This window comes from Pseudorca crassidens, chromosome 3 (assembly GCF_039906515.1).
Source record: "Pseudorca crassidens isolate mPseCra1 chromosome 3, mPseCra1.hap1, whole genome shotgun sequence".
NCBI classification, from domain to species: domain Eukaryota; kingdom Metazoa; phylum Chordata; class Mammalia; order Artiodactyla; family Delphinidae; genus Pseudorca; species Pseudorca crassidens.
In genome coordinates this window covers 160,655,018-160,768,523 of record NC_090298.1, presented here as the reverse complement: position 1 = coordinate 160,768,523, position 113,506 = coordinate 160,655,018, and the positions used below count along the sequence as shown (strand labels likewise).

The 113,506-nt window shown below is 54.6% G+C and overlaps 4 protein-coding genes, 1 long non-coding RNA gene and 1 pseudogene across 25 annotated transcripts; 3 read left to right on the top strand and 3 right to left on the bottom strand.

Annotated features, from left to right (window-relative positions):
* Positions 1–300: 300 nt before the first annotated feature.
* On the bottom strand, positions 301–3,787 carry IFI30 (IFI30 lysosomal thiol reductase). Its single transcript, XM_067733233.1, has 7 exons — positions 3,591–3,787; positions 2,388–2,570; positions 2,228–2,302; positions 1,883–1,975; positions 913–1,065; positions 679–732; positions 301–594 (listed from the first exon to the last, which is right to left on the bottom strand). The coding sequence occupies exons 1-7, from the start codon at positions 3,705–3,707 to the stop codon at positions 532–534; spliced, it is 738 nt and encodes a 245-aa protein (XP_067589334.1). The 5' UTR covers positions 3,708–3,787; the 3' UTR covers positions 301–531.
* A 3,075-nt stretch (positions 3,788–6,862) lies between these two features.
* On the bottom strand, positions 6,863–19,210 carry PIK3R2 (phosphoinositide-3-kinase regulatory subunit 2). 6 transcript variants are annotated; one of them, XM_067733226.1, is made up of 16 exons: positions 19,057–19,210; positions 16,509–17,256; positions 13,763–13,855; positions 13,374–13,415; positions 13,134–13,265; positions 12,833–13,043; positions 12,245–12,330; positions 11,986–12,094; positions 11,798–11,896; positions 11,468–11,648; positions 11,238–11,363; positions 10,050–10,192; positions 9,642–9,818; positions 8,742–8,813; positions 8,398–8,568; positions 6,863–8,075 (listed from the first exon to the last, which is right to left on the bottom strand). In XM_067733226.1, exons 2-16 carry the CDS (start codon positions 16,828–16,830, stop codon positions 7,868–7,870), a joined length of 2,172 nt encoding a protein of 723 aa, XP_067589327.1. In that variant the 5' UTR covers positions 16,831–17,256; positions 19,057–19,210; the 3' UTR covers positions 6,863–7,867. The 6 variants fall into 6 exon arrangements, with proteins under 6 accessions (XP_067589327.1, XP_067589330.1, XP_067589328.1 ...); XM_067733229.1 differs by having other exon boundaries at positions 17,003–17,256; XM_067733227.1 differs by lacking the exon at positions 13,374–13,415.
* Positions 12,928–14,425, top strand: LOC137222268 (uncharacterized). The gene is made up of 2 exons (XR_010942395.1): positions 12,928–13,067; positions 14,233–14,425. It is a non-coding gene; the product is annotated as an uncharacterized lncRNA (long non-coding RNA).
* A 1,323-nt stretch (positions 19,211–20,533) lies between the features above and the next one.
* On the bottom strand, positions 20,534–58,652 carry MAST3 (microtubule associated serine/threonine kinase 3). Of its 16 annotated transcripts, none has more exons than XM_067733209.1 (29): positions 58,538–58,591; positions 52,891–52,922; positions 50,324–50,413; positions 42,144–42,232; positions 41,988–42,060; positions 41,778–41,798; positions 41,174–41,252; positions 40,336–40,496; positions 40,061–40,136; positions 39,558–39,767; positions 39,358–39,459; positions 38,951–39,083; positions 37,365–37,435; positions 36,868–36,953; positions 35,856–36,064; positions 35,036–35,174; positions 32,374–32,506; positions 32,053–32,218; positions 31,411–31,512; positions 30,578–30,700; positions 29,608–29,717; positions 27,375–27,514; positions 26,592–26,836; positions 25,931–26,137; positions 25,197–25,423; positions 24,640–24,762; positions 23,874–24,010; positions 23,580–23,761; positions 20,534–22,612 (listed from the first exon to the last, which is right to left on the bottom strand). In XM_067733209.1, exons 1-29 carry the CDS (start codon positions 58,574–58,576, stop codon positions 22,080–22,082), a joined length of 4,038 nt encoding a protein of 1,345 aa, XP_067589310.1. In that variant the 5' UTR covers positions 58,577–58,591; the 3' UTR covers positions 20,534–22,079. The 16 variants fall into 16 exon arrangements, with proteins under 16 accessions (XP_067589310.1, XP_067589311.1, XP_067589320.1 ...); XM_067733210.1 differs by having other exon boundaries at positions 41,988–42,057; XM_067733219.1 differs by lacking the exon at positions 50,324–50,413 and having other exon boundaries at positions 58,538–58,652.
* Positions 58,653–64,848: 6,196 nt separating this feature from the next.
* Positions 64,849–83,629, top strand: IL12RB1 (interleukin 12 receptor subunit beta 1). Its single transcript, XM_067730173.1, has 16 exons — positions 64,849–64,994; positions 65,938–66,000; positions 66,919–67,036; positions 67,455–67,624; positions 69,572–69,711; positions 72,310–72,343; positions 72,846–72,968; positions 73,728–73,810; positions 74,655–74,892; positions 77,467–77,634; positions 78,325–78,459; positions 78,821–78,976; positions 80,353–80,487; positions 81,356–81,503; positions 81,810–81,891; positions 82,630–83,629. The coding sequence occupies exons 1-16, from the start codon at positions 64,934–64,936 to the stop codon at positions 82,993–82,995; spliced, it is 2,220 nt and encodes a 739-aa protein (XP_067586274.1). The 5' UTR covers positions 64,849–64,933; the 3' UTR covers positions 82,996–83,629.
* A 35-nt stretch (positions 83,630–83,664) lies between these two features.
* Positions 83,665–84,596, top strand: LOC137221059 (c-Myc-binding protein pseudogene; annotated as a pseudogene).
* The last annotated feature ends 28,910 nt before the right edge of the window (positions 84,597–113,506 follow it).

Sequence of the window (113,506 nt, the reverse complement as noted above, 5' to 3'; positions counted from 1 at the left end):
ACCCATAACACCCAATGTGAGGCAACAAAAAAGGGGAGCTAGGGATGTTTGTTGAATTAATAAATACATTTTCTGCCCAATGAACTCCTAGTCACCCTTCAAAACACCAGTCCCAATGTCCCTCCTCCCTATGCAGAACGTTCACTCCTCCTCTGGGTTCTCTAGTGCTGGTGCCTCCCCCTCTAGCCCATCCCTGCCCCCATGGGACTAGGAATGTCTGTCTGGCTCTGCATCCCCTGGACAGGGGGCTTCTCAGGGATTCCAGCACTGTGCAGATCCAGGAAAAGGGGATTTGCTGACTTATCAAATGAACCACAACATCCAGAAGTGTTTATTGAACTAGTTTCAGTGTAGCACCGTTCTCAGTGGGGCGAGATTCTTGATCTCAGGGCAGAATTTTGAGTCTCGGCTTCGTGGAATGTGTAGAAGTTATCTGGATGATAAGTAGTGGCTGCTGAGTCAGGGATCAAAAAATGAGGGCAGGTGGGATCTTGTTCTTCCTGCATCAGTTCCCTCCCAGGGCACCGGCCATCACTTGAAGCAGACTTCCTTGTGGGAGCTGGCTATGAGTTGGCAGACATCCGGCTTCTTGCCCTGGAGGAGATGGCCACGAGTTGGGGTCCTGAAAGGAGACCCTGCCCCCACCAGCTGAGTCCCTCTGCTCCCTGTCTAGCTTACCTGGTACAACTGGCAGACGAGGTGTAAGAGCTGGTCCTTCTCTTTCATGGGTTTCTGCACAAGCAAGACAGGAGGTCATAAGTCCCACCTGCCCCAACCGACCCGTGCTCGGCCCAGAAGGGGCTGCAAATGGCCCCAAGTCTGGCCCCTGCCTCCTGCCTTCCAGCCCAGGGGTCACATCCATCAACCCAGTCCCTGCCTGGGGGATGACCTGAGAGCTGCAAGAGTTCTTACCCCATTGACGACGACCCAGGGCACATACTCATGGGGTGGCTGCAGAGCGTCCGTGAGCTGGGCATTGATGTGCAAGAGCTGCATGCCACGGTCCCCTGTGGCACACTCCATGATGGAGTCAGGGGACACCTCCGGAGCATAGATCTGCAGGCACTGAGGGCAGAGGGGGAGCTGGCCGGCTGGGGTATTGTCTCAGCTTCCTCCCTGTTATCTCCCCAACGGTCCTCCCACTAGCACCACCCCCCAACCCAAGCCAAGCTTTTGTTTCCTCACTAGCAACAGGAGACAGTTGGGTTCACAGGGACGCAGCAATACCCATAAACAATGGGTGCTTAATACATGCCTGAGTGGAGGCCCCCAAGGCAGGGGCTCAGGCTGCTCCTGTCTCCCATAAGACCAGACCCGCAGCCCGAGCCCTATAGTGTTTTATTTTCCTGAGAGCATCGTACTTGCTCTTCCCTCTGCCAGGAGCACTTTTCCTTCCCCTTCCCCTGAGTCTCCTGAGTGTCCCCTCATCCTTTGCACTCCATACTATGACTCTGCAGGGCCTGGAGGTGTCTCAGGGTGGCTCAGGTCTCTTGGGTAGCCCAGATGTTTGATAAATGAATAAACAATCAGGGCAGATGAGTCACTCCTTTGGGAGTTCTTTTTCATAACCCCCCAGGGAGTTAAGTGGGCCTGTCCTGTCATCTCCTTACCCCAGAGAAGGGTCACCATCTGTGTCCCTGCACATTCCTGTTTGTCCGAGCCCAGCTCGGAGCCATCTTGTCCAGGAAGCCCTCCCTGATCTACCCACGACCCCAGAAGATCTTCGTTCTCTCGATTCAGAGATCGAGGCTTCGAGAGGGGAGGCTGTTTTCCTGGGGCTGCACGGAGAGTGGTAGTCGTGGCCAGCACTTGAACCTGGGTCTGTCTGGATGCAGGAAGGCCAGGGCCCTCCGACCCAGGCTGAGTGAGGGGCATTGCTCACCGGCTTCAGATTTTTCTCCATGTCATCCATTTCCTCTAGGCAGACAATGGTCAGGAAGGCCGCGCTCTTTTCCAGCTGGTCCAACAGGCAGGCCTGGTGGGCGGGGGGGGGGGGGGACAGGCAAGGATGTGAGGGTGGCCCAGAGCACCCCAAGACCACTCCGGGAATAACCACGAGTGTCCACTAATGAAGCGGAGAATGAAGACGTGATTAAGTGGAGGCGCACAGGCAAGGGACGGAGCTGGTTGCAGTCCATCCCTTGTGAGCCTTGATTCCATTTTCCTTATGGTGGGCAGTCTCCCCAGCCTCGTGCCCCCCCCCCCGGGAACTCTGGGTGCTGCTCACCTCCACCTTGTTAAGCTTGCACTCCTGCTCGCCGTGCTGGCACGTGAACTCCCACCTGCCGCTGATGTTCTGTTCCTGAAAAGCAGTGGGGTGAGTGCTGGCTGCCCCCCCGACCCCCTTCCCCTGGCCACGGGCCTCAGTTTCACCTGTACCCACGCACATGAGCGTTTCCGTAGGGCACCAGCGTGACATTGAGGATTTCCCAGACCATCAGCCACGTCGGGTAGAGCTCGCGGATCAGGAAGTACCGGCAGCCGGGGCACAGTGACTCATAGTAGAGGCTCACGTTGATGGGCGGAGGGTCAGACTTCCAGAGGGGCGCCTGCAGGCACAGCTCACCGGCCTGCATGGAAGGGAGGGATGTGATTCAAATGCAGCTCTGCTTGGTTCTCTTGCAGGAAGGGAGCTGCAAACAGTAGGTGCTCTATCTCACACTCCTTCCAGACCTTGCCAGGTGGAATCCTGACTCTGAGACTTTATGGCATTCCTAAATATTCCTAAATGTCAGTCTGTCTGCAGAATGGATGTGACAAAGATTTGCAAACAGTAGGCAGTTAATGAACGCACAAGTCTTGCTTTCTTCCTCCAGGTGACGTGAAACTCCTCACCCAGGGGACGCCATGCAGTAAGAATTCAAGGCATGCACATTTCTGGTCTCTGCCGCAATCCTGCCTTCTCATGAGGCATACCACTAAGGCAGGCTCATTCGTTTCCACTTCATCCCTAGAGCCTTGGCCCTGAGCTGAGCAAGGCCCTACATACCCGCTTGACTCATTTATTCTTCCTCTCAACGGGCCCACTGAACCCCTCCCAAGGCTACTGCAGAGGCGGCGCCTAATAGGTGTTGACTTCCGACTACAGCTGAGGGGTGGCGGGCGGTCGCGTCTGTGAGCGAGTCGTTCAGCGTCCAGGGCATCTGCTTACTCCGCACCAGGAGCACGCGAGCTCTTCCCCGGCCGAAATGCACCCAATAAGGAGCCCCTAATAAATGCGGTGGCCACGCGCAAGCCGCGTAGCTAGTCTGGCTTCCCCTGGCCTAAAAGAGGAGACTCTGATTCCTGCTCCAGATGTACACAGTAGGTGCTCAATGCACCCTGGGGGGGCGGGGGGAGTTGCGGGGGGATGGGGTGGGGGGACAGCTGAGCGACTCAGACTCCAGTTAGGGAACGGAAAGGGAAAGGAAAGTATGGCCAAAGTGTCAGGATTGAAGCGGGGGTGGGGGTGGGGCGGCCGGCACCGACCCGGGCAGCGTCCCCTCCGGACCCCGGTCATCCCCGTCGAAGTCTGGGGTGCGGGAGGAGCCGCGCGCACCTCGCCCGGGCGCTGGTCCCCGCCGGCCCGACCGCCGCGTCGCCTTCTCTACCTCGCAGGGGGCCGCCCCCTCGGGGAGTATTTCCAGCGGGGACGCCCGCGCCGCAGCGGCGACCTCCAGCAGCAGCAGCAGGAGAGGCAGGAACGGCAGGAGAGGCGACGAGGCCATCACAGTGGGGGCGAAAGTGCGACGGCGGGAGCAGCGTTCCGGGGAGGAAGCCGCCTTTAACCAGGCGGTGGCCCAGCCCCCAGGCCGGACCCGCCTCCCGGTGCACACGCCTCTCGGGGGCCGGGGCTGACGTCTCCAGGGATCTCTACTTTCTCTCTCTCTCTGGGTCTTTCTTTCCACCCCGACCCCACCCTCATCCCACCGCCCGCCAGGTTCTGGGCCCCCAATCCCCTGGACAACGGGCTGCCCTTCGATCTTCCCCGACACTTCCCTGTAATCAGCCCCGTCCAGCCCTGTGAGGTTGGGGCTTTAGCACCTTGGGCGGAGGATAGGCGGGGGCTTAGAGACAGAGACACGGAGAGACCAAGAGATAGGAGGATCTCTATGGGTCCACGGATCCCTCTGGGGTCCGCCAGGGTGCTCCAGGCCCCTGGTCCTAGCCCGGGAACCCCGCCTCCCCATCCCATGCTCTGGTGAGGTGATCCCTGGCCTGGGAGCGGGCAGCAGCTGAGCAGCCCGGGCCCTTTCCCCTAGCCTGGCCCGGGCCCCCCTCATTCTCAACCTCCACCCCCTCCCCCTCTCAGGCTCCAGAGCCCAGACCCTCCAGATCCACCAGCATGGTCCCGTGGGGCTGACTCAGGCTTGGCCACAGCTGGGCCAGAAAGCAGAAGCCAGAGCAGGGAGGGGCTCACTTCTCTTGGCTCCCTCACCCCTGGCTGGGGACTGGGGAGAGAAAAAAGCTGGTGTTCCTTCTTTCCACCATCCAAAGGCTTGAGGAGGGGGCCACCCCTGTCCTCAGCCAGCGCCCTTGTCAGAAGAGGCCCGGGTTGGAGCAGTCATTATCTGAAGCCTGTACTCTGTACATGGAGCAGGGGTGGAGGATTGGCCCCGTAGGACCCAAACCCACAGGAATCAGCTCTGGGACGGTGTGGGCATCTCAAGAGATGAAGCCTCAACTCATTCTGTAAAACGGGAGAAGTGAGGTTTGGGGAATAAAGCTACCAGAGAGGGCTCGGAGCAGAGAGAGTTGCCCCAGGCTGGGTGTGGAGGTGACAAGGTGAGCCTGGGGAGGTGTTGACAGGACAGTGGAGCGGGCAGGGAGAATAGCCCAGATAAGGGCTTGGCGCTGGTAGTGTTGGGGGAAGTAACCGAGACGTTCAGACTTCAAGGCCTTGACACGACACAGATTCGGACCCCACCAGAGAAAATGCTCACCCATGGGCAGGAAAACAACCCAGTCCTCCGCTCCACAGCCCGTGTCCCGCTTCAGTTCTGGGGAAACCCTGGCCCACGTGGCCACATTCATAGCAGCAGGTTTGGGAGCTGGAGTTCCCCTGAAGTCTCCACTGCGGGATGATCCCCCCACCCCATTCTTCTGAACCCTTAACAAAACCCATTTCCTTTGTGAAACCTCTGCAAGACTAAACAACACAACTTTGGGGAACTAGTGTGTGCTCGGTCCTGTACTGGGCAGGACAGAAGAAATAGCAATAACTATAATTGCTACTATTTTTCCGGTGGTTATTAAACACCAGCCCTATTGGAGGAATTCATAAATGTAACCTCACCCATTTGATCATGGAACCCTCAGAGGTGTCCACTGGGGGCAGGGGTAGAAACTATTGACCCTACTTGGTAAGAGGAAGCAGGATCAGAGAGGGGAGGTGATGTCTCTGAGAAAACAACAGTTGATTGAGTGTGGGGACCGGCTAGAGGCTCTGTGGGCTGTTCTCTTGTGCCCCCAGGCTCCACCCGGCTGGACTCAAGGGACTGAGAAGGTGAGCTTTACCCTGCGTCCACCCATGCAGTGGGTGAAGACCGCAGTGGGGGCAGAGTCCGGGCTGGAGTTATTTATGGGGTGCCTCCTGACTGACCACTCAGCGGGGACAGTGCTTGGGAAGGACCAGAGCTCTGAGGCCAAGGGAAGCAAGTCCTGTCCCTCTGAGAGCGCAGTGGAGAGATGGGTCAGAGGCAGCCTGGTTCCTTCATCGACCTGGGGCTGCCTCAGGCATGGTGGACCCTGACAGGTGCTGTATGGGGAGAAGAAAGGTCAGAAGGTTCCCAGCCCCAGGGGTGTGAGAGGGGAGGATAGAGAGACAGGGACCTTTGGGAGGAAGAAGATGGTGAACATGAATCTGCATCAAAGACAGCATGAGGGGGCTTCCCTCGTGGCGCCGTGGTTGAGAGTCCGCCTGCCGATGCAGGGGACACGGGTTCGTGCCCCGGTCCGGGAGGATCCCACATGCTGCGGAGCGGCTGGGCCCGTGAGCCGTGGCCGCTGAGCCTGCGCGTCTGGAGCCTGTGCTCCGCGACGGGAGAGGCCACAACAGTGAGAGGCCTGCGTACTGCAAAAAGTAAATAAGTAAATAAAGAAAGAAAGACAGCAGGAGTACCCAGCTCAGTGTCCCCTGGGACGTGGCAGCCAGCGTCAGGGACAGGTGTGGAGAGGGGGTCAGTGGAAGGTCAGCAGGGAGGGGCTGGCACTGCAGACTCCTCTGGGTGTCACGGGAGGGGTTGTGACTATTAAGCCTGCCTGGCAATGAAGCTACACATCAGAGGGGAGGTGACTTTCTGGAGGGTAGGGCTGGTGGCTGATTGCCGGAACTCCAACTCAAACTTGGGGGCCAGGGAGGAGCTGGGCCAGGGTCTGCCTGGGGTCCCCCCAGCAGGCCAAGGTGTGGGGCAGAGCTTGGGGTCTGAGCCTCTCTGCTGTGTGACCTTGGCAGGTCTCTCAACTTCTCTGGACATGAGCATCTAAACTGGGGTTGGGGGACTTCCCTGGTGGCACAGTGGTTAAGAATCCGCCTGCCAGTGCAGGGGACACGGGTTTGAGCCCTTGTCCGGTAAGATCCCACATGCCGCGGAGCAACTAAGCCCGTGCGCCACGACTGAGCCTGTGCTCTGGAGCCCGCAAGTCACAACTACTGAGCCCACGTGCCACAACTACTGAAGCCCGCGCACCACAACGAAGTGCAGCCCCTGCTCGCCACAACTAGAGAAAGCCCGCACGCAGCAACGAAGACCCAACGCAGGCAAAAAATAAATTAAATAAAAAATAATAAAATAAACTGGGGTTGTGGGGGTGGAGGTGGGGAGGAGGCAGGGGTTGGCAGCCCGGAGCTAAAGAAGCCTGTCACCAAAGACAGAAGCATTCATCAAGTTCAATGTTTTATATCCACATCAGTATCAACGTACCATACAAAACCGGCCTGCCAGCCTGGCCAGGCAGGCAGGAGGTGGGATGGGGTGGGGGTCCGTGGGCGGCATAGAAAACCAGGGCTCTCGTCCCAAAGAGGAGAGAAAAGAGGGCTTTACGTACAGTCAAGGAAAAACAAAATCAGAGCCCGACATGATTGAGAAGCCTTGAGTCTGCGTCGCGTAGAGGTGCTGTGGGCAGCGCTGCGTGTCGGCTGCCCCAGAGGTGCTGGTGGCCTCAGTTCCTGGGAGGCCTGGGGTCAGCTCATGAGTTTATTTTTACTTATTTTCTTTTTTGGGATTACTTCTTGGCAGCAGCCCCATTGTGGTGTTAACTGGGTTTCACTTCAGGATTTGAAGGGGAAGTTGGGGTCTGTGGGGCAGGTCCCGCCTGGCCCCAAACGTCATGGATGAGGTTCTTGGAAGTGGCCAAGCAAAGTTCCTTCCTGCCCTGATCCCAGGTCTATGGCTTAAAAATCGGGGTACCCAGGTCGGGGCCGCACAGCCCGGAGGCCTCTGTAAACATGGCAGGTGCAGCCAAGGTGGGGCTTTGGGGACCCCAGGGGCCTGTCAGGGGCAGGGCACAGGGGTGTGGGTGGCCAGAGCTGCAGGGAGGGCAGTGCCGGTGGGGGAAGGGGGATGGAGCGGGGGAGGCGGGACCCCCACAATAGAAGGAAAGAGACCAAGAGGAAAAGAGAGGACAGACAGATGGAGCTAGAAAGAGACAAAGTGTGACAGCGGGAGAGATGCACAGAGACTCAGAGAGATGGAGAGACAGGCAGACATGGAGGAGAACCTGAGAGAGACAGAATTGCAGAGAGCTAAAGAGAAAAACAGATAGACCTGAAGACATTCACAAAGACGAGAGAGATGGAGAAAACCCAAGAAAGAAGAGACAGGTTCAAAAAGATGGAGACCGCGGATGTAGCTGCCACCCCAGCTGGGCCAGTTCTCCTGCTCAGAGCTCAGCGGGTGGCAGGTGGGGGCCCGGGGCCCGGGGCGCGCACAGGATGGGCAAGTGTGACGGTGAGCGCGTCGTTGTGCTGCACCAGCGAGGCGTGCTGGTAGTGCAGCACCAGCTCCTTCAGCGACCCATACAAGTTGTAGGGTTCTGCGAAGCCAAAGCCCGTGGCTGTGCGGTAGATGACGCAGTGTTTGGTGTCACCGTCTACCCTGTGGGTGCAGGCGAAGGGGTGGGTCAGATGGTCCCCCACCAGGCTCTCCCAGCCCCGCCCCCCTATTCCTGTCAGGTGACCCTGCCTGGGATGTATATTTCCCCCTTTCCTGGATGCTGGATGCCGACCCGGTCCAGACCCCGCCATCTCCTGCTTTGGTACCGTCCCAGCTTCCTCCCCCGTCCCCAAGAATCCAGGGCTTCTTCCTGTCTTCCCGAGGCCTAACATACAGGTGGCACTCAATGAGAGCTCTCGGAAGGAATGGGCGGATCCCTCCTCCCCACCTTCAGTCCACTCGCGTTCCCTTGCCAGGCACTCACACCACAGAACAGGCATAGCAGCCCCGCTGGCTGCTTTCACGGATGAGGAAGGTGCCATCTCGCTTGCCACTCAGCATTTCCTCAGCTTGGGTGCGGTTGATCTTGCCTACATACCATGTGCGTTCCTCGTGGTGGGGGAGATCATCTTCATCCTCCATCAGTGAGTACTGGCTGTGGGGGAGGCAGGGAGGAGCCCTGGTCACTTACTCGTTAGCCTCCAAGGTCCCCCTGCCACCTGGAAAACTGTCCCTCCCTGGTGAACTCCTATTCATTCTGCAAAGCCCACCAAAAATGGCCCCTCCCCTGGGACGACCCCTCCCCCCCACCACAAATTGGTCACTCACTCCTCAGTCTCGTTCTTGATCCCCAACCATTCATTGATTTTCTTCTGCCGGGCACCTTTCTGAGTGAGCCACCTGGGGGGAAGAGGAAAGGTGGGCTCCTGCCGCTCTGCTGGTAGGGGAACAGCAGCTGCAACACAGGCAGGGCGAGCCACCATGGGCCAGGCCAGCCGGGTTGGAGGCAAGGGCTGACAAGCGCAGGTTCTGGGTGTGATACCCCTGGTTGCCACAAGGGGTCAGCCTTGGCCTGGCCAAGGACCACTTGAACCCAGGTGGACTCCCCAAGCTCTGCCAGGGAACCCCCCTATTTATTATGTTTCTGTTAACACTTTTTGAGACTCTGGATTGTACCATCATGGCAAGGTCTTATCACTATCAGAGGCTCAGTCCTGGGGACTACACGGTGGTGCACCTTTGCACAGGGCAGATTTACAAAGGACTTTGAAAGGACCAAGTGAGCTAATATGTGCAAGGTGCTTGGCACACAACAGGTGCACATGAGCGTCCAAGACCCAGGTGGAAGAAGGAAGCCCCTGATGAAGTCCTCAGTGGGTCAGTGGGCAGAGGAGGGATCTTGGGCTCAGGCTGGGCGCCGTGTGCTGGGTGGCACAGTTGGCATTCATGGAGTGGACTCTGTCGGAGGCTCCCAATGACCTGGCCTCGTGAGAGCAGTGTTCCCATTCCACAACTGAGGCTGAGGCCGCCGCACAGGGAGCCCTTCTGAGGGGGCTGGGAGGGGCCTGATCGAGAGGGAAGGGGCTGGCAGACAGACGAGGGGGCTAGGGGACCAGGTAGGGCTAGTTGGTGGAGAAAGCAAGAGTGAGACGCATGCAGAGGTCACCTCGCCAGGTGCCCCTGCACTAACGGGGGGATCCACGGGTGAGCGCAGAGCCAGGCACTCACACGAGGTACTGGTCTCTGATCTTGCGCAGCTGCATGAGGTCTGGCTTGAGGCTGTTCATGCGCTTGTCAATCTCTCGGTTGTCGGAGGCCTGTGCCCGCAGCTCCTGTTCCAGCTTTGTGCGGCTCTCGTGGATCTCAGCAATACGAGACTTAAGTCGCTCTGAGTTCAGCAGGATCCTGTGGGAGGAGTGGCTCAGAGGCCTCAGATGGCTCCCAGTATCTAAGCCTTTGGACATGCTGTTTCCCTGATTGCTCTTTCTGGCAAACTCCTATTCATCCTTCAAAGCCCATTTCAACTGACCCTCTCTTCCCCTGAAACCCAGGCTGCCCTCTCTGTTTCCGTTCTTTCCCCACTTGCGCTGTGTCAGATCAAGGTGCAGTAAGGCAGGGCAGAGGAACCAGACTCACCTCTGCATCTCTTTCTCATTGCCCTCACGCCGGAAGCGCTCCAGATATTCCTTGCTGCACTTCTCCTGTGTCTGGCCCTGCTCTTCAAAGATCTTGATAGTCTCATTGAAGGCCTCAATGGCTGTGCGCTTCATCTGCAGTTCCTGGAGGAGGGGGTAAATCTGAGCACCTCCTGGGACTCCATCCAAGTCCCTCATGAGGGATAAAGGCAGATCCCCACCTGATATGGAGACTTTGCTCAAGCTGTTCCCTCCACCACGTGCATCGTTCCTCTAGCCCCTCCTTCGCCAAACGAACTCCTATTCAGCCTTCAAACCCCACACTCCCCAAACCCCCTCTTCCTTTAGATCCTCCTTTAGGCACCTTAAAAAATACCTGGGTCTGTGAGCACGGCTGAGAATTAATGATAAATCTAGTTGCTACAATTCATGGGGCTCCTTCTCAGAGTAGATGCTGCACCAAGCACCTTCCATGCATCATCTCATAAAACCTCCCAAGAGCCTCCTACAAAGTCAGAACTATTAATGGGGAAACTGAGGCTCAGGGGGCCTAAGCCATTTCCACGGTCATGATGTTCCTAATTGATCCCAGACAGGTATCTTGTCCACTTAGAACCTCAGGTGACCCATCACTAGAAAGGGGACAAGACAGAAATTGCTCAGGGACTACAGGGGAGACAGAGAAATTCCCTGCTCGAGATGGGATGTTCTATCTGAATAAGTTGCATCTCAACTTACAAAAGAAATTTATTAACACAGTCCTTGAGTAATAAAACCTCCCCCCACTTCCTTGTTTTTAAAAGACACTGCTCTTTTCCATGAGCTCCCGACCCCTTGTCTTAGGCAACTCTTTGTCAGGTGGTTATTATCATTTTGAATAACATCCAGGTTGAAGGGGATGGAGAAGTAATTAAGACTCACGGTTCCAGTTTCCAGATGGGGAGACTGAGGCCCAGAGGCTCAACCAAGACATCTCCCACAGCTCAGCCGCTCCTGGGAGGCTGGTTGGTGCCTCTTCATCCGTTTTGTTTTTTTGTTCTTTTTAGAACCACATACATTGATTTCTATGTTTTTAGGGTGGTCCCTGGTTGTAAGAGCCTGCTGTGACCTAGAAGTGGACGTCTGTCCCTGTGGCCTTGGCACTGCCCCTCCGTGCCTGGGTCTCCCGGGGTGCGCTGGCCCGCGGTACCTGGGAGGTGCGTGTGTACTCCTCGTAGAGCTGGTCATACTCGCGGCTCTTGTCCTGGTACTGCTGGTGGTAGACCTTGAGCTGGGCGCCCACTGCTTCCACACTGTCCTCCTTGACGATCTGGTCCTGGGGATACCCGGTGCCGTCAGGGAAGCTACCTGGGAAACAGGCCCAGGGCCGGCCAGGCACCACACCCCCCACCGCCCCCAGCTCCCACCCCAGCCCTGCACCTGCTGGTACTTGGACACCGGGTAGAGGAGCCGCGTGTCCAGCTTGGCGTTGTACTGAGCCAGCGACTCGTGGCGGTAGTGGGTGATGAGGTCCACGACAGAGCAGAAGGTGAGTGGCTCCGAAAAGCCGTAGTGCCCGTCTCGGTGGAAGACCTTGATCAGTTTGTTGTTCCCACCTTTCCTAGGGGCGGGTGAGAGGGGGTGTCAGCAACCAGCAGCATCCGCCAGACCCAGCAACGTCCCACTGGCTGTGCGACCCCCAGTCCTCTGACCTGGGTGTTCTCCCTCCCACCGCTCACCCCTGGTCTCCCTGAAGGGACAGGCCCCCACCTGAGGGTCAGCGTGTACTCCCCCTGGATCTTGCTAGATGCATCTCGGACCAGAAAGGTGCCATCAGGTGTGTCCCGCAGTTTCTCATTTACCTCCTCCCTGTGGAGACAGCCAGGACTGGGGCTGCCCACTGGGAGACCCGACCCCTCAGGCTTTGCCCACCACGTGGCTCCACCCCACAACCCTACCTGGAGATGTCACCCCAGTACCACTCAGCATCCTGCAGGGAGGGCGGGTTGCCCCCATTGGCCAGGCCTGTGGGGGCTGGCTTTGCCTTGGGGGGTTTTGGCGGCAGTGCTGGGGGACAGGAAAACAAACGCACACTGAACACCAGTTGTATACCGTGGCCAGCTCCCACTGCGACCAAGCCTGCCGATGCTGGCAGGGCTCCGAGTCAGCATCCTTGGTCCCCAATGATAGGAGCTAATAAAAGGGGGTGGAGGTCACCTGGGGGCGCAATCTCCTGTTCCTCCAGATGTTCCTGAAGCAACTTCTCCACCAGAAGCGTAGGGAAGTCGGGGGTGGCCTCAGTCCTAGGGGGAAGGGACGTGTCGTGAGCGCTGGGTAGGGCCTGGTGTGCACAGGGCCCTGCATGTGCATGTGCGTCTGGCGGGGGGGTCTACGTGAAAGCATGCGAGGGGAAGAAGAGTAGGTGACGCAAGCTGGTGTGCGAGACGCACTACTGTTTATGTATATGCAGTTAGCTCTCAGTAAGTATTCATACAACAAACAACAGGAGTCAGCATGTGAAGGAAGGTACAGACAACCACCCAAGTGCCGGCCCTCCGGTCTAGGCCTCATTGCCTTGTCCCAAGCCCTGCTAGAGTCTTCCTGGACCTCAAGTCCCACCCCTTGTTATCTTTCCTAGCTCGCCCATCATGACAGCTCTGGCCTCTTCCCCCGCTGGGGCCCGTCCACACTCCTTTCTCATCGTCTGGACCCCCACCCTGGCTACGTCTCCAGCCCTTCCTCCATCTAAAGCCCCACCCCTTTTTGCTCCGGCTCAGCCCCGCCTCCCCAGCCCCGGCCTCTCACCCGTCGGGAGCGCCCCCTGGCGGCGGCGAAGGCGACGGCGCCCGCAGCAGCAGCGGCCCGAAGGCGGTGCTCAGGGCACGCACAGCTGGGCCCAGGGCTGGGGCGCGCCGGGCCACCCGGCCCAGGTGCTGGAGCAGGAAGCGCAGTGTGAGCGCGCTGTGCAGCGGCAGCGTCGGGGGCTCCAGCGCTGGCCCCACGGGCCCCGCGGCCTCTGCGGACAGACGGCCAGGGGAAGGTGAGCCAGGGCCGGCACCCGCCCGCCCCAGCGCCCTTCCCAGTCCGGGATTCCTGCCAGACTCACCCCGCAGGGCTCGGTGTGCCTCAGCCGCGGCCTCGGGTGTCACAAGGGGTGCGGGCAGCGCCAGCAGGAAGCCCTTCACGCCATCTGTTAGGGCTGCAGCGTCCCACTGCTCCATATCGTTCAGCGACCAGTCTGCGGGTGCAAGGGGGATACATCGATCCAAGACGGGTGCAGGGAGGGGACATCATCCGTCCAGGGCAGGTTCCTCTCCCACTCTTGCCCACTGAAGCTTTCCCTCACCTGTGCGCGCGGCGGGTGCCTCAGGCCTGTAGCTGTCTAGCCCTGTGGGGAAGGGGATGGGGTAAGTCAGTGCCACCCCACGTGGCAAGGCCAGCTCTCAAATGCTGCCTCGACCCCCGTGTGGGGTCTGGGGTGGCTACTAACCTCCCAGAGGTAAGAACAGGGGGAGGGGAGGGAAATGGTGGCAGAGGGCACGGCACATGCAATGATGGGGTCTACATTCCCCTGGGAGTTACTCCTTCCCCAACTCAATATGGAGGCCCAGGACATCCAGACTCAAAGACACTTCCCATACAGAGTGAGCCCAGCAGCCCTGTGAGGGAGATGAGCTGCCCATCACCAGAGGCAAGCAAGCAGAATCCAGGGGTTGCAGCCAGGCCGAGGCTCACCTGTCCGCTCAATGGCCTCCACAAGTTTCACCAGGATAGGGGGAGCCACATCAGGCGGGGAGAACTGCTCGGGTAGGTCAGGGAGTGTGAGGCCTGGCAGGAGGGGAAAGAATGTTGGCAGGGTCCCTAGAAGGACCTGGGCCCCTCTCTTTGCCTGCTGCATCTCAGCCCAAGTGCTTGGCATCTGGACCACCACTCTGGGGGCGGGGGGCGGATAGAAGGCCCAGCTGGTGGGGCTGGGAGGGCTGAATTAGTGGGAAACGATTTTCTAGGTTAAAATATCAATTCACCCAACTACAGAGGCCAGATATAGTTGGCTGACTAGTGTCCTCCCAAATGGTATGTCCACTTCCTAATCTCTGGTACCTGTGACTGTGACCTTACTTGGAAATAGGGTCTTTGCGGATATAATTAAGGTAAGGATTTCAAGATGAGATCCCTAAATCCAATGACTGGTGTCTTTATAAGAGGCCATATGAAGAGAGAGGCAGAGATTGGGGTGATGTGGCCACAAGCCACGGTACACCTGGAACCCCCAGAAGCTGGAAGAAGCAAGGAAAGATCCTCCCCTAAAGCCTCTGGACAGAGCACAGCCCTGCCCACACCTTGATTTTGGACTTCTGGTCTCCGGAACCATGAGAGAATAAACTCCTGTTGTTTGAAGCCACCAGTTTATGGTAGTTCATTACAGCAGCCACAGGACACTCATACGGCAGGTTTAGGGCTCTGCCATTGCTTGCTGTGCAACCTCAGGCACAGGACCCACCCTCTCTGTGCCTCAGATTCCTCAACTGAGAAACTGGTCGATGGAATCATCTCTCCTTTCTCAGTGGGAACAACAAAGTGGTTGAAGAGAGTAAAAGGAAAATATCCCAGCTGGATCAGAACACCTCATTCCAAGGACCTTTCTCCATTTTCTAAGTCATTTTGCTTTAAAAAAAAAATTCCCCCCTTTTAAAAATGCTGACCTCCTTCCATGTCCCAACCCCACCCCACCCCCAGCCCCATGTTTCTGCCCCACCCAGCCTTTTGTGCTCAGGCGCACTCTGCCTGCACGGCCACCATTGGATGCAGCTTTGGCCCTTGGCGGGGACGCCCTGGCACACAGCAGGAGCAAGCTGGGGCCTGCGGGGCCTCCCTGAATGATGGGCCAGGTGGTGCCTTGAGCTGAAGAAAGGCCCAGCTGTGTTGAAAATGAAAAAAAAAAAAAAAAAGTGAGGGAACAAGGGGAGGTGGGTGACATCCCAGCTGGTAAGGGGGCTCTGAAATTCAACTTTGAAATTTGCCTGTGACCAGTTTGCAAAGCATGGAGGGAGGTCCCATCAGAATAGGCATTATCCCCATTTTACGGATGAGGAACTGAGGCTCAGGGAGGGAGCAACCTCCCCGTGGGTGCACAGCCAGACGGGGGTGCAGGTGACATCAGGGTTCGGCACGCAGCTCCCTGCGTGGAGTTGAATGGAGGGAAGGCAGGCAGCTGCAGCCTGCTGCCTGGTGGTCCCAGGATCCCGGAGGGTCAGGGCTTGAACAGAAGGACAAGTACCCCCCATTTCCAGATGAGGAGACTGAGGCCTGGAGAGGGCTGGTCCTAGCCGATGTCACATAGTCCTGGAAGATTTGGAGGGTGGGGCTGGGTGGCCGCCCGGAGTGGGGATGTGTGTGGTGTCTGGACCCAGGCCAGGCACAGGAGGGAGGCGGCTGTTACCAGGGGGAGAGGCAGATTCTGGCTGGGAGCCCGGATGGGGCCGCCTCCTGCTCCTCCAGGCCGAGGCGGGACGCAGGCCCCGGCCCTGGAGACGCCAGATGCTGCGAAGCCCAAGCCAGCAACCGTGCTGCCTCAGCACCCCGCCATTCCACCCCACGCTGTGGGACTCTGGCCTGACCCTCTCTGGGCATCAGTGTCCCTCGGGCACAAGACCAGGCAGGCCATCGGGTGGGGCCACGGTGCCTCCCAGGGGCTTTGGCCTTCACTGGGTGACCGCCCCTGAGCGAGTGGTTCGACCCCCTTGCACCTTGGTCTCCACATCTGTACACAGGGCCTCACTGGGCGGCTGTGAGGGTTGGAGCAGACCACGCCGGGTGCTCAGCACTCGTCAGCCTCCTCCCCACAAGCTGAGCCTCTGTTTCCCTGGTTGGAACCCACACACCCTGCCCAGCATACAGCCCAGCACGCAGCAGTTGCAGCGTATGTTCGGTGCCCTGATTCTCCACTCCCAGGACACTCTTTGTCTGCAAACCACAAGATGAAGCTAAATTGAGCCCCTGAATCTTACTGGACACTCCCTATTGTCTTCAAAATCAATCCCACGAAGTCCTTGAGGTGAGGACCCTGCCCCTTTTCTCACTCTGCTCCACCTGACGGCTTGTTCCCTGAACCCGTCATGACCTTCCCACCTCAGGGCTTTTGTCCTCGCTGTACCTGCTGCCCGGAGCCCTTTACCCCCATCTCTCCTGAGAGGCTCCTTCCTCACAGCATGTCATTCCCTAATCACGTTCTGGTCACTTCTTGAACCAGAAGCTCCATGAGGGCAGGGCCAGGCCTTGCGTCCACCACTCGGTGCCCAGTGCCATGAACTGCATCCAGCCCTTGACGGCAGTGTAATCAACATTTGCTGACCAACCAAATGTCCTTATTCCTCCTCTCCTGGAAGAAGCACCATTGCCTCATGGGAGAGAAGAGGAAACTGAGGGTCTGAGGCACTCCCCCTTTTCCCCAGCCCTGCCAGGGCCCCTACCTGTTGCTCACCTGGCTCAGGGGGCCCATCTCGGGGCCTGGCAGGCAGTGGGCGTGGACCACGTGGGCGAGGCCCAGGCCGGGCCAGGGTCACAGGCCCTAGGAACTCAACATAGGTGCCAGGGAAGTCGCCGCGCTGCCGTGTACGCTCATTGAGGCCAGGCATCCAGCCCACGCTCTGTGGGCAGCGCTCGCTGCCCTCGGCCACGCCCAGCGCCTGCAGGGCTGCCCTGCTCACCACCAGCACATCGCCCGGCAGCAGCTCCAGGTCCTCCGGCCGCTCCCGGCAGAACGGGTACAACGCACGGTATTGGAAGCCCTCGGCGCCAGCCATGGCTGGGCAGGGTGGGGTATGGATGGTCAGGTGGCTGCTTGGGGCCCCAGTGGCCCCATCAGCCTGGGGTGGGGGCCAGGAGGGTCCGCTGGGTGGGCTTGGGGACTCAGACCTCTATTTCCACCAAGAAGGTACAGGTGACCACAGGGGATGCTCACGCCTTGCTTCCCACCATTGTTCCACGACCCTGACAAGGGTCACTCGTTGCTCGGTCCACCATTCGTCAACTGGTGGGAGGGGGTCGGCAGCAGCGTGATCTCAGGTCACTCAGCCGCTGCGTCCCCCCTCAATCCGTAGGGCTGGGCTGGGCCGCTCACTCCCTCGCGTGGGGAGCCATCGGCTCCCGAGGCTGGCGGCTCTTCCAGCTGCGCCAGGCGAGGGGGCCGAGGGCACAGGCTGTCACCATGCTCGGCTCGGGACGCCGACCTAAGGGGAGAGGGGCAGGGCAGCATCAGCCAGTTTGGACTCCTGCCACCCCCAACTCAGAGATGGGCCCAAACACCAGGTTAGAATCCCCTGACTCATTGGGTAACAGGGGGCCAGTCCCTGCCCCCTCAGTTTACCCAGCTGTAAAATGGGTACAATAATAGCCCTCCTTTGGGGTTGTTGGGTGCAGAGCTCCAAAGAATCTGCCCCGGTCATATTGCATGCTCAGCAAACAAGCTCTTCATCATCCCTGTTAGAGATGGGGAATCTGAGGCTCAGAGCAGGGAGGTCTTTGTTGGACAACTCAATGGGCCAGGATGCCAGGACTCAAAAACTCAGATCCGTCCAACTTCACAAGGCCCAGGATAGATGAGAGGAGGCAGCAGCCACATGGCAGATAGTTATACCCAGAGTGGGTAGGGTGTAATGGGTGATGCTCAGGGTGCTGTGGGAGCCCCGAGGAGAAACTGGGCCAGCTGAGCACAGAAGGAGGCATCAGGGGCAAAAGGCGGTAGGAAAGGAGGTCCAAGCAGAGGCCCTAGCACAGGCAAAGGCCTAGAGGTGAGTCCAAACAAATGGATCTCTGATCACTGCAGGGGAGGAGGGAATGGGGGGGGCGGTGTCCAGACATTGCTCAGTTTGGTGCCCACAGTAGGTACTCAAAACAGAAGGGGATTGGTGGGAGGCCAAGAGGACCTTAGCCCCAGGGTAGACATGGAGCCAGTAAAGGGTGAAGGGAAGGAGGGCACTACGACTGCCAAGAGGGAGGCTGCTGGATGCAGGGGCAATGATCACTCCTTAGGAGCCCCCAGTCTCAGGGAGACACAGCCCAGCACAGACACGTTCTCAATCTCAGCCCTGCAGGTTCAGTCCTCCAGAGAGGTTGGGGGGTGGTAGGCGGTGCTTTTCCTAGGGGCGGGTCCTCCAGAGGAGAGGAGGGGGCACTGGCCAGAGGAAATAGTACAGGCAAAGACTTGACAGCAAGAAATGCTTGCCGAGAGTTCAGGGTGGCTTTAAGAAAGCCGCAGACCACGCAGGGCCTCGAGTGCCAGGCAGAGGGTCAGACTTTATCCCTCAACCACGGGAGCAGCAAGAGGTGTCCAAGCAGGGAGCACAAGCTCCACATTCCAGGACGCCCCAACTTACCCACTCCCTGGCCCCTGTACCCCCACTCTACAGGTGGGGAAACTGAGGCCCAGCGAGGGGGACGTCCAGGAAACCGCCTAAATCCGCTTGCCTGCCCGCCTCCGCGCCCAGCTGAGCACACGTTTGCACACGCCCCGGTGTGCGCGCCTGGGAACCAGCGCTCCCCGAATCCAAGAGGCGGGTGGAGAGGCCAGGCCTGGCTGGGGTCTTGGCGGCTGGACTCAGGGCCTGCGCGCTCACGCGTGTGCAGACGCGCACTCGGGCCTGCGTGGACCCCGCAGCCCAGCCCAGGGGCCGGAAGTGGAGTCGACCCTCTACCGTCTTGCACCCCACTATGCCCCACACAATGCCTGGGCGCCCCTCATTACTGCTCGATGCCCCACTCCCGGCAGGGCCTCCCTCAATTCAGGGCCGCAGCTCCAACCCCTTATCTCTGCCTAGGGTCCCCCGTTCCGCCCCCATCGTCCGGGGAAGGCTGCAACGCAGCCAGGTCGAGCCAGAGGCCTCCCGCTCCCTGCGGCCCCCAATTCCCGCGGGGCCCGATGCAACCCTGCTCGCATTCTGGCTTCCACCGTGGCCCCACACTCTGCCTGGGCGCCCCGCATCTGACCGAACCCCCAGACCGGCCTGCCACGCGGACCAACGCGGACTTACCTGGTCGCGGCCGCCACCGCTGCTGCCGCGGCCGCCGTCACGCAGAGCCGAGCCAGACCCGTGGCTCCTCCGCGGCCGCCGTCGCCGCAGCCGCGGGATCCCCACCTCCGCCGCCGCCGATGTTCCGAACGGTCGGGCCCGCCCCCGGCGGAAACGACCGAGCGTATTCGGGCCGGGAGGGAGCAATGAGGCCGAGGCAGAGCCTGGGAATGCTCGAATGTTTCCGGAAAGAGCCGAACGTACTCCCGCGGGACTGGCGGGTAACGGGGTGGGGGTGGTGCGCCCCGAGATAGCCGATCATTTCCGGAAATAGCCGAACATAATCGGGTCAGATGAATAATTCCGAGGCTGGGCTCGGCTCGGCTCGGCTGGACTCAGAGATGCCCGAGCGATTCCGGAAATGACCGAGCGCGCTCCCCCTGAACCGGCAGAACAGAGGCTGGGCCCCGAGACTTCGGAAAGTTTCTGGAAAGAACCAAGGGTGCTCGGTCCCAAATGAGGCCCTGGGAACTTAGATCTAGGGGCGACCACCAGCTTCCGGAAACTGCCGAAGCACGGACGGCTCCAGAGGACGAGTGAGGTGGTCCAGAACTCAGGAAATGGAGGCGGCAGGGTTGGGGGGAGGGGCTCAGACAGAAAGCTGCGCTTTTCAGGAAACAAGCTGAGAGCCGAGAAGGAGCCGGAGTTGAAAGCCGGGGTTTCCGCGGTAGCCCAGAGCGTCTGGCAACAGCTGAACTAACTCTCTCGGGTAGGGAGAACTAGCCCAACGCCTGTACTGATGCGGACTGTTTCCGGAGATAGCCGAAGACACTCGGAAACAGGGGGCGTGGCCAAAGGTTTCCGACCTACGGAGCGCTTCGGAAGTAACCGAACGCGCTCGGGCTGGGCTGGGTTCCAGTGGTGGTGAGGGGAACTTAAGGGCACAGCCCAAGCAAAGACCGGTTAAAAAAGGACACAAAGATGGTTTATTTATTTATTAACACAGCTTCAAGGCCCCAGACGGGTGTCTAGATGAAGCTTCTAAGGACAGAGCCCATGATGGGTACTCAATTCAGAGAGGGCAGCAGGAGGGCAGCAGGAGGCCAGGACCAGAGAAGGCATCAGGAAGAATCTCAACAGTGAATTCCCAGCAGCCTTCAAAACCCACTTCAAGGGCTTCTCTGGTGGCGCAGTGGTTGAGAGTCCGCCTGCCGATGCAGGGGACACGGGTTCGTGCCCCCGTCCGGGAAGATCCCACATGCCGCGGAGCGGCTGGGCCCGTGAGCCATGGCCGCTGAGCCTGCGCGTCCGGAGCCTGTGCTCCGCGACGGGAGAGGCCACAGCAGTGAGAGGCCCGCGTACCGCCAAAACCAAAAAACAAACAAAAAAACCCCACTTTAAGTGACTTTGAGCCAAGGGTCTGTTTTCATCCCGCCCCCCCACCCCACTCTTCCCTTACCCTTTTCTTGGCCCCTCACAAATCCAGACATTGGACCTCTTCTTTGTAAATGTGGGCTTTTATTCACCGTCAGCTCCGGGATGGAAGGCGGGAGCAAGTCATGCACAGCCTTGATCTAGTTCCAACACCAGGCAGTGCTACACGGATGTCTCCAGAGAGAACACAGCGTGGGCTGCAGTGTCTGGAAAGTGCCCTCACCATTGTGGGGTACGGTGATCTTGCTGGCCACCTCTGAATGGGAAATGGAGACTCTGAGATGCCCAGTGGGTCACACAGCATTGCAGGGGAGAGAGCTGGAGCTGGAGTCGGCTGTATCTGACAACAGATTCTCCATTACAGCTCCCTTGACTACAGTGCCCAGGACAGGGCCTGGCTGCATGACTCTTTCCAGGCAATGGTGGGGGCAAGTCTCCACGCCTTGCCAGGCCTTAGTTATTTGTCTGTAAAATGGGGATGACGACACCACCTCCCGCCTTCTCAAGGTTGGCTGAGGGAAAAGCCACAAGTAAAGCGCTTGGCATACAGTAGGTGCTTAATAGTCGTTGGGATTTGTTTTGTAAACACAAGGAAACTGAGGCACAGAGTGGGGAAGTCATTTTCCCAGAGCCAAACAGTGAAGCCAAGATTCCAACTTGGGCCTCACTGCCCCCCAGTTGGATTTTTCTCACTCGAATTTCAGCCCTACAAGGCTCTGGCATATCAAGGGCACCCCCCAGGGGCTGTTTCAGACACATCATGGTCAAGTTCTCACCCTGGTGGGCATCAAATACAAAAAATCTTGTCCAGGGTCTTCTCCTACCCTGGCAGTGTCCTTTGAGGCCTCTGCCTCCTGGGGCATCAGTGTCTGCTTGTGACGCAGGTGACCCCTCTGCCTAGATCTGGTGAACTTCTACTCATATATCAAAGCCCCAGTTCCCACACCTCCTAAGCCTATAGGACTGGAGGCAGACTCTAGCATGGCTGGCCTAGGGATGGAGGCTATGATGGTAGGAAGTAGCCTTCAGAATCCAGTCCATCATCAAGATTACTTTGTTTTGTGGTGGAGGGGAATTGTTTACGGAATCTCCAAGTCATCCAAACTGGGCCTGGACAGGTAAGCTTGGCTGCATCCCTTCAAATCTGCGGGTCTTGAGTCAGGGGTGGGATCAAGTAACACAAAAAAATTTTAAAAGTACAGAAAAACCATAAAACACGAATACACGTTGACTTGTCCAAAGTGCTTCCTTCTCAGCCCAGGGGGCAGGGTCTACAGATGGGTCCCAAGTGCATGGGACAAGACCTGGGCAGCCGCCTTAACAGTGGCAGCTCAGTCTGGCTATCGCTTATAAAACGTAATAAATTAGCTGCAGGGATTTGCTGCTATTTACAATGCTACCCTAGTCTCCCTTGCCTGCCCCTATGGCCCCCTGATTGATCGGCTCCAGAACATGAGGGAGGCACCTTCCAGCAAGAAACGCGATCGCTTCTCATCTTCCAGGTATCAGAGGCTGGTGGCTCAGTCTCCATCCAGGTGTCAATTTATGGAAAACACATTCCACAAAAAATGCGTTGACTTCCAGGCCAGGGAGAGGATAGGTAGGAGGGATTAGTCTTTCTCAAAGGGTCCAAGGGCTCCTGGCACAGCCTCAGCGCCCTCCACGGCGATCTGCGGCACCAAGGTGGGTGGCCCAGTGGCCTCCTCAGGTGGTTCATCAAAGCTCACCTCCTGCACAGCCTCCTGCTTCTTGAATGAGTCTCGGCGCTCGGACAGATGCAGCCGTCGCATGACCACCAGCTCGGAGTCTGGCCCGCGGCTGCGGCGCCCCAGCTCCCCGTCGAGCCGCTCACCTGTACCCAGCTTGTCAGCCGACTGGCCTCGGCGCAGCCTTGGGGACCGGGCAGGTGCAGGCGGGTGCCCTGGCAGGGGCGAGGGTGAGCGGGGTGGGGGCGCTGGCACGGGCGGGCAGGCCAGCGGGGAGGGCGGGATGCTGCTGGTGGACTTGCGGCGGCCGGTTTTGGGGCGGGGTGGCCCAAGCTTGGTGGCCAGGCCATGCAGGGAGCTGGGTCGGGTGTGGCCAGCGGCAGCCGGAGATGCAGGGCTGCTGGAGCTTGGGGATGCGCTGGGCGGAGACACTGTGTCTGTGGATGACGGGAGGGTCAGGGCCACCAGCCTCAATGTGCCAGCCTCGAGGTGGGGCCCTAAGACTGACTGCCAAAAGCCCACACTGTTCCCTGTGGCCACCCATCAGGCCTGGTTTTTCCTTTGTTTGCACAGGCTCTTCCTTTGGCTTAGATCTGGTGGACTCCTACTCATCCATCAAAGCCCTAGCTCCTCTTCACCCACTTCTCACTTAAATGACCCACTGAATCATTCAGCCAAAGGTACCTGCCCACCGTCCATCTATCCATCCCATGAGCCATCCACCCACTGGTTCTGGAAGTTATCCAGTAAGGGCCCTGCTCTGCCTGTGTCCACTCCCCACCCCTAGGCCTCAGCCCCTGAGGATGCCTGATCTGAGAAAGACAAAGATGGCACAGATACCCCCAGCCCTGTGAGGTCAGGGTAGGCCAGAGGGAGAGATAGCAGTTGGGGTCCCCAGAAGGCAGGGAGGGCTTCCTGGTGGCTCTCCTCCAGGAGGCCTTCCCTGCCTCTGTGGATTGCCCCAGACTGTCTCTCTAGTCTGGTGCTAACCCAGTGGGACTAGGGGTGTCCATCTCTGGCTGTCTCTCACAGACTGGGGACCCTCAGGGTTGGGCCAAGTCACCATCCTTTCCTGCTCCAGAACAATCTTTCCATGCCCTCTCTGGCTCACCCTCCATGGCTCCCTACTGCCCCCCAATTTAAGCCCAGCTCTTCGGCTTGATCCATCCCCCAATCCCCTCTCCCTAGCCTCCGTCTAGCTTTCACATCTCTCCTGTCTGGATCCTCTTTGTTCATGATGTTCCGTCTGCTGGGCACAACCTTCCCTGCCCACCCCAGACTGCCTTTGAGGCTGTCACACATCAGGTCATTCCAGCCTCCCAACTCTGCTCACTCCCCCGCTGGGCTGACCACCACAGCCCTAAGGGGCTGTTCTTCCCAGGGTGGTCCTGGGGGTGCACCCACCTGCTGGGGCATCGGGAGCCGGGCTGCAGCAGGGCGTGGTGGGGCTGGGGGAGAGGCTGTGGGTGGGTGAGCCCGGGAGGCTCTCGCTGGATGACAGGGAGTGGTGGAGGCCGGAAGAGAAGCTGCGGCTGGTGTGCAGCACGGACGACTGTTTTGAGATCTTCTTGAAGAGCGACTTCCGCCTGGGGGTTAGGAACCCAGATTCTTCAAAACCCCTGCCCCCAGCGGCCCGGGCCGCCCAAATGTGCCACAGGTCCTGCATCAACCCTCCCCGGCAGCCAGGCCGCCGCTCACCGCTCCTGCGTCTCCCGCCTCCGGCTCCGCTTGTTCCTGCGCGCCATGCGGCCCTTGGTCACATTCTTCCGTGCAGGGCCCACCTTGATGGAGGTGTTCTCCAGGGGCGTGGTCCGAAGGGCGATCTTGTTGCCACTCTGCAGGAGGGATGGCAAGGGGTCGCCTGTGTGCCTTCCATCCAACGAGCCGTCCATGCACCCACCCACCCACCCATCTACTCATCCATTGGAAGCCCCGGATCCTAACCACCCGCTTCTTACCTAATGACCCCACCACTCACTGGGCCAAAGATGGATGTCTGCCATCTGTCCATCCATCCAATGAGCCATCTACCCACCCACTGGTCCCAGGAGCTATCCAACTAGGGGTCTGCCTCCTCACCTGTGTCCACCTCCCCGCCTCTAGGCCTCAGCCCCTGAGGACCCTCGGTCTGAGGGGAGGCAGGAGGCCAAGATCGTACAGATACCCCCAGCCCCACAGAGTCAGGGTGGGCCAGAGGGAAGGTCAGGAGAAGGGGCACCCAGGGGGCAGGAAGGGCTTCCTGGAGGAGTGGCTCTGAGGCAGAGGGGACGGGGCATGCAGGGCCGAATGCGGAGTGGTATGGTTGGACGGGGGGAACCACACAGAATTGGGAGCTGAGGCCAAGGCGTAGGGATGGAGGTCACAGGAGCAGCCCAGAGGGTGGGCAGTGTTGGGAGATCCAGGGGCCCTGAGGATGGACGGGGGTGGAGGCTCTGGGGTGGAGGGTGGGGTTGGGGGCCTGCACCTTCAGCAGTAGCTCCACGACATCCATGTGCACCAGCCCCAGGACCGACTCCCCGTTGATGTGGGTGATGAGGTCCCCGGCCCGCAGGCCTGCCTCCTGGGCAGGGCTTCCCTCCTCCACACTCTGGGGGTGGGGGCAGATAGCGGGGTCAGTGCCCTGGGCCCCAGAGCTAGAGACCCCAGCCCAGCTGAGTCAGCTACAGGCCCCCAGCAAGCTGCTGCCTTTCACACTGCCCGGTTTCCCAGACCTTTCAGAGACCAGTAGGGAGGGGACAGGTCCTGGGCTGGGGGAGGGAGGACAAAACACTGTACGGGAGCTTTGTGCCCCCTTGAGGTCTCCATCCCTCTTGCCCAGTCCTCTCCCCATAACTGACAAGGACCATTAAGACACAGGGGGCATCAGTTCCCTGCCCTGGGCTCCAAAACCTCATAGGCAATGAGTACTCGCTCGCTTTCCAAGACTAACAAATGCAGCTCCAAAAGGGAAGCGCCTTGCCAGGGCAGAGCTGGGACTCAAACCAGGTCTGGCTGTTCCCGCCCATCCCAGGGCCAACTCACCCACACGACATGGTGCACCGTGTAGATGTCACTGTCACCCATGTAGACGCGGATTGCCCGCAGGCTGAAGCCATACTTCTTGCCCGAGCTGTGGATGACAATGGGGGGCCGCAGGCTGCCACACACGGGGGAAGGGTCTCGGCTTGGAGAGGAGTCGCGGGACGACGGGTTTGAGGACAGCGAGCGTGGGGACAGGGGGCTCATGAGGGGGCCGCCGCTACCGTCATCTGCAGGGACGAGGTTCAGGGAGGGGGGTCACTCCCTTGTGGGTCCCCTCACAAGGCACCTTCCCCTCCCTCCACACCGATCAGTCGGTTTGTTTCTGTTTTTGTTTTTTGGCCGCCCGGCGCAGCATGTGGGATCTTAGTTCCCGGACCAGGGATCGAACCTGTGCCCCTGCAGTGGGAGCTCAGAGTCTTAACCACTGGACCACCAGAGAAGTCCCCACACTGATCACTCTGGCTGCTTTGCTGCCACTCCAATGCCCCAAACACCCTCCCCCTTCCCCTCCAGGCCTTTGCACATGTAGTGCCCGCTGCCAGGAATGCCAGTTCCCCAGCTGCTTCCTATCTCCTGGGCTCAGCCCCGAAGAGCAGCCCTGGGAGCTTTGTGCCTGGGGACACATCACCTGGAGGGACCCCCCTCCAGCTCCCGCTGGCCAAAGCAGCCCCTACTCCGTGGTTAAAATGGACATGGACAGACAAGCAAAGACGAGGCTGGGCCATGGGCGTCACCTGCCGTGATGATGAGCGACAGGGCAGACACTGAGGCTGACTTGGGCACGCGACCCCCGCTGGGGGAGGTCCTGGATTTCTCAGGGGCTGAGTCTCTCGGGCCCCCAAGGCGGCGGCCCCGGCCGGCATCCAGGGCCCTCGGCGTAGAGTGTCGTGCACCGGTGCTGTTGCTTCGTAGGCGCGCGTGGCTGAGGGCAGCTGTGTCAGCTACGGGGATCAGCAGGGTCGGGGGGTCAGTCTGCCCCTCCCCCGTCTCACCACTTGGCCCTTCTGCCCACAGAAGGCAAAGCCCCTTCCTCCCTGGTCGGTGTGTACACAGTCCAGCCTCCTGGCCTTTGTTCAGGCATTCCCTCTTCCTGCACACCTTTCTTTCACTGCTCTCCCTGGGAAGCTCCACTCTTCAAGTCCCCTACTTCAAGAAGCCTTCCCCTCACCCCAGTCAGATTCCTAACTCCCACTCTTGGAGCTCCCCAGTTCAATTCCTCTCTCCCATCCTAATCCAATGAAGCTGGGGGGTATCACCCTCAGACTGAGGCCTTTGCTACACAAGTGAATGTTGTCTCTAGAGAACTCCTACTCATCCTTCAAAACCCATCTCAAATAGTCCCTCCTGTGGGAAACTCTCCATGACACCATCCCTCCCACCCTGGATTCCACCTACCAGAAAGGCTTGAGGGCTTGGGCAACACTGGGGTGGCTGCTGGGGGTGGGTCGGGCTCCCCGAGAATGAAGACGGGCCTTTTGGGGCCCACAGGAGCTGGGCCGACTCCCTCATCCTCTGATGAGAAGGCAAATTTGGGCATCGTGTCCAGGTTGATGGTGTTCAGGAAAGATGGGCTAGGGCCCCGCTCAGGCTGGGAAAAGGGTAAGTGGCAGGAGGAACCGGAGGATGTGCAGGACCTCAGCCTGTAGCAGGGAAGAGCCTGAGTCACACCTGCCAGGTGCCCTCACCCCAGGACACCCAGTCTCCCCTAGTGACCATACCTTAACTCTCAGCCTAGAGTCAGAGGTAATTTGTAAATATAAGGTGAGTTCCCTCTGCCTGCTCTGTCCTCTGTGACTGCCCAGAGAACTCCTATTCAATTTTTAAAACCTAGCTTCCAACGCCCATCCTCTAGCAGACGTTGATTATTTCTGTGAGTTTGGACATTGAAAGATGAAAGGGACTTCATGAGCAAAGGGTATTCTGGGCAGAGGAAACAGCGCAAGCAAAAGCCTAGCAGTGTGATGGTACATGGCTGCTTTAGGTTTAGTGTGGTTAGGAATGCAAAGCCAAAGGGAGTGATGATAGGGGCCAGATTGGCAGGGGTCTGACAGGCTGGCCAATATGTTTTACCCTTTTCTACTGGGCCACTGGGAAGCTCTTTCCAATGTTAAGACTTTGTGGCTCCACCTCTTAGCAGGTTTGGAAGCTGGACCTGCTTATACTCCCCAGCCCACCTACCGGACCTCGGTGGTGCTCAGCCGGCGCCCATAGTCCCCCTCACTGCTGCGCTCCCACCCTTCCTCCCGGTCCTCACTGAAGCTCCGTTCAGCAAAGGTTGGGGTGGGCTGGACGGCCAGGAACTCAGAGCTGCTGTAGACCTGGGAAGCAATTAAAAATAACAGTAACGGGACTTCCCTGGCAGTCCAGTGGTTAAGACTTCGCCTTCCAATGCAGGGGGTGTGGGTTCAATCCCTGGTCAGGGAGTTGAGATCCCACATGCCTTGCAGCCAAAAAACCAAAACATAAAACAGAAGCAATATCGAAACAAATTCAATAAAGACTTTAAAAAATGGTCCACATACGAAGGGGAGTTCTGGGCAGAGCTCTGGCCCTTGAGGCTTCTGAGGAGGAGCTGCTACCATCATGACAAGCATGGATTTCTGTACATGAGCCCCTTTGGCAAACTGGTGACACCTACAGACCCCTTCTCAGAGTAGTATTTTTTTTTTTTTTTTTTTTTTTTTGCGGTATGCGGGCCTCTCACTGCTGTGGCCTCTCCCGCTGCGGAGCACAGGCTCCGGATGCGCAGGCTCAGTGGCCATGGCTCACGGGCCCAGCCGCGCCGCGGCATGTGGGATCTTCCCAGACCGGGGCACGAACCCGTGTCCCCTGCATCGGCAGGCGGACTCTCAACCACTGCGCCACCTGGGAAGCCCTCAGAGTAGTATTTTTAAATGCATCAAATGAAACAGGTCAGGTTGCAAGTGAGGCTGATTATATTAAAATAATATTAGAATATTTTTTAAACCAGCAATATGGTACTATACGTGCCTCTTTAGTAATGCATTAAATAACAAGATCTAGCAGGTCTCATAAGTACCATAATTTTGAAGTAGTTTTGAACTTGAAAGATATTTTACAACGACTCCAGAGTGATGTGAAAAATCCATGATTTGTATTGGTGACAAAGTCAAGGTCATGCTAATATTACTGTGATTTGTTGCTTATATTACAATTGGAAAACATACCAAATTTCAGTTAGAGATTAGTGAAAATAAAGATGTAATTTATTCCCATGCAAGTTCACAAACCCTAGATTAAGAAGCCCTTCAATAAATTCAGATAGTACCTGAAAAAAAAAAAAAGGTCCACATCATAAAAAAAAAAACAGAAACAAAAAAACCGTAACAACAACCGCATTCGTGGGGGACGGCTTAGTTGAGTGTTTCCTACATGCCTGACACTTCCCTGAGTCACTTCCTCAGATGCTTACTTACCACATCTCTAAAGACGTACAGATTTTTTTTTTTTTTTTTTTTTTTTGCGGTACGCGGGCCTCTCACTGCTGTGGCCTCTTGTTGCGGAGCACAAGCTCCGGACGCGCAGGCTCAGTGGCCACGGCTCACGGGCCCAGCCGCTCCGCGGCATGTGGGATCTTCCCGGACCGGGGCACGAACCCGTGTCCCCTGCATCGGCAGGCGGACTCTCAACCACTGCGCCACCAGGGAAGCCCAAGATGTAGAGTCTTTAGCCCACTGTACAGGTGGAGAAACTGAGGCTCAGAGCGGCCTGGCTACCAAGGGGCCACAGCTGGGGTTTCCTGCCTGGGGCCCAGACCCATAAGCAGTGCAGGTTTTTAAATGAAATTATAAACAAAGGAAGGAACTCAAGTTAAGCTGATGAGGCTATAATATAACACCCAGCATAGCAGATCTATTTACAATTGCCCCAAAGTGGAAACAACCCAAATGTCCATCAACTGATGAGTGGATCAAACAAAATATGGTCCAACCACACAATGGAATATTATTCAGCCACAACAAGGAATGAAGCCCTGACACATGCTACCATGTGGATCGACCTTAAGAAGCCAGACACAGGGAATTCCCCAGTGGTCCCACATAGCGTATGATTCTATGTATGTGAAATGTCCAGAACAGGGAAATGCATAGAGACAGAAAGCAGATGAGTGGTTGCCGGGGAGCGGGGGAAGGGGAAACGAGGAGTGACTGCAGCCGGGTACAAGGTTGCCCTTTGGGGATGATGGAAATGTTCTGGAACTAGATACAGGTGGCGGTTGCACAACACTGCGAATGTACTAAATGTCACTGAATTGTATGTACAGTTTAAAATAGCTAAAATAGTCTATTTTACGTTACATGTATTTCACTACAATAAAAAAAAGAAAAAAACCCCCCAAACATCTTGCCCTGTTTCCTGAGCACTAGCTACATCCAGGGCCCAGGCTCACCTTGCTGAACCGGTGGGAACAGGATGAGAACTGGGGGATCTCCGTGGATGACTCCTCATCATTCGTCTCGTCATCTTCAGAGCCCAGGTGACGGTAACGCTCTGAGCGCGCTGCGGGAGGGAAAGGCATGTGCAGCCCACCTGATGCTGGGGGAGGTGGACACAGGGGCTGTGGGGTGATGTGGAGAGGGCCTCCCAGGTCGGGAGACACTGTCAGGGCAAAGGCTTTGTGGTGGGACCAGGCTTGGTATGTTTAAGGACCAGAGGAGGCTTGGGTGGCAGATTTAGTATCTGGGAATAAATCCCAGTTGTGTTCCTAAAAGCTGTGGGACTGTGGATGGGAATTCTTGTGTCTCAGTTTCCTCACCCTTAAGATGGGTTACCCAGAGTTAGGTAAAATTGTGCCTCTCAAACATAAAGGATGTCCCTCATCTTACAGAAAAGGAAACAGATGCTCAGAGAGGACCTCTGACATGCCCAAGATCACACATCAAGTTCTGGAGGAGGTACTGGAAGCTGGGGGCGTTTACTCTGTGTTTGGCCAGAGCCCCGAGTGGGGAGAAGGAGATTTGTCTGAGCTCACCTCAAGTGCTCGAGGGGACCCCTCCACCAAAGCTGAGCGAGGCACCCCACCCTCCTGTATGGCAGGCAGGGCTCCATGCCTGGTCAGGGCTGACACTCAGGAGGCTGAACCTGCTGGGGGACCCCCAGGCAAGGGCTGCCACATGCAGTGCCTTGGTTTCCCCTCCCGCAACCCAAGGTGGTGCGACAGCCTCCTGAGCTCAGACGCATAGGAAATCCAGGCAGGGGGGCAGCCAGCAGACATGCCCCAGCTTCTTGGAAAGCTCAGGAAGTTGGAAGCTCCAGGCCCAAGGTGAGGCACCAAGCTGGGGTGGAGACCCTGTTAGACACCCCTCACCACCCCAGGAGATCGTGGGACAGCACAGCCCACCTCCTGGACCCCTGCTTACTGTCGAAGTAGCTGGTGTCGTCCTCAGCTTCAAGCTGCGGCACAAACTCGGCCTTGTGTCGCAGAAGCCCCGCCCAGTCCAGTGTCCAGAAGAAGGGGTGCTGCTTTACTTCGTGGGTGCCTCCTGCAGACATGCCTGGCTGAGCCCTGCTGGTCCCCACCCCCCATGGCCCCCTGGGCCAATTATGAACCCAAACTTGGCCAACACAGAACCAGAAAGATGAGAGGGGAAACGAGCCATCCTTTAAGAGCCCATAGGGGAACCAAGCTAGGGCTAGAACCCAGGCCCTGCTCTTCCCTCTGCTGGACTCTGAGATCCCATCACCTGGAGAAACCCCAGAACCTTAGGAGGGGGTTTTTCCCACATGTTTCTACCCCACGGAGCAGAGCTGACTGCATGAAGCAGAGCTGACTGTATCCTGTTCCCCAACCTCAGCCCCCATAGTCCTCTCCAGTGGCCAAGCTTCATCCTGACTGTGATCTGTAGTGGCCACATAATGGGTGGCTGCATGAATATTAAATAGTCCCTTAATCAATATTTTGGTGGCTGGGGAAACTTGGGACAGTGGGATCCACTGGGCTGGGCCTTGGGGACCGTAGGACACAGCCCATGGCAACCTGGCAGGCTCATACACACAGCCTCAGTGCCCCTTGTCTGAACCAGACCCAGCTACCTGCTACTCTTCAAAATCTTATGCTAGTTCTTGGTGAGCTCCTATGCATCCGTCAAAACCCCAGTTTCAAGTCCCCCTCCTCTATGCAGCCTCTCAAATAGAGCTCTTGTTTACCCCAGCCCCCATCCCACCCACCTGGGCCTCACCCACACCTACGTACCAGTGCCCAGACGGTCCAGGGGGCTCTGTCGGAGCAGCCTGGTGATGAGGTCCTGGGCGTCAGCTGGAAGGGCTTCGTCCCCCTCTGGCCACATGATCTCATCTAAAATGAGAGGAGGGAATGAGCGACTGGGGATAGCGCTTCCTAGCACCTCCTACCACCTCCCCTTTCTATGCTCCCAGCCATCAGCCTCCTCTGCTCCTTCAGCATACCAGGCTTGGTCCCATACAGCCTTTGTTCTGGCTGTGCCCTCTGCCCTGAGCACCTTCCCTTCATCCATCTCTGTGACTCCCTCTCGCTCCTTTAAGTCTTTGCCCACACGTCACCCAGTGTGGCCCTGCATGACTCTCTATTTAATATAGCACCCCTGCACCCGCCCCCCGCCCCCTCCCTTCTCCCTGCTTCCTTCCCTCCTCAGCATTTTTTGCCTCTGATTGCTCCATAATTTGCTTATTTATCTCCCTTACTGTCCCTCTCGCCCTTGGCTGTGTCCCCAGGGCTCAGCTGGGGCCGGGCACGCCATAGGTGCCCAATCCACAAGTGGGCCTGCTCCCCTCCCCGGCAAAGGCAGGGGGGACCACCAACCGGAGCCAAAGTGGGGCTGAGACTTAAACCTGGGGCGACAGGGCAGGGGGAACGCACCACTGACCACCTGGCCAAAGAGTTCCTCAGGGGTATCTCCGAAGAATGGCACACAGCCCACCAAGAATTCGTAGAGGACGACGCCCATGGCCCACCAGTCCACTGGCTTCCCGTAGCCCTGGCGGAAGATCACCTCGGGGGCAATGTACTCAGGCGTCCCGCATACCTGGGCCAGGTGGGACAGGGAAATGAAAGACCGCCCCCAGCCAGGGAAGAAAGTATAGGTAGAATTACAGGGATAGTTTCTTTTCTCCTTTTTGCTGCAAAGTCTCCCCATGTCCTGGGCTCAGGCTTCGGGCAGAGGGAGGCAGCCCCGCCCACCTGCTTGTCCACGAACTCCCGAGTGTCCTTCTCGATGTGGCCCTCGTAGAGGTTGGTGGCCATACTCATGAGCCCGATCTTAGACAGGCCGAAGTCAGTTAGCTTGATGTGGCCGAGCGAGGTGATGAGCAGGCTGTGGGCAGGCGGGTGGTGCGCTCAGGGCTGGGGGGCCCGAGGTGCCTGGCTGCTCCCGCCCCCTCGCCCCCCCCAGAACTTGGTCCTACAGGAGGCGGCCCAACCCCTCCATGGATCAGAAAGCACTGCCTGTGTATGATCACATTACTGAAAGAAGCAGCGGGTCTTGGGCAATATTACAAATTTGGCAAACATCTCTGTGCACCAACTGGGTGCATCTGGTGTTGCTCTTGAGCACCTACTGTATACTCCGCTGTGCAAAAGCTAAGTTCCTGAGAATCACAGCATGTCCCCACTGGGCATGAAAACGTTTCGTGAACACCTCCTGGGGGGGATCTACAGCTTATTCTTGTACGTGCATCCATGATTTTAACAAACTGAATACTTTGTAAGCACCTGTTGTTAAGTGAACATGTCTTTAGCACCTGCTGTGTACAGAAATATTTGTGCCTCTCATGGGCGCACCAGTTTTTTAAAACTTACACACCTACCATGTATGCTGCTGTTCATGTTCTCCTGCAAGCTTAAGGATATGAATATTTTAAGTGATAAAATGATATGCGCCAGCTTTATTTTATAAAGTCACATTTTCACGCACCTCCGGGGGACATCTGCCCATTTAAAAATAAATTTCTGGGGACTTCTGTGGTGGTCCAGTGGTTAAGACTCAGAGCTCCCAATGCAGGTGGCCCAGGTTCGATCCCTGGTCAGGGAACTAGGTCCCACATGCGTGTCGCAACTAAGGAGCTGGTGGGCCGAAACTAAGGAGCCCACCTGCCGCAACTAAGACCCAGTGCAACCAAATAAATATTTTAAAAAGTAAAAAATAAATAAATAAAATAAAAAGGGGAATTTGGACACAGACACGCACACAGGAGGAGCACCACAGCCTAGGGACTACCAGAAACCGAGAGAAAGGCCTGGAACACACCCTTCCCCATCACCTTCAGAGGGAGCGCAGCCCTGCCGACACCTTGACCTTGGACTTCTGGCCTCCAGAACTGTGAGAATAAATTTCTGTTGTTTAAGCCCCCGAGTCTGTGGTACTTTGTTAGGGCAACCCTAGCAAACAAATGTACCGTCTCCTGACTTGGGGTGTATTTGAAATTTTCCGAAGCAAAGAGGAAAAAATATTTTTCTGGAGCAACTACTGTGTAGGCCTATCCCTCCCTGAACCCTCCAGGGCTGCACCTTCCCACACCGTTTTTCAGATGAGGGTCCTGAGCTTGGGAGGGGCAGGCCCTGCCTTGGGGACACTTGGAAGATCCCACTCCAGGATGATCCCACAGAGGCCCAATGGGCACAAAGCAAGCAGCCTTAGAGCGTCGAGCACAGAGGCCCAGGTACACAGCAGATGCCAACACACATTTGCTTTGTTTTCGAAGCCACTCGCAAACAAGATGCCCTGAAAACATGCAGGGCTCTTCACGCCTCCACACAGCAAGTACCTCCATTGGAAAGGGACCCATATCCCTGGCACACAGTAGGTGATCAATGCATGCTGACCTCAACATAAAAACTTTATAAAAAGATGGCTGCAGTGTTCGGGGACTGACACACAGTCATTGCCTAATAACTGTGGTTCTGATCACCTTTCCACAGCTGGTGCCCAGTAAATACACGCCAGCTAAAAAATGTGCTTTATAAACTCAAAAAGGTCATCAGTGTGCGAGAAGTTAGTTATACCGCCGTCTGGGTTCCTTAAAACGGTGAGCACAGGCGCAGGTATACAGCAGGTGCCAAATACAGGTGCTTTGTTTTCTAAGCCACTTGCAAACTACAAGATGCCCTGAAAACATGCAGATTCTTAACGCTTATGTCCACACCTCCACATGGCAAGTACCTGAGAAACTCATACTTCTTGCCTGGTATCCAAAGGGCACTTGATGAAAGAGCAGCCCTTTCCTCTGTACACAGGAGGTGCTCAACTAATGTACGGAAGAGTGCTTTGAAAATTATGAAAGGGTTACAAAGTATGAGGGATTATTTACACTCACACTTGCGTTTTTCAGTCACCCAGAGAGCACCGGGCACTCAGTAGGTGCCTACTAGAAACTAGGATAAAATAAACACTCTAGGACTCTCTTTCTTCCCTGCACTAACACACAGCAGGAGCTCAAGACATGCAGTCCCTTTCTCTACACATAAGGTCTTGCAAAGTGCATGTCCCTGCTCTTTGTATATAGCTGGTGCCTCATAAGTGCATGTTCACTTCCCTTGTGTGGCAGCAGCTCTGTGAGTGCATGGTCCCTTCCCCTGTCCAGTCTGTGCCCCCTCACTCTGCCTGGCCAGCACCTCGATAAGTGCACTGTCCTTCCCCTGCACACAGCAGGCGCCTATTAAATACCTGCTCTCTCAGTACACACCAGGTGCTCAACATTGCCAAGATCCCTGCTTTCTACCAGCAGGGGGCCCATGATGCCAGGAGAATCTAGGTGGTGGGGCTCCTGAGCAGTCCCAGACCCACTCAGAGGCCCCGCCCCCAGGCTACTCTGAGCCCCGCCCCCTGAGAGCCAGGCCCACTCACTTGTCTGGCTTGAGGTCCCTGTGCACGATGCCATAGTTGTGCAGGTACTCCAGCGCGAGCACCGTCTCGGCGAAGTACATGCGGGCCATATCCACGGGCAGCGGGCCCATGTTCTTTAGGAGCGTGGCACAGTCGCCGCCTGCAGAGGGGTGGACGTGCTCACAGAGGCCCTCGGCTCTACAGCCGTGCCCAGACTTGTGCCTATGTGCCCTCCCCACCTTCTGGAAAGTGCCTCCAATCTGTCCTGAATTGGGGTGGGGACCTGGGAGGTGCGGGAGGATAGGCAGACCCTGCCTTCTGATTTTCCCCTGGCAGGGCAGCAGCTCTGTTAAGTGCACAGTCCCTTCCCCTGTACACAGCTGGTGCCTCCTAAGTGCACGCTTCCTCTGCTCACCCGGCAGCCGCTTGGTTAAATGCATGTCCTGCACTTACCTGAAGGCCCTGCTCTTTCCTGAACTGCAAACCTGATCCCACAACTCCTCACCCTGGCCCCCAACCCCCCTAGTCCTTCTGACGCACGCCTCCCTCCCTTCGCTGCTCTAGCCTCTAGGCCCTTGCCCACCAGTCCCTCCTGCCTAGGCTGTCCATCCTACCCCTATACCCTAGGGTCCTGCCCTCACACTTCTCTTTGGGATCCCCCAGTTCCAACTCCCTGAGGCTGGGTCCCCCACCACAGACTGAGGGTCCCCCAAGGCAGGCTGGGACCCCATGGAGGACAGAGCAGACTGCGGGCTTGATCAAAGGAGGGATAAGGTATTTCTTCTGGATCAGGAGTAAGCTCTCCATTGCTCTGGAGGCATGCAAGCCCCAGTGACCGCACCTTCCACATACTCCATAACCATGCAGAGGTGGCGCCGGGTCTCGAACGAGCAGAACATGCTGACCACAAACGGGTTCTCAGCGAAGGTGAGGATGTCGCGCTCCACGAAGACCTGCTGGATCTGGTTGCGAAGGATCAGGTTCTGCTTGTTGATCTTCTTGATGGCAAAGCGCTGCCTCGTTTCCCGGTGCCGCACCAGGTAGACGGCCCTGGGGCGGGGCGGGGTGGGGTGGGGGGGAGCCGGGCTCGCTGAGGCCCGAGATCCAGGTCCCGGCAAGCACTGGGACCCGACCTGGGTCCAGAACCCAACCCGCTGTGCCTTTGCCTGCGCTGTGCCCTCCCTTCTCCCAAAGCGGCCACCCCGTGGGTTTAAGCCACTCTCCCTGGTGTCATATAAAGAGCCAAAGATGACCCCCTAGGTTGTTTATTTCTTCACAGCCGACTGAGACCCGTTAGCTCAAAAGCCCCGCTGGCACACACTCAAATCGCTTTAACTACAAGTCAAATAAGCAGACTTTTAGCCATTTAGAGCCTGCTGGTTTTGCATACCTTGTAGATAAGATAAACTCTGGGGCTATTAAAGACCCCAAGCCGCTCCTGCCCTGTGGAGCTCTCAGACCCAGAGACCCCCCCACTGTGCTGCGGAGCCTCCTCTGAAAGCCCCCCTCCGTCCCAGACCCCACAACGGTCTTATGCTGTGAGGGACTCCTCCCCCTCCCCCAAAGCAAATCCGTCAAAGCGGCACTTAAAGAATGCTTCGCGCACGCTACTGCCATCGTGTGGCCATCTTTTCCCTTGCTCAGTCCCCAGATTCCTAGAACCCCAAACACCTGGGGTAAGTAAGGACCTAGATCACGGACAAGCCCTTCCAAGGCCATGCCCCTGCTGTTTTGTGCCTCCACTTCCCTCTTCAGGCCTCAGTTTCCCTGTCTGCACACTCAGGGGCTGTGTGGGCTTCAACCATCCCCATGGGCATCTGAGAAATGGGTCTATGGGGTACCCAAGGACTCACCCGTAGGCCCCATTGCTAATGAGTTTGATAGTCTCGAAGTCGCTCTCACAGGGCTTCCTCCGTGAAGGGCCGACCAGGGCACGACTCTGGGGGGGTGGGTAGCAAGAGGGGTCAGGGTCCTGCCCCACCGCTGAGCAGGCTGTGTTCTTCCTGCCCGCAAGTCCCAATTGCTGGTCCTGGCACCTGACGCTACCTCTTCTCCTACACAAACTTGTCAAACTCAGCTTCCGAGTTTGAGCTTTTGCTTAAGCTACGCATGCCCTCCTTCCAGAAAACTCCTACACATTCTGCAGTGCCCCCTCCAACCCTGCCCTGCCCAACCTCCATGGCAGGGCAGTCTCACCTGCCCCCACCATCCCCCCCAAAGTCACAGGCGTTCATTAAGCACCTGCTGTATGCAAAACCTCAGCAAACAGCAAACCCAGCCCTTCTCATGGCCACCTGATCTACCGTCAAAAGAACAAGACAGGTGGGGCCGCCAAAGCTCTGCGTCTTACTTCTGGGGACTCCGGTGCTGGTGCTGGGGGCTGTCCTCCACTGTCATCAAGGTGACTCAGAGGCACCGTCTCTGTAAAATGAGGGAGGAGCCTCAAATGGGGTTTCTGAGCCCCGCCCCTCCACCACCCGGAGACTTCCGGAGGCCTCCAGGGCTCATCCTGGGCTGGGGAAATGGTGCCGCCCCTGACCAGCTCCCACGATACTGTCATTCAGCCCCTACTGCGTCCAGGTGTCGGTCAAACCCAGGAAGCTGGGCTGAACGACTAAGGAACCTTCTAGAAGGGCCGGTGGGAAGCCCAGGCTCCGAATGCTCAGCCTACCTTGAACCCTGGCCCCAAGTCTTGGGCCTGTGAACACCGGCTGTGACGCTGCCCCTCTGGGTGATGGCTCCTAACATCCTCCTCAGCTCAGGGCATGGCCCAGGCGAGCCCCCTTAGTTTCCAGCCCTGGGGCTTAGCAGAGGGGTGGCCCCGGGTGGGAGTGTGCAGCTGGTGAACAACAGCAGTGACGGTGGCCATGAAGACAGTGTCTTGCGGTCACAGAGCAAGGCTAAGATGAGGCAGTGAGCCTCAGGGTGAGGGAGGCCCGGGTTCAGATGCAGCCCGCCCGTCCCACTGTCAGTGGGCCCACTGCGCGGTGCTGGGTAGATGACTGCCCCCGCAGCCTCAGCTGCCACCTGCCTGCCTGGCCACTTCGTGTTTCCTCTGACACCCGGGCCCACCCACAGTGCCACCTGCGTCATCTTCATGAGACAGAAAAGAGGTTGGCTGCGGCCACACGGCTAGTCCATGGGCGATCTGGTCTCGGGCACACCTGGGCCTGAACCCCAGCTCAATCTCATCTGCCCGGAGCCTCAGTCTCTCTGGCTTTAAATGGGGACAATGGCAGCCCAATCCCAGTGGACGCTGGCCACTGCGGCTGGTCCCTGCTGACCCCGTCGCCTCCCCCCAGCTCCCCTCCTTCCTCAGCCACACCCCTTTCCTCGCTGCTCTTCCAACACACCAGACACAGACCCACCTCAGAACCTTTGCCTTCACCATTCCCCCTGCCCGGTTCATTTTCTCTCTCCCCTAAATCTGCACACCTTTCCATCCTCCAGGCCCCAGCCTGAATATCCTCTCTTCCCAGAGCTCCCCCAACCACCCCTGGACCAGGGCAGGTTCAACGCTCCCCTAGCACCATGTCTCGGTTGTTCCCCTGTCCTGGCTGGGGGGTTCTCGGCCACCTTGGTCGTGCCCATGGGCTGCCCCGTCTGACTCCCACTTCCCGGGCCACAGTAGGATGAAATTGGGAAAGTGCTTTGTGAATTCACAGGACAACGTGGATGCCACTGCTAAAGGTGGTCCTCTGGTACCCTGGCCCAACTTGACTTAGCATTTGAGGACTTGGCAGGTCAGGGGCTCCAACTTGTGGCCACCTTACCCCGGAATCCTGGGCACTTTCCCCATAATATGCCCTGCAGGTGGTTGAGGACAGGGCCAAAGAGAGAGTGTGGAGGCTCTGGAGTCAGGTGGGCATGGGTTGGAATCCCGGCTCCACCGCAATCTCACCCCAGTTTCTTCTTTCTGCCCCACCCCCAGCTCACCCTGGAGGGGGTCCTTAGCCAGGCCCAGCTGCCCAATGATGTACCGCGGCAGGTCCGTCTTGATGCCCTGGCCCTCGCGGGCCTGGCCCTCGGCAGCCTCCAGCAGGTGGTAAAACTCCTCAGGGTCAAACTCCTGGGGGTGCAGAGGGGTTGGTCAGCCGAGGCCTGGTCCCACCTGCAGGCCTTTGCACACGCCGCTCCCTCTGTCTGAAGCATCCTCGCCAGTGGCTCCAACTCGTCCCTGGGATCTTAGCTCCCGGCCCCTCTTCTGGGAAGCCCGCCGCAGCCCGGCAGCCCCCAGCATTCCTCTCAAAGCCCTATACGATGGGGCCTGTCTCTTGTATCTCGGCAGGACCGTTGGGTGCCTGGACTCAGCCCGGCACCTGGCCATGTGCCAAGATACTCACCAGGCACTCGAGGAGCCTCGCTGGCCGCGAGATGATGACCAGCAGCTTCCGGACAAGCTGGACAATGAAGCCAACTTCCTCACTGTCTGAGCGCTCATGGGCCTGGGGGCAGATGGGTGGTAGCGTCATCTGCAAGTCCTTGGTCCTGCCCTGCCCTCCTTGGGGACTCCTAAACCCTGCGCTCCCCTGCCCCCACGCACATCCTGCAGCAGCCTCTCCAGCTTCTCCTGCATCTCCAGGAAGTAGCGGGAGGTGACAAGAGCCTCTCCAGACTTGGCCAGGCAGTCGCGGGCCAGCTCGATGATTTGGTGGTGGATGAAACCCAGGACGCCGTCAGCCAGTGCCAGCCGGGCGCCGGGTGAGAAGGCGGCCAGAAACTCCTGCAGACGGCCCTCCATCTGTGCTGTGGCCTGGGCAGGGAGCAGGGGAGATGGGGTGACCTGGTCACTGGATGGGGCTGGGGAGCGACATGCGCAGATGGGGGCGGGAGAGAGAGAAGATGTGACGATGGGGTCCAAAGATTGGAGAAGAAGCAGCAACGTGTACAGGTGCGGGTGGGGGAGGGGGGAATTTGAGACAGAGAGAGAGGGAAAAACAGAAATGGACAGATAGGGGGGATGCAGCCAGGAAGACAGCAGGTGCCACTGGAGGGACAGCAACATGGAGGGAGCTGGGGCTGGTCTAGCCGCCAGGCGCTGCCCACCTTGGGGAATCTCTCCCGGTACACGTGATTCATCATGACGATCTCATTGTCGAAGGCCCCTGTTGTGCGTCCAGGGCTGAAGGAGGGGACAACTGGCTTATGACATGGGACCCAAAACACAGCCCAGGGAAGGGCGGCTGAGTCAGGTCTGAGGGCCAAGGGCCGGAGGCCAGGCTTGTGCACGGTCAGGACCAAAGGTGGAGGAGGAGCCATGATGTGGGTCCCAAAGCCAGCCCAGGGAGGGGCTGGGGCTGGGGTCAGAGGTCGAGGCCCACCTGAGGCTGCGGGAGCGGGGCCGAAGGCGAGGTGAGTGGTGGCCGCCCTCCTCATCAACCATGCTCTCTGAGCTGCGGAAATGCTTGGACAGGAAGCATAGTTCGTCCGGCGTCGGCTGGAAAGGAAGCTGGTGGAGGCGCTCCCTGGAGGATGAGCTCGACTGGCAGGAGGGGGTATCGGGGCCATGGGTTCATGGTCAGTGCCACAGCCAGGACCCCAGCATTACCCCTCAAGGCTCAGGCTGTCTGCTGGTCATCAGATGGTAACTCTCCTGCCTGGCTCCTGTGCATCCCTCAAAACTCCAGCTTTGATGTCCCCTCTTCCAGGAAGCCTTCCCTACCTGCTCCCTTGGCAGCCCCAAGACCCCCTCTGACCAGGCCTTCCCTGACCACACAAGGATGAGGATATCTGTGTATCCCGGACCAGGAGTCCCTTGGGGCTGAGGCTGGGTCCTTTCAGGGACACCCCAACATTGCCCAAAATGGGGCACAGAGGGGCCAGCCAGGATGTTTGCTGATTGGATAACTATCCAACACCTTAAAAAAAAAATCCCAAAGGGGCTTCCCGGGTGGCGCAGTGGTTGAGGGTCCGCCTGCCGATGCAGGGGACATGGGTTCGTGCCCCGGTCCGGGAAGATCCCACATGCCGCGAAGCGGCTAGGCCCGTGAGCCATAGCCGCTGAGCCTGCGTGTCCGGAGCCTGTGCTCCGCGGCTGGAGAGGCCACAACAGTGAGAGGCCCGCGTACTGCAAAAAAAAAAAAAAACCCAAAGACGTGTCTTCCTCACCCCCAACCTGGCACTCCCCTGTCTGCCTGCCAAGGTAGGACTTGTGAGTACCGAGACAGTGGAGCTGGGCGTGTTGGTTCCATAGCCAGAAGACGGGAGGGACGCGAGGGACCATCTTCTGCCGTCGGCCCTGGAGAGAATGAGAAGTTGGAAGGAAGGCAAGGACCCTGCAGCTTGTGGGGACCAAGGGCAAGCACTGTGGCTGGCTGATCCTGGCCCCATGGGAGGAAGGACCTTCTGAAAAGGCCAAGAACAGGAATACAGGGTGAGCAAGTCCACTGTGTGTTTTCTCCTTGTTCTTCAGCTGCCTCCTCCAGGAAGTCTTCCCTGACACCAGCGGCCAGTACGTCCCCCATCAAAGCTGCTCTAAGTTGCAGCTGCTGGAGTACACGCTGGCCACTCCCACCAGACTGAGGACTCCCTGAGGGCCAAAGTCCAGCCTCCCATTCCTCAGCCCCCAGTGTAGGGCACGGCCTCCAGCAGGCACTGAATAAACGTTGTTGAATGAATAAGTGACATCTAAGTGCCTGGCACATAACAGGTCCTCCATCAGGTCTTGTTAAGTGAATTAACAACTTTCAGTGAATGAGTGATTCCTGGACGAAGTCATGCCACCTCCTCCCCCTGCCCCTCCCGGAGGGCTCATAGAAATTACCTGTCTGTGCTCGGGATGTGGCTGCAGGAGACCGTGCGTGCATGTGTGCATTTGCCAAGGGCGGAAGCCAGAGGAGAGACCACAGCAGGGCAGAGGCCAGGGGTGGGGAAAAGGCTAATGAGGAGGCAGGTCCAGCCACCAGGTGCATGCCCCTGCCTGTCCCCTCGCCCATCACGTCAACACCATCCCCCAAAGCCGGAGACCACTCACCTCCGGGCAAAAGGGAAGTTGATAGCAGATGCAGCTGAGAAGTTCCGAGGACTATCCAGGGGGCTGCTGCCTGCTGAGGAGGAGGGGGGGGGAAACTGGGTCAGTGGGGGTGGAGACAGGACACTCCCACCCTGCCCCGCTTGCCCCCGCGCTCACCTGTTGGGATGGACAGGGGTGACAGGGGCCGGGAAAGGGTCGGCGAGGGCGTTCCTACCACCAGGCTCTTGCGGTTCCCGCTGCGGCAGCTGTTGGGGGGGAAGGTGGGGACAAGTCCAGGACTCCTGCTTCACAGGACCACATGCTCAGGTCCAGGACTCCTGCTTCACAGGACCACATGCTCAGGTCCAGGACTCCTGCTTCACAGGACCACTTGCTCAGCTGGGAGCACATGGGTGATGGCTTCCAGGCAGGACAGGAAGCTGGGGGCGACCACTCTCTCTCTGCTCCCCAGGCGGACCGCCCCTCTGCAACATCATAGCCCTGGCCCAGCTTCTCCAGCTTCTGTGTTCACAATCCCACGCCCAGGACTTCCCCGGCGGTCCAGTGGTTAAGACTCCACACTTCCAATGCAGGGGGCACGGGTTCGATCTCTGGTGGGGGAAGTTCTGCATGCTGCACAATGCCGGGGTGGGGGGCGGGGGGGGACGGCTGCTCCACAATCCTGCCCCACAGCCTTGCCCACATCGTGGCCACTGCCGGGAACAATGGCAAATGAGGCAGAGGTTGGAGAGGATCCTGGAACCCACAGGTGGGTTGAGGCAGGCGCCCACTCCATTTTATGCACCTTTTCCCAGGGCCACTGCTCCAATCTCTGAGCAGACCCCCTCCCCAAGATCCCCCTAAAACGCCAATCTGATCCTTGGAAACCCCAAAGCCAGCATTTGCACATTGGGTCCTGTTCTTGTTCTACCAAACTTTTTTTTTTTTTTCAAAGAATGTTTTTTTAAAAAAAAAATTTATTTGTTTATTTATTTATTTTATTTTGGGTACACCGGGTCTTAGTTTGCACGTGGGATCTTCGTTGCGGCACACGGGATCTTTCAGTTGCGGCATGCGGGATCTAGCTCCCCGACCAGGGATCGAACCTGGGGCCCCCCCTGCATTGGGAGCACTGAGTCTTACCCACCGGACCATCAGGGAAGTCCCTGTTCTGCCAAACTTTTGCCCACATGTTTTCCTCCCTTCATCCCAGCTCCCTCCTGGCCACCAGACCCCTGACCCAGGCGCCCCCCGCAACCCTTGCCCAGTAATTCCCATATGTGCCCTGGCCCCAGCCCCCGCCCTGGCAGAGGGAAGTTGGGAGCGACACGGTTCCCCCCACCCACTCCAGCAGTCGCCCGGCAACGGCTCCGATTGCTCTCTCTCGACAAGTGCATCAGCCCACACAGCCTGAGCCGCCAACGCAGCCCAGCCTTGGCGGGAGAACTGCTCAGGGAGGGAGCGATGACACCTCGGGGCCTCACAGGGCCAGGAATGGCGTCCCAGGCAGAAGGCACAGTGCAGGCCAAGGAGAGTGAGGTCAGCAACCGGCTCAGGAGACAAGACATGCACGGAGGAGGGGTTCAGCCTATCCACGGCTCCATGTGCAGCTGCTCTGCTGAGCCTATTTCCCCATCTGTATACTTTGCAAAGGTGCATACACAGTGCTCAGCTTTGGGCCTGGCACTGGGTAAATTGTGGCATGTTACGTATATTGTTATCTTTCTCCTGACATTACTCACAGGGCCTGGTGCATGGTGGGAGAGCAAGCAATGCCTCTCCAGCAAATTAAATCACCGACATCTGCCAATACCAATAAGCCCAGAGGAGGGAGAGACCAGCTGCACCCATTTCCCAGCCTGGAAAACTGAGGCCACAGATGTCATCAGCCACAAAGATTGTCCTTTAGTCTGAGATGCAAAAGCAAAAGTGAAACCCACAGGTTCCTGCAAAACTTCCTGTCACCACCCCCCCAACACACACACATCCGACAGCCCACATCCTCTTCCAGCCCCTCACCCCCACACTGCACCCCAATGCATCATTTTTCACTTCCAACAGCATTTGGGAAAAACACTGGGAGCCTCCCTCTTGCTCTCAGGCAGGGCTTTCTTGAAAACAACCAAATCTGAGATCTCAACGGGGAACTGGGCATCATCTGTTCAATTCCCGAGCATCTACTGAGCACCAACTGTGTGCTCAGCCCTCCCTGGAGAAGGAGAAGGCCCAGGACCCTGAGAAGCTGCCTAGTTTTTCAATAACCAGCCCTGTGGCACAACAGAGAGTGAGAATTATGTCAGAAAAGAGGCGCCTGAGGCCAGTTTCCTGCACCTGATCCCTGAGGTGCCCATGAGCCTTCTGTGGCTCCCCAGGTTCTGGGAGAAGAGCCTAAACCCTGGATTAGTCATTCAAGGTCCTTCAGCAGCTGGTCCCACCGCCCAGCCTTTGCCTGTGCTCCCCTCTGGTGCCCCGGCCAAGCACTGGTGAGACACTCAAGCACAGAGAGGTTAAGGAAGTGCCTGAAGGCACACAGCCTGACAGTGGCTGAGCTGGAATTTCAACGCAGGTCCAGCAGAGCTCACAGTCCTCACTTAGCTTCTCTGCCTTTCAGGAGAAACTGAGACTCCACTTTGCTCTGGATAGAACACCGTGATTTCCCCCCACCCCCCCATAACCGACAAACACATCATCCTCCCGCAGCAAATATTTGCTTCTGAACCATCATTTCCGCTGACTGGGCCCCAGGGACTAAACAGCCTCAGTTTTTCCAGGAAGCTCCTCCGCAGGTCTGCCCAGAGGACAGGTTCGAATCCTGATTCAGTCCCAAATCCCTGCTGCTTCTGTCACCACCTGAGCTGCGACCCCGGCGAACAGACATCCCAATTTGGGTAAGGAGCGGTGAAAGGAAGGTGCCTGGGACCCCAGGGGATACCTGGATCCCAATGCATCCGCCCACTTCCCCCTACCGCCGGACACAGTGGCCCTCCCCGCGCTGCCGAGATACACTTTTGGCAACTCGTGTCTGCTCGGTCGGCCGCCGCGCCTTTGCCCGCGCGAAGCCCCCTACCTCTTGGAGCGCTGCAGCAGCGCGCCCTTGGCCAGGCGGCTCCGGTGGCCGGGCGCCGCCACCGCCGTCCAGTAGCTAGGATCGGACATGCTGCTTCCCTTTGTGCCGCCGCCGCCGCCAGAGGCCCGAGAGGCGCGCGGGCGCAACCAGCGGCGGCGGGACGCGAACCTTCACGGCGGTATCTGCCCCGGGAGCCCCGCGGTGAGGGGCGGGGCACGCGCCGCGGGGCTGGGGGTGGGGGGCGAGGAGGAAGCGCGAGGCCGGGAGCGAGGCCTGGAACCCCGCCCAGGACAGCGCGGGGGCGGGGCCTGGCCTGGAGGGTGGGGCGAGCGACGCGGAAGCAAGACCTGCGAACCCGCGTGCTGGCTGGTGGGCGTGGCGTTGCCATGGCCGCGGGCGGAGGGGCGGGACGTTGCCAGGGTTGCGGGCGGCGGGGGCGGGGCGTTGGCGGTACCTGGATGTAGGGCCTTCGAAGTCGGCTCCCTTCCTTCAAAATGTAAATCCGATCGCGCCCCTTTCTCCCCTACCTCGGCGCTAACCCCTTCTGAGTGCGGCACTCAAGACCCATTCAGCAGCCTGGCCCAGCTCATGCTACTGCACCCACGCTGGCTGTACTTCTTGGAATGCCTTTCCTGCCTGGCAAAATCCAGCGTCCCCTCCTTCAGGAGGTCTTCTCTTGTGTCTGTCCAGCTCTGTCTTCCCCAGGCTTGGGCTCCTTGAGGTCCCAGCATCTTCCAGCACTGGACTGGCACAGAGGGTGTGTTTAGCAAACTGAGTCAGGGCATCTGATATGCTCTTCCTGTCTGTACGACGGGAAAGGCCATCAGCCTGGCTACTATCAGGAATCAGATGCCTGATTTAAATTCTCAAGCCTCAGTATTCTCAACTGTAAGATGGGAGGAAAATGGGGCTGACATGAAGATTACACTGTGCCTCCCAAGAGTGCCTGGTAAACGTTCGATAAACGTTAGCATTAGGCAAACTTCCAGGCCTCTGGTTCCCCATATACACATGTCCCTTTGTGAAAATGTAATAAAATCAGAGGCACAGAAAGTGCCTGGTACAGAGCTGGGGGTACAGTTAATCTTCACTATGGAATTAATGCTTCTGTGAATTAATGCTTCCTCCTTTCATGACAGCCCCAGGAAGTCAGGGACAGTGTCACCCTGAAGGTGGACACTCCACAGGCCACACAACACTTTGGGAACCGGCCCAGGCAGGACTGACCTGGAGCCCAGACCCCACATCTGAGAAAACTGAGGCGTACAGGGGGTCTTGCTACCTGATGTGTAGCCCTGACCCTGCCCATCCATCTTGCCACCCATTTTGCTTCTCAAGTCTCTCTCAGACTCCCTGCCTTGCTGCCTCCAAGCCCAGTGTCTCCTTCAGGTGGCCCACACGCAGTGGCCCAGATACCCGCTGAGTGTCTCCCCAGGCCTGCTCTCCATGCCCCCCAGACTGGGGCTCAAACAACCCATATCTGGCCACTCATTCACTCAACAAACATTGAGCACCTACTGTGTGTCTGCCCTTGTACTGAACCCTGGGGATGCAGGCCACAAATAATCCCTGCCCCCAGGAGTCCCCAGTCTGGTAGGGGAGGCAGAGAGTGAACAGGAAACAATTAAATGAACAAGTTAATTTCACACACTGAAGTTGAGGAAGGAAAAGCACAGGGGTAAGGCTGGCAAAGGACGACTTTAGCCAGGAGGCCTCTCTGAGGTGACACTGCAGCCAGCAGTGAGACATCGAGAAGGAAGAGGAGCCAGCCATGGAGAAAGAGCATCCCAGGCAGGGAGCACAGCTCATGCAAAGGCCCTGAAGCAGGACTGAGGGGAAGATGCCAGCAAGACTCACCATGTGGGCCTTGTGGGCTACAGGGAGGAGTGCAGTTTTACTGCAGCAGCAACAGGGAGTCATGGAGGATGTGTGAGCAGCGGGAGGGTGTGATCTGGACTATGTCTGTAAACCCCGCCCCCCATGTCTGCCATGAGGAACAGAAGCTGTTGGGGGGCAGGAGTAGAGGCAGCAGGAGGCTAGTGAGGGGCTGTAACAGGGTCTGGGAGGGGAGGACACAGGCCTGGACCAGGGTGGGGCTGTGGAGTAAAGTGGGTGGATTCTGGACTTATTCTGAGGCTAAAGAACAGGCTCTGCTGTGGGGTCATATGTGTAGATGAGGATGAGGGAGGTTACCCATCATCCTCAGGTGCTTAGTCTGAGCCACATACAGGAAACAGAGCCTCCTGCATGGGAGGAATTCGAGGTCCCATAGGTCTGGGGACCCAAGTGGGGATGAAGCCACGGTCTCATGCACCATAGGCTAACATGCTGTGTCCACAAGCTCCCCCTACCATGTGTGCCGGGGACACTTCTGCACACAGTTAGTAAAGGAGCTGCCCATCATCCCCAGCCTGTGCTGCCTACATGCCTCCCACTATGCCCATTGTGTTGGCATCCCCAGCAGCTGCTTCTCCCACGCCCATCTGGCCTCAGTTTCCTCCTCTGCAGAACAGGGCTACAGCTGGCAATCCAGAGGGCCTGTGGCCATGGCAAAGACCTCCCGCGAAAGGCTGGCTGATCAAGTGACCTCTGGTGCCAGCCTCTTGCCCACCAGATCAAGCCCCTCCCCTACTCACACACCCTCCACGGCTCCTCATTTTACAGCAAATTCACACTCCTGGGTAAATCCCTTTCCTAGAGCTCGAATCCTAACTCTGTGCCTCAGACTTTGCCTCTCTCTGCTTGTGCCAGTAACTGTGTAAATAGGAAAGCCCCAGGTGGACATACAGACCCCCATCTCCAACCCCACATTGGTAGGGCCACCCCAGCCCTTCATACCTGCCCATGAGCTGTCCATGCCCCTCCAAGCCCCATACCTTATGTGGCTCCCAGTGCCCTCGGTAGAAAATCCAACTTCTTCCCGTCCTTGGTGTCAAGCCCCCAGAGGGAACACGCCTCTGACAATGCTGTTCCTGCCTGGAACAGCCTCTTTGTTGTCCCCTTGGCCATATGGGCCCAACTCATGACCTTCTCTTCAAACTGCTCCCCTCCAACACCACAGGTAGAGCCCTCCCAGCTGCTTCCCATGTGTCTGTGCCACAAGCATTAACTGAGCACCTGATGTATAGTAGGCCCTGCCTGAGGCTATAGGATGACCAGGACAGATCCAGGTCAGGCTTTCAGGTGGCTCTCAAACCTTTGGATGAGAAAAACAACTCAATAATCACACAAGAAAACATGGAAAGCACAACCATGATGGGGTCAGGATGAGGGAAATGGATGTGCATAATGGATGCAACTGGGGCTTGGGGGCCTTTATGGTGGGGTGGGGCAGGGGCGGGGAGGTTTAGACACGAAAGGCTTCCTGTCTGAGAGCTTGATGGAGACTTGACAAGTGAATAAAGGAGTAAACAGAGAAAGCGGAGCTCTGGGCAGGGGGGACAACAAGTGCAAAGGCCCTGAGGCTGGCCAGCTTATATTCTGGCAGTCCAGGAAGCCGCACGGCTAGAATAGGGTGAGCACTGGAGAGGTGGATGGGAGAACGCGGGGCGGGCAGGGTGGTTCATCACAGGAGCTGGACCCACAGGGCCTTGGAGGCCGAGGGGACAAATGTGGGCTTATTCCCCTTGGAGCAGGGGAGGCAGGTGCCCATTTCCTTGCCTGGCCCAAGTCAATGGGGCTCTGCTGCCCCCTGGTGGCAAGCAAGGGGCCAGTGGACTCAGCTAGAATCCCAAACTCTCTGCCTCTATTTCCTCCTGGTAAAACTGGCTTATCTGCTCTCAACAGGTCCCTCCCCTCATCTTGTCCTCACCTGAGGTTGAGGCCAAGGACCCAGAGTCAGATCTGGCCTGACACTCTCTCTCAGGGTGCCTCTGGACAACACACTTTGAGGTCCCAAGCCGAGTTTCTCCTCAGCTAAATGGGGGCGACACAGTCTCTGCCTCCCATTGGACACCCCAGCCTGGTCCAGGCCCCACCATCTCCCACCTAGATGTTGCCCTAGCCACTTCTCTGCCTCTGCCACCTCCATTCCTGTCTCCTGTCCCCAGCCAACCTTTCTTCCCCCAAGGTAGCCACAGGGGCTTTAAAAATCTTGGTCCTGCCTCAGGACCTTTGCATGTGCAGCTCCCTCTGCTTGGTGCTTCCCTTCCCCTAGCTCTGCTCAGGCCTTGGCTCAAACACCACATTAAGAGGTCTCCGTCTGAATGTGTCTTGTTTGTCCATTCCCTTGTTCATTGCCTACTTCCTGAGAACTGACTGAGAGCCTCATGAGGGAGAAACTATGTTCATCTTTTCACAGCTATGCCCTTAGCACCTGGCACACAGTAGATGCCTGCTTAATGAAGGTACCTGCCTGTTGCCCAGCTCCCAGTGTGGGCTCCAAAGTGTTCTCTCTTCTCCCCACTAAAGGCCCATGGGAAGAGTGTGAGCAGCTCATTCATACTAAGGTGTAAATGGTTGATGGGCCATCAAATTCTAGACATCACTGACCTGTACATCTGTCCCCTCCCTGAATTTTTGCCCAAGCTGTGTGAGGCGCCCACTATATCCCTGATGTTCTCTCCCATACAGGGGCAAGATCCTGAGACCCCGCCGTCGCAGGGAGTGGCTCAAACCCTCAACAGACTCTCATGGCAAAGCTGGCCCTGACTTGGCCCCCAGACGTACTGAACCAGGAGAACTGGTGTCTCCTCTCTGAGTCTCAGTTTCTTCCGCTGGGCAATGGGATCAGAAAGGGTGCTTCTCTCCCAGGGTTGCAGAGGGGACAGAAGGAACTTGAGGCGCTCAGTCAAGCTGGTTCTTTTCTCCCTATACCACTTGGCCTGGTTGACTTCAGTGCACAGGGCTCTAATGGTGGACTCTCAGCGTTAGGAATGTGTGTGTGTGTGTGTGTGTGTGTGTGTGTGTGTGTATACATTCACAGGGAGGAGCTTTCCGGCCAGCTGAGCTGGGTCACAGCACAGGAGGCCAGGCCAATTCAGCAGGGCCCTGAGCAGGCTGGGAACCCAGCACCTGTCTCGAGGAAGTCCTTGGGCAACAGCTCAAGTTCTGGCCTTGCCCTGACCGTCTATCAGAAGGGGGAACCTGCTGCCTATGACTGAATATGGAATTTTCCCATCATGGTCCTAGTGTGGATCACCGTGCCATTTTATGGAGAGGTAAACTGAGGCGCAGAGCGTCCATGTCACCAGCCCACAGTACCTTGCGGGGGAGCTGGGTCTGGGCAGCTTCCAAGTCTCTGGGGTGCCAGGGCGATGTCCGAGCCCCGCCCGCGCGCGCTGTCACTTACCTCCAGGGGTGCAGGCCCAGTGAGGGGCTGCAGGGGCTGCAGGGGCTGCTGGGACTCAGCAAGGACGGGCTCTGGCTGCTTGGAGACAGACTGCAAAGAAAGAGGCCGGGGACGGTGAACCCGGCAACGGCCCCTGCGTGTGGCCGAATGGGGAGACGGGACCGGGGTTGTGGTTTCCTTAGGGAGAAGGGGCCTGAGGCTGGGGATACTAGATCTCGCGCAGGCCGCGAGGGCGGGGCCAGGCCGTTGACCCGGGAGGGCTCCCTGGAGGCGGCGGTGCGACTCGGGGCGACTTGAACAGAGACACGGAAGAAGGGTGGTTGTCAGTCTGCCCCTCTTCCCCCAAATCTCCCCTTCCAGGTCCAAGCACTCACTCGAGGGTCAGCGCCGGGATGTGCAGCTTGTCCCTGCGGGACTTCATGCCGAGGCCGGGGCCGCGTCTACGCGACCGGGTACTGACGCCCCCTTCGTGGCCGCCAAGCCCTGACTGTGTCGCGATTGGACAGACAGACAGACGCGGACACCGGGACAGCACGCCTGGCAGGCGAGACAGACGCGGAGTGGGGCCTGGGCCGCCGGGTGGTGGTGGTGGGGCGGGCTCTCTCCGTCCCGGGGCGGGGCTCGGAGCCCCGCACCTGCGCGCAGGCACAGACCCGCAGCAAAGGTCGGATTGTGCGAGGCGGGAGCCGCGGTGCCACCCCTCCCGAGCAGGGACGCCGAGGGTGCCGGGTATCGAGCCCCCGAGCTGCACGGCCGGAAAGGAAGGGCAGTCACTGCCTTCTCTGCCGGACTTTTTGCTCCATCAACTGGCCCCGCCCCTTCCCTGTCGAGGCCTTACCTCCGCGCTCACCGAGCCCCGCCCAGCCCCGCCCCCGGGGGGGTGTCTCTCGGACACCAATCCACGGTGTGCGTGCCCCACCCCAATCCTCCCACCCGCAGCCGCTCAGCCCAGGCGTTCCCGGCCGCCCGCAGCGGGTGTCACCATCCCGGCGCACACCGGAGGCCCCGACCACGCCTCCAGCACTTTGTTTCCCTGGGTTCCCTCTGCCAGGACAGTCATCCCCGTCATTCATATCCTAATTCAGCCCCACCAGCCTCCTCCCTACACGTGGACCCCTGGCGCTCAGAGCCCCACCCTCCCTCCTGCCCAGCCCAGACTCCGAAGGTTTGCGGTTGTCTGTGTCCGGCCATGGCCCCCTTGAAATCCTGGTTGGACCCAGTCAGGCACACCGCAGGTGGCAAAGACTAGACAGCCCTCTGGGAGTCTTTGTCCTGGTCCTATTCCGTGGCCCAGGACTTTGCCCTCAGTGGTTTGTACTGATTCACGGTCCACTACCCCGCCCCCAGCCTGGGCAAAGGCTGGGGACAGTGCTTGCCTTCCGGGCAGTGCCCAAGCCCCTTCCCTACTGGGGTCCTCAGGGCCCTCCCCACCAGGTGCACTACCCCCAGTCCAACAAGAGATGGTCTGGGCTTGGGGGCTACTCTGCCACCAGCCCCACCATCAGATTTCAAACTCTCATCCAACCCCCAGGACCTACCCTTTCTCCTCTCCCTCCACCTCCCCTATGCTCACTTCACCCCAGCTACCCCTGTCTCCATGCTGTTTTTCCAGTGCCAAGCTAGTTCGCACCTCAGGACCTTTGACCATGCTGTTCCCTCTGCCTGGAATGCTGTTCCCCTGACACTTTCCCCCTAGCTCTTCCTCCTCTTCCAGATCTAGTCTCAAATGTCACCTCCTCTAAGAGATCCCACATCTTCAGGGCTAAAGCCACCCTCCAGTCCCCTCTGTCTGTCTCTGTTTAATTTCTCCCCTGTATAACATCACTTCATCACTCTCCCCAAGAGAGTGCAAGCTCCACGGGCAGGGTCCAGCATTGACTCGTCACCGTGTCCCCTGTGCCTGGAACAGAGCCCAGCACACAGTAGATCCTAAAAAAATGTTTGTTGATTTCACTGAGGCGCAAGGGAATTCCCACCCCCAACTTAGGCAAATGCAGCCTCCAAAGAGGGAGTGTCTGCACTCACACTCCCCCAGACCACCAGTACGAGGCAAACTCCTCCCCCTCCTGGGCTTTGATTTCCCCATCTGTAAACAGGGGAAGGCACTGAACAAATGTTTTTTGAGCTTTTGGGATCTCAAAATGCCAATCACCAGGAACATTAATGTGACCCTGAAGTGTATGATTTTCTGCCGGTGTTCCCCAAAATAGAGTGAGCTTCCTGTCATGGGAGGCATGCAAGCTGGTTCCAGGATACTTGACTGGAATTCTACAGTCTGCACTCTGGATGCCACCTTTTCAAGTTGGTTGCCGTACAGCCAGTGAAACAACCCTTATGCACCTCAGTTTCCTCGTTTGCAAACTGGCATAGTTTGTACCTCACCTCCCAGCCTGTGGTGAGGGCCACGTGAGGCACCTGTGAAGTACTTTGCAAACACCGGGGCAGGATCAAGGTGAGAAGCTTTGTAGTAATTACTAAATAAATTCACAATTTGGAGGCTGCTGCTGAAATATCTGTGCCCAGGACCACAGGGCCCCACCCAGCCCACTGGCCCCAGGTAAACTCACCCACGTCCCCGGCGCGGTAGGCTCAGCTCCTTCTGAAAAGAAAACAGGGGTCATTCTCAAGGAGACAAACGCTTCACATCCCTAGCTTTCCACCCACCTCATTTCCCAGTTGGCCCCTTGTTCACCCTGTTCCAACCAATGCCTCTTTTCTGCTCACCCCACACATTGGACTCAGCCCTGCCTCAGGGCCTTTGCACCAACTGTATCTTCTGCCAGGACCACTTTCCCTCCCTTCTGGTGCTTGTTAATTGAAGCTCATCCTTCAGGTTTCAGCTCAAGTGTCCCTTCGTCTAGGAAGCCCTTTCAGATTCCCAATCTACCTCCCTTCTCAGCTCCCCTACTTGCATTTTTTAAAAGTCATTATTCAAAATAAATTAGTTATATTTACAAAGAAGTATGTCAGTAGTGGCTAAATACTAATAATCTATTGAGAAAAGGGAGATTCCTTAGTCATCCTCACCCTGTCCCCTCCCAGATCTGAAAGCCATTCCCCGCTCACCTTCTGCAGAATCTATGCAGGTTTGGGTCCTGGTCATTTGTGGGGGCTGGGCACACTGACCAGTGACTCCCTATTTAAGACTCTTTTAGAGCTCAGCAAGCCGATCTGCACCAACCCTGGGTGTCCTCACCATATATAGGGCAGAAAGCCCTGTGCTTGGGTTCCACTGTGACCCCAGAGTCCACCCTCAAATATGGCTTGCCCAGGAGGGCTTTTTAATTCTCAAAAGGCTGTGTGGCACAAGTTTAGAATCTGAGGACACCCAGACCTGGGTCCAGATCTATCATCTGTTCTTTCCTGGCCGTGGAACCTTGAGCCAAGTGACTGGTACTACCTGTGCTTTGGTTTCCCCATCTGTAATTTGGAGATAACGTAAGAGGGTTCTGGGGTAAAAATGATCAGAAATTATTGTTGTTGTGTTACTGTTGAGCTCAGCAAGGGCCTTCGCAGACTATCGCAATACTTGCTAAATTTTACGCACATTTACTGAGCCACTACTACTCATCAGGAGCAGAGGCCTTTTTACAGGCGGGGAAACTGAGGCGCGGAGGGCGGCAGCTGCCCACATCTCTCGATGGAGGTAGGGCCGGGAATCCAGGTCTCTGGACACCACACACACACACACACACACACACACACACACACACACACACACACACACACACACACACACACACACACACACTGGGGCGGTTGCACCGAGGATGCAGGACTATTTTTACCTCGGTGGGCTCAGGGCTGCCCACATCCAGAGTTGGGCGTTCGTCATGGCAACCAATGATGTCATCAGCCCCCGCAGCCAATTGGAGGGGGCCGGAAGCTGCTGGGCTCGGGATGACAGGGCTGGGAGGGGTTAACAGGGTCTCCAGGCAGGGGAAGAGGAGGATCTGCGGGGGTGGGGCGTCGCCCTGAGGCTGGACCCCCGCTACCTTGAGCTCAGAAAATCAAGTCAGAGCCCTTCAAGGTGGGAGGAGGCTCACCTGCCACCCTGAGGTCCCCTTGTTTGCTTGAATACCTCTGGGGATGGAGAGCTCACTATCATTCTGTGCAAACGTTCATGGACCCACCACCACCACCACCACCATTAGGGTCTCCTTCGGCCCCCTCCGGTTGTTATGAGATCTCATGCCGCTTCCTCCTCCCCTACTAACCCGCAAAACAGTGAGGAGCTGGGATCTGAACTCAGGGGTTCTTGCTGTGCCCACACATGCCGCCCCCCCCCCACACCCCATCCCAGCCATTTCCTTCCAAAACACGGACAGTCCTGGGTTCCCAGTCTGGCTCCCTAATCTGGGCTGTGTGATCCCCGACAAACGACTTCACCCGTCTGTGCCTCAGTTTCCTCCTTTGGAAAATGGTCCAGTTACATAGGGCCCTGGGAGGAATCAAGTAGCAGGCTCAGGGCCTGGCGCTGGGGGAAGCTTTGATCAATCAGAGCCCACACAATGATTTTGTGAGGTTAATAACTACCAATTTAACCACAAATTTTAATTTACTTCCAAAATACAAAAAGATGTGAAGTGGCACAGAGAGGTGAGGGACGGTCAGCCACCCCCCTACAAAGGCTCAGTGGAACGCTGGGCCCACATGGAACTCTCCCGGCACCACCCCCGGACCCTCTGCTCTCTGCGCCATCTGCTTCTGCCTTCAGCCCCCTCTTTGCCAGCTGTTCCTCAGCGAGTGGCTCCCGCCTAGGAAGGGGGTGGGGGTGGGGGTGGTCTAACTCCCCGGAACTGCCCTTTAAAGATAATATTTATGGCATCCTCTTCTGGGCTTGACTGGGCTGGGAGATGCTGCCTCCTCACCAGAAGCCTCAGCTCCACCCCGAGGAACCCACATTCTGAAGGAGACAGGGTAGGGCATGGACACCCCCATACTGGAGGCATTAGTAGGGACCCAGAGGAAGAGAAGGGGCTGGAGGGAGAGGGGAGCCAAAGGAGTTCCAGGAGGAGGGCTTCAGGCTGGGCTAGTAGGCTAGTGGGAAACAGGGTGGAGGTGGGACTCAGCCCAGTGGGCACCAAGTCTCATCGGAAGTTGGCAGCTGGAGCAAAGAGAGAGAGGTCAGCAGGGACCACATGGCACCAGCCGGAGGGCTTCCTGGAGGAGGAGAATAGTTGGAACTGGGCCGTGAGGATGCCAGATGGACCTTCCAGGGAGCTTCCCCAGCAGCAGGAGAGACAAAGTCCAGACAGACTGGACACCTTCCCTGTCCCTGGATGCTGTCTTTGGGGATCTGCTTTTAAAATTCTGTCGTTTGTTAAGCAAAGGGCAAAGTGGGAGATGATGAAAAAAATGATAAAATAATAGTGGTAGTAGTCCTAGTAATAACAGCTTATGTTAACTGGCGCCTACAAATGCTACACAGAAGACTGAGCTTAACCCAAACCAGAAAGGGCCAGTCTCCACCTCTTCCCCTTACCCACAGCCAATGCAAACTGGTGGTCCACAGGCCAAGCCAGGTCCTGTTTACAACCTCCTAGTACTCAGTCAACCGCATGCCCTGCATTGCCACAGTCAGATTGGCCAGGATACCCCCAGCTATTGTCTGGACTGGCCAATCAGCACCTGACTTCCTCAAGCTTTTATGAATTGACTCTTGGACCTTTGGCAAGGATCACCCTCCAGGGTATCTGATTGGCTCTGACCTGATTGGCTGGGGGCGCTCTGGGCTCCAATTAAAGGAGTGTGTGACTGATGCCCCAAACCAAGGCCCTCAACATCTTTGCATCCTCAAGTGCCAGACCACTTAGAATTCCAACTCCCTGACTTCCTGGGTGCTATTTTCCTTCTCTGAGCCTCAGTTTCCCCTTGTGAAAAATAAGGCTAATAATCTCTTGGGCTGTTGGAGACCTAAATGCATGTACAGTGCTTAGCATTTGTAGATGCCCCTTAATGTGAGCAGTTATTGACACTTCTACTGTTATTTTAAAAATTATTTTCATGTGTCTCCTACTTGGTCCTTTACTCTAGATGCCTTCCTGGCTTCTGGCCCCCTTTTTGGCCCCCACCTGCTCCAGAGGAGTCTTTCAAAGCGCTCAGATCTGACATGACCTCCCCTGTTCCATCACCTTCCATAGCTCCCAATCACCCTAGGAAGAAAGTCTAACCTCTTCAAAATCGGCGCTGGAAGCCCTGGAAGCAGATGGTCCCATCTCACATGCCCAGTTCTAGCGCTAAGAAATGGCTTCTAGCTTCCCCATAAATACATATGGTTGCATACCTCTGGGCATTCGCACGTGCTGTTCCCTCTGTCCAGAATGGCCTCACTCAACTGGGCAAACCCTACTTGCCCCTCCGCCTCCTTGGATGGAGGTCTGCCAGTATGGGGTTGGGCTGCAGGGAGAGCCAGATCTGCCTGGGTTCAAATCCTCTGTCGCCTTACACACTGTGACACCTGGACAGAGGCTATGATTCTATGAGCCTCAGTTTTCCCATTTGTAACATGGGACTCGTCATCAGGGAATGGGTGCCTCTTCCCCATGGAACAGCAACCCCCCCGTTTCTGACGTCAGCTGCACCCCCCATTCGCCTACCCGAAGGCGGTTTCTCTATTTTAAGAGGCTGCAGGCAGGGCTCAATTCTATCTGGGGCTCCGGGCGGGGCTTGTTTCCCCACAACACCCCACTGCAAACCAGTCCTGCTGCACCCCCTCCTCTATGCTCAGGCCCCCGACTCCTGACTCTGGCAACGGCCCCTCCCCCCCCGCATGTCCTCGGGGTCTCTGCCTTGCAGCTCTACCCACACCCTCCCTGACTCCCAACCGAAACACATGTGGCTCTTCCTTCACCTCCCAACAAGTTCGCAGTTCCGCAGCCCGGGTTCAAGGCCTGCCTTTCCCCTCCCTCCTCGGCCTCAGGGCCCACCTCCCCACCCCATCCCCTACTTTCTAGCTTCTCTGAGCCTCATTCATTTCCCCAAACACCTGCTCCCTGCCCTGCCACCAGTGGCTGCTTCCTCTGTCCCAAGGCCACCCAGCAACCCTCGGTTCAGCCGCCTTCTCCAGGGGTGCCTGAGCGTGCCCCATCGCAGCTGACACCTGTGCGGGGTCACTGCTGCTCAGGCATTCGTCTCCCCCAACAGGCTGGGAAATCCAGGAGGGCGGTTCCAGGGGTGAACCCCCCCATCCCCCGCCTCTCCAGGGGGGCGGTGGTGGGGTGGGACGGGGGACTACAGCAGGCACTCAATAAATGTTTGTTGGGTAAATGATGAATCCCGGGTTCCCCCACTTGCAACTGGTGGCTTCTTACAGTTGTGGTCTAAGCCCCAGAGGGAAACGGCTAGATTGTCTAAATTCCCACTGGATGGATGGGGACACTGAGGTCCAGAGAGGTCAAGGAAGTTGCCGCCGCGGGGTCACGTGCGTTAGAATGTCAGCCTCTCCTAGGTCTGATGCCTTTTTTGCTTATCTCCTGGTGGCGCTGCCTCCCGAACACAAACCCGGGGCCAGTGGTCAGAAAGGGAGGGCCCTTCTAATGAATGGGGAAACTGAGGTCGGGAGACCCAAGAGTGCCTCCCAACGCCTCAGCCCCCCCCCTCCCAGGCCACAGAGCCAGCTGGCAGTGGCTTGTGCACCTGAGAGCTGGTTAAGGTCGCTGGACTGAATCCCTGCTGTGCGACCTGGGGTTTGTGACTTTCCCAGACGCCAGCCTCAGTTTCCTGATCTGACGAAAGGGCGGACTGACATCCTCAGCCTCCCCAGCTTGCCTTAGGGGTGAGCTGAGGCAGGGCTGCGGTGGCGCTGCGAAGGCACGAGGCATGTATTAATACACATTAATTAATATTAATATAGCACTAGTAAAAGTATTGACACAACGAGATGAACTTATGGTGAGCGCTCAAAGGCTGTCGCTGCAAATATGATTAGAGCTGCTGGTGGAGAGGTCGAAACCTCAGCCCCTTTCTCCCACGGAGCCTCAGTTTCTCCATATGTCAAATGGACATAATCTCTTCCCAACAGGCGAAAAGCACTTTGAGATGCGGGTGGACAAGTGGGAGTCTCCGGAGCGCGCACCTCCCTCCGCCTCAGTTTCCCCTGGTCCGCCAAAGCCCCGAGCCCGGCACCCAAGCAGGTTCGCCAAAGCCCCGACCCCGGCACCCAAGCAGGTTCACTCCGCCCGCGCCCTCTGCCCGCCCGCGCAGGGGCCTCACCTGGAGCCCACGGCGCCGCAGGAGGCTCGGCTCGTCCATCGCCGGCTAGTCCGCAATGCTCGCTTGCGCCCTGCCCCGTCTCAGTCTGCCAGGCCCCGCCACACCCTGCCGTTGGCCAAAGCGGTCAGCTGACGAGGCCTGACCCCGCCCCTCTCCGAGAGCCGGTCTCGAAAGGCCCGCCCCCTTCGAGCGAGCCTGCCCCGCCCTTTCAGGCCCCGCCCCACCCCTAGAGCCTAGAAGTAAACATTTTTCAATGAATCTTCCTAGAAGGGAGAGTTATCCCCATTTTGCAAAAGAGGAAACTGAGGCTCAGAAAAGTTAATCCATGTTCCCCGCCCCGGGGGGCACACAACAAGGGTGAGGCGAGTGGGGCACTCACGTCTGTGCAAAATTTAAGAAGCGCCCACAAAAAAAGTCAGTAATGAAGATACACAACATTTTAATACAATAGTTTAACAAATCGAAACGAATACAAAAATGCATGATGAGCTAGACATGAACATTTTAAATAAAAACAGGATCAGACTCTGCCCTTGCACGACCCTGCCTGCTTGCCTCACTCCAATCCTGGCCCTTGTCCCAATAAAACTTTATTTACAAGAATAGGTGGCCACTGTAGTTACCAGTTTCTTTTTTGAGGATGGCTGCCTTTGCCGAGCGCCAATTGGGCACCCAACTAAATGCCTCATGAGGACCTCCTCTCACAGGTATCTGATGATAATTGTTCAGCCTGACTTTGCAGAAGGGAAAGGGAGGCTGGGAAAAGCCCAAAATCCCAAGATGGCACCCATATTCTCTATTTCACTGGGACTCCCACTGTCTCTGCTGCTGCAGGGTCCCTTGGTTACCAGCTGTTCGACCTGGACATTAGAGTATGTTCTCAGATTGGAGGGAACCCTAGCTAAGGTCTCTGGCTAATCGCCTGTGAGGTACAGTAGTGTCCCACCAAGTTATGGTGGCCAGATTGAGCACATAAAAATACAGGACTCCAAGGCCAAATTCGCTTTTCTCACACACGTTTTGAAATTGACATGTAATTTACCTATCATAAAATTCACCTTTTTAAAGTGTACAATTCTGTGGTTTTTAAACATATTCACAGAGATGTGCAATCATCACCACTATCTAATTCCAGAACACTTTCATCACCCCCAAAAGAAACCCTATACCAGTGAGCAGTCACTCCCCATTCTCCCTCCCCCAGCCCCTGTTAAAGACCAATCTTTCTGTCCCTGTGGATCTGCCTGTCCTGGACATTTCACATAAATGAAATCATACAACATGTGGCCTTTTGTGTCTGGCTTCTTTCACTCAGCAAGACGTTTTCAAGATTCATCCTCAAAAAAAAAAAAAAAAAAAAAAAAAATTCATCCTCGTTGCAGCAAACGCCACTACTTCATTCCTTTTTATGGCTGAATAATATTTCATTGCATGGATAGACACATTTTGTTTACTCATTCATCCATTAGTGGACATCTGAGTTTTTCCACTTTCTGGCTATTGTGAAGAGTGCTTCTGTGAACATTCATGTACAACATTTTGTGTGGACATATGCTTTCGATTCTCTTGGGTATATACCTAGGAGTGGAATTCCTGGGTCCAATGGTAACTCTACATTTAAATATTCTCAAAAACTACCAGACCGTTTTCCAAAGCAGCCACTGTTATGGGTTGAATTGCATTCTCCCAAAATTCATAAGTTGAAATCCTCACCCCGAGTACCTCGGAATGTGATTGTATTTGGAGATAAGGCCTTTAAAGAGGTAATTAACTAAAATGAGGTCATGTGGGTAGATCCGAATCCAATGTGACTGGTGTCTTTATAAGAGGAGATTAGTATACAAACTTGTACAAGGGAAGTGACTATGTGAAGACACAGGGAAAAGATACCATCTTCAAGCCGTTGGAGAGAGACCCTGGAAGAAATCAAACCTGCCGACATCTTGATCTTGGACTTCTAGCCTCCAAAACTATAATAAAGTAAATTTCTGTTGTTGAAATCACTCTGTGATTTCAGTCTGTGATACTTTGTTATGGCAGCTCTACCAAACTAATACAGACACCTGGTTAAATTTAATTTCACATAAACAATGAATACTTTTTCAGTATATGTCCTGTGCAATAATTGGGACATAGATATGCTAAAAAGCTATGTGTTATTTATCTGAAATTCTAATTTAACTGGATGTTGTGTGTTTTATCTGACAACCCTACAATAAATGGACTTCATCTGGAACTTGCATACCCCAGGTGATGGTAAGCTCACACCCTACCATGGCCAACTTTCTGTCTCTGGCTAGTTCTGCCTAAAAGTTCTGTAATCCAGGCTGGGGTGGACATGTGACCTAGAGTCCTTATCCAGCTCAGTCACTGTGATTGGTTCAAGATGGAGATGTGACTCAAGCTCAGTCAATCAGAGTCTTCCCTGGGACTTTGGCTGGAACCCTGAGGAAAGAGAGGTTCCGTGTACCAGAGGTGGTTGGGCTGGACAGATGGGGAGCTGCTGGAGGGGAAGCCACCAGAGAGGTCTCAAATGCCTGTGATCTATCTGGAGAACTTCTTCCCAGAACCCCTTCCCAAATGACCTCTTCAAAGGGCAACAGGGAGCATTTATTGACTGACCGACTGGAGGACTGACTGAATGCAATTTTTCCACGGTGAACACCTATCCTTCAAAATCCACTTCAAATTCTCTTTGAGAAGCATCAGAGAACATTTATTGAATGAATAAATAGATTTTTTCTTGCAAACTTCTACACATCCATCAAAACCCTCCTCAAATATCTCCATGAAGAGTATCAGGGAGTGTAATCAGGGAGTGAATGAATGAGTTCTTTTCTTGGTAACCTATGTATTCTTTTTTAAAAAAATAAATACATGTACTTATTTACTTTTAAATTTTTATTTATTTATTTTTGGCTGCGTTGGGTCTTCGTTACGGTGCGCGGGCTTCTCATTGCGGTGGCTTCTCGTTGTGGAGCACGGGCTTCAGTAGTTGTGACACGCGGACTCAGTAGTTGTGGCTCGCGGGCTCTAGAGTGCATGCTCAGTGGTTGTGGCACACGGGCTTAGTTGCTCTGGGACATGTGGGATCTTCCCGGGCCAGGGATCGAACCTGTGTCCCCTGCATTGGCAGGTGGATTCTTAACCACTGCACCACCAGGGAAGTCCCACCTATGTATTCTTTTTTGGAGGGGTGCGGGTGGGGCCCCACACTGCACGGCGTGCAGGATCTTAGTTCCCCGACCAGGGATCGAGCACCTGCCCCCTGCAGCGGAGGTGCGGAGTCTTAACCACTGAACCGCCAGGGAAGTTCCCCTATGTATTCTTTTTTAAAAAATCGAATTATAGGGCTTCCCTTGTGGCGCAGTGGTTGAGAGTCCGCCTGCCGATGCAAGGGACACGGGTTCGTGCCCCGGTCCGGGAAGGTCCCACATGCCGCGGAGCGGCTGGGCCCGTGAGCCATGGCCGCTGAGCCTGTGTGTCCGGAGACTGTGCTCCGCAACGGGAGAGGCCACAACAGTAAGAGGCCCGCGTACCGAAAAAAAAAAAAAATTGAATTATAATTGACCTACAACATTATGTTAGTTCCAGGTGCACAATATATTGATTTGATATTTCTATATCTTACAAAATGATCACCACTATGTATTCTTTAAAACATCCTCAATTGATCCTCTGGAGGCCTCAGGAAGTCCTGGTTGAGTAAATGAGAAATGTTCTTATTGGTGAAAAATGTTCTTATTAATAAATGTGTTCGTTAAATGAACTCATGGATTTTCTCCTTGCCAACTCCTACTCATCCTTCAAGATCCTCCTTAGATGCCCCTCAGGGGCACCAGGTCTCTTGACCACATGGAGAGAAGCTCAGCCCTTCTCGGGCTAAAGGTTACTACCCGTCCTTCCCCCAGAAGGCGGAAGCTGAGGGGGTGGGGAAGTTCTGTGGTTCTTCCCATTACCATTTCCTGGGGAGGGGGGCCTATGACCCTATCCTTCCTGCCTCTCCCTCCCCCCAGTTTGTGGGGCATCTGAAAGTGGGACAGCTCTGGGGACATATCCCAGGTGTGCTTCTGGGGCAGCTGGGAGGGCTTCCTGGAGTAGGTGGCAGGCAGGCCAAGAGAGGTGGGAGTATAAAGATTTGGCACGGGGAAGGTGGGCTGCGGTGAACCTCAAGGTGAGCTTCCAACTGTGACTTCAAAAAGGGTAGAAACAACACCTGACAAGTGGCTGGAATCCTTCTCACACTCCTGCCGTAGCTCCTTGGGAAAAAGCTCTTGGGAAAAAGCCCAGCCCTTCAGCCCAGCACTCAAGGCCCTGGCCCCCCTTACCATCTTCATCTCTCCCATGGAGCCCCAGACCTGCCACGTTCATCTTGCTGTTCCCCAAATCATGTCCCCCGAACTTTTGCCTCTTCTGTGACCTCTGCCGGGAATGCCCTTTAATTCTACAAAGCCAGTTCAAGACCTCCTTACTCTGGGCAGCCCTCCCTGGTCCCCTGCAGGGCCCCCTTAACCTCTGCCCCTCCCTGCACCCAGCCCCTGACCTCAAGGAGCTGGGGGAGTCTGTGTCCAGCTCTGCCCCACCCCCCTTGATGTTTTTCCAGTGACTGCTCTAACTTTGGGGGGATGGGAAAGAGGTGTGACAAGAGCAGAGGCCACTGCGAGCCCCCAAAGAATGATAAATCATACTGGCTGTCTGGTGGGCAGCAACCCTCTTTTATCCACACTCTAGCCCATTTGCAGATGGGGAAGCTAAGGCCTGGGAGGCCCAAATTTCGGGAGGGGGGTTGGTGGGAGGTAGGGAGTAGCCCTGGGGCATGGGTCTTACTCTGGAAGGTGCAAAGCTCAGCCCCACTGTGGAGGGTGCCCTGCCTCAGGGTTTGCATCCATGTTTTCACCTCTAGCTGGGACCCTGAGTGGTCTGGGTGTCTCTGGACTCAGTTTCTCCATCTGAAAAATAGGGCACCTGATGTAGGGGTCTCAGGATCATTGAGAGATGGGCCATGGGTTTACCCCTATCTCCAATGGTCCCTTCTATCTTTATGTTTCTCTCCATTTGTGTCTCTGTCTCTCTCTGTCTCTGACCCTCCCCCAGGCCTCAAACCTACTCCGCCCCCTGGCCTGGCCTGGGCCCTGCTGCCTGTGAAGACTGCTCTGTGCAGGGTCACAGGGTCCCCGTCCCCACTGTGCCAGGCCTGGAACACTGCCTCTTTGTTCTGATGGCTCTGACTTCATGGCCTGCTGGGCGCCTGACCCTGGCCAGCCCAGCTGCCCCTCAGGACTGGCTCTCAGAGAATGGGCTTCCTCCTGGCCTCTTGGGCCTCAGTTTCCCCAGATGCTCTCCCCCAGGAGAGACCCTTACCCTGTTCTTTGCCCACCTGGGCTCCGAGAACATTTTTTTTTAGGTGAAAATCACATAACATAAAATTAACCATTTTAATATATACAGTTCAGTGACATTTAGAATATTCACGATATGGTACAACAATTACCTCTGTCTAGCTCCAAAACATTTTCAGCACCCCAAAATGCAGCCCCATCCCCATGAGTAGTCGCTCCCCATTCCCCTCCCCCAGCCCCTGGCAACCACTAATCTACCTTCTGTCTCTGTGGATTTGCCTGTTCCGGACATTTTATATGCATAGAGTCATACAACATATGGGCTGCTGTGTCTGACTTTTTTCACTCAGCCTGTTGTTTTGGGGGTTCATCCACTTGGTAGCATGAATCAGCTCTTCTCCATGGACATTTTGGGCCTTTGTTGACAGTGCGGAGAGAGGGTCAGAAACTGAGACCACCCCCCTCCCCGCCTCAACCTCTCCACCTCTGGCTGAGAAAAAGACACAGAAAAGACAAAGTTGAGTCTAAAGGAAGCAAGGAGATTCTTCCAGACCTGGAACCCAGGGTGCCCTGAGGCTGGAATTCGGGAAACGGGGAGGTGGACATGTTTGGAAGGCCCAGCCTACAGCAAGCACTTCATAACAATTTACTGGGAGAGTGAACTCTGACGTCTGAAGACCCTGGCCTCCCATTTAGCTCCTAAGTCTCAGAAGTGGACCAGAGAGGGCTGGAGACCTGGCCAAGGGCACAGAGCCCCAGGCCACCCATGGGGCTCTCACCCAGTGTCCAGCTTCAGTCTGGGGCCAGCAGAGAAGACCCCCCGGACCTGGGGCTCGGGTGTGTTTGTGGTCTGAATGAGGCCACCACGCCCGGGCTGACTTCCTGGGTTTCTTTTTCACTTTGACTTGCCCTGGGAGGGGCCACGACACCTAACTTTTTTTTTCCTTTTAGTTTTTCTTGCTAAGCTTTAATGTGTTCCTGGGTGAGGACTGGGTGGCTGGGGTCTCTCCAGCAGCACAGAAGCTCGTCCGGGATTGCCACCCTCTTCGAGGACCTAATGGGGCAGGGGGTGACCAGGCTGGTCCCCCTCTTTCTCCTCCTGCTACCCCGGCAGGGCGGTGAGTCCCCTACCCTGGAGTAGTCCCCTATGGCTCTTCTTGCCGGGGCGGGGGGCTGTGTGTGTATATGTGGAGGGCTGTGGACCCGGTTCCCAGGGTTGTTTCTGTGTCTCTGGGCCTCAGTCTTTCCCTCTATCAAATGTGAGCTGGATGATCATGGATTCTGATGTCAGACTTGGGCATCTCCCCCCCGGTCTTGATTTTGTCTTCTGTGGGGTGGGCTGAAGCTCTGAATCTTTCCCACATCCCAGAGTTTAATGAGAAATAGCTAAGGAAGGGATAAAGACCAAGTATATATATTATATATATATATATATATATATATAAAAAATAGTGTTATGTACCCAGTGTATGTAATATACATACTCTCTCTCCATCTTGTGGAATCGAATGGGAAGGGACCCAGCCCCCAGCAGATGACTAGGTTTGGACTCTCATCCCAGCTCTGCTGTTCCATGACCTCGGGCAACTTCTTTGTGCCTCAGTTTCCCTCTCTGTAAACTGGAGATCAGCAAGGTTTCGGGGCTTTTAGAGGTCAGGCAGGGCTGGAGACCAGCAAAAGGGCGAGGTACAGGGGACCCTGGATTGCTTTAGAGGAGCGGCCCGAGAGCTGGATGGGTGGGTGGATGGATGGATGGGTGAATGTATGGATAGATGAGTGGATGGGTGGATGGATGGATGGATGGATAGGTGAGTGGATGGATGGATGGATGGATGGATGGATGGATGGGTGGGTGGGTGGAAAGATGGATGGCTGAATAGATGAGTGGATGGGTGGATGGATGGATGGATGGATGGATGGATGGATGGATGGATAGAAAGGTGGATGGGTGGGTGGGTGCAAGGATGGGAAAGTGGGCAGGTGCGTGGATGGTCACTGGGCAAGCCCCCTTCCCCTGAAGTGAAAGGCTGAGACTGTCATTTCTCTTCATTGCCTTTGCAGCTGAAGCCTGTGGCACCATGGGATGCTGTTTTCAGGATCCGCCGTATCCGGAGGCAGACTCAGGTCTGGGGCAGTTCCCCATTGTGGGAGGAAGGGGTTGTACTGGGCTCTGACTGACCCATCCCAAGCAGCCACTCCCTCAGCTCCCTCCTGCCCAGCCAAAGACTGGGGTCTCAGTAGCCCCAACCCGACAGCCTGATGGCCTGTCCTCACCAAACTCAGGTGTCCTGGAGCAGTCACCTCTGTAAGCCTCATCTACTCCGTAACAGGGTCGCAGGACTGGTGTCTGTGTCCGTCCTGATTGGTCAGCATGTGGGGCTAAGCAGCTGTTAAACATTTTGAAGTTGCTCCGAGGCAAGCATTGCTGGAACATTCATGCTTGTAACAAAGTCACAAAATCTGCCACTGGGCAAGGCGTTTCATCTATTCTTTTGTTCCAGAAATATTTACCAAGCACGTACTACGTGCAGACACAGTTCTAGACATGAAGGAATCAGCTGCGAGCCCAGCTGTCCTCCTGGGGTCACAGCCTAGTGCAGGAGGTGGACAAGAGGCACACAAATGCATATCCTGCATACAATGACGTGCTAGGAAAGAAACAGAGCAGGGTGAGGGATGGAGAAGGAGGGGGCTACTTCAAATAGCCTAGTGCTTGAAGAGGTGACACTGAAGGAGAAATTGGAATGTCAAGATCTGGGCCAAGGACATTTCAGGCAGAGGGCATAGCACATGCAAAGGTCCTGAGGTAGGAGTGAGCCTGGTGTGTTTGAGGACCAGTGAAGTGGCTGAAGTGGCTGGAGGAGGAGGTGCAAGGGAGATGGCAGGAGACAGGCAGGAAGGGCACAGGAAGGTGCTGGAAGTCACAGCGTGTTTAGGCTGAGGTGACACCGGATTGCATAAGTGTCACAAAGATTCCTCTCTGGGGTGTGTCAGTTTGGGGACCCCACCCCCCCACACTCTAATCTGTTCTCAAACCTCCAGGCTTAGCTTCGGGCCCCCGGGACCTAAACTGCTACCGGATACTCAGCAACGCTGGTTATGAATGTTCCTGGGAATATGAGGGCCCCGCAGCTGGGGTCAGCCACTTCCTGAGATGCTGGTGAGGATCCTGCCTTTGCTCCTGACCCCCTGCCTCTACTCTCAGATGTATGAGCTCGGCAGTGTCTTTGCCTCTTCCCGGGCCTCAGTTTCTCATGTCAGAAGGGAGGGCTGGGGATCTGTGTTGTGGGGTCAGCATGGGTGGGCATACAGTTTGGGTGGCAATTAGGATCCCTGTGGTCCTTCCTTCATCCTCACCCTGTGACTTATTCATCCATCTATTCATTTCTTCCTTCTCTCTGTGGCAGCCCATGTTAGGAGATTCTGGGATCCTCCAAACCCCTTAGTCCTAAGTTGATCCCTAAGAAAACCCCAGGCTGGGAAGCGGCGGTAAAAGGGGAAGAAAAGGATTCTGGGATGTGATGCACATCATCTGCTGTGGCCGCTGAGACTAAGTACCGATACCCTCCTTCCCGCAGCCTCAAGCCCGGGCGCTGTTGCTACTTTGCCGCAGGCTCAGCCACCAAGCTGCAGTTCTCCGACCAGGATGGCATATCCGTGCTCCACGCTGTCACTCTCTGGGTGGAATCCCGGGCTGCCAACTGGACAGAGAAGTCCCCCAACATTACCCTGAACCTCTACAGCTCAGGTCAGCACCCTGTTCTCTTCCTCTCCACTACCACTTCCTCACCCAGAGAAGCCTCTGGTCCCCAAGCCTAGACTTGAGGGAATTCTGGGTCCCTGGCAAGGGGCTGGATACTGCCAGCTGTTTTTACATCCAACTCTGTCATGTAACCTGGCAGAGTCTTTCATGGTCCCCTAACGGATCCCCTACTGATGAACATGTAGGTAGCTTCCGGTTTCTCCTTGATACTGTAATGTGGCCAAGACCCTGTTTGGTCTTATAATTTTTTTTTTTTTTTTTTTTGCTGCATTGGGTCATCATTGCTGTGTGCGGGCTTCCTCTAGTTGCAGAGCGTGGGGGCTACTCTTCGTTGCGATGCTCTGGCTGCTCACTGTGGTGGCTTCTCTTTTTGCAGAGCACGGGCTCTAGGTGCGCAGGCTTGAGGAGTTGCAGCACACGGGCTCAGTAGTTGTGGCTCGCGGGCTCTAGAACACAGGCTCAGTAGTTGTGGCGCATGGGCTTAGTTGCTCCGCGGCATGTGGGATCTTCCCGGGCCAGGGATTGGACCCGTGTCCTCTGCATTGGCAGGCGGATTCTTAACCACTGCGTCACCAGGGAAGTCCCCCGTGTTCGGTCTTTAAAATCTGTTTTCACGAATCAATAACATATACTTAGTTTATACTCGTTGAACTGCTACTGTGTGCCATGCTCAGTCACAGGGGACATGGGCAAGGCCAATGGAGGTCACAGCACAGGGCTGGGACAAGGGTGAGATGAACGAGGCACCCTCCTTGGCCACAAGATGTTATGGGGGTGCCAAAAAACCTCAGTAGTCATTATAAACCATATCATGATGCAACTTTTCTTTTTTAATATTTATGTATTTATTTATTTGGCTCTTAGTTGTGGCACGCAGGATCTTTGTTGCCACGTGAGGGTTCTTTGTTGAAGCATGCGGGATCTTTTAGTTGCAGCATGCATGTGGGATCTAGTTCCCTGACCAGGGATCGATCCCAGGTCCCCTGCATTGGGAGTGCGAAATATTGACCCATGGACCACCAGGGAAGTCCCATGATGCAACATTTTAAAAAAAATCAATATTAATGCAAAAAAAAAAGCCATGACAAATTAAATATCAGATTTTTTTTTTTTTGGCCACACTGCACAGCACGCAGGATATTATTTCCCCGACCAGGGATCGAACCCACACCCCCTGCAGTGGAAGTGCAGAACCCTAACCACTGGACTGCCAGGGAATTCCCCAGAACTTCAAATAAAGACAGGATCTGACCCTGTATTTGTACAACCTTGCCTCCCTCTCCTCACCCTAATCTCAACCCTGTCCCTGCCTTCATGGAGCCCAGATTCATGTAGGGTGATGGACAAGACATGATCGTTACACATGATGAGATACCGCTGGGAGGTCAGGGAGGGCTCCAGCTCAAGGATGAAAAAGATCCAGTAGGAATAAAGATGGGGAAGTGTGGATACAGCAAAACAGAGGATACAGCAAGTGCAAAGACCCTGAGCTAGAATCAGGCACGGTATGACCGAGATGCAGAAAGCATGATAGATGTCTCTCCTCAGGCCAGGCTCCTTGAAGTGGGCTTAAAAAGTTAGTAAGATTTCCCTAATAGTCCTTCAGAAAAAAATAGAATCAGTTAATTACCCTCTCATCAGCAATTTACAAAAGTGCCTGTCTCACCACAGCCTTGCCAGCAATGAGTATTAATATTTTGAAGACACCTTGACTAATAGGATCCTGTGTATAAGTCTTAACTCTTTGACCCCAGGCTTAGATAGAATCCCAGGCTTAGATGGGACCTGTAGAGGTGCCCCTGATTCAAATTTGGGGAGCTTGGTGGTTTACTATGGGCCAGGAGGATCATGGGAAGATTTTCCAGAGTTTTCAGGACCAACAGCTCACACACATGCCGGCTTCCCCTTCCCAACCCCCAACTCTGCTTCCAGTTAAATACGACCCTCCCCCAGGAAACATCAAGGTGTCCAGGTCAGCGGGGCAGCTGCTCATGGAGTGGGAGACCCCAGCCCACCAGGATGGTGCTGAGGTACAGTTCCGGCACCGGACACCTGGCAGCCCGTGGAAGTGGGTGAGTTTATTCCCCAGATCAGGGGTTTGCACAGGCACAGGGCACCCTCACACCTCTCTCATCAGTTTTGCAATCTCTGTATCTATCACCCTTCCCACGTGGCCTCCACTCTTGCCCCATGTTTAGCCTCTGGGTCTCTCTGACATGAAGATCTGATTGTGATCTCCCTTGCTCACACACCCTCCATGGCTCCCCACTACCCTCAGTATGTCATCCTTATCTTCAGCTGGCCCTAGTTTCCCTCACTTGCCTCATGTTTCCTCTGGCCCCTTTTTGAATGACCATCATTCTTTGCCTATGCCCTGGATTCCCAGCCTCTTTGCCTTGGTATATGCAGTTCCTTCCACCTGCATGCCCTCCTCTGTATCTGAGCACATGTGAATCCAACCCACGTTCGGGGTCCAGCTCAAGGGCTACCTCTTCCAGGAAACTACCTTTCCACCATTCCTCCCACCCTCCCTCCTTTCTTTTTTTCTATTTTTTTTTTTAAGCCGTGCTGTGTGGCATGTGGGGTCTTAGTTCCCCGACCAGGGACTGAACCCCTGCCCACTGCATTGGGAGCACAGAGTCTTAACTGGACTGCCAGGGAAGTCCCTCCTTTTTTAAATTCAGATGTAACTGACATACAAAATCATATTAGTTTCAAGTGTACAACATGATTTGATATTTGTATACATTGTGAAATCATCACCACAATAAGTCTGTTTAACCTCCGTCACCACACAGGCATGTTCCAGATTTTGCTTCTTGTAATGAGAACTTTTAAGATTTACTCTCTTAGCAACTTTCGGACAATACAGTTCAGTATTGTTAAGTATAGTCACCATGCTGTACATTACATCCCCGGGACTTATTTATTTTATATTGATAACTTTGTACCTTTTGACCACCTTCACCCGTTTCGCCCACACACTACCCCTCACCTCAGGCAACCACTACTCTGTTCTCCGTATCTATGAGTTTGGTTTTTTGTTTGTTTTAAATTCACTTGTAAGTGAGATCATACAGTAATTGTCTTTCTCTGTCAGACTTATTTCACTCAACATAATGCCGTCAAGGACTATCCATGTTGCAAATGGCAGGATTTCCTTCTTTTTATGACTAAATAATATTCCATTGATACATGTACCACATTTTCTTTATGCATTCATCCATCGATGGACACTAAGATTGCTTTCACATCTTGGCTGCTGTAAATAATGCTGCAGTGAACATGAAGGTGCATGTATCTTTTCCAATTAGTGTTTTGCTTTTCTTTGGATAAATACTCAGAATTGGTATTGCTGGATGATATGGTAGCTCTATTTTTAATATTTTGAGGAACTTGCACTCGGTTTTCCGTAGTGGCTGCTGCAATTTACATCCCCACCAACAGTACACAGGGTTCCTTTTTCTCCACATCCTCGCCAACCATTGTTATCTCTTGTCTTTTTGATGATAACCATTCTGACAGGTGTGAGGTGGTATCTCGTTGTGGTTTTGATCTGCATTTCCCTGATGATGAGTGATGTTGAACACATCTTCATGTACCTGTTGGCCATCTGTATGTCTTCTTTGGACCTTCATTCATGCTTCAGCCACTCTATTCTCCCCTCTGTCCCCTGCAAGCAGGGCAAGCCTAGGCTTGCAAGAAACCTCAGCCCTGACCAAGTCCCCAAGGAGTCCCTGGTTTGGGAGAGACAGAGAACACCCACACAGCTTCTGAATTGTGGTGTCTCCCCCTCCCTCAGCCTGGGAACATCTTGAGTCCAGGGAGTTGCTTCAGTTTGGACCCCATCTTCCCTCCAAATGTTGTGCCCCTCCCTGAGCCTCAGTTTTCCCATCAAGTGAATGGGTTCGGATCAGTCAGAGGCAGGTGACATGGGACTCCTGTTGGGGAGGGGCATCTCTTTGCTTTTTATCTCCAGCCCCCTAACACACTCTGCAGTGGACCCTCTCAGCCCCCCTTTGCAGATGAGGAAACTGAGGCTCAGGATGTCCAGGGACCTCTCAGCATCAGCCGGGGAGTGTGGGGCTAGCTGGGTCCTAAACTTGCCTCTCCTCATCCACGACACCACAAACAGATAGGTTTTGTCTCTTAAAATATTTTTTTAGGAAATTATAAAAATATAATTTTGCCTCCTAAAATAATTATTTTATTTTATTTTTTAATTTCTGGCCTCGACACACGGCTTGTGGGATCTTAGTTCTCTGACCGGGGATTGAACTCGGGCCCCGGAAGTGAACGTGCCTAACCACTGGACTGCCAGGAAATTCCCCCAAATAATGCTTTTAAAAAAAAAAACAAACTTTTTTATTTTGGAATAATCTTAGATTTTCAGAAAAGTTACAAAGAAGTACATAGAGCCTTCACCCAGCGTCCCCACAGATTAATGGCTTTCGTTCCCAAGTTTGTCTGTCACTGGTCTCTCGCTATGAACTAAACTCCAGAGTTTATTTGGATTATCACCCACTTTTCCAAGAATGTCCTCTTTCTGTTCTCAGATCCAATCCAGGATTCCATGTTACATTTAGCAAAGTAATTGTTGAAAATTTCAAAAAAGCTAGAATGTTCAACACCCAAATGTAAAACAATGTATAAATATGGTCTTGTTTTAGGGCGACTGTGGACATCAGGATGATGCTGGCTTCGGTGAGAATAATAGTGACCATGACAGCGGTAGCAAGTTAGCATTAATTAGGCACCCACTGTGTGCTAGACCCAGTGCTAAATCCTCTGTAGGCTTGTTTGCGCCTCCCTGTAGTTCAGTATTGGATTATTCTCATTTCACAGGTGAGGAAACAAAGGCTTGGGCTTGTGAAGCCTTTGGCCAAGTTCACATCCCTAGTAGGTGGCCTTGCTGAGACTTGAACTCCAGACAGTAGAAGAAGTGGGTGATCCTTGAGGCCCCAAGAGCACAGGACCTGGCCTATTCTGGCTGTGTCCTCAGGGTCCGGCACATGATTAGCTCTCAATAAGTGCTTGTACACAGTTGGCACTCAATAAGTGCTTGTACACAGTTGGCACTCAATAAGTGCATGTGCACAGTTGGAGCTTAATATGTGCATGATGGCTAAGTGACCAGTGCCAAGCCCTGGGTGCTCCTGGCTTTGGGACAGCCCCTTTGCTTGATGTTTGATCTGCTTCTTCCCAGAGTCATGCCTCTGCCCCTTGGAGATGGACACGGCCCAGGAATTCCAGCTGCGGCGACGGCTGAGGCCGGGGGTCTCCGGAGGTCCCTGGAGCAGCTGGAGCAGCCCTGTGTGCATCCCCCCTGGTGAGAGCACCCTGGACCACAGGAAGGGAGACAGGCGTTAGAAAGATGGTAGTAGTATTAGAAATAAGGTGGTGAGCGTTAGCATTAAGGTGATGGATGTTAGAAATAAGGCTGCCGAAGAAATTAGGGAAGATTAGTGCAAGGTGACAGGGCAGTGGGCAAGTTTCACTTTGTAAAATGTGGCAAATCCATAATAAAAAGAAAACATTTATCAGTCTTTCTCTCCTTCCAGTTAGTTCGGTGGGTTTTGTTCTTTGAAAGCCGAACAAGGAGTTGATGGGTGCAAGTGGCTGTGTCGTGAAGGCAGATTTTTCCAAATGACACAGGAAGCTGGAGCCAGGGCAGCTCCAGAGTGGAGACGTGGCCCGAGGTGGCGGTGGGAGGGAGAGCTGGGGGGAGTGACTGTCAACATTTGTCCCCCTACCCTTTGAGCTGGAGCTTCCTCCTGCCCACCCAAGCGCGTATCTGCTGGGAAACAACTCCGACGGCTGTTTTCAGATTTTTTTTTTAACTGTAGTAAAAAAAGACATAATATAAAATTTGCCATTTTAACCATTTTTAGCCAGTTGCATTAAGTATATTCACACTATCATGGAGTGGATCTCCATGTTTGCAGATTTTGAAAACTACTTAACTACCCATGGAATCCTGTGTTTCATTGGAGGGAAGGAAAAGGTCCTGGGTCCCAATCCAGGGTCTGCAGGACGTTGTGAGCAAGGACGCCACCCCCAGTGTCACTGTCTTGCTGTCTCATTGCAGAAAACCCCCCACAGGCCAAGGTGAGGTTCTCGGTGGAGCAGCTCCGCCCGAATGGGAGGAGGAAGGTGACCTTCCACGAGCAGGTAACGGGACCATCGCAGGCCTGTGAGGTGGCCTGAGGACAGAGAGAAGGAGACAAGAGGCTGGAGTGGAAGTGTTTAAAAGGAGGGAGATGAGCCGTGGAGGTGGTAGGGACCGGAAGGACTGTGGGTTGAACTCTGAAGGTAATGGGGAGCCATGGAGGGTGTGTGAGCAGAGGAAGGATATGGCTGGACTCAGGTGTTCACAGGCTCCCTCTGGCAGCCATTGGGGGAGCAGATTCTGGGGGGCTCACGTGAAAGCTGGAAGGCCAGGAAGGGGTTGACTGTGCTGGTCTGGATGGGAGATGATTTTTTTGAAGTCCCCCAAACAGCTCATTAAGTACAGTCGAATGAACCCATTTTCCAGAGGAGGAAACTGAGGCGCAGAGGGGAAATCCCCTGCCTGAGTCAAGGCAAACTCACCATACGTTTCAACCCCTGGCTTCACCATAATTGATTCCACCAGGTCCCCAATGGGCTGGCACGATAAAGCTGTAGTGAAGCTCCTTCTCGTCCTAGGTTTCCTATAATTTGAATTTCTTTTCTTAGGAAAAATGTCCAGGCTCGAAGTAACTGGGTCCAAAGACAGAAACATTTTTTTTCTCTGGCTTTCAGTGGGTTTTGCCAAATTATTCCCCTCTCCCCCTAAACCAATGAGCAGTGGATGTGTCAGTTTCCCAGCAGCCTTGCCAGCACTGAGGTTTACTATTTTTAAAAAAATTTTCATACATGTCATCAGCTGTGGCCCGTGGATGAGCCCGTGCTCGTGGGCAGCATCCTGATGTCAACCCACGGGGACGACGTGCATGTTCAGGTCCCCACAAACCATCTCTCACACTCACAACAGCTGCCCCAGCTGGAGCTTCCAGAAGGCTGCCTCGGGCCCGACTCAGGCATGGAGGTGACCTACCATGTCCACCTGCATATGCTGTCCTGCCCATGTAAGGCCAAGGCCACGAGGACTCTGCGCCTGAGGAAAAATCTCAGCCTCTCGGGTGCCGCCTATGACCTGGTTGTCTTTTCCCGGAATCGCTTTGGCCTCGGTCCCAACCAGACATGGCACATTCCTGCCTATACCCACTCAGGTGCCTTTGGCTGGGCAGCGGTGGGGGGGGGCCTCTTGGAGCTGAGTACGTACTCGAGCCTCAGCTAGACTAGAGTGAAGCGAGCGAGGCACAAAAATGTAATGTGGTGTCTAATTTAGGAGCGTGTAAAGTCAGTATTCAAAATGCATAGCATTAAAAAATGCATAGCGCTATAGTGTAATAGTTAAAAAATTTCTCACTGGCAAACTGTGGCCCAGGCCAAACACTTGTTTTTGTAAATAAAGTTTTATTGGGACCAGGGCCAAGATCAGGATGTGGCAAGCAAGGCAGGGTCATGCAAATACAGGGTTGATCCTGTCTTTATTTAAAATCTAGACATTTTGCTCATTTTATATACATGTATACATATATTAAATATATACATATATTTATACACAATGAAAAAATCAATGGCGATGATGTGGATAAAAGGGAACCTTCATACACTGTTGGCAGGAATGTAAATTTGTGCAGCCACTATGGAAAACAGTATGGAGATTCCTCAGAAAATTAAGACTAGAACTACCATATGATCCAGCAATTCCACTTCTGGGTATTTATCCAAAGAAAAAGAAAACATAATTGGAAAAGATATGTGCACCCTTATGTTCATTGCAGCATTATTCACAATAACCAAGATATGGAAACAACCTAAGTGCCCATCAATGGATGAATGGACAAAAAAGATGTGGTGCATGTATACAACGGAATACTACTCAGCCATGAAAAAGAATGAAATGTTGCCATTTGTGACAACATGCGTGGGCCTTGAGGATATTATGCTTAGTGAAACAATTCAGCTGGAGAAAGACAAATACCCTATGATTTCACTCAGATGTGGAATATAAAAACCAACCAACCAGCCAACCAACCAACCAAACAAACAAACAACTGACTGACTAAATAGATGGAGAAACCAAAACTAATACCTAGATATAGAGAACAGATTAGTGGTTACCAGGGGGGAAGAGGCAAGGGGAGGGGAGGGGGTAAAGGGGATCAACTGTATGGTGACAGATGGAAACTAAATTTTTCATGTTGAGCACACAGTAGGGTATTCAGAAGTCAAAATATAATATTGTGCACATGAAACATTTTTATTATTATAATATTATAAACCAGTGTTACCTCAAAAAAAATCTAAAATTTAAAAATTAAGGTTTCTATGTATGTATGTAAACGTATGTATTTTATTGAGGTAAAGTTCACATATCAACATGAACCATTTTAACAAGTACAATTTGATGCCCTAATTACATTCACAATGTTGTGCAATCATCACCTCTGTCTAGTTCCAGAACCTTTTCATCATGCCCAAAAGGAGACCCCCTCCCCCTTAGCAGTCACTCCCCCTCCCCCTCCCCCAGCCCCTGACAGTCACCAGTCTGCTTTCTGTCTCTGTGGATTTGCCTGCTCTGGACATTTCATAGAATTAATCATCTACTATGTGACCTTCTGTGTCTGGCTTCTTTCACAGCCTGATGTCTTCAAGATTCATCCACATTGTAGCAGGCATCAGTGCTTCATTCCTTTTCATGGCTGAGTAATATTCCACTGCGTGAATGGGCCCATTTTGTTTATCTGTTTTTCCACTGACGGACATTTGAGCTGTTTCCATTGTTTTGGCAACTGTGAATAGTACTCAGTACATATTTTTAGGTTCATTTTGATTTTTTAAAAAATATTGCATTAGCAGAGTGTTGATCTCGGTGATTGAGTTCTTTGGCGCCTCCTTAATTTCATGCCCTGCTCGCTTCGCCTTAGTCCTGAGCCTGCTGAGCACCCAGCTGGGCTGTTAGGATGATGCCCATTTCAGAGATGAGATGACCGAGGCTCAGACAGATGAAGCCACTTGCCAGGGTGACACAGCAGCAAGTCTGTCAGCTCCTGGTCTGCTTTGGGCCATGGCCTCGCTATGTGACCTTGGGCTGGTGGCTCTCCGGCTTCGAGCCTCAGGTTTTATATCATTGGGATAATCATCGTCCCACTTTGTGGGAAAGTGGCGCCTGTAAACTGCTCGGCACTGGCCTGGCGCATACAGTCGGAACTCAATAAATGATAGCTATTGTCCCTAGAATTGGAAGCAGTACCCACCTCTCAGGTTGGTGCAGGTGACCTTGCTGTAGGGAGTGGAGAGAGGAGCCCAGGGGGCTGAGTGGGTCTGTCCTCGGGGCTCTGAGCTCTGGTCCAGCCGGGAGGCTCCTCCTCCACCACAGCCACCCACCGCTGGGCAAAGTGGGTGGTGGGTGGCCAGGCATCTGCTGGACCAGGAGATGCCCACTAGCCTGACAGGGTAGTAGTGGCAGCCTAGGGAGCACTGACTGTGGGCATCCTGGCAGGGAACCCACAGTTAGGCTGGGGGAGGACTCGATTCATTCAAACAGCCCCTGCTGTCCCCTCTGTGCTCAGCCCCCATCCTGGCAGCCCCCAGCGTAGGGAGACAGAACCAGATACAGACACTCCTGGCCCTGGGGGGTTAGAGCTTGTCAAGAGGGTGGGATGGGGCTATAGGAGCCTTGGGTTGGGGGGAGCATGAGGCAGCTATTCTGATGTGCCTCTCTTGTCTTCTTCCAGAAACAGGGGTTCTGAATATCAGTACCAGAGCCAACAGGACCACCATGCATTGGCCAGCCCAGGCCCAGGGCATGACATACTGCATTGAGTGGCAGCCCCAGGGCCAGGACGAGAGCCTTGCCACCTGCACCCTGACGGCACCCCAGGACCGGGACCCTGATGGAATGGGTACCGTAATATCGGTTGCCCTGCATCCTCCATTAGAGCTCCTGGTCAGCTCAAACCTACAGGCATCATCCTTGTGGGGTGTCTGAGGCCCAGAGAGGTCTTGCCACTTGCGCAAGGTCACACAGAGGTGGGGACAGGCCAAGACAGACCCTTCCACTCATGCAGGTCTGGTGCTTCCTGCTGGGATCCTGGGGTGTCAGGGCTCAGCCCTGGGAAAGTTGCACCCCAGCAGGTAATGAGTTTCACGTCCCAGGGTGTTTGTTAAACATTCACCCGTGCCAGGAAAGGTAGCAGCTAGCAAGATGCAGGTGGCAAATTAATGAGGCCTCTGGAGGGAAAGGGAGGGTGCCAAATGGCCCAAGCAGCCTCTCACTCTCTGACGTGGTCTTGGCCGGGGCCCCAGGAAGCCTCAGCCCCAGCCTGGGGAGCTCCCAGCCAGGGGAGACAGAGCTGGATGCAGACACCCCGGTGCCATAGAGTAGGAGCTGTGTTGGAGGGGGTGGGGACAGGTTGGGAAGGGGCGGGGATGGGGTGGCAACGGGCATGAGGACGGAATCCTGGAGGAGGGGACATTGGTGCAAGGGCTTTAAAGCATGGGTAGGAGTGCTCTAAGAGTTCCTGGCAGATGGCACAGGTGCGGAGGTGGGGACACAATCTATTTACTGGTCTGACCCTTGCTCATCCTTCCAGCAACGCACAGCTTGAGCCAAGCATCTGGGGCAATGCGGCAGGAGTGTTACCGCGTCACTATCTTTGCCTCTGCATACCCGGAGAAGCCCACCTCGTGGTCCACCGTCTTGTCCACCTTCCACTTTGGAGGCAATGGTGAGTAGCCCAAACCTGCAGGGTGGTCTCCCCAGGGGACTCGGCAGTGTCCTTGGGTATCAGGAAGGGGGAATACCATTTAGAGGCACCTACTGCCTATCAGGCCCTGGCCAGAAGCCAGACACATAGAAGTCAGCTCAGTCAACTCTTAAGATACTCCAAGAGGCATTGCACCATTATATAGTAAGAAAACTGAGGCTCAGAGAGGGGAAGTGATGACACCAAGAGTGGTGGAACTGGCAGACACAGCTGACTCTGTGGCCAAGGTTCCCTGGGTCTCTGGACAGTAGCAGGCTGGGCAGGCAGGAAGTACTCAACCAGCACCCTTGGAGCTGACTGTGGTAAAGGATGTTGGTTGCAGCCTCGGAGGCCGGGAGCCCACAACATGTGTCTGTAAAGAAACTCAGCCAGGATTCAGTGTCTGTGGACTGGACACCATCTCTGCTGAGCACCTGCCCCGGCGTCCTGAAGGAGTACGTTGTGCGCTGCCAGGATGAGGCCAGCAACCAAGTATCCGGTACGTGAGGCAGCACAGGCCTGGCTGGGGGAGGAAGGGCTCTGGCCTTGAGTTCTGCCTTGCTGTGTGACCCTGGACACCTCACTGTCCCTCTCTGGGCCTTGGTTTTCACACCCATGGAACAATAGAGTTGGACTCAAGGGTCTTGACTGGCCCTTTAGATGGCAACTCCCATGGAGCAGGGATGACTTTCTCCATTCTACAGATGGGGAAATGGAGGCCTGGGAAGGGATTCACCTGCCCAAAGGTTAAACAAGCTTGGATTTGAGCTCAGTTAGGTGCCCCTTCCTGCCCCATAGGAGGGAAAGAAATGAGGATGTACAGGGCGGTCTCACCAGGGCTGAAACGTCCTGTCATTTCCCACATTGGGAGCCTCTTCCTCCCCGCTGGGTAACATAGCCTTGCGAGAATACAGCCTCGCCCGTCCATCTCCTGCAGCAACAGGCCAGGCCGCCAAGACCATGAGTTTATATCCTGCCTTCCCTCCTCGAGCCCAGCACAGGGGCGGGAGGGGGGGGGAGGGGAGAGGAGGGGGGAACGGGGGCTGCTCTGACATCAGACATAGACATTCTGCCATCAGCTTGGTCACCCTCCGTTGTTTAGAGGGGGTAAATGAGGCCAAATGGGAGTGGGTGACTTGTTCACAGTGGCGCAGCTGGAAGCAGCCCATTTGCTGAACACCAGTTTGCCAAAAGTCAAATTGCTGAAGATTTATACACCAAATGCCCATTTGGCCAAATGTACCAACTTCCCTGAAATTTCTTTGGAAGAATATCCCGTTTGAATATTTACAACGAATATGGATTTAGGGTTCTAGGAATTTTTCTTCTGTACGACAGCCAACAACTGTATTCTCATTTTAAAGAATTTTATGGGGTGCTTTATTTTTTAAAAATCATCCAATTCCACAGACACTTGTTGAGATCCAACTTTGTGCTGAGGTGCTGGGGACACTCGGGGAACAACTTAGACAAAGTTAACCCTGACCTTGTCCCTAAAGATGAGAAAGAGGTGAGGGAGGAAGGCATGTAGTTATCTGGCGAAAGGGTGAACCAGGCCAGGGAAACAGCCAGTGCAAAGGCCCTGAGGTTTGGGATTGAACCTGGTGCCTTTTAGGGAGCTCTGAGGAGAAGGCAGATGCGGCTGGAAAGGAGTGGCCTAGGAGCGAGTGAAGGGCAAATTGGTCAGAATTTGAGAAAAAAACAGCATCATTCACTGAATATTTTGATGAAGAATATTTTCCAAATAAGTTTGATGTGAATGGGTGCATTTAGGGAAGATTATTCAGCAAAATGTCTGTGAGCCCCTACTCCCACCCCCAGGGTGGAGCCCAGAGTAAAGGGGGTTTAGGGACACACGCTGCCTCCCGCCCACAGAGCTGTCAGTGAATGCCACAGAGACCCAGATCACCCTCCAGGGCCTGCGGGCTGCCACCGCCTACAAGGTGCAGGTTCGAGCAGACACAGCCAAGTGGCGGGGTGCCTGGAGCCAGGCCCTGCGCTTCACCGTCGGTGAGTGAGGGAGCGGGCCCGGGTACTTACCCAGCATGCACTGCCCCATCCCACATGTCAGCAAGCAGTCCCATCCTGACCCTCCAACCTTCCATGGCTCCCCATGCATCCCTCTCAGGAGAAAGTCGCAGGCTGACCTGCTCCCAACTCCTTCACCTCTGCTGCAGCTTCTCCTCATGAACCTTCTCTTACGCTGGCTTTTCCTTGCAGGCTTCTCTGTCTGGAATGTTTGGTCTCCTTGTCAAACTCCTATTCATCCTTCAAAACTCAGCTCAAAAGCTCTCTCCTCCAGGAAGCCTTCGAGGCTTCCTTCTGGGCACCCCCCCCCACTGCCCCTCCTACCTGGCCTGACGCCTTGGGAGTGTGTGTGGGTGTCTGTGTGGGCTCTGCCTCCCCCAGCCTTGGAGCTCCTGGGGAAAGGAAGGGAGCAGGGGGGCTATTTATTGAGTGAATGAATGAATACGAATGAATGAGTATCTCATCACAAACATAAGGAGGTGGGCTCCATTGTCTTGGGGTGTGTGGCAATGAGAGATTTGGAGACCAAATGATCCCTGTTCCTGCCACGGTCCCTGCCTGTTGTCCTTGTTGTGAAGTCTGGTCCCAAGAGAACCAGTGAGCCAGACTGGGTGTGCAGTGGGCTGGTCTGGGTCCGGGGGAGCAACCACACGGGCCCTACCTGCAGGCTCTCGGAGCTACAGTGTCCTGAGCACTTATTGTGTGCCAGGGCTTTATCCTGTAGTCACAGGGCAGGCGGGGTCCCACCTCACAGAGGAGGAAACTGAGGCACAGAGGGATTCACAGTATACCAGGGTCAGCAGTGAGTTGATGGAGGGCACGCCCCTCCCACTCGCTCCTCAATGAGAAGCAGGAGGTGGCTCTCCGCCAGCCCAAGCTCTTCTGCTCCCAGAAGTCCAGGTCTCTGAGTCGTCCGATTTGTCCATCTTCCTCGCATCTTTTGGGAGCTTCGTGAGCATCCTTCTCCTGGGAATCTTTGGGTACCTCGGCTTGAACAGGTAACTTGCACCCCTTCCCCGAGATGATCTGTAATAGTGATAGTAAGAATAGTAATAACTGCTCCCCCCCAAGTAGGTTTTTATGTCCACTTTCGAGATGAGGAAACTGAGGCCCAGGCCCAGGCATCCAGCAGTGGCGACAGTGCTGGGATTTCAATCCGGGTCTGTCAGTCTCCCGTACCCCTGACCCCTTGGCCACATCCTCACTCCCCTTATTATAACCTAATGGAGATGAAAAAAAATAAGTCAGAACTATTAAAAAGTAAGAAGGAACAGAAGCACTGACCAGTTCTCCTCCTTCCCCAGGGCTGTAAGGCACCTGTGCCCACCCCTGCCCACACCTTGTGCCAGCACTGCCGTCGAGTTCTCTGGCAGCCAGGGGAAGCAGGTAAGGGCCCCCTTTCTAATTCCAGGTCTTGTTTATTGAGTCCATATCTGGACCAGGGCTCTGAAGAGTAATGGCTATGCATTAACTCATTTTACTTTCCCCCAACCCACTGGTGCAAGAACTCCAAAAGCCTGTCCAATTTTATAGACAGGCAAATAGAAACCCAAAGGGGAACCTCGTGTAGGCCATTTACTAGGAACAGAAACAGAACTGAAGTGAGTTCCACAAAGGAACCTGATGGAAAAAAAAAAAATCCAAGGTGGTGGGCTTCAGGCATGGCTGGATCCAGGAACTAGGACTCCATCTCTTTGTGGTGCTATCCTCCCTTCAGGCTTCTATCTCAGGCAGGCTCAGCCTTCCCCCTGTGGAAGCAGGGTATCCATTTTTCCCATTAACTGGAGCAGAATTCTCGGACATCACTGATTGGCCCAGCTTGGGTCATATGCCCATCCCTTAGCCTATCACTAGAACCAGGGGGTAGGAGTGTTCTGATTGGCTGGGCCAGGATCACATGCCAATGGCAAGAGCTGGCGTGGGGCTACTGCCCTGTCCAACCACATCAACTAAGAGAGGAGAAGGGACAATTTTCCAAAGAGAAATGGGGGGTCCTTCCAACTGATCCTTGAATTGGTCTCGGGTTTTAGAGAATTAAGCCAGAAGGGACCTGGTCCACTCCATCCTTGTGTGGATGAGAAATAGGGCCCTGCCCACAGCCTTGACCCCTCCGTCCGTCTCCAGGTTTGGCAGTGGAACAGCCCGGCAGACTTCCCAGAGGAGGTGTCCCAGCAAGGGGCCCTGGTGGTGAACATATCCTGGGACAAAGGAGAGCGAACTGACGTGGACACAGCTGGGCTTCTCAAGGAGAAGATGGAGCTGCCTCTGGGTGCCCCTGAGCCAGCCCTGGACACGGAGCTGCCCTTGAAAGACAGGAAATGGGTGCAGGGATGCCCTGAGGCTGGGACTCTGGGGCCTGGCTGGAAGGACAGTCTGGAGGACAGCCCTGCCCAGGCAGCTGGACTCCCGCTGCTCCTGGGAGACCTAAGGCAGAGCCCCAAATTCCGTTCCCAGGGAGAAACAGAAACATCTGCCTCCCCTTACAGATAGGAAGACCAATGATCGCAATCACGACAGTCGGTTATTAAGTACTTATTGCATACCCAGCCTGTTCTTTCTAGGCACGTGATGCCCTGAATCCCCATAGCCGCCTTGAGGTACATGGCTGTCTTATTAACCTATTTCAGTGAGCCTCAGTGAGGCTCAGAGAGGGCGAGTGGCTGGCCTGTGGCCACACAACACAGGCAGGAGTCTAACCCAGGCGGAGTGACTCAGACCCCATCCCCACTGCCCAGGCTCTGGCGTCAGTGCCCCCCACCAACACCCACTCTGTTCAGCACTGGTTGCCACATGTCCTGTGGTGGGAACCCTACAAACCGCCATGAAACGGGAGCTGCTACCCAGGGCCAGGGCCTGGCATCCATGGAGCAAGGCGCTGTTGGCCTGTTGGGGGTGTGTGGGATAGACTGGAGGGGGGCCCAAACGGTCTCAGGCTGATCCCAGGGTCCTGGGCTGGGCATCCTGTCCCAGAAGCATTGGATGGGGAATCTGGGCACAGAGTTCTCGGCTGCATTGCAGGGTCTCCAGGCTTGGAGGATCTAGGTGTGAGGAAAAGAATGGGAGCTCTAAGCATTCTGAGGGGGGGCATTGGCACCTCCCTGGCCTCAGACTCCTCCCCTATAAAATGGGGGTGAAAAAGTAAAATAAAATAAAAAATAAAATGGAAACGCGGCTGCTGCTTTCACTACGGCTCATTACAAAGCCGCCCATCAGTTACGGAGGTACTTGGAGAAGTCGGGGGTGCTGGACACGCTGACCAAGGTATTGGTAGTCTTATATGAAGAACCAGAGAAACCTAATAGTGCTTTGGATTTTTTAAAACATTGCTTAGGAGCTGCTACCCCAGAAAATCTAGAAATAGAGCTGCTTCGTCTAGAATTGGCGGAAATGGAAGAGAAATATGAAGCAATTGTAGAAGAAAATAAAAAACTGAAAACAAAGGAGAAAGTTCAGTAAACTTATGGTGGAGAGGAAGAAAATACCCTACTACAAGCCACAACATCTTTGGGAAGATGTAGATTATTGCATATCAAGTATTTGTGCAGTGCAGTTATGAATGGGATTTAAATTTTAGTTTCCCAGTAATTTTAAAGATTTATATAAAAAGAGTTTTCATTAGGTTTGATTGTATTAAATATTAAAAATCACCGAGTGGTTTAAAAAGATAGGACGGGGACTTCCCTGGTGGCGCAGTGGATAAGAATCCTCCTGCCAATGCAGGAGACACAGGTTCGATCCCTAGTGCAGGAAGATCCCACATGCCCCGGAGCAACTAAGCCCGTGTGCCACAACTACTGAGCCCACGTGCCACAGCTCCTGAAGCCCGCACGCATCAATGAAGACCCAATGCAGCCCAAAATAAATGAAATTAAATCTTAAAATAAAGGACTTTAGGGCTTCCCTGGTGGCGCAGTGGTTGAGAGTCCGCCTGCCGATGCAGGGGACACGGGCTCGTGCCCCGGTCTGGGAAGATCCCACATGCCGCGGAGCGGCTGGGCCCGTGAGCCATGGCCGCTGAGCCTGCGCGTCCAGAGCCTGTGCTCCACAACAGGAGAGGCCACAACAGTGAGAAGCCCGCGTACCGCAAAAAAAAAAAAAGGACTTTAATATAAACTTACTGATTCAGTAATTAAATTGAATGTAACAGTTAACTTGTTTTGTTGTTTAGTTTTTTACCCAATTTAGAAAAAATTCACCTAAACTCCAAAAAGTAATTAATTAAATGGGGATGATAATAATGTTGACCTCACAGAGCTGCTGGGGGGGGGGGGGCGGGGTCTGAGACTTAATAAATGAGTATCTTTCCCCTGACTAAAGCCTGAATGTCCTGCTCAAAATCCCCCAATAGGAGCCTGAGAATTAATTTATTCATTCCACACGTTTATTAATCTCTCCCTCTGGGTGCCCCCAGGAGAACCCAATCTGGGGGAGACAGAGCTAGATGATCACTTGGAACTCTGCAAAGTTAGGACTGGGAGGCGGGGGCGGGGGTGGTGGACCAGCCCAAGGGGCAGTGGGGCTGAGACCGCTAGTAACAGGAGTCTTTGTTGTCCCCCCAACCCCGCCCCTCTGCCCAGGGCTCAGGCCGGGACCTGGGGTTCTTCCTTGGTCTTAACATCCAACGCCCCGCAGCAGGACCCGTGCCCCCCAGACACACCTTGAACCTGCCCGCTTCCTGTACCCTTGCCACCCGACCTCCCCTCGTTCTATTTTTTTAAAAATAAATGTATTTATTTATTTATTTTTGGCTGCGTTGGGTCTTCATTGCCGCGCACCGGCTTTCTCTAGTTGGGGCGAGCCGGGGCTACTCTTCGTTGTGATGCGCGGGCTTCTCATTACGGTAGCTTCTCTTTGTTGCGGAGCATGGGCTCTAGGCATGTGGGCTTCAGTCTTTGTGGCACGTGAGCTTCAGTCGTTGTGGCACGTGGGCTCAGTAGTTGTGGCTCGCGGGCTCTAGAGCGCAGGCTCAGTAGTTGTGGCACACGGGCTTAGTTTCTCAGCAGCATGTGGGATCCCGGACCCGGGCTCAAACCTTCGTGCCCTTCACTGGCAGGCGGATTCTTAACCACTGCGCCACCAGGGAAGTCCTCCCCTCATTCTTAAATGAGTTGGCTCTGATTCCCCGCATGGCCACCAGGTGGCAGCAGCGGCGCGTGTCTCCCAGGCCCAGTCCGCCCAGCCCCCCTCCCACCTCCCAGGGAGTTTCCAAAACAGACTTTTCCGGTTTTAAACGAGGGCTGGGTGGAGATTAAAACCCAGTACCACTGAATTTTGTGGCAAAAGGAGATGGGACCTCTAGGTGAGGGAGGTCTGGCAGCCAGTAGGGCCGGGAATCGAGAGGTCCAGACCCCTCCTCTTTGGGGGTCTTCTGTTTCCCCATCTATGCATCTAGATGGGGAAACAGAAGACTTGGTCCGAGTGCTCCAGCTACAGCGCTGCTTACTGTTCTGCGAATGTTCCCTCCCTTAGATTTGCCACCTCGCAGCTTTTGCTCAAGTGCCCTCTGCTAGATATGCCTTCCCTTGAGGATCAGCCCTACTCATTCCTTAGGGCTGGACTCCAGCCTGAGGAAGAGGACCAGACAGTGGCAGAACCAAGTGGACAGGAGGGAGGGGATGCTGGGAAAGACCAGACTGACCTGACCCCCAGGGGCCCAGAGCTACCCACCTCAAGTCCAGCATCTCCCCCACCCCCCAACACACATACACAGCAGAACCTCCAGGGAGCTAAATGCCCCCATGCTGGCCATCCCATTCTTGGGCCCACAGGTAGCACACGACCCAGTTATGTGCTCTTGGTGTTGGCAAACTCACCCCCTGGGTCCAAGGGGTAGGAGTTTGGTGTTTATTGAGCACCACCAGAAATTCTTGCTGAAATGAATGGGAAAAATGAACACCCTGCTTCCACTGGGGGAAGACTGAGCCTGCCTGGAAGAGAAGCTTGCAGGGAGGACAGGAACAGAAAGAGGTGGAGTCCTAGTTCCCGGATCCAGCCATGCCTGAAGCCCACCACTCTGGTCCTCTTTTTGTTAAAGCCACATTGAGTTCTGCTGCTGCTGCAGCAGGAGGGACCCACAGGAGGGTCATTTTCTGGGCCTCTACTTGTCCATCTCTAATTTTATAGAGGAAGGGGTTCAGGGCACTGGCTTGAGGGCCCTACCTCAGTGGGTTGGACAACCTTACTTAGCAGAACGCTGGTCCAGTGTTTATTGAGCGCTTGCTGTGTACTCATTATTCTGGTGCTCCTCTGAGTGTTGATCCCTCAGCTCCTCCCAGCAGCTCCAGGAATCAAGACTGGAGTAGACCCCCTTTCACAGCTTCATTCCCTCATTGATTCAGGAAATCAGTGTTGAGCACCTACTGTATACCAATTCCTGTCCCGAACAGGTCAGAATTGGTCCAGGCATGAGGGGTTCCTGATTGGGTAGGGAAGGCAGATGTTAATCTAATCATCACAAAGAGAGTTATAATAAACCTGGGCGAGTGACAAGTGAAAGTGTGAGGAACAGGAGTGAGGGAGGGCTTCCTGGAAGAGGTGGTGCTAGGGCCCAATGGTGAAGAGAGGCCAGAACAGCAAGAGCAAAGGCCCTGTGGCAGATGTGGTTGGTGGGGAGTAGGTGAGGGGGATGGATAGAGGTCACAGCCTCCAGGGGCTTGGGGACCTAAGAGTTTTATTCTTAAGTTGGTGGGGGCTGGGGGTGGATGTTCTGGAGCAGAAGAGTTAGAGACCTGATTTGTGAGTTGTTCAAAGATTCTTCCTGCTGCAGTTCAGCCCAGAACAGATGACTCAGCCTGTCTGGCCTCAGTGTTCCAGTTTGTAAAATGGGTAAGGTGGCTTCTCCAGAGCACTTGCCCCCACTCTCAACTTCCTTTCCTCTGAGTCTTTCTCTCTTGAGAAAGAGACTCATCCCACCATGAGTCAGGATGCATGTTTCCATCAGGGGGACAGGCTGCCTCAGTTTACCTCCCCAGATACCTGCCTCTTCTGTCTCTCCAGCAGCCTGTGGGTGGTTTGGTCACAAAGACATGTTGTCTCCGCCTCTTCCCTTGCACCAGGATGGCGCTGGGGTATCAGGAGCCTCTGGGGACAGTGGCTGCAGGAGATGACACAGAACAGGCCTGGCCTAGCTTCTTACGTGTCACAGCCTGCCCTTCCCCCAACTGTGCACCCATGCCCATTCCTCCTTTTTTTTTTTTTTTAAGGCTGTGTTTGCATACCACACTATTCACCCTTTTAAAGTGAACAATTCAGTGGCATTTAGTACATTTACAATGTTGTGCAACCATCATTACTATCTATTTCCAGAACATTTCCATCATCCCAAAAGAGACCCCGGCACCATGAGCCGTCACTCCCGTTCCCCCTCCCCCAGCCCCAGGCAACCACTGATCTGCTCTCTGTCTCTAGGGATCTGCCTGTCCTGGACATTTCATATAAATGGGATCACGTAACAGGTGGTTCTTTTGTAAAAGAAATTCAGCTTGATGTTCTCGATGTTTGAGGTTAATCCATGTTGTAGCGCATATCAAAACTTCATTCCTTTTTTTTAATTGCTGCACTGCACCGCTTGTGGGATCTTAGTTCCCAGACCAGGAATAGAACCCGGACCCTAGCAGTGAAAACGCTGAGTCGTAACCACTGGACCGCCAGGGAATTCCCACTCCATTCCTTTTTATGGCTGAGTAATATTCCATTGTATGGATGGACTGCATTTTGTTTATCCGTTCATCTATTGACGACATTTGGGTTATTTCCACCTTTTGGCGATTGTGACTAGTGCTGCTATGAACATTGTGTACAGGCATGAGTGTGAACACCTGTTTTCAATTCTCTTGGTATATACTTAGAAGTAGAATTGTTTGATCACATTGTAATTCTAGGTTTAAATGATTGGTGAACTGCCGCATTGTTTTCCAAAGTGCCTGTACGTTTTCCACTCCCATCAGCAGTGTGTGAGGGCTCCAATTTTCCCACATTCTCATCAACACCTGTTATTTCCCCCTTTTTGGGTCTGGCCATCCTAGTGGGTGTGAGGTGGTATCTTATGGTGTCTTGATTTGCATTTCCCTGAGGACCAACGATGCTGAGCACCTTTGCATGTGCGTACTGGCCATTTGTACACTTTCTTTGGAGAAATGTCCATTCAAGGCGTTTGCCCATTTTTCATTGGGTTATTTATCTTTTTTTTTTTTTTGCGGTACGCGGGCCTCTCACTGTTGTGGCCTCTCCCGTTGCGGAGCACAGGCTCCGGACGCGCAGGCTCAGCGGCCATGGCTCACGGGCCCAGCCGCTCCGCGGCATGTGGGATCTTCCCGGACCGGGGCACGAACCCGTGTCCCCTGCATCGGCAGGCAGACTCTCAACCACTGCGCCACCAGGGAAGCCCCCGGGTTATTTATCTTTTATTGAATTGTGAGAGTTCTTTACATATTCTGGATATTAATCTCTTGTCAGATATATGATTCGCAAATATTTTCTGCCATTCTGTGGGTTGTCTTTTCACTCTCTTAAATGTCCTTTGTCAAAAAAACTCTTAAATTTGGAGCTCAATTTATGTATTTTCCTTTGGTTACTTGGGTGTTAGACCTCATAGCTAAGAATTCTCCTTGTGTTTGATGCCCCCTCTTGCAGGTCCCCCTCCCCATTCTCTCTGCCCCCCGCCAGCCTCTCCCTCTGGCGGCCCTGACCTACACCCCCTCCCCCAACTCCCCGCCACCCTGCACTAACTCGGGTTGGGGCATCTGTGTCCAACCCTGTCCCCGCACTGGGAGGCCTCTTGGGCAGGCACCAGGCAGCTTCCATCAATGTTTAATAACGGAGCGCTCGGAACCTTGGCACGGACGTGGGAAACCCCGCCAGGAGGCATCTGCCCCTTGGCCACACGTGGGAGCCTGCGACCAGGCAGGGCCCCGCTTTCCAGGTGGAGAAACCAAGATACGGAGGGAGCAGGAGGGAACTGCCTGGTCCCCTTGTTGGGGCGATGGCCGAGGTCGTGCCCTGGGTTCGGCCCGGAGCTGCTCCTGGCTTCTGTCCCCTCCCTGGATTGACCCTGCCCAGCGGGAACCGCCTGCGGGCAAGGCGGTTCCTGCTGAAACCAAAACACCCAGGAGGAGAAGAAAAACACTCTGCGGGCTGGGATGGGGAGGGGGGGAGAGGGAGTAGAAGCGGGCCAGGGGGGAGGGGCAGGGCGGGTTTCTCCTCTGCCACCTGGGATGCGCCTTCGGGTTGGGGGCTGGAGGAACGGAATGTCACACAGTAGGTGGACAAACGTCTCTCACATCCTGACCGAGTCCTGCTCGGCCTCCAACTAGCTGTGCAGCCTGGGGCTCTCCAGCCTAAGTGTCCCCATCGGTGGAATGGGGGTGGTTAACCCTCCTTGGGGGTTGTGAGAGGTGAAGAGGGTGCCGGGCCCTGGAGGCACGCACCTCAGGGAGCTGTCCCTAACATCACCCTTAATAATATGCAAGTCACGGTTTGTTCAAGAGCACGCAGAGATCTGTTCCACGTAGGGGCGCCTCTGGCTGTGTTTACATCCCCAGCTTCCCGTGATTTGCCAGGTGTGGGGGCGACCGTGTCTCCCTCACTGCCCACCTCTCTCTCTGTCTGTCTCTTTTTGTCTCTGTCTCTCCAGCTCTCCTGTTTCTCTCCCTTTCTCTTCGGTCTCATCTCTCCCTTTTCTCTCCACCTCACCTGTCCCTGTCTCTCCCTCTCTCTCTATCTCTCACCGCCTCTGTCTCTCCCTCAACCCTCCTCCAGATCTCCCAGACTAGGCCTGCGTCAGCTGCCGGGGCAGCCCAGGCCTGGCCAGTGTCTTAGGCCCACATTTCCCTGAGACAAGCCCAGATCCTAATCTCCCCGCAGCCACCCCGCACTGTGGCCTCAGGGTCGGGATCTAGGCATCTTGGGGCCCTCACTTGCTGCCTGGAAAACCCGCATGGCATAAGAATCCCTCTCTAAGCCTGAGAACCTAGCAGCTCAAAACCCACAGTCTCAAGACACAAGAGTTGCCCCCCCGCCCCATTTACTTAGATGGGGAAACTGAGGCCTGCATCATGAAAAATCCCATCCAGAGCCCCCAGCTCCAGTGCTGTCACTGGTCACCCTGGTCCCCAGCCTGTGGCCCCCCTGGCCCTACCCCATAAAAGGTCGCAATTGTTCCACCCCAACAGGCTGGGTGGCGACATCCCCACCTCCCAGAGCTGGTTTCCCAGTGGCAGATTTGGCAGGGGGCCCAGGCCATGTCCCAGTGGCACTGGCAGCCGCCTGGTGCCAGCTGGAAATGGGGAACAGAGGGTGGGGTCTGAGGTGGGGCCTCAGGCCCAGGAGACTCTGGGGTCAGGAAGTCCCACAGTGTCCCCACCCTCCCTGGCTTACATCTTTGTGTAGGGGGTGGGGCAGGGAGGGAGCCGCTTCTCAGTCCGAGGGTCCCTTCTTCAGGAAGCATCCCTCACCACCTCCCAGACTCCTGGGGGTTCCCAGCTCCGAGTACCTCCCTCTGGGCCAACCTTGACCCTGTGGAACTGGGGGTATCTATGTTGGGCCCTGACCCTCCCAAACTGAGGCCTTGGACATCTTCCCACACAAGGCAGGCACGTGAAGGTGGCCGGGAATGAATGAGCAAATGAGTGAACAAACACGTGATATACATGCATCCTTGAACCACAGAAACGCAGGCCATGAACACTGAAACTGGAATTCTTAGCACACCTAGGGGGCTCCCACCCCAGCCTGCATCTGAAGCCAGGAACTGAATAATACATTCCAGCGTGGGAGGGACATTTGACGGTATGTGTCTGCACCCCCAGGCCACCCCAACTCAGGTAGAGTGCGGTCCCAGGACCAGGCTCTGGAGCCCTAAGTTCACATCTCGCCTCTGTCACTCATTGACCTGGACCACTTCGCCTCTCGGAACCTCAGTTTGCCCATCTGTAAAATGGGGATGGTGCCCTTGTCTCAGGCTTGTTGGGGGAAGTGAATGAATCTGTGTGAAGCAGGGTCAGGCCTATCTTCAACTGTGAGCGATGAGCCTCCTCCCTCTGACAAGGATTGAAATTATAGCGATAAAATCAAAGATGGAAGGAGGGTAGTCGTGCAGAAGGAAGCTGACGCCCTGGTGACTCCGGTGGGGGGTGGGGCACGAGGCTCCCTCCCAGGTCCTGGTTGCCTCTTGACTTCCTACTAACCCTTTCAGCCTCTCCTTTACTCAGATATCTCTGCGTCCAGAGCCTCAGTTCTCCCTCTGTGAAATAGGACCAAACAGGCATCACTGACACTCTTCATTCCCCACCCCATCCACCAGTGAAATTGTTCCCAAATCCCACCTCTCCTCGCCACCTTGTCCAGCCTTGTCATTGATCCCTGGACCAGAGCAGGCATTCCTGGCCTCCTCACTTCTGCCCTCATCCCCCATAGACTCTGTAGTGACCAGAGTCAGACTCATCCTTCCTTCCTCCAGAACCCTCTATGGCTCCCACCTCCCTCAAGGTAAAAACCAAAGTCTTCCTCGAGGCCACAAGGCCCTGCTGGTCTTACTGCTCCCATTTCTTTTCCCCTCTTAACTGGCTCAGGCCACATAGGCCTCCTCAAATTACCTCCAACAAGTCTGGCACTTTCTTGCCTCAGCAACTTTGCACAGGCTGTGCCTCCGCCTGGAACCGTCTTCCCTGAGACACCCAAATGTTTCCCCCACCTCCTTCAGGTCTTGGCTCAAATGCCATTCTCACCCACAAGCCCTTTCTTCCTCTCCTACCATCAGGAGTCTAGATTTTGTTCACAGCAGTGTCAAATCAATGTGCTCACAAATAATCACACTGATACTGAGTCATTTATCACATGCTACTGTGTGCCAGGCCCTGGGCTGGTGGCTGGGAACACAGCTGGGGACAATTGAGACATCCCTGCCCTTGAGGGATTCACGGTCTGGAGGCAGGGAGGGAGATGGACAGTACGGATAAAGTGGGACACAAGACCAGATGTGGCAGAGGGAGGGTCTTTTCAGATTGGGAAGTCGTGGAGGGCCTCCTGGTAGAGGTAACGTTGGAGCCGAGGCCCGTGGAGGGCCTCCTGGTAGAGGTGACATTGGAGCCCAGGCCTGAATGAAGGGAGGGAGAGAGTGGGAGGTGTGATGAGAAGGTTCCAGGCAGAGGTAAAGGCTCTGACCTGGGAATGAGCTTGTTTGCAAGGAGGCCATGGAAGGAGATGATGCGGGGAGGGCAGCAGGGCTGGGCCTCATGGGGCCTTGGGGGCCACAGGGAGGGCGATAGTCTTTACCTTAAAAACAATCGGCGGGGCTTCCCTGGTGGCGCAGTGGTTGAGAGTCCGCCTGCTGATGCAGGGGACACGGGTTCATGCCCCGGTCTGGGAAGATCCCACATGCCGCAGAGCAGCTGGGCCCGTGAGCCATGACCGCTGAGCCTGCGCGTCCAGCGCCTGTGCTCCGCAACAGGAGAGGCCACAACAGTGAGAGGCCCGCGTACAGCAAAAAACAAACAAACAAAACAAAAAAAAACAACAATCGGCGGACTTCCCTGGCAGTACAGTGGTTAAGACTCCCCACTTCCACTGCAGGGGACACGGGTTCTATCCCTGGTCAGGGAACTAAAATCCCACTGCTGCGTGGCCACAACAAAACAAAACCAAATAAAACAAAAAAAACTGGGCACGCTGGGAGGGTCTGGCGGCGGGGGGCGATGGCGCATAGGACTTGATTTGTGTCTCCCAAGGGAAAGACATGACTGTGTGTGGTTGCTCTGGTGGCCGTGTATTTCTCACTAGTTCACAGATGGAGAAACGGAGGCTCAGAGACGCGAAGTGATTTACTCAGCATCCCCAGGTCCAATCTCCCCAGCCTGGAGCTTGCGATCCCCTCCCACTCCACGCACCCCCACCCCCGCCCCTGTGCGGCCCAGATGTAGATGGGGAACACAGAGGCACAGAGGTGCTATCACTCCCCAAGACCCCCCTGGGAATGGAGTCAGCCCCCTCCACGCTCCCTGCCTTTCCCCTGCGTAGCCTCACTAGGGGACTTTCTCACAGGGAGGAAGCAGCAGCAGCTGTTTTCACAAGTGGGTGGCCAAAGCTGCAGGCCTGGGTTTCAGTCTGCAAATAGCACCCGTCTCCAACCGCCCGCTGCAGCCTGGGAGGTTTGCTGGGCCGCTGCCTGCAGGACACTCTCTGTGCTAAGAGGACGCACTACCTGCTGACTTGGGGAAGCAGGGCACCGCTGGGCCTGGGGGCGGCCAGGGGTCAGCAGTCTGGGGTGGGGGGGGCCACTGACGCCTCATTCTCATTTCGCCTCGATCACTCGTTCAATCAATAGCCAACGCTTCCTTCATGCTTTGCTGTATTAGTACATTTTATTCTCCCGGTGATCCTAAATTAAGTGCATACCAGGCTGTGTACCAGGTCTTGTTCATTTAAGCATCCTGACAGTCCTAAGAGGCGATATAGGCCTATGGCCGCTGTAACAGATGACCATAAACCTGGTGCTTAATACGATAAAAATGTATTCTCTGTATTCTCTGTAAATGTATTCTCAAAGGACCAAGAGAACTGGGTAGCTTAAAACAACAAACATTTATTCTTTCACAGTTCAGGAGGCCGGAAGTCTGGAATCAAGGCGTGGGCAGGGTGGGTTCCTTCAGGAGGCTCTGAGGGAGAATCTACCCCTTGCCTCTCTCCCAGCTGCTGGTGGCCGCTTGCAACCCTCGGCATTCCTTGGCTTGTGGCTGCATCACTCCAATCTCTGTCTCTGTCTTCTCCTCTGTCTCTCTTTGTCTTCTCCTTTTCTGTCTCTTATAAGGACACCTGTCATGGGATTTATGGTCACCCTACTCTAGGATGATCTTGTCTCAAGATCCTCAATTACACCTGCAAGGACCCCTGTTCCAAATAAGGTCACATTTGGAGGTTCTGGGTAGGCAGATTTTTGGGGGGGGCACGATTCAACTCTCTCCGGGCAGGTATTATCAGCTCTACTTTACAGGTCAGAGAACCGAGGCACAGAGAGGTCAAGTTGCTGATCTAAAGGGCTAGGACTTAAACCTAGCTGGTTGGAGACTAGATCTACTCATTTCACTGCTCTGGAATCACCTCCAGTCTGCTGCGTTCCAGGTCCTTGTTGGGAGCTGGGGACACAGAAGGGAGCAAGAATTGCAGTATCAGGCGCGTGGCTTTTGAACCTGAGGCTGATGACTCTTCCGTGTGTTAGAGAGTGATCTTAGGATCAAGGGTCTCTTCTGTAGTGGGCTGAATGGTTATCTTCCAAAAGACATGTCCACCTGGTACCAAGGAATGGGAACTTAGTTGGAAATAAAGTCTTTGCGGATTTAATTAAGGTAAGGATCTCGAGATTAGCTCAGCCTGGATTAGGACGGGTCTTAAATCCAATGACAAGTGTCCCTATAAGATAAGGGAAAGGAGGGGGAGATGTGAGACAGAGGAGACAGCCATAGGAAGACAGAGGCAGAGACTGGAATGTTGCTGCTATAAGCTAAGGAATGCTAGGCGTTTCCAGCAACCATCGAAAGAGAGGAGAGAGGTGTTAGACAGAGCCTCTAAAGGAACCAACCCTGCCAGCACCTTGATCTCAGGCTTCTGGCCTCCAGAACTGTGAAAGAATAAATGTTTGTTGTTTTAAGCTACCCAGTTCTCTTGGTCCTTTGTTTCGGTAGCCCCAGGCAACTTCCACACTACTCTCATCCCGAATAACGACCCCGCTGTCTTCCCGCAGGTACCCCAGCCCTGAGAGGGCAGTGCCTACCCCCAGGGCACTCTGGCCAGGGGTAGGGAGGCATGTCTTTCTCTTTTGGGGATTTCAGGGGTTTGTGGGTTGTGGACTCTGAGATGCTCAAAAACTCCAGATGCTTTTCTAAAGTGTTGGAAAGTCTGAGTCTCTCATGAATATGTGACTTGGGAAACACTGGCTTTGTTGGATTTTGTAGCTTTTGTCAATCAAATGGCATCTCACTTGTGTTTTGATTTACGTCTTCCTTATCTCCAGTCGATTCTGAACATCTTGCCACATGGGTTTCCTCCTTGGTTCTTTATATATGTTCAATACTATTCCCCTGTCAGTCGTGTATATTGCAAATATCTTCCTCTTGTTTGTAATTTGTCTCTTTAATTTCTTCAAGGTACTTTGATTAATGAAGAGTTTTAATCTTAATATATACAAATTGGTCAATATTTTCTCATGTAGTATACAGTGCCTGTTGGCTCTTTTGGGGTAAGTCTTTCCTTAGTGAAGATCAACTATATCTTCTTTCTTTCTTTCTTTCTTTCTTTCTTTCTTTCTTTCTTTCTTTCTTTCTTTCTTTCTTTCATCATTTCTTCCTTTCTTCCTTTCTTCCTTTCTACATTTATTTGGTTTCTCCGGGTGTTAGTTGCAGCTCGAGGACTCCTTAGTTGCGGCACATGAATTCTTAGGTACGGCGTGTGGGATCTAGTCCCCTGACCAGAGATTGAACCCAGGTCCCCTGCATTGGGAGCACAGAGTCTTATCTACTGCGCCACTAGGGAAGTCCTGCTCACCTATATTTTCATTTCAATAAAGCTTACATTTAAGCTTTATTCAAGCTTTTTTTTTTTTTTTTTTGCACGTAACCCCTTCACCCACATGGAATTGAGTTTTGTGTGATGTAGGGATTCAATTTAATGGTTTTTAGCATGGACTCTTACTTCCCAGATCCTTTTATGAGATAGTCTCCCCTCCTCACTGCTGGGACAGACCCTCTCTATTTTGGAGCAAAATTCCTGACCTGCATTGGGTGTCTGTAGGCATTTAAATCCAATCCATTGGTTAATGTGTCTCTCCATGTGCCTACACCCCTCTGACTCAGTTACAGGTTTTGTAATGGATCCCAGTATCTGTTAGAACAGGTAACAGCACCCTGTTCTTCTGCAGAAGCATCCTGCTTATTCACAACCCTCTGCTTATCCAGATAAAAATTTGATTCATCTTAAAGTTCCCGGGGAAAAAACCCTGCTGTGACTTTGGTTGGGGTGTGTTAATACATCAGATGAGGGGCTTCCCTGGTGGTGCAGTGGTTAAGAATCCACCTGCCAATGTAGGAGACACGGGTTCGAGCCCTGATCCGGGAAGACCCCACACGTCGTGGAGCAACTAATCACGTGTGCCACAACTACTGAGCCTGTGCTCTAGAGCCCACGAGCCACAACGACTGAAGTCCACGTGCCACAACTACTGAAGCCCACGCACCTAGAGCCCGTGTTCTGCAACAAGAGAAGCCACCACGATGAGAAGCCCGCTCACCGCAACGAAGAGTAGCCCCTGCTCGCCACAACTAGAGAAAGCCTGCGCGCAGCAACGAAGACCCAATGCAGCCATAAATAAATAAATAAAACTTTAGATGGAAAGAATCAGTGTCTTTTGAGCCTCAGCCTCCCTGTCCGTGAATATGGTACATCCACTATCCCCATGCTTCCTTAGTATTTCTTTCTTCCTTTTTTTTTTTTTCTTTCTTTGCGGTACGCGGGCCTCTCACTGTTGTGGTCCCTCCCGTTGCGGAGCACAGGCTCCGGACGCGCAGGCTCAGCGGCCATGGCTCACGGGCCCAGCCGCTCCGCGGCATGTGGGATCTTCCCGCACCGGGGCATGAACCCGTGTCTCCTGCATCGGCAGGCGGACTCTCAACCACTGCGCCACCAGGGAAGCCCATACCACTGCATTCTTGATTCCACTATGAGGTGTTTTTCTTACCTGGTATTTCTGATTTCTGCCTGGTTCTTTTCTGCATTTTGTTTTGCGTTGTTTTGCTTTGTTCTGTTCAGATGCACCCACTTTCACGTGGCCGGCATATTCCCCTGCCTCCTTTGGGATGCACGTCAAGCTCATTTTAAGCTCCTGGCCTCTCTGTCCTCCTGTTCTCACTCCTGGTGGAAGCCACGGTTCAGAGATTTTTCCTGGTGAAATAATGGGTTTCTCCAGATCTGGTCATTTTGATTCCAGCCCATTTCCTCAAGAACATCAAAGATAAAGCCAGCCCCAGTTCCCCAGTCTCAGGGAATGAGATGAGTCCCCAAGTCCCCTAAAACCTCAGGCCATTACTTCTCCCTTCCCCTCCCTCCCCGAGTCCCGGCTTCCAGCAGCATGTCCCAGGGAGGCAGCTCGTGGCGGGAGTAGGTGGGTGTCACTCTATTCCAAGTGTCCCCCTAGGGGCGAGGAGGAGTAGTCCCTGCTCGGGTCGTTCTTCTGGCAGGTGCACCGCGTGCTCCTGCAGTGGCGGGGGCCAGGGGGAAGGGCGGAGGGTGCCAGGAGCAGAATTCCCAGCCGCCCCCTCGAGGCTCTCTGGCGCCTCCATCTCAGGCCCAGGTCATTCTCAAAATTTTCTCGGCATCCCCACTCTGGCGCCTCTGGGCCAGTCTCCAGGAAGAGCTGAGGTTTTCCTCAGTCCTGCACATCAGGCCTGGGATCGGCCTCAGAAGCCCAGAGGTCATTTCAAAATGCTCTGTGTCATGGAAACTTTCAACACTCCCTGCAGTCGAGAACACACAGTGACCTGTGGGCCATCCTCAGATTCACAGTGACCCAGGCCACAACTCACCACATGTCCACGGCCCCCCACCCTCCTCGACCTTTATTAGGTCCGTGCTAATCCCAAGGTCATGGTCCTCACCCAAGAGGTGGAATTCTTCTTACTGGACAAACCTGGCTCCGAAAGCAAAATCACCCCTGAAACCCACCAGGAACTAGGGTCCCTTTCATTCCTTGCCCCCCAGCCTTTGGAGTCCTACCTGCACCTCTCCCTCCTGAGGGTCCTGGCCTATGTCACAGCCTTGGAGCTGCAGGTTGAGAGCTTGGGACCTCGGTTTCCCCATCTGTATGTCCAAGGGGTGCCAATCTGGTTGGCGTTGGGGAGAGGTCCACGGGCCAGACCTGAGGGGTGGAATTAATGGCCCAAGAGCTCTCTCTGTCTCTCCCCACCCCCGTGTCTCCTACTGTCTCCCTGTCTCTCTATTTCTCTCTCCCTCTCTGTGTCTGTTTTCTCTGTCTCTCCACTGTCTTCCCCCACCCCCGCCATCTTCTTCTCTCTCTCTCTGTTTCTGTCTCTCTGTCTCTCCCTCTCTCTCTCTCCCTCCCTCCTTGTCTCTGTTTCCTCATCTCTCTGTCTCTCCTTGTCTCTCTCTGTCTCTCTCTCCCTGTCTCTCATCCGTATCTCTCTTCCTGTGTCTCTCTCTCATCCTGTCTCTCCCTGTCTCTCTCTGTGTGTGTCTCTCCCTGTCTCTCACTAACTCTGTTTCTCTATTTGTGTCTCTCTCTGTCTCTGTTTCTCTCTCTTCCTATCTCTCTGTATGTCTCTCCCTGTATCTCCAACTCTCTCCTGTCTCTGTGTCTCCCTCTCTCTCCCACCGTCTGTCTGTCTGTCTCACAGGTGTATTGGGTCCGCTGTCTGACTTCCCTGCTACCCTTGCATCTGCTCTTGTTGAACCTCCAGTGAATGGCTGATGGGCTGGACTTTCCAATGAGGCCAGAATTGCACACACTGGGCCCAACCCGGCTATGGCCACCTTGCCCTGACCCTGTACATCCCCCCACCCTGGGGGTCACATTGCTGGGTCCCCAAAGCAGCCTCCCCAGGTCCCCTTGCCAGCTCATGAGCTCCTCCACTGGTAACCCTGAGTCCAACTTCCTGGTTATCCCGGGACACCAGAGTCTCAGGATACCGGCCTGGGCTCCTCACCACCCCCAAGATTGTTCCAGAATAGAAGCTGCCCCAGGACTGGACCTTGTCAAGGGGCAGCTGTGCACTGGGGCATGGCTGGGGCTGTGCTGCTGCCTCATCGGGGTGGCCCTGGCCATGCAGGGAAGGCTCCTGCCTTGTAGATTATCAACCCAACCCAAGCATTTGGACAATGGTGAGATGTACCATCTAGCCTTTTGTTGACTTTCGTTAGCATAAAACAAATAAATGCAGCAGAGAGAGCAGAAGATACTCAATCCAACCAAAGATTTATTTATCCTTCCCTGACGGTACCTACAGCATCAGCCCCAACCTACCCAGTCCCCAGTACAGACCCACACAGCGTGTGGGGGTATCATTACCCCCATAGTACAGATGAGGAAACTGAGGCAGCATCTCTGTACAGCTGTGACAGCTGTAATATCTCCATTTCCAAACAACTGCTTTTTAACCTTTTTTCTGTGTTTATATAATGGTATGCTCGCATATCTTTCACAAATACTTCATGTATAACATGTTGATATTGATTTTTAAAAAAATTTTTTTTTTCGGTACGCGGGCCTCTCACTGTCGTGGCCTCTCCCGTTGCGGAGCACAGGCTCCGGACGCGCAGGCTCAGCGGCCATGGCTCACGGGCCCAGCCGCTCCGCGGCATGTGGGATCTTCCCGGACCGGGGCACGAACCTGTATCCCCTGCATCGGCAGGCGGACTGTCAACCACTGCGCCACCAGGGAAGCCCCAGATGTGTTTTATTTTGAAGGGAGAAAAAGAATATTCACTGGCACGCCTGGACAGTAAGATATTGAGTACAAATGCAGGTTATTGGAAATGCCTTTGAAATTAAAAGACCAGCAGCTTAGAACAATCATGTAGGGCTTCCCTGATGGCGCAGTGGTTGACAGTCCCCCTGCCGATGCAGGGGATACAGGTTCGTGCCCCGGTCCGGGAGGATCCCACGTGCCGCGGAGTGGCTGGGCCCGTGAGCCATGGCCGCTGAGCCTGCGCGTCCAGAGCCTCTGCTCCGCAGTGGGAGAGAGGCCACAACGGTGAGAGGCCCACGTACTGAAAAAAAAAAAAAATCATGTATATATATAGACTGCTGTATCAAAATCACATGGTAACTGCAAATGAAAAAATCTAGAATAGATTTGCACACAAAAAAGGAAAAAGAAGCCAAACACAACACGAAAGATAGTCATCAAATCACAAGAGAAAACAATGATGAAAGAGGAAAGGAAGAAAAAAGACCTACAAAAACAAATCCAAAACATTTAACAAAATGGCAATAAGAACATACATATCGATAATTACCTTAAATGTAAATGGATTAAATGCTCCAACCAAAAGACACAGACTGGCAAAATAGATACAAAAACAAGACCCATATATATGCTGTCTACAAGAGACCCACTTCAGATCTAGAGACACATACAGACTGAAAGTGAGAGGATGGAAAAAGGTATTCCGTGCAAATGGAAATCAAAAGAAAGCTGGAGTAGCAATACTCATATCAGACAAAATAGACTTTAACATAAAGACTGTTACAAAAGGTATAATTAAGATTTCACTTTTCTTCCTTGCACGAGTTTCCAAAACAGGGGACTTTGTATAATGCATTTAGATTTTGTTCTTATTTGCCTTTTCCCTGCAATCTCGAAATAAAATATCATATACCTACTTTTAAGGTCAGCTTGGTTAGGTTATAATTCACATACAATAGATTACAGTTGGATGAGTTTTAACAAATGCATAGTCTTGGAACTGTCAATCTGGATATAATATTTCCATCACCCCAAAAATTCCATCAGGCCCCCTTTACAGCCATTCCCTCCCGACTGCAGGTATGTAGTTAATGATAAGTACTGAGTGAGCACATTTGTTTTTTCCCACTGGATACAGTAAGTTAGAGAGAGTTACAGATTCAACTGGAGGGGAGATGGGGGTTCCTCCTGCCACAGTCCCAATCCCCTTGAGTTGAGCCCAGAGTGGGCCCAGGGCCTGGCGTGAAGGGTCTACCTGTGGACATCCACAGTTGGCCAAAGTCCCATTTTACAGCCAGTACTACTGAGGCTAGAGACAAATGGCCCAGTGGGTCCAGTGGCTTCAATTTTGGTCCTGGATGCTGGGCTTTCATCTCCTCACCTCAAAAGTGAGGATTAAAAGGGAAGCTGGGTGTTGCTATAGACTGAATGTTTGTGTCCCCCCAAAATTCATAAACTGAAATCCCGATCCCCAGTGTGATGGTTTTAGGAGATGTAGTGTTTGGGAGGTGATCAGCTCATGAGGCTGGAGCCCCCATTGATGGGATTAGTGCCCTTATAAAAAGAGACATGAGAGAGCCTCTTTCGTTTCTCTGTTCTCTGCCACATGAGGACATAGCAAGAAGGCAGCCAACCAGGAAGTGGAATCTCACCAGATTCCAGATCTGCTGGCACCTTGATCTTGGACTTCTCAGCCTCTCAAACTGTGAGAAACAAATTTCTGCTGTTAAAGCTCTCCAGCCTTTAGTATTTTTGTCATAACAACCGAAACTAAGACCTGCTGCATCCTAGGGTCACTACAAGTCCTCAGCCAGCAGCTTCTTCCTCCGGACCTTGTTTTTCTGTGTGTAAAATGGGGATAGTTATGGAACCAGCCTGGAGGGACTTTTTTTTTTTTTGAAGTATAGTTGATTTACAATATTTTGTTAGTTTCAGGTGTACAGCAAAGTGATTCAGTTATATATATGTATTTTTTTCAGATTATTTTCCATTATAGGTTATTGCAAGATATTGAGTATAGTTCCTTGTGCTATACAGTAAATCCTTGTTTCTTACATATTTTACATAGAGTAGTTTGTATCATAAAATCCCATACTCCTAATTTATCCCTCCCACCTTCCCTTTCCCCTTTGGTAACCATAAGTTTGTTTTCTATGTCTGTGAGTCTGATTTCATTTTTTTATAAATTAATTAATTAATTTGGCTGTACCGGGTCCTAGTTGTGGCATGTGGGCTCTTAGTTGCGGCATGCATGATCTAGTTTCCTGACCAGGGATCAAACCCAGGCCCCCTGCATTGGGAGCACAGAGTCTTAACTGCTGGACCACCAGAGAAGTCCCTGATTTGTATATAGATTCATTTGTGTTAGTTTTTAGATTCCACATGTAAGTGATGTTATATAATGTTTGTCTTTCTCTGTCTGACTTTCTTCACTAAGCATAATATTCTCCAGGTCCATCCATGTTGCTGCAAATGGCAATATTTCATTCTTTTTTATGGCTGAGTAATACTCCACTGTGTATATATATCTTAAACCAATCGTCTGTTGATGGTCATTTAGGATGTTTCCATGTCTTGGTTATTGTAAACAGTGCTGCTATGAACATTAGGGCGCATGCATCTTTTCAAATTAGTTTTCATCTTTTCTGGATATATACCCAGGAGTGGGATTGCTGGATCACATGGTAGCTCTATGTTTTGTTTTGTTTTGTTTTGTTTTAAGGAACCTCCATACTGTTTTCCACAGTGGCTGCACCAATTTACATTCCTGGTGGGGTTTCTGTGGCTTTTAAATGAGGTCTGTCTCAGCAAGGCCTGGCTGGGCACTCATAGGTGTTAGCTGTTACTATTACCATTATAGTGGTTGCCATTGTTGCCACCCCAGCCCTGGTTCTTGACCTTGAGACTTCCCAGCTGGGCATCCTGAAGCTCTTCTCTCTACCTCCTGACCCCACCCAGCAGCCTGTGGCCCTGTCCCATTCCTCCCGAGCCTGTCTCCTGAGGTGGCCAGGGCATCATGGGAGAGGACTGTATACCTGGGGTACCTGGGAGGCAGGCGACTCTGGAAATTCCAGGGCAGAGACGTTGCTAGGTGCTGTTTGTCTCACCCCTGCCAGGGCTGAGGATGTGCTAGGGCTTTCATCCTTCTCTCTGTGGGCGATTCAGGACACAATGTCCTATCCTGTCCTGTCCTGCCCTGCCCTGCATCATAAACATAGCTTTACCAACTATCCAATTTACAGTTGGAGGCTGTAAATGGTCAAGAGGAGCTGGGCCTGGCATGAAAACAGCTCTTGAAATCATCATGTTCCTCCCACCCTGGGACCTTTGCACATGCTGTGCCCTCTGCCTGGAACTTTCTGTCCTCTGTTTACACTTACAGATCTCCCCCTCCAGGTCTCCATCACATCTTCCAGAAAGCCCTCCTGGACTCCATGCTAGGGGTCCAAGCACTGGGGTGAGGGGGGGGCGGGTCTTCCTTTGGCAGGTCCTGTCCAAGTTATAATTTTGCATTTATGGTGATGACTGGGTTAATATCCATCTCCTTCGTTGATGGGGAGTCCTGGGCAGGCAAGAATTGGGGTGCCTGGGGCTTCCCTGGTGGCGCAGTGGTTGAGGGTCCGCCTGCCGAGGCAGGGGACACGGGTTCGTGCCCCGGTCCGGGAGGATCCCACATGCCGCGGAGCGGCTGGGCCCGTGAGCCATGGCCACTGGGCCTGCGTGTCCAGAGCCTGTGCTCCACAATGGGAGAGGCCACGACAGTGAGAGGCCCACGTACCAGAAAAAATAAAAAAAATAAAAAAATAAAAAAAAAAAAAGAATTGGGGTGCCTGGCATACAGTAAGTATTCAATAAAGAGTGATGGGCTCCATCACTGAATTCAATAACTACTTATTGAATCTCATCTGCCATTCACTCAGTAACTCTTTACCGAGCCCTGCAGGGCACCGGGCCAGACTCTGGGTTCTGGGGACACACTGTGAATGAAGAAGCTCAGACCCCCTGCCCTCCTGTGGAACCCCTGTTGTCCCGGGCCTCTTGCTAATGGTTCTAGTGAAAACTCTTGAATAAGAGCACTATTCTTGTAACCCAGGCTCTGGTCCTCAGAGACAGATGATGTATTTATGAGCCAATTGTCAGAACTTACCCATCCCCATGAGCTCCTGGGAGAGACAAGGATGGTGAACCGTCAGTGGTACCACTTTCTCTGTGCCTGGGATCCCCTCAGGATCTTCACAATCTCCTGTGGTTGAGGCTTCATCAAAGTGGGGTCAGGGAATTCCCTGGCGGTCCAGTGGTTAGGACTCAGCGCTTTCGCTGCCATGGCCCTGTGTTCAATCACTGGTTGGGGAACAAAGATCCCACAAGCCATGTGGCACAGTCAAAAAAAAAAAAAAAAAGGGTGTGTGTGTCAGATTTAGCAAATAAACATCTAGGCACCCAGTTAACTTCAAATTTCAGATAAGCAACCAATACATTTTTTAGCATAAGTATATCCCCAAATGATGCATGGTCTAAATTTATACCAAAAAAATTTTTTTTATTGTTTATCAGAAAGTCAAAGTTAACCGGATACACTGTATTTTGTCTGGCAACCCTGATCCATCATTGTGCCCATTTTACTGATAAGGAAGCGAAGGCCCAGAGAGGTTGATTGATGTCCCTGAAGTGGCACAGCCAGGGATGGGCAGATGGAGAATCCAGCTGGTACCATGGGACCCACTGCCTTCAGTGCTCAATTCCTGCCTCCAAAGATCCCAGCCTGAATGAGCAAAAGCCCCACCTCGTCTGGGTCAGAGGCACTTTCCTCACTCTCACTCCTGGTGCTGGAAGCAGCTGAAGGAAAGGGGTCCCCAGAACCAGGGCCCTCTGCAAGCAGGAGGAACCCATCCCACCATCCGGATTCCGGCATCCGGAAGTAGGGTGGCTAGTCTCCTGTAAACAGCCAGTCTCATGTCACTGTAAACAGCTGGTGTCTAGAGTTGTCACAGTGCCCGAGTCTCAGTGTGACTGCCCTGTGACTCGATACCCTGCCGCCAGCCCCGTCACTGGATACTTGGTAAACAGGGTTCTGAGAATGGGTAGCAGCGCCCCATCTGGTCAGTACGGTGCTGGGGCCAGAGGCTGAGTCCGACTTAAACCCAGATCCTGACACCCATTAGCCATCCCAGCTGCTTTGTACTGATACTTTGTAAATATCCAGTCCTGATACCCGTTAACTTGTCAATGGTCAGACACTGTTAGTCATCAACCTGCCCTAATATTTCTTAGCTGGAGATCTGGAAGCACTTTAAACAGAGTTCTGACACTTTGTAAACAGTGAATCCTGATACTTTGTTAACCATCTAGCGCCTCATCAAGATGCTGGCAAACGGCAGCTCTGGCCAGACCTAGAAATGGCTTCCACACGTTTCCATGATTGAAGACATATACCAAAAGAAGACCATGTTGTGACCCATGAAAACGACATGAAATTCAAATTTTAGTGTCCACAAATAAAGTTTTATGGGGTTACAGTCACGCTCACTCATTTGAGTATTGTTTGTGGCTGCTTTCAAGTGAGCTGAATTGACTAGTTGCAACACACGCTGTATGGCCCGCAGAGCTGAGAATGTTTATAATCCGGCCACTTATAGAAAATGTTTGTTGACTCCTGATCTAAGCTCTCAGGCAGTGGCTGTTCCTTATGCTATGCTTAGTATCCTGTTAGTAGTCAGTGGTCCATGGTGTTCATGTACTGGGCCAACAACGAGTTCAATAGTTCCTGTTGTTCATATACTGTGCAAACAGCGAGTTCAATGGTCCACGATGTTTGTATACCGTGCAAAGCATCCCTGTACTTTGTACGAGTCACATTAAGCGTGATGTGATGACACTCTGGGTGCAGTGACTATTTGGTCTCTGACAGCAGTTAATGTGTCCCGAGACGGTGTCAACAGTCAATACTGGGAAATGCAACCAAGATGAGACCAAAAGGGTGACTGAGAATTAGGCAAAGGAAAAAGGAAGGATCTTAGCACACTTGGGCAGGACCTTGAACCCTGCACCGAGGAGCTGGACTTCCTCTGGAAGGTGATGGTAAGGTATGGCCAGACTATGAGTAGAGGAGGGGCACACTCAGCCTGGACGTAGGGGCGGAACTTCTCCTGACCTTGAATTTCCCACTTGTGCTATGGGGCTGAGGAGGTCAAAATGAGGGCCTTTCTAGGCTTGGAGTCTGGAAGGAAAGGGGGCTCCGGATCATGATGGGGAGGGTTTTATGAGAGGCCAGTGTGTGAATGACTGAGCAGGACCTTCTGCTCCACTCCCCTCCACCGCCACAAACACCAAGCCGGCTCTGCGGGAGGGCAGCAACAAGGATGTGGAGGCCAGGGGTGAGGCTGGGGACTCTCCTTTAGGAGGACATGCTCTAGGTTCCTGCACTCTCCTTTGTTACTGCGTGTCCACTGGACACTCACTGCATGCTGCAGCCCTGCCCTCTCAGAGCTCCCATTACAGAGGGGAGGCAGAAGACGACAATGAACTCACCAATACGTCATAATTATGAATTGTCAGAAGCACAAGGGAAGGGCTGAGAGAGCGAACGAGGCAGCGCAGCTTCGGTCAGGGAGGCCGAGGGGCCTGCGAGAAAGGGATGTTTGAACTTAGACCTGGAGGAGAAGGTGAGCGTCTTGGGAGGAGTGAGGGAAGGGCTCTCTGGATAGAAGGAACAGCAAGTGCAAAGGCCTTGAGGTGGGACTGAATCTGTTGTGATGGAAGCTGTGGGGGCTGGGCCACATGGGACGTCACAGGCTTTGGGGAGGGTGTAGAAGGGACAGGATCTGAGCCTTGTTTCATAGCCCCCATGGCTGCCCTGGGGCTGGGGCACTGAGACACCAGCAAGAAACCCCCACTGCACTAATAATGTCTCAGGTCCATTTCACAGATAAATCAGCCTGGCGCGGAGCTGATGTGAGCCAAGGCCAGGGGGGTTGAAGGCCTGGGTAAGGGAGTTTCCAGAACACAGGGGCCTCTGGGTGGAATGAAAAAATCTTGCCTGCCCTTCTAAACCACAGAGTTTGGCAGGTCCTGAGAGTGATAAGCCGGCAGGAGGCCCCTCCTGGGAATCAGGCATGGCGGGGGGGCCTGAGCCAGCTCCAGGAAGTTGGCATGTGAGAAACATGGTCCTGCACACCTGTCTGGGTGATGCTAGCCTCCTGAGAGGCCTCAGCTCTGACCTGTCTGGAGGGGATAGGCATGGCCAGACGTAAATGCCCTCAGCCTGTGAGGTCAGAACTGGGTTAGAGAAAAGGGGCATTGGAGATGGGGTTTTGAAGGATGAGTAGAAGTTTGAGAGCAAGAAAAAGGCATCCCAGGAACGTGACCTGCAGGAGGCCCCAGTTTGGCCCCATTTGGTCCCTGTGGCTGAGTAACCCTAGACTGTCCTGGACCCTTGGTTGTCTCCCACTTAATATGGGAAAGGACAAAGCCTCTTAGATCAGGCTAGCCCAGGTTTGAATCCAGGCTTTTCCACTTTCCCGGTGACTCTGGGTGAGTGAGGCCACACCAAGATTGGCCCCAGGTTACAGGAAAATAAACTGAGGCTTATAGAGTGAGGCCACTCATCCATCCTAAGATGCAGAGAGAAGTGGCCGAAGCTGGGGCCTGTGGTCAGGACTTAGGGGAAGAGAGGAAGACAGTTGCAGCAGAATCAGGAGAGGGGTGTCTTGCCCCAGGCCAGTGTCCTGAGCCCTGAGAGATGGAGAGGAGGGGAAGGAAGAGTAGGTTGGCAGTTGGCATAGCAGGTGCAAAGGCCCTGAGGCAGGAACATATTTGGCAGTCTCCAGGAACAGCAAGGAGGCAGGTGAGCCAGGAGCTGACGTGTGAGGGGCAGATGAAAGGAAAGGAGGGCAGAGCAGTCACAGTGGCTCTGCAGGGCCTTGGGGACCAGGAGGAGCCATAGTGCGTTTGGAGCAGGGAAGAGATGGAACCCAGAGTGACCACTGGCAGCTGAATCAGGGCTTACCTGGGGATTCAGAGTCCTGGGGAGTGTCGCATAGGCTCCTATCTGTCAGCCCGTATTGGCACAAGCCAGTATATTCCAGTACAAGTTAGCGCTTACCAGGGCACACCAGTACCCACTGCTGACAGACACCCAGCCTAACACCTGGACCCAGACTTGCAGATGCACCAATGAGCCCGCATCTGCTTCCTGAATTGACTGAGATGTGTACCACATTCAAGTACATAACACTTGTGTGCATGCGCCTCTGGGCAACTCCGCAGACAAGGCAGACACACAAACACATGCACACACTGGTGGTTCCACCTATTTCCAGGCCGTCTGCAAACACACATGTGTGTGAGCACACCCCCCAGACTGAGTCACTAGGAGGTTCAGGAAGCACTGCTGGGGGCTCCCTTGAGAACTGGCTTCCTGTTTTCAAAGAGGCTGGGAACTGCTGGTGGAATGTTCTGGACAGGCCCAGCCCTTCCCCTACTGCCTCAGCACCCCTCCCCCCATCTAGCTCCACAGATCCTGCACCCCCTCTGTACCCCAGTACTGACCCTGTCCTACAGTAAGGTCAGACTCCAGATCAGGAAACTGAGGTTCAGAGAGGTACAGCCACTAGCCCAAGTTCACACAGGAAGGAAGAGGTGGTGCCTGGAGTCCAGACCCTGAGCTCTAGCCTGCCTCCCTCTGGAGCACCATTCCCGGGGCCCAGGATTCACAGCTAGGGAATTGCCCCTTTCTGCCTGGACTGTGGCCCAGCTCCTCCTGGCTCCTGGGGCCATGCCCATGCAACCGCAGGCTCTCCTGCCCCCTGAATCCAATCCCCCCATTCACCACCCACTCTACCCATCCCATCCTCTGTGTCTCCAAAAGGAGGGCCACCTACGTCACAAACATTAATGGAGCTTCAGCAGCTAACGAAGCAGAACTGGTCTCACCCTCTAGGGGTTGGTGAAGGTGGGGGAGGACCCAGCCCAGGAGCAAATAAACAAACATCTGCAGCTGTCCCCTCTATGCTCCAGCCCCACAGAGCCACTGGGATGACTGAGGACATGCTTGGCTCTCTTTTGTCTGCTGGGTTGCACAGGCTGTTCCCTCTGCCTGGAATGCCCTTCTCTAGTTCCCCAGTGAACTCCTCTTCATCCATCAAAGCCCCAACTCCAGTGTCCTCTCCTCCTGGAAGCCCTCCCAGGACCCTCCAGCCCTCATCCTTCCCTCTGGCCCCACCCTGACTTCACAGGGTGTGGGGGGTATTTGTGGACTCCACCATAATGCCTCCGGACTCTGTTCTGCTGTCTTTGTCATGGTGGCAAAGATGGTCACTAACATCACCTCCAGGGAGTCCCCAAACTCCCACAGTGATCGGCCCAGCCAGAGTCACATGCCCATCCCTGAACCAGTCCCTGGTTCTGTGGTAAGAAAAAGCTCTGATTGGCCAGACCTGGTCACATGTCCACATCTGGAAGCAGGAAGTGGACCTGGCTCCTTTTCTTTTCTTTTATGTATTTATTTATTTTTGGCTGTGTTGGGTCTTCGTTGCTGTGCGCAGGCTTTCTCTAGTTGCAGCGAGTGGGGGCTACTCTTCATTGTGGTGCGCGGGCTTCTCACTGCGGTGGCTTCTCTTGTTGTGGAGCGCGGGTTCTAGGCACGTGGGCTTCTGTAGTTGTGGCGCACGGGCTTAGTTGCTCCGCGGCATGTGGGATCCTCCCTGACCAGAGATCGAACCCGCGTCCCCTGCATTGGCAGGTGGATTCCTAACCACTGGCCACTGGGGAAGTCCAACCCGGTCCCTTTTGCCCACCAAAAGGTGTTCGGGGAGAGTAGGTGCCCTCAAGACCCTTTTACCAAGGACTTAGGGGTCCCCTGCCTGCTCAATCCTGGCTGGGGGGCCTTGGGCCAAATCACCTGCTCTCTTTGCCTCAGTTTCCCCACCTGTGAATCGGGCTCAGCATGGCTGAGGTGTTGGAGCACAGAGGGGCCACCCAGGCACTCCCCAACCCCCCCACCATTCAGAGGTCCAGTTTACCATGCACCTCCTTCCCCCATCTTTTCATGTTGCTCTCTGTGATTCCCCCCCGAGACGGGGCAGCACGACGTGGCAGGCACTGATGGCCACCAGTTGAGTCACCACTTCCTCCTGGCCCCTTGCCCAGGCTGACGCTTTCTGGGGGCTTTCCTGGCCTTACCCGAACATCAAAAACAAGGTTGGGGATGACTCCCGGGTTGGGGAAGCGAGGGCAGAAGCGCGTGTGGACAAGACTGCGTACACCTTGGCATGGGTTCAAATCCCACGTCCTATCCCCACCTGTAAAGAGGCCATAACCTCCTCAGAGTTGGGGGACTCCACACGTGAACACCCCACAGACCCTCAAGCCATGGGCGCCCTGCGCTGGGATGAGCATGGTCATTGCTGTCGTACCTGTTTGGACAGGTGTCAGAGGGCATGTGGGTCTGTTAGTGGTTTCTGGGTTGCGTGTGCCCGAGTTTGCGGGCCCGTTTCTGTGTCTGCACGTGTGTGTGCATCATGGCTGGCCCTGTGTGTACAGCCCAGCGGGCTTAAAAGACAGACCCAGCCCCTTGCTGAGAAAAAGGTGCATCTGGTGGTGCAGGGAACTCCCTGGACAAAGGTGGGAGGGCTGGGAGATTCCTGGTATGGGGGAGAGGGCGTGGGAAACAGCAGCGGGGGCGGCAGGGTCAGAAGGAGGCAGAGGCTGGGGTAGATCAGGCAGGCTGAGGGGTTGGGGAGCCGTGTGTGTGAGCCTGGGAGGCTCTGGCTCTCTTCAATTCTAAAATAGTCACCAAGCGCCTACTGCGTGTTCCCAGTGCTGCGGATATAGTGGGGCCCTGGGGTAATAGACACGTAAATCAAACATGTAAGTATGGGACTTCCCTGCTGGTTCAGTGGTTAAGACTCCACAAGCTTCCACTGCAGGGGGCACGGGTTTGATCCCTGGTCGGGGAACTAAGATCCAACTGAGGAGACTCTCTGATCTAGGGACAGGGAGGTCCACAAGGGAGACGTCCTGGGGAGAGGAGCTCCAGGTGGAAGGCTCAGCAGGTGCAAAGTTCCTGAGGTGGGGATGAGCTGGCCGAGGGTCCCATTCAGGAAGATCTAAGCCCAGAGAAAGGAGGGGAGGCGGCAGGCGGCAGCGCTGGTGGGGAGCAGGGTCACCGGGACGGGCTGTCCTGTAACTGGAGCCAGGCAGGAACACATCTGCCCGCCCGCCCGCCCTGCCCCAGCGCTCCCTGCTCAGGACAGAATGTGCTGGGAGGAGAGGCTGGTGGTGGCTGAGCCTGGTGGCTGGAGCAGGGCGGCTGGAGGATTCCTGAACAGCAGCCCGGCTGGGCTTGTTGCCAGTGAGGGTAGAAAACAAGCAGCAGGCGCCCTGCCTGCCTGTCACCCCATGCCCCAGGCTTGGCCCGGCCAGGGCAGGAGACAGAGACGGTGAAAGAGTCAGAGACTGAGAGAGATGGAGAGATGGTGACCAAGAGAGATGGTGAGCGAGACACACAGAGATGCAGAGATGGTATGTCAGAGACAGGAGGAGATAGAGGATACGAGAGAGACAATGACAGAGAAACAGCCAAAGAGACAGTGAGAGAGCAACGTGAGGCGGAGATGGGGGAGGCAAAGATGGTGAGACAGAAAGACAGTAGTGAGAGAAAGAGAACTGGCATTGACTCTGAACGGGTGACAGGTCTGATTCTAGGGGGTCCTGGGAAAAAGCGTGAGGCAGTGACACTCCCACCCCCATCAGAGTCTTTGTTCACACCAGAGTAGATGGGAAGTCCCTTCCAGTCACTCATACGTGCTGTGTGCTGGGTCCAGGGACACAGCCCTGACCCAGCCCCACCCTCAAGGTCTCAGACAAACAAGTGAATATCTAAATACGAATTTCAGAGACTGATGAAGGCTATGAAAACAATAGGACAGGGGGATAGGGGAGGGAGTGATGAGGGGTGGTGACTTTAGGTTGGGGTATCCCTGTCAAGATAAGGCTGGTGGGTAAACAGGAGCCAGCTATAGGGAAGAGCCTTTCAGCAGAGGGAACCGCATGTGCGAAGGCCCTGAGGTGGGAACCAGCTTGGGGTGTTTGAGTAGCAGCCAGAGATGGAGGGGGAGCTGGAGGGAGAGGTGGGTGGGTGGTCTTAGGGGACCAAGGAGGGGAGGGATTTTATCTTAGAAGAACATTTGGCCACCCTTCTCTACACTCTGTGGGCCCCTCTCTATGTTCAGGGAGTTCCCCAAATTCTGGGCTGCCTGGGCCAGCTCCATCCTGGTGGTCATTTATCTGAACCAGAAAAATCTGCCTCCTTTAGGGATCAGGTTCCAGACAGTTGCAGACACAGGAGTCCTGGGGTCATGAGGTGGCTTGTCCTCCCAAGCCCCCTGGGGGAACCTTTCATAGAACTGTACCCACACCCGCTAATGCAGTAAACACCTAAGACTCTTCTCAGTTTGGGAACATGGATCTGGAAACTGGGATCTGTGTCTCCCACAATCCAGCTGAGGGGAAACTCAGCCCCTCCTGAGGCTGCCGTCTTGGATCTGGGTGACTGTGTTAAGGGAACATCTCCTCTCTGCTGCCAGGCCCCAAGGAACCCCAAGTCTGACAAGCTCCAAGCTTGATGGCAGACCAGCGGCCCAGGGTGGATGGAACTAGGAGGGCTGGGTGAACCCCACGACTAGGAATCACTGGGAATCAGCACCCAAATTTAGACTGGTGGAGAGGAGGTGCTCCAGAGTCTCAGATGGAGAAACTGAGGCTCAGAAACAAGTGACCGGCCCCTCATCACACAGAGAGCAAAGCCCGACCCCAGAGCTCCCAGTGTCCACCCCTTGTCTCTGCCCGGCAGCCCCGCCCATGGCCACTCTGGGCTGCTAGTTAATTTTCACTACCTTGGGCAGGCTGGTGGGCAAAGCCAGGGCTATCAGAGGGTGGTCTAATTGGGCCCTGCCCATATGGGGTGTGGCCTAGGGTCTGGGGTGGAGCCCAGGCTGTCAGGGAGTGTCACGTGGGTGTCACATGGCCTGTAGGGTATGGATTCCAGAGTTCCAGGGGCAGTTTTTTGTTGTTGTTGTTTTCTTGCGGTACGCGCGGGCCTCTCACTGTTGTGGCCTCTCCCGTTGCGGAGCACAGGCTCCGGATGCGCAGGCTCAGCGGCCATGGCTCACGGGCCCAGCCGCCCCGCGGCACGCGGGATCCTCCCGGACCGGGACACGAACCCTGCGTCCCCTGCATCGGCAGGCGAACTCTCAACCACTGCGCCACCAGGGAAGCCCCAGGGGCAGTTTTGAGTGGCAGCTCCATCAGTCCTTACTGTGAGACCCTGGGCGAGTTACCTCATTCCATTAGACTCACTTTCCCCACCTGCAACTCCAGAAAAATGACAACCTCCACACCGCTAGGGCTGCCTTAAAGTGCTGTGAGTATTCAAACCAACCCTCGTACGAGCACGACCGCAGCAGCGTGAGCCACAACCACTAGGAGGTGGGAACGACCCAAATGTCCATCAACAGGGTGTGAGTGGATAAATAAAATGT

Excerpts from the sequence above, each read along its gene's own strand:
- IFI30 (XM_067733233.1), bottom strand. The coding sequence starts at position 3,707 with ATGGCCTCGTCGCCTCTCCTGCCGTTCCTGCCTCTCCTGCTGCTGCTG. Across the intron at positions 2,571-3,590 it reads AGGGGGCGGCCCCCTGCGAG|GCCGGTGAGCTGTGCCTGCA; the intron begins GTAGAGAAGGCG and ends CCTTCCATGCAG. Across the intron at positions 595-678 it reads TCGTCTGCCAGTTGTACCAG|GGCAAGAAGCCGGATGTCTG; the intron begins GTAAGCTAGACA and ends CATCTCCTCCAG.
- PIK3R2 (XM_067733226.1), bottom strand. The coding sequence starts at position 16,830 with ATGGCTGGCGCCGAGGGCTTCCAATACCGTGCGTTGTACCCGTTCTGC. Across the intron at positions 10,193-11,237 it reads AGTACACACGCACCTCCCAG|GAACTGCAGATGAAGCGCAC; the intron begins GTACCGCGGGCC and ends CCCCTCCTCCAG. Across the intron at positions 8,076-8,397 it reads TGCTATGCCTGTTCTGTGGT|GGTAGACGGTGACACCAAAC; the intron begins GTGAGTGCCTGG and ends CTGCACCCACAG.
- MAST3 (XM_067733209.1), bottom strand. The coding sequence starts at position 58,576 with ATGGACGAGCCGAGCCTCCTGCGGCGCCGTGGGCTCCAG. Across the intron at positions 52,923-58,537 it reads TGCGGCGCCGTGGGCTCCAG|AAGGAGCTGAGCCTACCGCG; the intron begins GTGAGGCCCCTG and ends TTTTCTTTTCAG. Across the intron at positions 30,701-31,410 it reads CCTGGACCGTCTGGGCACTG|GAGGCACCCACGAAGTAAAG; the intron begins GTACGTAGGTGT and ends GCATGTCTGCAG.
- IL12RB1 (XM_067730173.1), top strand. The coding sequence starts at position 64,934 with ATGGGGCAGGGGGTGACCAGGCTGGTCCCCCTCTTTCTCCTCCTGCTA. Across the intron at positions 66,001-66,918 it reads GTATCCGGAGGCAGACTCAG|GCTTAGCTTCGGGCCCCCGG; the intron begins GTCTGGGGCAGT and ends TCAAACCTCCAG. Across the intron at positions 74,893-77,466 it reads TCCTGCCTATACCCACTCAG|AAACAGGGGTTCTGAATATC; the intron begins GTGCCTTTGGCT and ends GTCTTCTTCCAG.